This window comes from Theropithecus gelada, chromosome 1 (genome assembly GCF_003255815.1).
Source record: "Theropithecus gelada isolate Dixy chromosome 1, Tgel_1.0, whole genome shotgun sequence".
Classification (NCBI taxonomy): domain Eukaryota; kingdom Metazoa; phylum Chordata; class Mammalia; order Primates; family Cercopithecidae; genus Theropithecus; species Theropithecus gelada.
In genome coordinates, this window is record NC_037668.1 from 15,209,596 (window position 1) to 15,353,774 (window position 144,179).

At 42.5% G+C, this 144,179-nt stretch overlaps 3 protein-coding genes, 1 non-coding gene and 1 pseudogene across 4 annotated transcripts; 1 reads left to right on the forward strand and 4 right to left on the reverse strand.

The window, feature by feature from the left end:
- Positions 1-4,081: 4,081 nt before the first annotated feature.
- SF3B4 (splicing factor 3b subunit 4) lies at positions 4,082-9,391 on the reverse strand. Its single transcript, XM_025399470.1, has 6 exons — positions 8,752-9,391; positions 8,189-8,317; positions 7,408-7,950; positions 6,872-7,078; positions 4,607-4,780; positions 4,082-4,495 (listed from the first exon to the last, which is right to left on the reverse strand). The coding sequence occupies exons 1-6, from the start codon at positions 8,783-8,785 to the stop codon at positions 4,308-4,310; spliced, it is 1,275 nt and encodes a 424-aa protein (XP_025255255.1). The 5' UTR covers positions 8,786-9,391; the 3' UTR covers positions 4,082-4,307.
- Positions 9,392-9,678: 287 nt separating this feature from the next.
- On the reverse strand, positions 9,679-18,303 carry MTMR11 (myotubularin related protein 11). Its single transcript, XM_025395045.1, has 17 exons — positions 17,984-18,303; positions 17,552-17,627; positions 16,959-17,080; positions 16,677-16,737; positions 16,363-16,505; positions 15,824-15,902; positions 15,567-15,702; positions 15,232-15,319; positions 14,986-15,074; positions 14,777-14,901; positions 13,281-13,347; positions 12,969-13,039; positions 12,284-12,450; positions 11,828-12,001; positions 11,402-11,584; positions 10,662-10,955; positions 9,679-10,356 (listed from the first exon to the last, which is right to left on the reverse strand). Exons 1-17 carry the CDS (start codon positions 18,047-18,049, stop codon positions 10,168-10,170), a joined length of 2,130 nt encoding a protein of 709 aa, XP_025250830.1. The 5' UTR covers positions 18,050-18,303; the 3' UTR covers positions 9,679-10,167.
- Positions 18,304-22,049: 3,746 nt separating this feature from the next.
- Positions 22,050-95,776, reverse strand: OTUD7B (OTU deubiquitinase 7B). Its single transcript, XM_025395035.1, has 12 exons — positions 95,487-95,776; positions 59,462-59,612; positions 52,578-52,766; positions 48,794-49,021; positions 47,253-47,354; positions 45,686-45,813; positions 40,796-40,908; positions 31,700-31,827; positions 31,239-31,388; positions 30,570-30,684; positions 28,873-28,957; positions 22,050-26,810 (listed from the first exon to the last, which is right to left on the reverse strand). Exons 2-12 carry the CDS (start codon positions 59,544-59,546, stop codon positions 25,602-25,604), a joined length of 2,532 nt encoding a protein of 843 aa, XP_025250820.1. The 5' UTR covers positions 59,547-59,612; positions 95,487-95,776; the 3' UTR covers positions 22,050-25,601.
- Positions 95,777-131,899: 36,123 nt separating this feature from the next.
- TRNAA-AGC lies at positions 131,900-131,971 on the reverse strand. The gene has a single exon. It is a non-coding gene; the product is annotated as a tRNA-Ala (tRNA).
- Positions 131,972-140,335: 8,364 nt separating this feature from the next.
- Positions 140,336-141,498, forward strand: LOC112607876 (annotated as a pseudogene).
- The last annotated feature ends 2,681 nt before the right edge of the window (positions 141,499-144,179 follow it).

Consider the following 144,179-nt stretch of genomic DNA (forward strand, 5'->3'; position numbering starts at 1 on the left):
GTGCTTGGACTGGCCTCAGGAACTCTCCCTTTACTAGGCTTTCATTGCTGACCCCTCTTCAGGTTAACACATATTCTTTTTTTTTTTGAGATGGAATCTCACTCTGTCACCCAGGCTGGAGTGCAGTGGCGCCATCTCAGCTCACTGTAACCTCCGCCTCCCGGGTTCAAGTGATTCCCCTGCCTCAGCCTCCCAAGCAACTAGGTCTACAAGCACGTGCCACCACACCCAGCTAACTTTTTTTTCTTTTTTTTTTTTTTTTGAGACAGTCTTGCTCCGTCACCCAGGCTAGAGTGCAGTGGTGTGATCTCGGCTCACTGCAAGCTCCACCTCCCAGGTTCACACCATTCTCCTGCCTCAGCCTACCCAGTAGCTGGGACTACAGGCGCCTACCACCACGCCCGGCTAATTTTTTGTATTTTTAGTAGAGACAGGTTTCACTGTGTTACCCAGGATGGTCTTGATCTCCTGACCTTGTGATCCGCCCACCTCGGCCTCCCAAAGGGCTGGGATTACAGGTGTGAGCCACCACGCCCTGCTAACTTTTGTATTTTTAATGGAGACAGGGTTTCCCCATGTTGGCCAGGCTGGTCTCGAACTCCCGACTTCGAGTGATCCACTCACCTCTGCCTCCCAAAGTGCTGGGATTACAGGCATTAGCCACCACACACAGCCAGGCTGACAACATTCTTTATTTAAATGTGTTAACATTTTCAATTAGGTTATAGCCAAGTCCTGCTGGCAGGGAGTCGTTTCTTCCCTTTAAGGTGACTTTGCCTACTCTCCACTGATACCTTATTTGCTAAAATAGAAATCTTGTACTCTTAGAGTGAAAGCTTATACCATTAGCCCTCCGTATCCATGGGTTTGGCATCCATGGATTCAACCAACTGTGGATGGAAAATGTGGTTAAGCCTATGATGGTTGCATTTGTACTGAACATGTATAGACATTCTCCTCTTGACATTTATTTCCTAAACAATACAGTATAATAACTACTCGCATAGTATTTACACTGCAGTAGGTATCACAAGTAATCTAGATATGATTTAAAACACACTGGAGGATGTGCCTAGGTTATATGCAAATGTGCCATTTTATATAAGAGATTTGAGCATTTGTGAATTTTGATTATCTGTGGAGGGTCCTGGAACCAATCCCTTGAGAATATGCAGATGACTGTATATATTTTCAAGTTCTGAGGGACGACTTCATCATTTTCCCCCAGGTGCCAGTGCCCTATCCCACCAACCACTTCTTTGTGGTCTCCTTTGCTGGGGTCATCTAATTTTAGAGTTCCTATGGGCTCAGTCTCAGGGGCGGGAAGGCTTCTACTCTCTTCTTGCTCACCACAGGCAGTCCCCACTTTTTTTTTTTTTTTTTTTTTTGAGACGAGTCTGGCTCTGTCGCCCAGGCTGGAGTGCAGTGGCCAGATCTCAGCTCACTGCAAGCTCCGCCTCCCAGGTTCACGCCATTCTCCTGCCTCAGCCTCCCGAGTAGCTGGGACTACAGGCGCCCGTCACCTCACCCCGCTAGTTTTTTATTTTTTTTTTAGTAGAGACGGGGTTTCACCGTGTTAGCCAGGATGGTCTCGATCTCCTGACCTCGTGATCCACCCGTCTCGGCCTCCCAAAGTGCTGGGATTACAGGCTTGAGCCACCGCGCCCGGCCCTGGCAGTCCCGACTTTAATACTGTCTATACGCGGATGATTCCCATTTATATCTGCAGTCCAGACCTTCCTATCAAGCCCCGACTCAAAATCTCCATTCAATTATCACCACACGAACATCTAATAAGCACATCAAACTGGGGCAGCTAGAATTTCCGAACCAACAGCCTCCAGGCTGAAGCAGCTGCCTCCCCTTACCTCAATGTTGTTTCAAATGGTTCCCTGCCATGATGTGAAAAAGGGCTGAGAAATGGTTTTTGGGAGCTCCCTAACTGGCTCTGACCTCAGCCTGCCTCCAATCCCAAACAGCTCTAGTGCGTTATACACCATGTTATTTATCAATCTGTTTCTCCTCAGAAACATCCCATCCACCTGGAATGAATTTCTCCTTGCCTGGGAAAGTCTATCCTTCCTTTAAGATTAAATGCAGGTATCACTTTTTTTCCCAGGAAGTTTTCCTGGGACTTTTATTTTTTTGACAGGGTAGGTGGGGGACAGTTTCGCTCGTTGCCCAGGCTGGAATGCAATGACTTGATCTCAGCTCACTGCAACCTCCACCTCCCGGATTCAAGCGATTCTCCTGTCTCAGCCTCCTGAGTAGCTGGGATTACAGGCGCCCGCCACTGCACCTGGCTAATTTTTGGTATTTTTAGTAGAGACGGAGTTTCATCATGTTGCCCAGGCTGGTCTCGAACTCCTGACCTCAGGTGGTCTGCCCGCCTCAGCCTCCCAAAGTGCTGGGATTACAGGCCACTGCGCCTGGTCATTTTCCTGGACTTTCATGCCAGAATAGGTAACTTTCTTCCTGCTCTCAAAATATTTTGTTTCATTAACAGTCTCTTGTGTGTCAGTTGTGGCAGAACTGCCTTGCTTATCTTTGAATCCTTAGCTGCCACCAACAGAGAGCCTTTGTAGGTACCATAAAAATGTTAATGAGAATGACGGAAGAGAACAAGAGGGCCAGGCTCACTTCTTGCCTAGAATTTAGTAAAGTTCATGGTTACATAAGCCAGAGGGCACGTCAAGAAAGGGGTGACTTAACAGAATCAATGTGGCAAAGAACATGGGGGAAAAAAAGGCTATTGGATTTGGTCTACTGAAAAGTCTTTAAACTCAGATTAAATGTGAAAATCAAGTTTGGAAGGACTGAGAATGAGAAAAAAATTGAAATACAAACTCCTTATCAGATGACTGTTTATAGACATCTGTAGGAACAGAACAAAATGGAACATTTACTGTCTCCATTTACTCATTTTAACTTTGTTTTGTATTATGTAAGACATCTATATTGTTCCAAATGAAAAACACATTAACACAGTATACTGAGAGAATCCAACTTCCCTCAATATCCCCTCCCTCGCCAGTGTTATCAATTTCCATTAGTATTTGGTTTACCCTTTTTTTTTTTTTTTTTGAGTTGGAGTCTCGCTCTGTCACCCAGGCTGGAATGCAATGGCACGATCTCAGCTCACTGCAGCCTCCAACTCCCAGATTCAAGCGATTCTCCTGCCTCAGCCTCCTGAGTAGCTGGTTTACCCATTTTTAAAAACGTTAAGTAAATACAAAATATATATGCCACCCTTAGAGAAGGTAGCACACTATACACATTATTTTTCTTCACTTGGAGATCTCTCCACAGCAGTATGTAGAGATCATCCCCATTCCTTTTTACAGCTGCACAGTACTCTGTTGCATGAATTTATCAGTTTATTCAATCCGTCCCTTTACTGATGGAGATGTGAGTTGTTTCCAATTTACTGCCATTATAACGGTGCTGCAATAAATTGCTTAGTGCATGTTACTTCATTTTTGCCAGACATCTTCAGGTACATCTGTTCTCACTTTAAAACAATAATCTGGCTGGGCGAGGTGACTCACGTCTGTAATCCCAGCCCTTTGGGAGGCTGAGGCAGGGGGATCGCTTGAACCCAAGAGTTCAAAACCAGTCTGGGCAACATGGCAAAACCTCACCTCTACAAAAAATACAAAAATTAGCTGGGTGTGATGGCATACACCTGTGATCCCAGCTACTTGGGAGGCTTTGGTGGGAGAATCACCTGAGCCTGGGAGGTTGGGGGTGCAGTGAGCTGTGATCATGCCACCGCACTCCAGCCTAGGCAACAGAGCAAGACCATGTCTCCAAAAAAAAAAAAAGAAAAAAACACGATGATCCTACGCTATAGATATTGGGTCCCCCTATCTTCCAAACTAGAAGATAAGCTCTATGTAAGGAAACAATTACTCTAGTGCACAGCAGAGCTCAGCAACTGCAACAGCACATTACAGAACAAGCCTTTAAAATGTGGAGTGAGCACCCTTGCTCCTACTCCTACCTTACCATTCTTTTCATGATACTCTGACATCTCTTCTTAAAGAAAAAAAGTTACTGTTGTCAAGGAAAACACCACAAATAAACAAGCAGTTTAGTTTTATTTTCTCTGTGCATTTGCAAAATACTCAGGACCAACATAAAAAAGAAATACCTCCTGTGGAAAAAGTTACATTAAAAAGGGGAATGGGGTGGGGGTGCTGAAAGGGATTAGTACCTTAGCCCCAAGGAGCTACAGCATCTCTGATTGGTCCAAGGAATAGAAAAGATATTGGGAAGATGTAACAGGAGGAAGGAAAAATGTGAATTTACTGAGGGAGAGGGCCTCGAAGCGGGCCTCGAGGGGGAACTGGTGGCCGGGGAGTGGGTCTGGGTGGAGGGAGAGGCCCCCGCTGGTAGCCATAGGGTGGGGGTCGTGGAGGGCCAGTGTATCCATGCGGGGGCATCAGTGGAGGAGGTCCACGCATACCATGCGGAGGCATAGGACCTGGGTGACCTGCAAGGAGTAAAAGAAAAGTTAGTAAGGGCACGGGACAAGGGATGTGCCTACAGGAAGCTGTAAGAACATGATAGGTGCAGATGAGGGAGGTGGCTAGAGACGACTTACCCATGGGAGATCCGAATGGAGGCCCTCGGGGGGGCATCCCCATTGGAGGAGGTCCAGGATGAGGCATTCCAGGTGGTGGTCGGGGTGGTGGCTGCCCCCCAGAGCCTGGGGGTCCAGCGTGGGGATGTCCTAAGCCATGAGGGCCATGGTGTGCCAGCTGCATCTGAGACATCCCTATGAAAATAAAACAGACACAAGAAAAAAAGAGACAAAGAGAAGGCAAAGAAAATAGAGAAAGGAAGAGAACAAAATTAGAAAGAAAGTGACATCAGAAAGAGAACTGGCCGGGCGCGGTGGCTCAAGCCTGTAATCCCAGCACTTTGGGAGGCCGAGACGGGCGGATCACGAGGTCAGGAGATCAAGACCATCCTGGCTAACACGGTGAAACCCCATCTCTACTAAAAAATACAAAAACTAGCCGGGCGAAGTGGCGGGCGCCTGTGGTCCCAGCTACTTGGGAGGCTGAGGCAGGAGAATGGCGTGAACCCGGGAGGCGGAGCTTGCAGTGAGCTGAGATCCGGCCACTGCACTCCAGCCTGGGCGACAGAGCCAGACTCAGTCTCAAAAAAAAAAAAAAAAAAAAAAAAAGAAAGAGAACTATACAGAAAAAAGGGTACAGAAAATAAGGCTGGCTGGGCACAGTGGCTCATGCCAATAATCCCAGCACTTCGGGAGGCCTAGGTGGATCACTTGAGCCCTGGAGTTCAAGACCAGCCTGGGCAACATAGTGAGAATCCATCTCTATCAAAAAATACTTTTAATTAGCCAGGCATGGTGGTGTGTGCCTGTAGTCCCAGGTACTCAGGAGGCTGAGATGGGAGGATCAAGGCTACAATAAGCCAAAACTACACTACTGCACTCCAGCCTGAGTGAAAGAGTGAGACCCCATCACCAAACAAACAAACAAACAAACAAAAAAAGAAGGGTGGTAAAAAGTGCTCCCTATCCTTGACCCTATTTCAACAGCACAAACCAACCAATTACTCAATCAACTCCTTACGCTCGCTTCTCCCATGATTTAGGTACTGTGATAGTAATGCTGAAGTATATAACAAGTGGAGTAATGACTCTGTTGATAGGATTTGAGAAAGTAGCAGAGAACATACTGTCTAAGCCAAGATCTAATTCTAAAGGATGAATGCTTCAGGAGGGTAAGATCATGGGAAGAAAGCATCCCAAGCAGAAAGATTACAGGTGTGTCAAACAGCACAATATATTCCAGGAAATGCCAGTTAACTCAGTAATCAGGAACAAAATGCAGTTACAGAAATGAGGGGCAGGGGCCAGCTCATAAAGAGCTGTGAATGCTATGGTAATGAGTTTGAGTTTTACTCTGTAGGTAAAAGGGAGCAACAGTCATTTTGAGCAAGTGTGTGCACATCTGTGTTTTAAAAAACCTACTCTGTGAAAGTAGATCGAAGTTAGGGAAAACTGGAGTCCAAGTGGAAGGAGATTACTGCAATAAATTAAGTGTTAAATAATGAGGGAATGAGAGACTGAACTAGGGCACTGGCCATGGGGAGAGATGCCACTGATATTAAATAAGACTTGGTATTAAGAGTGGGGTGATAGGGAGCAGTCAAACATCGCTCTCAGATTCATGAATTAAGCACCTGAAAAAAAAGACTGCTAGAGAAAGAATGGGTTTGAAGGAGAGGGACAGAAAAATGACGCTATCTATTAAGCAGCAGCATTAAAGCATTAAGGATCCGGAATGTCAACAGCTATGGACTAGAGATACAGATCTAGGAGGCATCAGTATATACCCAATTAAAACTATAGATATATGCAGAAAAGAGAAACAAGCACAAAAATCTAGGCACAAGTAGACAAGAGTCTATCATGGTAGCTGAGATTAAGGAGTCAGAGGGGTGGAGGATCTAGAAAAGCAAAAGCAAAAAGAGACGAGAATTTCAAACAGGAGGACACGACTAGTTTCAAGTATATCAGAGGTCAAACTAGATAAGGAGCAGAAGTGTCCCCGAGATTTGGCAATTAGGTCACCACTTTGAGCTGGAGTCAGAGAAGAGAATGGAACTAAAGGTTAAAGAAATAAAAACCAGCAAGTATAGTCTTCTTGTCAGAAAAACTTAAGAAATGGATACAGGGAAGTGGATGTTAGAGAGTATTTTGTATGTTTTTATAATAGAATGTCTGAAGGAAAGGAAACTCTGAAACTGTTACTGTTGAGGAACAAAGGGCAGCAGGGTGAGAGGTAACAGAGATGCTCTACCAAGCTCTTCCCTTCCAACAAAGCACACCTACCTGGATGGGGCATCCCACCTGGTGGGAATGGGTGAGGATGTGAGTGTCCATGACCAGGATGTCCTGCCCCTGGGGTTCCTGCCGATGGGGGGCCATGTCCTGCAGCTCCAGGAGGCATAGGTGGTGGGGGCATGGCTGGGGGTATCCCAGGTGGGAGGGCTCCAGGAGGTGGCACTGGGGGTGGGAAGGAGCCAGGAGGAGGCATGCCTATAGAGGAAATGGAAAAAGGAAAAGTTAATGGTAGTGAGGAGAAAATGTCTTTAAAGAGCCTCTCCTGATCTGGCCTCTCCGGGCAGGGTGAGCTCTTTCCCCCTCCACCCAGTGCTCTAAAATCAAAAGCAATGTTAGAAAAGTCAACCAACTTCACCCTCCTAAAGAAACCCAACAACTTTCTTCTCCACCACTACCATCACCCCTCAGTCCTCTTCCCATCACTCACTGACTCCACCTCCCATCCCCCTTTCAGGCTCTTTTTTTCTTCCTCCTGACTCTCTCCCCCAACCTTAAGACAAACAAATTTTAACCAAAAGCTTTACCTGGTGGAGGAAGCCCAGACCCCAGTGATGATACCACAGGATTGGGGGCAGAGGGTGGAGGAGGTGCATCTGCAAACAGCTGATGAGGGCGGTCAGCCTGGGAGAGCGGGTTCTGAGCTGCCAGAAGTCGTTCGGCTGCTGAGCCATGGCGCTCACCCTTGGAGTCCTTCTTGAAGGCATAAGATACGGTGATAGGGCGGTTACAGAGGTACTGCCCATTCATGGCTTCAATTGCTGCATCCGAAGCATCAAATGAAGCAAAATTAATAAAGGCATAACCTTTGGAGTTGCCTGTGTCAGGGTCCCGCATAATCTTGGGGGTTTGTAAGATGACCCCAAAAGCGCTGAAAGTATCATAAAGCAACTTCTCATCAATCTCAGGGTCCAGGTTCCCAATGAAAATGTTGGCCCCTACATCCAGGTTTTTGTTGTGGGCTGATGCCTTGTTCACCCGTATTGGCTTCCCATAGAGTTTGATCATGTTCATGATCTTAATGGCATAGTCAGCATCTTCCTCACTCAAGAATTCCACAAAGCCATAGCCTGGAGAAGTGGAGAAGAGGAAGTTAACAACATAAGAGATTGAAAATGGGGTAAAACTTATCTACCCTCTAATCACAAAAAACAAGAAAGAAACAACCTCACTTAAGAATGGTTCCAGAAATAAACTGAACAGAGGCTTAAAAGAAAGAAATACTTTAGGTTGCTCATGTTATTCCAACACAGTTGTGAATACTGCCGGGACCCTCCGGAAGCAAATTGCCCCTTGTCATGTACTCACCTTGGTGCTGGCCAGTGACTCTATCCTTTGGCATGTGGGTGTTGACTACTGGTCCAGCCTGGAGAAACAGTTCCCACAGCAGTGGTTCACTAACCTTCTCATCCAGGCCCCCCACGTACACAGTGGCATCTGAAGGGAGGGAGCAGAAAGTTAGAGCAAGGGTGAGAGTATAACATGAAAGAAGGAGGTGATGGAAACATGAAGATGGAACCCAACCGGGGGAACTGGGGACGCGGGGAGGGGACAGGAGCAAAAAAACAAGTTAAACCCTTAAACTTCTCTCTCCAGGACTTCGGGAATCCTCTGAAGTCTAATTTAGTATTATTCTGAGTGGATTTTTTTGTTTTTTTGAGTGAGAACTCAGCAGGGGATTGGACGTAAGTATCACACCCACAGGCCTCAGCCAGCACCTGGCCACCCCGCCCCCAGGAGGCACGGGGCCGGTCTCGCGCCCTCTGGGGAATGGATGAGTCCAGTCTCCCACCCCTGCAGAGGCACTTCTGGCTGTAGTAGGGGCCTCCTAGCCACGCTGAGCCCATTCCAGACTTTCCCCCTCCAGTTACCCTGGTTCCGCTCGGAGATCGGCCCCGCAGCCATGGCGAAAGAGCTCCCGCCGTCTCCCAGCAGCGGTTCCGCCTTCTGACCTCATCACGACTTCCACTTCCGGGGCGAAGGAGGACGTAGCGGTGGGCGGAGCCGCGGAAGAGGAGGGGCCTGGAAGCGGCTGCAGCCATCTTAGGAGCCTCCAAGACTTAACTCGGGTTGGGCGGTGGAGTCCTGCGCACCCGCGCTGAGGTGCCGCTGCTAGTGGTCTTAGCGAGGAGGGCGGAACGGAAACGCTCAGACCGTCTTAATGCACTGCTAGACTTGAAAGAATCACACTGCTCCCAAAAATGTAAATTCGAAAGCTAAAAGAACAAAAACTTCAGTTTTCATGTATTTTGTGGCCAGTGATGATGTTTTGTTGTCCAGAGAAGGATGTGCTGAAGAGTCCCCCCAACCCGAGGACTTGGCTGCTTTCAGGCGCAGAGGGACCCTTCCATCTCGCCTGCAACCTTCTTGCAGATTTGGCCTCAACAGCCCTGATTTGGGCTGGAGGTATTTGGTTTTCCCTCAGGGGAGGAGACTGCGAAATGTCTGAGCTGGAGTGACGTCTGCGCTCATCTCGTCGTAATTGCATGGGGAGGGTGAGGGCTGCTCCAAGGTGGTGTGTGACCACAGGTGAGGGGTGGATGGGATCGGAGCTCAGAGACTTCAGTCTGGATCTCTAGAACAATCTGGCCCCATCTGCCTCTAAATGGGAGACACACACGAGAATCCTTTCCCCAAACTGCACTTGAATTCTGCAGAGTCTCACCAAATCCAGTTCCCCTATTTCCTTAGCAATAATACGGTAGATGCCTTCCTCTCTTGGATCATACCCACCTTTTACCCACCACTTTCCTACCTAGGAGAATCCTTTATTCAAATACAAGAAACAATGCCAGTAATGTGTATAAATACTATGCTTTAATGAGCCCCTTAAATAGAAAATTCCGCTACAAAAATACAGAGGAGACAGGGTGTTTCCTGTATCCGCCTCATTCCCATAGAAAACTATAAGGGAAGAAATAGAAGGTGGAATTAAAGCAGCAGCAAGGCGAGGTGAGAATGCGATCTCTAGGCCATCTTGTTGGGACTGATGAACAGCATCTCTGATCTCACGATTTAACATCTGGTTATCCAGAGGGATGGAATTGGTCTAAAAAAACCGATCGATTTCTGGATTGTTTTTGTTTTTTAATCCTTCAAATGACAAGAAAAAAAATATCCGTAGGAACTAAGCAAGACAGGACAAGAGTTGGAGCAGTTAACACCACCATCTGCAGCAGAAACTCAGACCTTCTTAGTGAACTTAAGGGCTGGAGTGTGAAAGCTGAGGCTGCAAGTCCAGATACACACACACACACACACAAAAAAGGATTAGACAGAACCCTCCTCTACCCCAGATCCCCCTCTGCCCTGCCTTTGAGAATGCCCACAATTTCAGTGGGATTGAGAATGGTATGTGGATCTCTTTTCTTGGAGTGAACTTCAGGAGATATTCTTGGTGTCCATTTCCGTAATAGCTCCTGAAGATGGGATAGCTCATCCTGGAGGCCAGAGATTGTAGGAGCTGAGAGGCCCGACTGGGGAGGAGGCAAAGAGGAACAGAGAGGAATACTGTTGTAGCTCTGGCCCCCTGCTTCTCTGCTACTTCTGGTGTCTTTAATTCTGTTTCCCTTTCCAGCTGTGCCCTAAATTCCACTTAATCTAAGCCACAAGCACTTTCCCGCACCTCCTACACTCCCAAACCCTGTTTGATACCAAGAGGAGTAGAACTTCACTTCCCAGTCCCCCCAGCCTTCAGCTCCTTGCCTTTCCAGCTCCCGTTCATCTGGTTCAGCAGAGTCAAGTCCCTTCTCCCACTCCCAGTCTTATTTTCCCTTCTTACCTGGACCTCAGGCCTTCCCCTCAGGTAGCAGCGTCTCCAGAACCTGATCTGGGGTCCCAGATATCCAGGCAGCAGCAGCCCTGGAGGTAAAGGGCAAGCTCCCCAATGTGAGGGGAGACCCCATTCCTGGTCAGCCAGGCTTTCAGAGGAGATAGCAGGTCGAGGGAGCCAACGAGAAGAGACTGCCAGCAGGGAGGGACTGTCCCGCCAAGGACAGAGCTGATTTAAGGGGGTCAATGCTCCTCTAGAGAAGAGCCACACAGAACTGGGGGGTCCAGGAATCATGAAGCTTGGCTAAAGGGAAAAGGAAATCAGCTGGCAATAGAGAGACCAGATAACCCTAGTTTCCCCAATCTGGATCGGGATAGGGTGTCCTGCCGCCATCCATTCACTGTACTGGTGACTAGAACTACAAGCCTCCCCATGAGAATTCTTCTACCCTCCTCATTAGGCTTCAACTAAGCCTCAGGACTGATTATGGTTGATTTTAGGGCAACTTATGTGTGCATGAGACAGGAAGATGAGTAAACAGACTTGAGGAAGGACAAAAAGGGTGCCCTCTGTGCTACTCTAGGACTTCTGTCTTCCTAGGGACACCCAGGGACTATAAGTGACAGCTGCAGAAGAGTAGTGGAGTAGCTTTCCCTAAGGAACTCAAGACATTGTGTCTTTCACTTCTCACTGTCTAGTAGCATGAGCCTGTGGGAACGTCAAGGGAATTTAGGAAGTTTAGACTTCACCTGCGGTCTAGGGAGCCAGGAATCTGGACAGTGTTCTGGGTCATAGCCAGGATTCTGGAATTGTAGAATCTGTGCATTGCTATAGCGTAAATCCCAGTCCCAGACAGACAGCTGCAGGTTAAAAGAGTTCCCAGCTGGGGGCTGGGAGTATCCTGGGGTGTAGACTTGTGTATAGGAGTTTAACTGGACAGAGGAAGCAAGAAAAAGAATGGTTACACACAATCCTCCCACATCTAGAGACAAATCATGAGATTCTCACCTCTTATTCTAGGAAAGATATAGGGCAAAAGTCCTGTCCTGAAAATGAGACTAAATCTCTCCCTCCCCACCCACAGACCTCACTTCTCATAAAACAAATCAAGACCAAACTTCAGAGAGTACATCTCAATGGAAAAAAAACACGAGTCAAAAATAGAAGTCACTGACCTGTCCGCTCTGCTTTCCGCGCTCCCAGGGGGTATTTCTCAGGAAGGTAAGGGTGTCAGGAACCCTGACGCTGTCATGAAGAGCAAGAAGGAAAAACTCAGAGAATTCAAAATCAGCTGGAAACTGCTGGAGGAGCTGCCAGACACAATCAAGGAAGAGGAGAAACACCGGAGCCTGAAAAGAGAGAAATTAAGAGGTTGGAAGGGATTATTGGGACCCGAAGAGGGGGGATGATGAGATGATAAAGGAATAGGGGGCACTATGGAGGTCGGGGAATGAAAATCTGAATTGAGGGTAGCAGGGGCTTATGAGGCCTCACTCATCAGGATCTTCATCTCAGCCTAACCTCGGGGCCCTTCTGACTGGATTCACCTCCAGTGAATTATACAAAATAATTTTCTCATTCTCTTACTTCTTTAGTAATATCCCCCCGATGCCATCCCAAATTGTTCTCACCTCTTCACTGGCCCCAGTTCCCCCAAGCCGAGTCAGGAAGGGATGTCCAGCTGCCACCCACTCTCGCTGCACTAGGGATTGGAAGCCAAACAGTGTTCGGGCTTCGGGGGCTGAAAGCAGCTGGACGAGTGAAGAGAGGAGGCCATTGAGATCACGATCACCGCGCTCTGGGTGATAAAGAGGAAGAAGGGACAAAGAAGAGGGGTCCAAGAAACTAGGGCAGAAGAGAATGAGAAGAGAAGTATGGCAATGAGAAGTGAGAGGCACAGAGGGGAAAGGTTTGGGGTAGGAAGGATTGAGAGAGCACATAGAAGTGAAGAAAAAACAAAGACCTTGAATGATTCACGTCCTAGACTCCACCCGGATAGAAATACCCAGTTTCACATGTAAGGGGCAGAATCATAATTCTCAAACCAGCTTCCACACTGCCCTTCCCACCCCAACCCCAGTCCCCATCCACTGATGGAAGGAAAGGAACAAAGGGGCTAAGACCATCCTAGTGTCAGGGACCACAAGGTGTGATGGGGAGGCAGAGATAGCACTGAAGGATGAGAGTAGAGCTCGCAGGTAGTTCCCAGGAACAGGAGAGGAAGAAGCCTTATGGGTCTCCCTCCCTGAATGCAATCTGGTCAGGTGGGTAAAGAAAAGAGGCAAAGAATGGAATGGGCTTACCCAAGGAACTCACCTTGAAGTATTACAGAACGAACCCTGGATGTCACTAATACTGAAATGTCACTGGCCTTTCGAAGACAAGCCCTGGAGGAGCAGATGAGGAAGAGGGAGGAAAAATGATAAGCCTAGGGGAATGGAGTGATGGGTCATGGGATGGAAAGGCCGACTCCAAATCCTACCCCTCTTTCTTCTAAAAAGCAGAAAATGGCAGTCTTCTTGGGAAGCTGAGGAGAAGAACTAAAGAAAGGCCATTTAGGAGCCCAAGTTAACAGAAGGTTGAAGAAGGTTGAATTATAAATGATGGCTAGAAGAAGCGAAGGAGTACCTGATATAGTCCAGCCATCGTGTTCCTTCCAGGGCTGAAAGCCATTTATCCTCAGCCACAGATGAATCTGATAGAGGGTAGAAAGATCAGAAGGGCAAAGAGATTAGAACTCAGGATTCAGGATTCAGGTTGATAGCCTGCTGGGTTAAGAATAGGAATGAAAAGTAATTGTAAATGGCCAGGATGGTTTTCTAAAATTAAACTGTGGTGATGGTTGTACAACATTGTAAATACAATAAAACTCACTGAATTGTATACTTCAGTGAAGGGTAAATTTTATGGTATGTACATTATGTCTCAATAAAGCTGTTTAAAAAAGAATAAATTGGGGTCAAGAAGACAGGAAATCAGTGAGTCTGTGGGAGAGGTGGGAGAGATGGGAGGTGAGTAGAAAACAGTCTCACTGGCCAGGCACGGTGACTCATGCCTATAATCCCAGCACTTTAGGAGGACGAGGTGGGTGGATCACCTGAGGAGTTCGAGACCAGCCTAGTCTAACACAGGGAACATGGTGAAACCTCGTCTCTACTAAAAATACAAAAATTGCCGGGCATGGTGGCAGGCGCCTATAATCCCAATTACTAGAGAGGCTGAGGCAGGAGAACCGCTTGAACGTGGGAGTTGGAGGTTGCAATGAGCCAAGATCGTGCCACTGCACTCCAGCCTGGGAGACAGAGGGAGACTCCGTCTCATCTGCCTTGTTTTTTTTTTTTTTTTTTTTTTTTTTGAGACGGAGTCTCGCTCTGTCGCCCAGGCTGGAGTGCAGTGGCGCGATCTCCGCTCACTGCAAGCTCCACTGCCTCCCAGGTTCACACCATTCTCCTGCCTCAGCCTCCCTAGAAGCTGGGACTACAAGCGCCCGCCACCACGCCTGGCTAATTTTTTTGTATTTTTAGTAGAGACGGGGCTTCACCGTGTTCGCCAGGATGGTCTCGATCTCCTGACCTTGTGATCCGCCCACCTCGGCCTCCCAAAGTTCTGGGATTACAGGTGTGAGCCACCGCACCTGGCCTTTTTTTTTTTTTTTTTAAACAAGTTTCACTCTTGTCACCTAGGCTGGAATGCAATGGCACATTCTCAGTTCACCCACCTCCTGGGTTCAAGCGATTCTCTGTGCCTCAGCCTCCCAAGTAGCCAGGATTACAGGCGTCTGCCACCGCACCCAGCCAATTTTTATTTTTTTTATTTTTTTTTATTTTTAGTAGAAACAGGGTTTCACCACGTTGGCCAGGTTGGTCTCAAACTCCTGACCTCAGGTGATCCACCTGCCTCGGCCTCCCATAGTGCTGAGATTACAGGCGTGAGCCACCATGCCCAGCCGAGACTCCGTCTCAAGAAAAAAAAGAAAAGAAAAGAAAAGAAAAGAAAAGAAAAGAAAAGAAAAGAAAACAGGCTTATTGGACTAAAGAGCTATTCATCTACAGCAAGCAAAGGGTAAACCAGGTTAGGCTCAGCAGACCTAGGGGTGAGGGTGAGGGGTCAAAGGTTATTCTCACCAGGCAGGCAGAGGGCCCTCAGCCTCAGGTGGGCAAGTTGGACATCTGCAAGGCTGGGCAGCTCATCCATAGTGTCTACCAGGACAACATCTGAATGCCCAGCCTGGAGCATCGACTCCACTGCTCTGGAGGGGAGGGAGTCAGGAAATAAGAGAAGGAGTCTGCCCTGAGCACCTAACCCTTGATTCTTCTCATCAAGCCTCCCTCACCTGATATCCTCCTTGTTAGGGTCGCTGGCTGTATAGAAGCCTCCACAGCGGAGAAGATCACTGCCCCCAGGGTGATGCCAGGACAAGCGCTTCACATGGGACAGAAGAGGGTCATTGTGGGAGAAACACCTAGCTCCACGCTACCCTTGCCCCCACACGGACCTCACAGAGGTTCCTCCCTCCACATTGTCCCTGGCCTCCCATGACCCTCTAATCCACAGCCATTACTGTAACCCTCACACTGACCGGTCCACGGCCCTGATGAAAGTGGCCAAATGCTCTCCTGACCTCACTGTCCAGAATTCGGTTAGGGACCCAGAAGTAACGGGGGAGGCTGTGAAATGAGAGTGGTATTACAGTTTGACTCAGTGACTTCATTACAACGTAAAGCTGTTATTACAAGGAAGCTGCTTCGGAGGGACCATTCCAAGGGATTTCAGGTTTAGGGATCTAGGAGGTAAGAGAAATAGCTTTGTGGGTGTCTAGGAGGCTGGAGTTTGTGGGAAGTCCTAGCTTTAGAGGATCAAGGAACTAAGGGAAGATTGAGAGAGCAGCAGGGTTGGGGTGCACTGGGGCATCACCTGGTGGCTACATCGAACCTCTCGTTGACTGTGCTGACTCTCCAGCCTCTGGCTGCCTGCTTCTTCCGCTCAGTCTCCCAGTCTTCCGCTGTCTCCATGAGAGGAACTGGTGGTTTTCTGGAGCCAGAAGCCTGGCCTAGAACAGGAGTGAGACATAGAGGAGGAAGGAGAAAATCGGAGACAGCTTCTCGGCTCTTTGTCGTCAGCCATCCTCTGCTTTTTCAGATTCTTCCTTACCCTAAAGTACTCTCACTCACCAGCCTTGCTCAGGGTTATCCCCGAATACTGTTGGGCTGGATTGCTCTGAGCTCTGGCTTGGACAATGGCCATGGTCACCTGTGGAGGAGAGGACATTCCATCCTTTGGCTTAGGCTGAGTAAGTGAAAAGAAGGAAATGGAGCACATGTGTTGCTCCACTCCACTCTCTTTGCCAATAATAAAGTACAAAGAAGAAAGTCCCTAGAGAAGGGGGCTTCCTCAGGTCATGGGGACCGGGGTCGGGAGAACAAGTCTGGAACCACAGAATCCTAGAATGATGATTCTGGGAGGAATCCTGGTTTTTCAGAGGAGGAAACTCGCCCAGAGTCACACTGCTGGTAATTAATAGAGTAAGGCTAGAGCGCAGGCTCTTTACTCTCATCACACAATCATTTATCCCAGCCTTTTAGCCTTTCCTTGAGAGAAGCAGGGGGAATGATGAGAGGATCCCAGGGACTGGAGGAATCTCGGAAATTGTCAGTGAGAGGATCCCAAGGTTCTGAGATGAGGAGGAAGCCTCCGGTTAGGGGCCTCTTACCTGAAAAGCCTGAGGCTCTAGGCCTCCAGCCTCAAAACCAACTCTGAGTAGCCGGAAGTCTCGGCCATGAATCATAATCTCCTCAGGGATAAATTTAAGCAGGGACCCTGGACGGAGGAGCTGGACTCGGGACAAGCCGCTCACTGAAGTGAAGAGGTACAGAGCAGTGTAACCATGGATCAGGGTCCCTCCAGAAGGGACTCTTCCAGCCCATCCCACTCCATCCCTGCTGTTTTCTGAGAATATAGGAAGGATGAGGAGGAGGGAGTTCCAACACCCCCAGTGAACCCCTTCATCAAACCCCCCCAACTTACCAGCCTCTAATCGCCCAATGTTGACCAGGGCAAAATCATATTCACTGCTTAAGGGAGTGTCCTAGAGGAAGCATGTGACTGGGTAGACATCTGAAATGGCCCTCATTTTCCTACTCTGGCAGCCCCAACCCCTAGGGTGCAACTACCCTAGAGAGAGTTCCCACTGATTATCAATGACACATTCAAAAGACAGCCCTTAACCCATAATGTTTGTCTAAATCCTGCTAGACTCCCCTACCCATTTCCCACTAGCTGTCATTTTTGTTGCCCCAACCATCTCACCTCATTCTGCTGCCATCCACAGGGCTGGAAGGTGACCCTAAAGTTGGTACAGATCAGGGTTCCAGACAATTCGGGTTCCAGCCCCTTCCTCACCCCTGGGGCCCATGCTAGGATCTGCTCCCCTAAAGGGGAAGAAGGGAAGCCCCGTTATGACTATTCCCAGTGTTGCCCACACTTGGATACACCCACCCCTCTGAGAAAGGGAGATCTAAATAGGGAAGATTAAAATCCTCCCCAAAGCCCACTACAATGTAAGCTTATGAGGAGGAAAGATATGTGTGTGTGTGTGTGTGTGTGTGTGTGTGTGTATATTTAAATTTCTATAACTAGAACAGAGCCTGGCACATAGCAGGCACTAACTATGTATTGAATAAGTAAATTTGAAAAGGCGTAACAGGGTCAAGGAAACAGAAGGAATGTCAAGGTCCAGCTCTCAGCCAGCTCTAGAGGCCGTTGGGGAGGACAGTGAGCCTCAGGCAGAAGTACTTTGAGCCAGGAGAGGAACACAGGGGTATCTTTGGTGAGGGCATGAAACGAGATTGGTATAGGATGAAATTTGGAAGAGGCTTTGGAGAGTGCTAGGGCATTATTACCTGGGAGGCATCTGGAGGCCAGGCAACTGCTAGGCTGACGACTCCTGGGCTCCGGCATCCTGCTTTCCTGGACAGACTTTGGTCCAGAGAGTTGAGGGGGGTCTAGAGTTAACCCCTAGGCTCCCCAACTCCCCAAAGGTAGCTGCCTTTAGAGGCCTACACTCACACTCTCGGGGGAAACTGAGATCAGTGTCTGTGGGGAGCTCCAGACCTACCAGGGCTGGCAGACAGTAAAGGGAGGGGCTGGTTAATGGATAATGAGACAACGAAATTGAGACTATGAAAAAGACAGACCAGGCTCCATCAGCAGAAGCTGATAGGACAGACACACCCTCCTCCTCCTCTAGAACCTTTGCTTCCCCCTTTTATCTCCACCTCATCCCCATTCTCACCCTCTTGCCGACACCCCCCCCCCAAATTCCTTCTCCTTACCCCCATCTCTGGCTCCTCCTTCTGGGGGGCAATGTTGAAACTCTGGCCCCGGCCCCCCCACCACATTTCTCTGGCTCCATCCGGGGACGGAGCAGTTAAGGGTGGGAAACCTCAAGGATGCTCACCCACCTCAGGGAGAGGCTGAGTCTTGTTGAGAAGAGTGCAGTTAGGGAGAGGGGTAGGGGGCTGGACACAAGGGAAAGGAGCATTTGAGGTGCACAGAGCAGAGTGTGGGGGTCCTTGGAAAGGTGTGTCCAGCCCAGCCTGAGAAGTCTCCTCGGAAACTTCAGTCGACTCTGGAGAGGGCGGGAGAGATGCCCAGCCCCTTAAAGGAGAATACACACAATTCTGGAAAAGTGGAGAGGAAACGGTGGAATCTGAGACGGACGGGTTGGGGAGAAATGGGGACTGAGAGAAAAATATCGACTCTCTTCTTTACCCCAATCCCAGGCCCTGTTCTCTTCCTGTTCATGAGTACTGGGGACTGTTTGAGGGGAGCAGCTCTATTGATTATGAAGCTGGAATCATTTGGGCTACCTCTCTGGAGTGTCTCAGTGATGACTTCCCTTGGAAGCTCAGTTCTTTTGTCTTCTCAAAGGGGTTTGGGGCAGGGAGAGGGGTAGGAATGTGAAAGTGGTTCAAGCCTCCTTGTCCCCTCTTCCAGAAGAAAATGAAAATTAGACCTGGGGGGAATTAGGTGGGGAAGCAGGGAAACTGGTTAAAGTGGTTTTGCATGTCTTTCTCTAGAGAGCATGACACAGACATCATGTGAAGAGTGCAGTGGAGAAGTATAAAAAGAGATGGAAATGTGTCCAAGATGCAGGCACAAGTACAAGTATGCTTGTGTGCAAGTCTTCTGGATGCGGGTGGGACAAAAAGATCTTACCAGTTAATCTTGCCCATCACGTAGATACACAACCAATTGGTGCCCATTCCCGTATGTGACTCCACCCCTCCAACCCAGACACCAGATCTCCAAATGAATGATTCATGTTCAGGGCTTTCACAGGTGAGGGCTGGAAACCTCTCTTCAGCTCAACAGTCCATCCCCCGTCCCTCCCATCTGCAACCCAAGAAGCAAAGATGGGTAAGAAAAGCTGGGAACAAGGAGAGAAGTCAAGGAGCTGCAGCTCCTTTAAAGGAGGGGGACTTGGGGACAGCAAAGCAAAAATCTTTATTTAGACATGAAAAAGACAGAAAATAAAATACAAAATAAGAGTTAATGAGCTGCTGTTTTATTGCTTTTGAATCTACAGAGGCAGCAATCCTTAGGTGGGGGCACCAGTTTTCCAAAGTGACATTCAATTTTTCCCTCCCCCCAGTACACCACCCTTCTGGCCTCAGCTTTCAGTTTCCTGTCTTGGCTGCAACTGTGGAAATAGTGAAGATATTGTGAGACAGGAAATCAGTCTGCAACAAAGAGGTATACACCTGCTAGGAAGGTGGCCCAGAAGCCTGATTCTAGAAGTCCTAAAGGCTACAGAGCATCACCACCCCACCTCCCCCTAATGCATTCCATGGGCCTCAACCTCTTGGGGGAAGAAAATACTTCCCAAAGTCTGTTGTAAAAAGAAAATAGGGGCTGGGCGCAGTGACTCACACCTGTTATCCCAAGCACTTTAGAAAGCCAAGGCAGGCGGATCACTTGAGGTCAGGAGTTCAGGACCACCTGGCCAACATGGTGAAACCCCATCTCTACTGAAAACACAAAAATTAGCCAGGTGTGGTGGCTCACACCTATAATCCCAGCTACTTGGGAGGCTGAGGCAGGAGAATCGCTTGAACCCAGGAAGCAGAGGTTGCAATGAGCCAAGATCTCATGACTACACTCCAGCCTGGGCAACAGAGCAATACTCCATCTCAAAAAAAAAAAGCATAGGAAGAGGTGTGTACCTAACTTTTAAATCCCATTATCCACTTTCCTTCTCACCACCATCCTTTATTCAACAGCCTCATTCTATTATTTAGCACTTTGAGGTGTGGAGACAGTGGAGGAACACGGAGGAAAAAATATCGGGCAAGGGAGTGTGGGGGCGGTGGCTCATGCCTGTAATCCTAGCACTTTGGAAGGCTGAGGTGGGTGGATCACCTGAGGTCAGGAATCCGAGACCAGCCTGGCCAACATGGTGAATTCCGACTCTACTAAAAAAAAAAAAAAGAGAGAGAAAAAAAAAAAGGCCGGGCGCGGTGGCTCATGCCTGTAATCCCAGCACTTTGGGAGGCCAAGACGGGTGGATCACGAGGTCAGGAGATCGAGACCATCCTGGCTAAACCCCGTCTCTACTAAAAAAATACAAAAAACTAGCCAGGCGAGGTGGCGGGCGCCTGTAGTCCCAGCTACTCGGGAGGCTGAGGCAGGAGAATGACGTGAACCCGGGAGGCGGAGCTTGCAGTGAGCTGAGATCTTGCCACTGCACTCCAGCCTGGGCCACAGCGTGAGACTCCGTCTCAAAAAAAAAAGAAAAAAGAAAAAGAAAAAAAACATTAGCCAGGCGTGGTGGTGGGTGCCTGTAATCCCAGCTACTTGGGAGGCTGAGGAGGCAGGAGAATCGCTTGAACCCAGGAGACAAAGGTTGCAGTGAGCCGGGATCGCGCCATTGCACTCCATCCTGGGCGACAAGATCGAAACTCCGTCTCAAAAAAAAAAAAAAAAAAAAAAAAAAGTGGGGGGTCGGGGGAAATTAGGAGAAAAAAATTGGGAGATTTGGATCAACACTTAACCAGGAATGGAGTGGGCAGGAGCTGAGGGTTAAGGCTGCCTCTCCCCATCCCACACACACCCCCAGCAGAAGTACTAGATGAAGACCAGGGTGGAGAGGCAAGGGGCTATGTCAGATTTTTCCATTTTCAGAATCCTGGTCTGGCTGCAGGTTTGTGCCAGGAGTAAAGGCTGCTGGGAGGGGCAGCCGGAGGAGGGAGGTGGAGCTGAGTGACTCACAAGATGAGTCACAGATCCAGTTATAAGCACAGAAAGAGGCCAAGGTCCTTCCCACCCCCATTCCTCTTAACTGCTACCAGCCAGCTTCCGTTGCTCTTTTCTACTGCCCCTTACCCACTTGGCCAATGCAGGAGGTGGCACGGAGAAAGTCTACATGGGGACATCGTAATATTTTGTTACCCAACCAACATATGGGGGCAAAATACCCTGTGATTTGCAGACGGGGTGTTTGCAAAGTAAAAAAGACAGAATGCCTGCATGACTCATCCAAATCTATAGTTGAAAGGCCTGGAGGGAAAGAAGGAAATTAGAAAAATCTGGAGTGCAGGTGATTCCAGGCCGGGAAGGGGCTTCTAATTCTGTCTTCTCACCTGTGGCTGTATGTCTGGGGCACTGACTCATTGGAGAAGGAAGACACAGAGGCCGGGCACGGTGGCTCATGCCTGTAATCCCAGCACTTTGGGAGGCCAAGGCTGGCGGATCACCTGAAGTCAGGAGTTCAAGACCAGCCTAGTCAATATGGTGAAACCCCGTCTCTACTAAAATACAAAAATTAGCTGTGCATGATTGCGGGTGCCTGTAATCCCAGCTACTTGGGAGGCTGAGATGGGAGAATCGCTTGAACCCAGGAGACGGTGGTTGGAGTGAGCCGAGATCGCACCACTGCACTCCAGCCTAGGCGGCTGAGGGAGACTCTGTCTCAAAAAAAAAAAAAAAAAGAAAAGAAAAGAAAAAAGAAAGAAGACTCAGAGTCCAGAGGTGTCTGAGTAATTCAGAGACAATCATCTCTGAAATAGTCTTTACTGAGGGGGAAAAAAAAAAAAGTGACTGGAACCTTGGACACGTGGCTAAAAGGAGTAAGAATGGCAAAAGCTAGGTTCTCAGAACACATTCAAAACCAGCCTCCTTCTTTTGGGCTCAGTATCCCCCTGCAGATATACAACATGAAGTCACTGCTAATTCTTGTTTGTCTGTGGGCCTCAGTTTTGCTTGATAGAAAAAAACAAAAAAAAAACAAAAAACAAAGCTGATCTAATAGATGCAAGGTACTTCCCTTCCATGGCCCTCTACAGCACTGAGTTTAACACCATCCCCACTCCTTAAAAAGACTGAATCTTTAAAAAAATCTTTGGATATAATCTTTTTATTTTGTTGATAAAAACCAGTATGGAGGAAAGACTTCTGGTTAAATCTTGTAACTTTCAATAAATGCAGCATAGGTTAAGGAAGATGCAGAGGCCTAACCTACAGTAATACTTACTCCACTGGAGATGGGGCAGAGAGCATAGCAGGGAGGGAGTAGCACTGTCTAACATCAAAAAGGGAAAAACAAGAACCCTGAAAATCTCCCCTCTCCATTAAAAACTTCAGTAGGTACCCCAGTTGCCCTGGATTAAAGGAACTAAGTGCACTTAAATGTAAGCCTGAGAGATATATCATCCCTCACTTGGGGTTAAAGGGTCTACCTTCCCCCTTCACTCACACACCCCTCCTTAACTAAGCAATTTTTCTGCCCATTTCCAGTGCAGGCCATATGTCCCTTCTTTCCTTCTCTCTAACCCAGTAACAACATGGGCTTGCCTCTTCTATTCCCTCATCCTCCCAAAATACCACAAACCAAGCTGAATCTATATTAATTTCCCAGGCATTATTCCTTCACCTCCCCCCATCCCACCAAGTCCCTCCCCAAAAGAATGAAGCAAAACAAACTTCACTATCTCCTATAAAAAATATCCATTGTCTCAGGGTCTCTCATCCTTAGAATGGAGAGGTTTTTCAATGCCTCAATAAATAGTTACCTTCCCAAATAAAAAAAATAATTTATTTCTTAATAAAAAGCTATAAGGCCTAAAGCCCCATTTTACCATATTCACCCCACACCACCCCTCAAAATTTCCATCTTTTTTTATTTGAAAATAAGGCAAAAGGAATTAGGATTGGCTAACTTATAAATAAAAACAAACATGATACAAGGTTTTTTGTTCATTTGTCCTCAGTTGTTAAAAACAAAAGTATTAACTAGAATCTAACAACAGATCAAATCCAAACACAGCAGTCCAGTGGAGAATCAAACTTTTCCGGCTTTATTCTCTGGGAAAACCCCTGGTCTGTTTTCATTCCTATTGGTCCAGGCCAGCATCCTATGATATGAAGGCCTAAATTAGGAAAGCTAGGTGAGCTGTGCAAATTCAGGGTGTCTGAGCCACCTGTTGTTGTTTGGTGTGTGATGGGGGTGGAGGCGCACACAGTGGTGTTCTCACTAGTGTTGTTCAAATCACAGAAACAGGGACGTAGCTAGGGTGAGGTGAGTAAAGCACTCACCTTGGACACAAAATTTAACGAGTGCCCAAAAACCCAGTAACCAAGATAAATACTATTTTAATGCAGCATTTTTTAAAAATCACAATTAATGTAAAAAAATCTATGATGGACAATGTATTCAAATTTAAATTAAAATGATTCATCCCTATACTTACTCAATTCAGTCCCACTTCCCTCCTCCTAATCTCAGTCCTGTCAGATCCTGTAAGATTTCACTATTTAACTCAACATAAATTTTTTGCACTAATTTTTTAAATACTGCATTTTTAAAAGTATCTTGATTAATTAGTTTTATAGTAACCCTTAAATTTTGCACCTTAGGGGAGTGCTCATCTCATACCAGGTTCCAGACCTGCTTAGACATATACACATCCCTTCCTTTGGAATCTCACTGCTTCCTTAAAACAAATCTATTTTCAAAGAAAAAACCCTAAGAATTAATAGCCATAGGAAATTATTAAATCAGATTTGGAAAATAGGTGATTTCTGAGTTTGTTGAGGAGAAAATAACCTTTCTAAACCGTGAGCATTTCCAATGAGGACAATCTTGACTGGCTACCGAGGAGGAAAACACACACACATATATGTACGCACACATGCGCATGCATGTATGCACAACTGCTTTAGATCAAATGTGGGGATTACGTCCCACGGGATAGGTTATGAGTACATACCTCAAAAGAGAAATCCAAACACAGAAAAACAGCCCCAGTTAATACTCTGGACACATAAGTACACTTATTCTCCTTCTTCACATCCACCCGGGAGTGTATACAATTGCATAGTTGACTTTTTTTTCCCGGAAAATAACATAAAGAAAAAGGAAAATTGGCCCAGGATAGGTCTTCTGGTTTAAAGCTCTTAGAAATGGCTCTGGCCAGAGCATAGGCTGTTTAGACTTGTGCTTTGTGCAAAATGTGAAGGAGCTCCCCCTCCTGTGTCCACATCCCCACTCCCAGCCCCTAGAGAACAGGGATGGGTCAGGGAAATGGAGAAATCTAAAGACAGATCAGCTCATTGGGAGTCATCTGTGCTCTGTGGTTATAGTTCACTAAAATATATTTCTCTAACTACCTTTTTATAAATTGCCCCTATATATTTCAACATCAGTCCTAATATCAAAAATATCTCTTCTTATAAAGTATTTTTAATTATTTTAATAAACTAACCACAGATTAAGGTCAGCTATGGCTTAACAAAAGAAGCCGGGATGTTAAGTTCATTCTCCAAAAGTAGAGCAAAGGGAGAAAGAACCACTTAAGTAGGAGAAAAAAAATCATTTCTTAAATGTTTTTGCTTGCTGGGGTCTTTTCCTTAAAAAAAAAGTCAATAAAATAAGTTGCTTTCTACAGAAACGCAGCAGCCATAAAGGATTGTAGTGCTCTACTTAGGTTTTTGGTTTTGTTTGAAATAGTCTGGCTAAAATGTCTGTCCTCCCACCCCTCCCAAGGTGTGCTCAAACCCCAATGTATAGTTATTGCCGTGGTTAAAAAATAGATCAGTTCTGTCCCAATTCACCTGGAGAAAATGCAACACGCACGACTGCTATTCTCACCACGCTCTTCCCTTTCCCACTGGGAACTTAAACAAATACAATTAAAGACTTAGATGAGGAAAAGATAGGGGGTAATCAGCAATCTCTTCTCAACTCTTCTCAAACTGTAACAGGTGACAGATGACTGCTTGGAAGGAAATAAAGCTTAAGAGAAAAACGATTTCCCTTTAAGTTCCTCCCTTTCCCATCTAAACAAACGGATTTAAACTACCCCCACCTCCTAACAGGCACCCATGAGGACACATTACTGCCTTGTCTTTCCAGATCCTTCAAGGAGAAGAATTTATCTAACCTTAATTTCTATCTTAATTCAAATCAATAGCAAATATGTCCAATTTCCCACTTCCCCTCCACACCTCTCACTCCACCACCATGTGCTTTTTCCCAACCTAAAGAACTTTGGTTTTCTTTTATTGACTGAGAACCTCCTTTGCCCATTCCTCCCCAAGACTTCTGCCCACCTCCCACCCCCACACACCAAACCTTCCCCTGCTACTTTCTCTTAGGTCCTTGGATGGGACCCAGGAGGTTGTAAGACAGAATCGCCATCTTTCCCCCTTATACCTCAGTCTCATCAAGTCAAGCTCTGCAGGGGAATAGTACAGCCCCTGGGGCGCCATCCAGCCCCGACCTGCTCTTGCCAGCCTGGCAGCACGCCTGTGCACACACACTTAAAAGTTTCCAGGCAGGCTCCCACAAACATTACTGCATTTGCCCCATCAACATGGGGACTGTGTTCTTGATGAGCCAATTAGTTGAGCTTAACTTTGTTTAGCCTCCTTGCCCTTCAATGTTCCACCCGTTCAGAACCTGTGCACCAGGAGCTCCCCATCCGGTTCCCGCTCCCTCCTCCTCAGTTCTTCCCTGTAACAACAGGAACAGAAGTTGTTTGTCTCAGGGTGTCCATAGAAGCTGCAGTTCGGTTGTTTGCATTTGGTCTGGGTTGGGGGAAGCCCCCGGAGACCTCCAGCCCATCCATCTGGCTCAGGGGGCTCTCTGTAGCCATTGCTATAGGAATTGGCCACTCGGTAGGGGGGTGGTAACAATGTACCCCTGTGAACTCCATCCTTAGAGTGGCTGCCTGGCTCCAGAGAAGGGATGCTGTCCTGATGGGGGTAGGGTCGCCCAGGAGGGCACTGTCTGGGGAAGGTGGCATATGGTGGTAGGCCCCCGACACATGGACCTCCTGCCAATTGCCTCCGGGGTTCCTGGCAGTGGACTCCACCCCCAGAAGGCCGAGGGATAGTAAAGCCCCCAGGGTAGCCAGTAGAAAATGCCATTGCCTTGGACTCTGCTGGGGGACCAGTCGGCTGCTCTTCCCTAGCATCTGGCTCTGGCTTTTTGGCTGGAGGAGGGCCACCCCCTATTCCTCCATTCATGATCTTCCTCTCTGCCTCCTTCTGCTTCTGTTCTGCCAGGAATCTCTCCTCAGCATCAGAAAGGTAGCGCTGGATCATCTCCTCCTGATACTGGTGACGGTGACCCATCTTCAGGGTTCCAACAAAAATAAACTTCCCCTCCCCTTGCATGGCAGTCCTCAGAATGCTCAGGCTCTGCATCACCTCCTGGCTATACTTGCTCCCTCCGTTACCAATAGACTCAGCTGGGGGCTTCTCAGACACAGGCCCATCCCCAGCTGCCTCCTCCTTGCCACCCTTCCAGCTCTTCAGTGCGTTTTTCTTCTTCTTCTCCAGTGTCTCAGTGCCGCTGCTTCCCCCCGACCCTGTCCCCACCCCTCCAGGCTTCGACCCCTTGCTGTGCATCAGGCCCCCCATGTTCTTCTTGAGCTTGCTGCCCAAGGTTTTGCCAAAGCTGCCCAGTTTGTTAGCTACAGAATCTGCTCTCTTCTTTTCCTTCTCCCGATCTCGCTTTGACTTCTCCTTCCGCCGGCCGCCCTCGTTGCTGGTGGAACTGCTGCCAACTGACTCCTTGTCTGAGTCTCCAGACTCAGGAGTGGACCGGGGCTCATCTCCAGCTGAGGCAGTGGGGGACTCAGGCTGGGCCAGAGGAGCCTGGAAGAGACAAGAACACTGTTGACAGTTATCCCAGCAGCCCGGGATGGGGGAATCCCCCAGGGACTCTAGCCCATCCATCTGGCTAAGGGAGCTCCCTGCAGTCATGGCTATAGAAATTAGCCAGGTAGAAGAAGGGTGGACACCTATGAACTCCGTCCTTTGTGTGACTGCCTAGTGACTGCCTTGCTCCAGAGAAGGGCTGCTGTCATGATGAGGGAAGGGTCACCTAGGATGGCACTGTCCTTCCTGGGTTCCAGTCAGTCAGCTTTCTCCCCCACTGCAATCTGACTCCCTTCTGTAATAAGGAGATAGTAGAATGAAGCCTTTCTGTTCATTTAGAACAACGAGCAACCATATGATATGTGGCTTCTGGGTGAGAGGCCCAGGCACTAGAATGTTCTTCATTATAAATTTCTCTATGCCAAATTCTGCTCAAAACTAATCTCAAGAAAGTCTTGACTAATCAAAACTAACCAAGTCTAGCCACTTTGTATCCCCTCAACTTTTATACATTCCGCATTGGGGTTCATCAATTTGCCCTTACTCCTGTGCTCCTGTTCTAACTCAGAGCCCACTGAATTATGAGCTCTTTAAGCTACTCCGTCTCCTAGTGCCCAAAACAGAGGTCTATCTACAGAAGACTTAGGACAAAATAATGATCATCTCAAGTTCAACAAAGAGTCCTGAAAACCTTTCTTAAAGAATATGTTAAGCCAGGCGTGGTGACTCATGCCTGTAATCCCAGCACTTTCGGAGGCCGAGGTGGGCGGATCACCTAAGGTCGGGAGTTCCAGACCAGCCTGGCCAACATGGAGAAACCCTGTCTCCACTAAAAATACAAAATTAGCCGGACATGGTGGTGCATGTCTGTAATCCCAGCTACTCAGGAGGCTGACACTGGAGAATCGCTTGAACCCAGGAGGCGGAAGTTGCAGTGAGCTGAGATCGCACCACTGTACTCCAGCCTGGGCAACAAGAGCGAAACTTCATCTCAAAGAAAAAAATACAAAAATTAGCCGGGCATGATGGCGGGCACCTGTAATCTCAGCTACTCGGGAGGCTGAGGCAGGAGAATCGCTTGAACCCAGGAGGTGGAGGTTGCAGTGAGCCGAGATCGTGTCACTGCACTCCAGCCTGGGCGACAAGAGCAAGACTCCATCTCAAAAAATATATATATGTTTCAGTATCAGACAACAGAGCCTGGCTGGAGAGGAGATGTGGAAAACAGGAGACTAACGGTTTTAAAAAAGCAGGAAAGGGCCGGGTGCGGTGGCTCATGCCTGTAATCCCAGAACTTTGGGAGGCCAAGGTGGGTGGATCACCTGAGGTCAGGAGTTCAAGACCAGCCTGGCCAACATAGTGAAACCCCATCTCTACTAAAAATACAAATATCAGCTGGGTGTGGTGGCACACATCTGTAATCCCAGCTACTCGTGAGGCTGAGGCAGGAGAATCGCTTGAACCCGCGAAGCGGAGGTTGCTGTGAGCCAAGATTGTGCCACTGCACTTCAGCCTGGGTGACAGAGCAAGACTTCCTCTTAAAAAAAAAAAAAAAAAAAAAAAAACGCAGGAAAGGCCAGGCGCGGTGGCTCACGCCTGTAATCCCAGCACTGCGGGAGGCCAAGGCAGGCAGATCATCTAAGGTCAGGCATTCAAGACCAGCCTGGCCAAGATGGCGAAACCTGCCCTCTACTAAAAATACACAAATTAGCTGGACTTGGTGGCGCATGCCTGTAATCCCAGCTACTCAGGAGGCTGAGGCAGGAGAATCGCTTGAACCCAGGAGGCGGAGGTTGCAATGAGCCAAGATTGTGCCATTGCACTCCAGCCTGGGCGACAGAGCAAGACTCCATCTCAAAAAATATAAATAAATAAAAAATACAATAAAAACAGGAAAAAGTGTCTTTGGAACTTATTTGACATCTTCTAGTTACTTCTAACCTTGAATTGTAAGCCACCACTCAGAATAGATTCAGAAGGAAACCATCCCAGATCTCCTTGTTCTGTCACTGAAAATGAAATGCAGACACACCAGGGTAGATATGGGAGAAGTCTTCACCTGTGCATCAGAGGACAGTGGGATCCACTTCACATTCATGTAGCTATGCAGCAGATGCAATTTGACCTCTAGGGACAGAATTACACTATGAAAAAGAGAAAAAAAAAATTCACTGTGACCTTTCAAAAGCAAAGCAATTTGATATAGTTGGGAGAAAGGGTGGGAGAGGGCTACATGGCTTAGGACTCAAATAGGGTTGGGTTTGAACTATTTCTCCACTAATTAATAAGCTTTATGACCTTAAGCAAGTCACTTCAACCTCCCTGAAACTCAGTTGCAGCTAAGAATGGGTATAGATAATATCTATCTTGCAGGGTTGTTGTAAAGATTAAAATAGTGTTTGGAAAGAGCCCAGCACAGTGTCTGGAAAATGGAAAACACTAGACAGTAGCCATTATTATTGTTGTTGTTGTAAATATTATTTAGAAGGAGCTTTTGATAATTAGGTGAGAGATTATTTTTAAAAAGTCATAAACTCTGGATTTTAAAATCAAACTCTCTTAGCTGGGACCCAGTGGCAGGAGCCCAGAGAGGAAAGCGCTGGGTAAGTACTAAGGGAGGAGCTTTTGCATTCATACACTCTCCATCAGGAAGTTGATGGAGGAGGCAGAAGGAAAGCTTAACAAGCCATAGGGAGGTAGAGTGGGGGCTGAGAGGGTAGGGAACATATTTATCTTGCTATTAGTTTAAATTCCAGAAGGGCAAAAACTCAGAGCAAACTATTTTGATCACTTATTTATTTATTTATTTATTTTGGATGGAGTTTCGCTCTTGTTGCCCATACTGGAGTGTAATGGCACCATCTCAGCTCACCGCAACCTCTGCCTCCTGGGTGCAAGTGATTCTCCTGTGTCAGCCTCCCGAGTAGCTGGGATTATAGACATGCGCCACCACGCCTCGCTAATTTTGTATTTTTAGTAGAGACGAGGTTTCTCCATGTTGACCAGGCTGGTCTCAAACTCCCGACCTCAGGTGATTCGCCCGCCTCAGCCTCCCAACATGCTGGGATTACAGGCATGAGCCACCGCGTCCAGCCTTGATCAACTCTTTAAAACTCCTCTCACTTGGGCTAAGATAAGTGATTTGATTCTCCTGATTTTCTTTCTTTCTTTTTTTTGAGACAGAGTCTCACTCTGTCACCCAGGTTGGAGTGCAGTGGCACGATGTCGGCTCACTGCAACCTCCAGCTCCTGAGTTCAAGTGATTCTTCTACCTCAGCCTCCCAAGTAGCCGGGACTACAGGTGCATGCTACCACACCCAGTTAACTTTTTTATTTTTAGTAGAAACGAGGTTTCACCATATTGACAAGGCTGGTCTTGAACTCCTGACCTCGTGATCCACCCACCTCGGCCTCCCAAAGTGCTGGGATTACAGGCATAAGCCACCACGCCCGGCCTTATTATCCTGATTTTCTGATTACTCTTTTAGGAATGAATCAGTACATGAACACTTTTCCTATTGTAAGAAAAGAACAAGTTGAGATGCTAGGATTCCCATCTCTTTCAGAGGGAGAAAAAGCAGCTACACCATGAAAGAGTCCCGGTGCCCAACCTGTCCTCTACCTCCCCATCTTCACAAAACTCGCCTTAGCTTGTGACCGTCTTGCCTGAGCTGAGGAAAAATCCCGGGGAGATGGATGCTGCATGTGGAAGAAATCCCAGCTACAAAGTAGATGAAAAGACTAGGCCTGGCTTACCTGGCCAGTCGAACATTGTCATTATCATCTTTGCCCCACTCCCATCCTTTTCCAGGGTCCACAGCAAAGTGCAAGGGCAGCAGCTTATACTCTGAATCTGTAAGTGGGATCACAGCTGGGGAGGAAGAAACATATCATTAAGGAATTTCCTTGAGAGAGAAAGGCAACTGAACACAGACTTACTTCACTAAAATCATACTAAGATCTTTAATTGTAGTCACTTCTCAGTTCTTACATGTGAATTAGCCCAGCATTAAAACTAATTGGCTAGTTTTCCCGCTACCACACAGCACATGTTTTAGGCCACAAATCTCCCTGAGTCCCCACCAGTCAGTTAACTAACTCTCACGATGTTCTTTCCAGTTAATGTATATTCAGATAATTCAGTCATAATTTAACACAAATTAGAAAAGCATCATTTAGAAGCTCTTACCACCTTAATCATAAGCCTTTACTCCAGAAGTGGGAATATAGGTCTTGCTTTACTCCCAAACCCCCACTTTTTTTTTTTTTAATTTGAAAACTCTGGCATAACTTATAGCTTAATAAAACAGTATCAACATGTGCTGTCTGGGCTTGCATGTCACTTAATTCTTTCCTCCTACATTAGATCTCATTCAAGTTTTTCAAGTAAAAATAATGCAGACCAAAAGACATGTCATTCAGCACCTTGTTCCTTGGTATTCTCCTTCTGCTCCATGGACACGAGTGCAGAAAAGTGGGCCTGATCATATGCGAGCACCAGAGGGGAGCGGTGACATTGGCTGGCTGGGACCTCCAAAGGCAGATAGATTCCTCCAAAAGGAATAGGGGCAAATGCTGCAGGAAGCCATGAAGATTATTATGAAGGCTATGTTTCTGCCTAGTGGACAATCCCTTCATCCCATTCTGCCAACTGAGCCCCTGCTTTCATTCCAACATGTTTAATAATTCTTTCCTAAGAAGCCCTGTCAACTAATCCCAATTGCTTTACTCAGAATCTCTTGAGAATTTTGCACTATTCTAATTGATAACTTGCTTTTTCCCCAAGGGTCTATATATCCCCTTTCCTGCCTTCCTTCCAATGCTTAGCCTAAGGCTCTGCAAAAGGGGGTGCTCAGGATGGAGTGAGGACTGACTGGCTGACTCACCTTCCCCTCCGGAGTCCCTCAGCATGGTGTCTGCCACGACGACTATGGGCCTCCTAAGCACATGAGCAAGGACAAAGACGTGAAACTCTTCAAGGCTCTCATATACAGGCTCCTCAGAACTCTCCACCCTGGAACGGCGGGAGGGGAAGAGAGTGGAAGGGGTGCGGTAAAAATGAGAGAGTAGAAACAGGAGACCCTGAAGACCAGTTCTGCAGAAAGGGAAAAGAAGAATGCCCTTTCCTGGTTTTCCAATCTTAAGGCTGCCACTGATGTAGCTGATTATTTTATGCTACCATAGCTGTTTCTACTTCCTTTTCACATATGGGGAAATCCAAGAAAAGAGATTTGAAGTCTCTGGGGTTAAAGCAGTGTTAGGAATTTGGAGGTAATCCCTATCTCTTAATATTCCTCCTGTTCAATAGCCTCTCTCCATTCTCTTTATCCAGTAGCTCAATACACAACTGCATAGCTTCATCCTACTTACTTCATATACTACAACCACCCACACATCACACTCATATCTTATAAAAATGACCAAACACAATTCCTTTCCTATGTTCCTTCACTTAAAGAACAGCCTCACCATCTATCCAGTAGCCCAATCAGAAATTTGTGGAATATTTACTGTGCTTTTATCTCTCACCTTCCAGTAATCACGTGGTTTCACCAATCCCATTTCCTGTGTGTTTCTTTTATCTGTCTCCCATGGCCTATCTTCAGTCTACCTCACTGTTCACATCCATGGCCCTTTCCTGGATTACTACAACTGCCTCTTATCTCACTCCTTTCCACTTCATTAACCAGTGGAGTCAGTGTGTTCAAATATGGAGGGACAAATTTGCTCCTGTCCTTCACATACTCAATATTCAATGGCTTCCACCCCCTAAAGCAATTTTATTCAATACTGGATGCTTATTACAAACAAAGGTTTCTGGGCCTTACCTCCGTCCAACTCAACTGGACTTTTCTGGGGTGGAGGTCCAGAAATTAGCATTTTAAATAGCTCTCCCAGATTATTCTTATGTACAACCAAATCTGGATAGGTTATAATTTTTAACCATTATGGAAAATTTCAAAATTTTAAACACATTCAATACTAGAAATGATAGTATACTAAACACTCATGCATCCATCACCCAGCTTTAACAATTATAAACACATGGTCAACCTTTTTTTTTCCTTTAAAGAGAAAGTTTATTACAGCATATTACAGGCTTGTGTCAGTACTAAATGGATCAATAAACAGATTCTAGGCTGCACTTTCAGGAATGCACCCAAAGCTACTCCTCAGATCTAGGGTAGCATGGGAACTGCTTGCTGCTCCTGCACATTTTTTTTTTTATACTTTAAGTTCTAGGGTACATGTGCACAATGTGCAGGTTTGTTTTACATGTCTATATGCGCCATGTTGGTGTGCTGCACCCATTAACTTGTCATTTACATTAGGTATATCTCCTAATGCTATCCCTCCCCCCTCCCCCCACCCCACAACAGGCCCTGGTGTGTGATGTTCCCCACCCTATGTCCAAGTGTTCTCATTGTTCAATTCCCACCTATGAGTGAGAACACGCAGTGTTTGGTTTTCTCTCCTTGCGATAGTTTGCTCAGAATGATGGTTTCCAGCTTCATCCATGTCCCTGCAAAGGACATGAACTCATGCTTTTTTATGGCTGCAGAGTATTCCATGGTGTGTATGTGCCACATTTTCTTAATCCAGTCTATCATTGATGGACATTTGGGTTGGTTCCAGGTCTTTACTATTGTGAATAGTGCCACAATACACATACATGTGCATGTGTCTTTACAGCAGCATGACTTATAATCCTTTGGGTATATACCCAGTAATGGGATGGCTGGGTCAAATGGTATTTTTAGTTCTAGATCCTTGAGGAATCGCCACACTGTCTTCCACAATGGTTGAACTAGTTCACAGTCCCACCAACAGTGTACGTGTTCCTATTTCTCCACATCCTCTCCAGCACCTGTTGTTTCCTGACTTTTTAATGATCGCCATTCTAACTGGTGTGAGATGGTATCTCATTGTGGTTTTGATTTGCATTTCTCTGATGGCCAGTGATGATGAGCATTTTTTCATGCGTCTTTTGGCTGCATAAATGTCTCCTTTTGAGAAGTGTCTGTTCATATCCTTCGCCCACTTTTTGATGGAGTTGTTTTTTTCTTGTAAATTTGTTTGAGTTCTTTGTAGATTCTGGATAGTAGCCCTTTGCCAGATGGGTAGGTTGTAAAAATTTTCTCCCATTCTGTAGGTTGCCTGTTCACTCTGATGGTGGTTCCTTTTGCTGTGCAGAAGCTCTTTAGTTTAATTAGATCCCATTTGTCTATTTGGGCTTTTGTTGCCATTGCTTTTGGTGTTTTAGACATGAAGCCCGTGCCCATGCCTGTGTCCTGAATGGTATTGCCTAGGTTTTGTTCTAGGGTTTTTATGGTTGTAGGTCTAACATTTAAGTCTTTAATCCATCTTGAATTAATGTTTGTATAAGATGTAAGGAAGGGATCCAGTTTCAGCTTTCTACTTACAGCTAGCCAGTGTTTCCAGCACCATTTATTAAATAGGGAATCCTTTCCCCATTTCTTGTTTTTGTCAGGTTTGTCAAAGATCAGATAGTTGTACATGTGTGGTATTATTTCTGAGGGCTCTGTTCTGTTCCATTCGTCTACATCTCTGTTTTGGTGCCAGTACCATGCTGTTTTGGTTACTATAGGCTTGTAGTATAGTTTGAAGTCAGGTAGCATGATGCCTCCAGTTTTGTTCTTTTGGCTTAGGATTGTCTTGGCAATGAGGGCTCTTTTTTGGTTCCATACAGACTTTAAAGTAGTTTTTTCCAATTCTGTGAAGAAAGTCACTGGTAGCTTGATGGGGATGGCATTGAATCTATAAATTACCTTGGGCAGTATGGCCATTTTCACGATATTGATTCTTCCTATCCATGAGTATGGAATGTTCTTCCATTTGTTTGTGTCCTCTTTTATTTCGTTAAGCAGTGGTTTGTAGTTCTTGAAGAGGTCCTTCATATCCCTTGTAAGTTGGATTCCTAGGTATTTTATTCTCTTTGAAGCAATTGTGAATAGGAGTTCACTCATGATTTGGCTCTCTGACTGTCTATTATTGCTGTATAAGAATGCTTGTGATTTTTGCACATTGATTTTGTATCCTGAGACTTTGCTGAAGTTGCTTATCAGCTTAAGGAGATTTTGGGCTGAGACGACGGGGTTTTCTAAATATACAATCATGTCATCTGCAAACAGGGACAATTTGACTTCCTCTTTTCCTGATTGGATACCCTTTATTTCTTTCTCCTGCCTGATTGCCCTGGCCAGAACGTCTAACACTATGTTGAATAGGAATGGTGAGAAAGGGCATCCCTGTCTTGTGCCCTGGAAGTTTTCAAAGGGAATGCTTCCAGTTTTTGCCTATTCAGTATGACATTGGCTGTGGGTTTGTCATGAATAGCTCTTATTATTTTGAGATATGTCTCATCAATATATAGTTTATTGAGAGTTTTTAGCATGAAGAGCTGTTGAATTTTGTCGAAGGTCTTTTCTGCATCTACTGAGATAATCATGTGGTTTTTGTCTTTGGTTCTGTTTATATGATGGACTATGTTTATTCATTTGCATATATTGAACCAGTCTTGCATCCCAGGGATGAAGCCAACTTGATCTTGGTGGATAAGATTTTTGATGTGCTGCTGGATTCGGTTTGCCAGTATTCTATTGAGGATTTATGCATCAATGTTCATCAGGGATATTGGTCTAAAATTCTTTTTTGTTGTGTCTCTGCCAGGCTTTGCTATCCGGATGATGCTGGCCTCATAAAATGAGTTAGGGAGGATTCCTTCTTTTTCTATTGATTGGAATAGTTTCAGAAGGAATGGTACCAACTCCTCCTTGTACCTCTGGTAGAATTCGGCTGTGAATCCGTCTCGTCCTGGACTTTTTTTGATTGGTAGGCTATTAATTATTGCCTCAATTTCGAGCCTGCTATTGGTCTATTCAGGGATTCAACTTCTTCCTGTTTTAGTCTTGGGAGGGTGTATGTGTCCAGGAATGTATCCATTTCTTCTAGATTTTCTAGTTTATTTGCTTAGAGGTGTTTATAGTATTCTCTGATGGTAGTTTGTATTTCTGTGGGATCGGTGGTGATATCCCCTTTATCATTTTTTATTGCATCTATTTGATTCTTCTCTCTTCTTTATTAGTCTTGCTAGTGGTCTATCAATTTTGTTGATCTTTTCAAAAAAACAGCTCCTGGATTCATTGATTTTTTTAAGGGTTTTTAGTATCTCTATCTCCTTCAGTTCTGCTCTGATCTTAGTTATTTCTTGCCTTCTGCTAGCTTTTGAATGTGTTTGCTCTTGCTTCTCTAGTTCTTTAATTGTGATGTGAGGGTGTCAATTTTAGATCTTTCCTGCTTTCCCTTGTGGGCATTTAGTGCTACAAATTTCCCTGTACACACTGCTTTAACTGTGTCCCAGAGATTCCGGTATGTTGTGTCTTTGTTCTCATTGGTTTCAAAGAACATCTTTATTTCTGCCTTCATTTCGTTATGTACGCAGTAGTCATTCAGGAGCAGGTTGTTCAGTTTCCATGCAGTTGAGCAGTTCTGAGTGAGTTTCTTAATCCTGAGTTCTAATTTGATTACACTGTGGTCTGAGAGACAGTTTGTTATAATTTCTGTTCTTTTACATTTGCTGAGAAGTGCTTTACTTCCGACTATGTGGTCAGTTTCGGAATAACTGCAATGTGGTGCTAAGAAGAATCTATATTCCGTTGATTTGGGGTGGAGAGTTCTGTAGATGTCTATTAGGTCTGCTTGGTGCAGAGCTGAGTTTAAGTCCTGGATATCCTTATTAATTTTCTGTCTCGATCTGTCTAATGTTGACAGTGGGGTATTAAAGTCTCCCATTACTATTGTATGGGAGCCTAAGTCTCCTTGTAGGTCTCTAAGGATTTGTTTTATGAATCTGGGTGCTCCTGTATTGGGTGCATATATATTTAAGATAGTTAGCTCTTCCTGTTGAATTGATCCCTTTACCATTTTGTAATGGCCTTCTTTGTCTCTTTTGATCTTTGTCGGTTTAAAGTCTGTTTTATCAGAGACTAGGATTGTAACCCCTGCTTTCTTGTTTTCCATTTGCTTGGTAGATCTTCCTCCATCCCTTTATTTTGAGCCTATGTGTGTCTCTGCACCTGAGATGGGTCTCCTGAATACAGCACACTGATGGGTCTTGACTCTTTATCCAATTTGCCAGTCTGCGTCTTTTACTTGGAGCATTTAGCCCATTTACTTTTTTTTTTTTTTTTGAGACAGAGTCTTGCTCTGTCACCCAGGCTGGAGTGCAGTGGCCAGATCTCAGCTCACTGCAAGCTCCGCCTCCTGGGTTCACGCCATTCTCCTGCCTCAGCCTCCCGAGTAGCTGGGACTACAGGCGCCCACCACCTCGCCCAGCTAGTTTTTTGTATTTTTTAGTAGAGACGGGGTTTCACCGTGTTAGCCAGGATGGTCTCGATCTCCTGACCTCATGATCCACCCGTCTCAGCATCCCAAAGTGCTGGGATTACAGGCTTGAGCCACTGCACCCGGCCGCCCATTTACATTTAAGGTTAATACTGTTATGTGTGAATTTGATCCTGTCATTATGATGTTAGCTGGTTATTTTGCTTGTTAGTTGATGCAGTTTCTTCCTAGCGTCAATAGTCTTTACATTTTGGCATGTTTTTGCAGTGGCTGGTACCGGTTGTTCCTTTCCATGTTTAGTGCTTCCTTCAGGAGCTCTTGTAAGGCAGGCCTGGTGGTGACAAAATTTCTCCTCATTTGCTTGTCTGTAAAGGATTTTATTTCTCATTCACTTATGAAGCTTATTTGGCTGGATATGAAATTCTGGGTTGAAAATTCTTTTCTTTAAGAATGTTGAATATTGGCTGCCACTCTCTTCTGGCTTGTAGCGTTTCTGCTGAGAGATCTGCTGTTAGTCTGATGGGCTTCCCTTTGTGGGTAACCCGACCTTTCTCTCTGACTGCCCTTAACATTTTCTCCTTCTTTTGTATTTTGGTGAATCTGACAATTATGTATCTTGGAGTTGCTCTTCTCAAGGAGTATCTTTGTGGTGTTCTCTGTATTTCCTGAATTTGAACGTTGGCCTGCCTTGCTAAGTTGGGGAAGTTCTCCTGAATAATATCCTGAAGAGTGTTTTCCAGCTTGGTTCCATTCTCCTCGTCATTTTCAGGTACACCTATCAGACATAGATTTGGTCTTTTCACATAGTCCTATATTTCTTGGAGGCTTTATTCGTTTCTTTTTACTCTTTTTTCTCTGAACTTCTCGCTTCATTTCATTCATTTGATCTTCAATCACTGATACCCTTTCTTCCACCTGATCGAATTGGCTACTAAAGCTTGTGCATGCGTCGCATAGTTCTCGTGCCATGGTTTTCAGCTCCATCAGGTCATTTAAAGACTTCTCTACGTTGTTTATTCTAGTTAGTCATTCGTCTAATCTTTTTTCAAGGTTTTTAGCTTCTTTGTGATGGGTTCGAACATCCTCCTTTAGCTCAGAGTTTGTTATTACCAATCGTCTGAAGCCTTCTCTCAACTTGTCAAAGTCATTCTCCGTCCAGCTTTTTTCTGTTGCTGGAGAGGAGCTGCGTTACTTTGGAGGAGAAGAGGCACTCTGATTTTTAGAATTTTCAGATTTTCTGCTCTGGTTTCTCCCCATCTTTGTGGTTTTATCTACCTTTGGTCTTTGATGATGGTGATGTACAGATGGGGTTTTGGTGTGGATGTCCTTTCTGTTCGTTAGTTTTCCTTCTAGTCAGGACCCTCAGCTGCAGGTCTGTTGGAGTTTGCTGGAGGTCCACTCCAGACCCTGTTTGCCTGGGTATCACCAGTGGAGGCTGCAGAGCAGCAAATATTGCAGAACGGTAAATGTTCCTGCCTGATCCTTCCTCTGGAAGCTTCGTCTCACAGCGGCACCCAGCTGTATGAGATGTTAGTTGGCCCCTACTGGGAGGTGTCTCCCAGTTAGGCTACTCGGGGGTCAGGGACCCACTTGAGGAGGGAGTCTGTCCATTCTCAGATCTCGAACTCCGTGCTGGAAGAACCACTACTCTCTTCAAAGCTGTCAGACAGGGACGTTTAAGTCTGCAGAAGTTTCTGCTGCCTTTTGTTCAGCTATGCTCCTGCCCACAGAAGTGGAGTCTACAGAGGCAGGCAGGCCTCCTTGAGCTGCGGTGGGCTCCCCCCAGTTCGAGCTTCCCAGTCACTTTTTTTACCCACTCACGCCTCAGTAATGGCGGATGCCCCTCCCCCAACCTCGCTGCCACCTTGCAGTTCAATCTCAGACTGCTGTGCTAGCAGTAAGCAAGGTTCTATGGGCGTGGGACCCTCCAAGCCAGGCGCGGGATATAATCTCCTGGTGTGCCATTTGCTAAGACCGTTGGAAAAGCGCACTATTAGGGTGGGAGTGTCCCAATTTTCCGGGTACCGTCTGTCACGGCTTCCCTTGGCTAGGAAAGGGAATTCGCCAACCCCTTGCACTTCCCAGGTGAGGTGATGCCCCGCCCTGCTTCAGCTCACACTCCATGGGCTACACCCACTGTCCGACAAGCCCCAGTGAGATGAACCCGGTACCTCAGTTGGAAATGCAGAAATCATCCCTCTTCTGCGTCACTCAAGCTGGGAGCTGTAGATTGGAGCTGTTGCTATTCAGCCATCTTCAACACATGGTCAACCTTGTTTCACTACGCCTCAAATCTATTTACCTCCCTCCCCCACCACGGGGCTCCCACCAGATTATTTTGAAGCAAATCCTGGACGTTATGTAATTTCATCTGTTTTTATTTTATTTCAGTTTCTATCTCTAAAAAAATAAAGGACTACCTTTTTATTTTTTATTTTTTGAGATGGAGTCTCACTCTGTCGCCAGGGCTGGAGTACAGTGGCGTGATCTCAGCTGACTGCAATCTCTGCCTCCTGGGTTCAAGCAATTCTCCTGCCTTAGCCTCTCAAGTAGCTGGGATTACAGCTGCCCAGCACCACGCCCAGCTAATTTTTTGTATTTTTAGTAGAGACGGGGTTTCACCATGTTGGCCAGGCTGGTCTCAAATTCCCAACCACCTCGGCCTCCCAAAGTGCTGGGATTATAGGCATGAGCCACTGCGCCTGGCCAGGACTACCTTTTTAAACAACCACTATACCATTAATATCACACTTTATAATTTTAACAGTAATCAAACACAGAGACATTGTTCACATTTCCTTAATTGTGCACCACCATGCCTGGCTAATTTTCTTTTTTTTTTTTTTTTTTTTTTTGGAAAGATGTGGTCTCACTGGCCAGGCATGGTGGCTCACGCCTGTAATCCCAGCACTTTGGGAGGCCAAGGTAGGTGGATCACTTGAGGCCAGGAGTTTGAGATCACCCTGGCCAAAAGGGTGAAACCCTGTCTCTAATAAAAACATGAAAATTAGCTGGGCGTGCTGGCACACACCTGTAGTCCCAGCTACTTGGGAGGTTGAAACAGAGAATCACTGGAACCCGGGAGGCAGAGGATGCAGTGAGCAGAGATCACACCACTGCACTCCAGCCTGGGCAACAGAGTGAGATTCTGTCTCAAAAAAAAATAAAAAAGAAAAGAAAAAAAAAAGAAATGGGGTCTCACTATGTTACCCAGGCTGGTTTCGAACTCCTGGGCTCACGCGATCCTCCTGCCTCAGCCTTTCAAAGTGCTGAGATTACAGGCGTGAGACACCGCACCCAGCCTGATATGTCTTTTTACTGCATTTAAACCTACAAGTTCCTTGTCCCTTTTTATTTTCCTTGCAGTTTACTTACTGAAGATACTGGGTCATTTGTCCTGAAGTTTCCAAAGTCTAGATGAGCTACTTTATATTCCAGTTCAATACTGAACTACCTGTAGTTCCTAAACATCATGTTGTTACACTTTTGTGCCATTAGCATAGCTCCTCTCTTTCCTTCTAATATCCTCTTAGCACACAGCTCTCTAGACAGTGGGCTGTGGAAGCCCAGTGAGGACTCTATGAAGGTTTCCCGCTCCCCAACTTAGCCATACTTACCCACCACAGTTGGCTCCATTGGTACCTAGATGCATTCGGGGTTCACTTGAGGCAAGCTTGATCAGTTCATTCCACTCCTTCTGCCATTCATCCTCTGTGTATACCAGCCCTGACTGTGTGAAGGACAGGCAGGGAACATCGGGCAATTAGAGGCTGGGTTCTAAGAGGCAATACCTATTCTACCTTACTCACTGTTACTCCACTCCCTAATCCCTTAGCACTTGGTTTACAAATTATACTACAAAGTCAAATCTCTTCCCTCTTTTACAGTCAAGATCCATGAATGAATAGTCTATGACTATTACACTTCTTTATCATCCATTCTTTTTTGACCTATTGCAATCTGTCCCGTTTCTGCACTCCATCCTGCTCACCCACCTGCCACATACCATTTCACCTACCTGATTTTGGTAAAGAACAATGACCTTCTAATTGCCAAATTCAGTGGACCCTGGTTCTCATCTTAGCCTTCCCAAAGGTTATTTTCCTTTTTAAATTTTCTTCACCATTAGCTTCCATAAGATTGCTTACTATTTCTCTAAACTCTGTCTGCCCCCAAAACAGTTGTGGTGTGTCAATGATTTTCGCCTTGGTTCCCTCTGGGTGATCTCTTCTACTGCCATAATCTCACCCACTACCATCTGTATGGTATATACCATCTATCTCCAGTCCAGATTTATTAATTTCTTTTCTTTTTTTTTTCCAGAGTCACCCAGGCTGGAGTGCAATGGCACAATCTTGGCTCACTGCAACCTTCACCTCCTGGGTTCAAATGATTCTCCTGCCTCAGCCTCCCTAGTAGCTGGGATTACAGCACCTACCAACATACCCAGCTAATTTTTGTATTTTTAGTAGAGACAGGCTTTCACCATGTTGGCCAGGCTGGTCTCAAACTCCTGACCTGGTGATCCACCTGCCTCAGCCACCCAAAATGCTGGGATTACAGGCATGAGCCACTGCACCCAGTCTAGACTTCTTAATTTCTATATTCATATATCCAGCTACCTACTGGAGAATGCCACCTGCCCATGGCTACCTCAACTCTGTAGTCAAAATAGAACTCCTGTTTTTTCCCAAACCCACTCTTCTTTCTATTTTCCTACCTTAGTGAATAGTACCAACTATCACCCAAACATCCAAGCTCAAAACCAAGGAATTATTTAATATTCCTCTCTTTCTTTCACCCACCCTACATCTGGATACCTTCGGTTTTTTTTGTTTTTTTTTTTTTGTTGTTTTTTTTTGAGATGGAGTCTCGCTCTGTCGCCCAGGCTGTAGTACAGAGGAACAATCTCGGCTCACTGCAACCTCCATCTCCTGGGTTCAAGCGATTCTCTTGCCTCAGCCTCCCAAATAGAAACGCTGCATACAAAGCCTACCTCCTGGCCCCTACCCACTTCTCTAGTCAGATATATCTCACTGAATTAGCTGTAGTTCCTGAAATGTACCGTGTTGTTTTATACCACTGAGCTTTTGTCTAAGTTGTTCCTTCTGCCTGGAGTAGTTCACTTTCTACTGACCTTGTGAACAATTTCTCAACTTTTAGGACAGAACCCAAGTATCATTCCTCTAAATAGTCTCCTATATCTCCCTTGGTAGTCAACCACTCCTTCCTTTGTATCCTCTCTCCCTAACTGCTATAGAGTTGTTTTTTGTTGTTGTTGTTTTTGTTTGTTTGTTTTGAGACAAAGTCTTGCTCTGTCACCCAGGATGGAGTGCAGTGGCATGATCTTGGCTCACTGCAACCTCTACCTCTCAGGTTCAAGCAATTCTCCTGCCTCAGCCTCCTGAGTAGCTGGGACTACACATGCATGCCACCATGCCTGGCTAGTTTTGTATTTTTAGTAGAGATGGGGTTTCACCATGTTGGCCAGGCTAGTCTCGAACTACTAACAGGTGATCCACCTGCCTTGGCCTCCCAAAGTGCTGGGATTACAGGCATGAGCAAGCGCACCCGGCCGGCATTAACTGCTACAGAGACGTCTATCATGAGAGTCATACATGTTATAACCTGTTGCAATTATATATTTACATGTTCATCTTCTCCTCTACTCTAGGATCAGGTTTTATGCAATACGCCCAAGGTCTATTTTGTGACTGTAATCAATAAACATATGCTAAGTGAAACTACAATTTTTACCAAAGAGACCAGGCAATGGTACAAGCAATTTTAAAACACGTTGGCTTTAGGATGTATATAATGATAAAGGAAATAAGTTTACCTTATTCATTTTATTTGGCTGACATTAGTATTAAAACGAGTCTACACTGCTTAACCGCACACTGACAGAGTAGAAGGAATCACTGGAAACATGAGGGGGACTGGGAACAAATTTAATTGGAAATTTTTTAATGATACAGCTATTTGACACATTTCAATTTGTAAAATGCTATCACAAATTTTACTTCAATTAAAAATAAAGAGAGCAGGCTGGGCACGGTGGCTCACGCCTGTAATCCCAGCACTCTGGGAGGCCAAGGCGGGCAGATCACGAGGTCAGGAGATTGAGACCATCCTGGCTAACACGGTGAAACTCCGTCTCTACTAAAAAGTACAAAAAATTAGCCGGGCGTAGTGGCGGGCACCTGTAGTCCCAGCTACTCGAGAGGCTGTGGCAGGAGAATGGCGGGAACCCGGGAGGCAGAGTTTGCAGTGAGCTGAGATCGTGCCACTGCACTCCAGCCTGGGCGACAGAGCAAGACTCTGTCTCATAAATAAATAAATAAATAAATAAATAAATAAATAAATAAATAAAGCGATGCCCAGGTTCTATATGGAGTGCTGCAGTCACTCCAATAGACGCATCCGGAGGGATCCGGCTCCCTCTTCCTCGCCTGTTTCTGCTTCCTGTTATAATATACACAGCCACTAGATGGTGTACACTTCTAGCTTTAACATTTAAGAAACTATTCCTGAGCCTCACCACCAATTTCAACATAAAACAAGGAAGCCCAGGAAATCAAAACTTACTTAGTGTGGTTTTGGTACTGGGGAGCTAAAGGAAGCTTCCCAAGTTCATTATCCCCCTCCTACCATTCCCACTCCCAAGGTAGGTATAATGCTATGAATGGTCTAAGCTAAGACAATTATGAAGGCCACATTTTCAGTATGAACGTTCACTGCGCTGAGCAAAAGGAGTAAAACGATCACACCATTACTAGCCACTATTTTCTATGCATGTTGGGGACTTTTAGAGGGAAAGGCTGACTTTGAGAGGGAAAGGCTGGCTGGCCAAGGATAGAACTTGGGTATTTCTGGGTTTCCTGGTTAAATACCATTATAATCTAACCCCATCTTTAGAATAATAGCTGTAATTGCTTTAATAACTGAAATTGGGTACACTTATTTTCTGGCTGTTGCTGTCATTTCTACTTAATAGCTGGCATGTTCTGGTTTGACCTTTTCTTGCTTCTGCAGTGGTTAAGGTTCCGGTATTATCTGAACTCAACAGTGAAGAGGACAAAGTTGACTGCCACAAAACTGACTGCTGACTGGCTTTGGATTCTAAATTCTAGGCTAGCTCTAGCTTTTGGTGCTAATAAAGAATGTCACTTATGTGGCCTTGCCCCTATGGGTTTATTTCCCTCAGGAATCTTCTGGGGAAGACTGGCTGCTCAAGGACAGGATTCTGATCATCCTACTTTTAACAACTGGATTATATGTTTTTGAGGAAGAAACATAGCATGTTCTACTTACATATTAAATCTTCAGGACATAAAATTCTAAATAACTAAAACAAAAAAAACTCTTCTATATTGTCAGTTATGACAGAGCTGACTACTCTGTCATAAGCTGACTACTACAGTGGTGCGACTTTTCTCATTTCTCATAAAATGAGAAAAAAAGAAAGATGGACAAAAAAGGAAAGCTTCTGAAGAGATACTGCCATATTAAATGCCAGAAAGATCCAGCCATAACATGGCAAAAAAAAAAAATAGATATACATAAAAAGCAGGAGATATAAACATAGGAGACAGAATCACAGGAAAAGGAAATAGGGAGTCTCATTATTTTTATGTAAAGGCATAATGTCATTATTGAAGGGAAGTAATCAGCAAACTTTTTCTGTAAAGGGCCAGGTAGTCAGTAAGTATGGGCTTTGCAGGCCATATGTTACTACTCCGCTGTTGGAGGAAGAAAGCAGTTACACGTGTAAACATGCAAGAAATGCGCAGGGCTGTGTTCTGATAAAAGTGGGTTTTTTTTGGTTTTTTTTGTTGTTGTTGTTGTTTTTTTTTTTACAAAACAGCCATAGTTTGCCCAACCCATTTTGGAGAGGGCAAGTACAAACAATCTGTTGTTACTCCCTTATATAAGAGCAGCCTCAATATCTGTCAAACTCCTGAGAAGTACTGTTCAAACTCAATTAAACAGGTATGCTTTTTGTGTGTGTGTGATTAGAATGCTGGTTCCTTATGCTTTTTAAAATTTAAAATAAACTAAAACTGAGTATATGAAAAACAAATGGTATTTATGTCCAAAAAGATTTTTAAGTATTCACATTTCTATAGGGGCTGAAAACGTAAGTCTTTAAAAATTGATCTAGCCTTATTACAAGCAAAAAAAAACAAAACAATACAAAAATCCTATGGAATTGTCATAACTCATTTTGCAAAATACTGCCACTAAAAGCTATAAAGCACCTATTGGGGGAAAAGCACAATGTTAGATAACCTCTCTGTAGGTCTCATGCCCACCACCAGTTCTCATGACCACATCAGAAGGCATTTACCCCACCGGCGTTAACTGCATTTTGTCCAATTTTCAGGATCATAAGGGGAGTCACACTGACTTAAACACTTGGAAATATTTTCTACTGGCAGGCACCAGGTGACTCTGGTAGCTAGGTAACTTTAGGAAACAAGGTGCTCCCACCCACACTCTCCCACCTCTTTATTCTGCTGTGTCTGCTGCCACCTCCAGCGCCTTTTCAATGCTTCCTTCTCGACTCCCTTCTCCATCAGTGCATACAAAGCTTTCCGCAGCATCAAGTCCCGATCATGGAAACCCCACATCCCTGTGGCAAAAAAGCATAATGGTAAGATACCTCAGCTTGACTCTGTTGATTGATGTATTTTTAGTAGAGACAGGGTTTCACCATGTTGGCCAGGCTGGTCTCGAACTCCTGGCCTCAAGTGACCCCCCCCTGCCTTTTTACCCTCCCAAAGTGCTGAGATTATAGGTGTGAGCCATGGCACCAGGCTGCAAATAATATATTAAGTTGTAAATTGACTTAATTTTTTGTTTATTTGGTTTTTTTGTGGGTTTTTGTTTTTGTTGTTGTTTTTTTTGAGACAGAGTTTCGCTCTGTCCCCCAGGCTGGAATGCCATGTGTGGTCTTGGCTTACCACAACCTCTGCCTCCCGTGTTCAAGAGATTCTCCTGCCTCAGCCTCCCAAGTAGCTGGGATTACAGGTGCCCACCAACATATCCGGCTAATTTCTGTATTTTTAGTAGATACAGGGTTTCACGATGTTGGCCAGGCTGGTCTTGAACTCCCGACCTCAGGTGATCGGCCCACCTTGGCCTCCCAAAGTGCTGGGATTACAGGTGTGAGCCACCACGCCTGGCTTTTTATTTATTTATTTATTTATTTTTTGAGACAGAGTCTTCCTCCGTTGTTCAGGCTGCAGTACAGTGGTGTGATCTCGGCTCACTCACTGCAACCTCCGTCCCCTGGATTCAATGATTCTCCTGCCTCAGCCTCCCTAGTAGCTGAGATTACAGGCACCTGCCACCATGCCGGGCTAATTTTTATATTTTTAGTAGAGACGAGGTTTCACCGTGTTGACCAGGCTGGTCTCAAACTCCTGGCCTCAAGTGATCTTCCCACCTTGGCCTCCCACAATGTTGGAATTATAGGCGTGAGCCACTGCACCCAGCCCTTACTTTAAATGTTAAGCCTATTTACAGCGGGGCATGGTGGCTCCCACCTGTAATCCCAGCTACTTGGGAGGCTGAGGCAGGAGAATCGCTTGAACCCAGGGGTGGAGGTTGCAGTGAGCCAAGATCATGCCCCTGTACTCCAGCCTGGGCAACAGACTGAGACTCCATCTCAAAAACTAAATAAATAAAATAAAGTAAGTGTGTGTTACAAAGGACTGCTAAAAATGTATCTTTTTCATACACCAAAAGAATAAATATCAAGTAGAATTGTACACATACACACACATCTAGCTATACATTGCTGGCTTACTCCTACTCACTACTCTTGGGGTCAGCTTTCAAAGCTAATATCTGTGCTCTCTTCACTACCTCACTCACAAAGGTAGGGCTCACTCCCATTTCCTGTTGTGCCAACATAAACACACAGACACGCAAATATGCATGCACAATCTTGCTCTGAACCATCATTTCTGCCTAAGATCAAGGTTGTCTGGATCAAGTCCTACACATGAGATTTGACTCAACTGCTTCCTTTCTGCAGGCAAATGGAGGACTGCTTTCAAGACTCACCAAGGGAGGCTGCATGCAGGAGACAGTTCCCATCTCCAGTAGTTGCCAAAGGAAGCAGCCTCTGACAGGTGGGATCCACACTCACCCACCAGTTCAAACGCCCTGTAGAAACAAGATATTGGAGGAAAAGGAGATTATCCATGAAGCTCTTCCCACCTTCCTATTTCTAAAACAGACTCCAAAGCAGCCTCCTCTAGGAGGCCTACCCAGAATAAAACCATCACTCGATTACTCTTTATATCTTCTTCACTTATATCTAGTCAGTCAGAATCTTGTGAGCACAATTGGTTAGATCAGTGAGTAGTGTCAATTTTGTCCCAAAGGGACACTGGCAATGACTGAAGATATGTTTGCATGTTACAACTGGTAGCGGGATGCTACTGGTATCTAATGGGCAGAGGTCAGGGATGCTGCTAACCTGATATAATGCACAAGGCAGCTTGTAAAACAAAGAATTATCTAGACCAAAATGTCAATAGTACCAAGGTTGAGAAACCCTGGGTTAAATGATGAGGTTAAGGACATAAGTTGAAACCGCTGACTGCTTGGACTGGCTCTGATTCCTTCCCTCCACTCAGGAGACGAGTATGTATCACAGCAACAAAGCTCAGCAAAAATCCATCATGAACAAAACAAAAACAACTCAAAGCATGTATTTAAGGTGTCTTATGAGTATCATCTGCATATATGACAGTATGTCAGCATGTGTGGGGTGTGACTTTAAAGGAATAAGCAGTAAGATAAAGTACACAAAACACCCAAGAAAATAAGTTTTAATTCCATACAGTCATCCCACAATTGCCAACCCATTATTTACATGAGGAAAATATTTTATGAGTGATGCGTAAGTTTTCTTGAACTACTGCGGAGCATAGTTTCTTGAACTACTGAAAGAAAAACTGGCTTATAAACTCCCCAGACTTAAAATTATTAAGTTAGATAATTTACTAACTTAAAAAAACATTACAAATAGATGTATATGGTTAGTATAGAAGGTTATGAAATGAAAAATAAAAGCTTCCTTTCCATGCCCTCATCTAACTCCAGTTCTTATCCCATGCAAGCAATCATTTTAATGCCTAATTAGATTTTCCAAAATTCGCAGCTGCCTTACCCTGTAAGAATTAATTTTAACAATAATTTAAGATAAACACAATTACAAAGGTAAATACATTTGGGGGGATAGGTTCACTACTGTGCATCATCTACAGCATTGGTCATTTTTGTTCACAAGGGTGTTCCAGGGCCATTTATAATTAGTTGTATTTTTTTCATGTATTGATTTCTAGGTATTGATTCCTAGGCCTTTTCACATGTATATCTGGTTTCTCTTCCATCAAACAGGAAATTCCCAGAGTAAAGTATCTAATCTGTATCCTTTCTTTAAGGACAGCACAAGTTTATCCCACTGACTCCTGACTTTGACTGCAATCAGATCACACACTTAAACTGGAAGCTACCGATCAAGCCCAGTCCCTCCACAAGGCTGCCTGTAGGTGGAGAGTAGAGGGAAGAGCGTGGGAGAGGAAGCACTCACTGACCTGCCTGTTCCAAGGCAACCAGCATGGACTGCTCAATGAGGTCTCTCTCTATGAAGCTGCGGAAGTCTTCATTATACACAGTGAGATCTGGAAGCTGGAAGGCACAGATGGGCATTTCCAGGGGGTGCTCATTGCTCCCCCCACCCCCACCATTGGAGGAGACATGGGACCGGGCCAGGGAAACAATGCTGGAGCTGGCGTGGGAGATGCCCCTAGACAGGCGTTTTTCTGCAATGAGAAATGGAGTCACCTTAGAACACACACAGCCCACTTGGAGAACTCTACACTGATGTGGTGATAGTTACCTCTCAACAAGGTTTACAGCCAGAGAAAAACTAAGTCTAACTGACTACTGAATTTCAGAATCCTTTTTCTGAAGCCAAATACAATTGGAGAAATAGAGAAAGTATTTTTGCAGGCACTCACATTAGCACCAAATATCCATTCCTCTTTCTACCCTTCTTTGGAATTTGCCTGATCTTCCCCTCCCTCTGACTCTGTCTTCCTCCACTGCCATTATTTCCCAATGTGATAGGGACCTATTCATTTAGCAATTTAGTCATTGTTTGGTGGGAGGAGAGGGAATAAGGGAAGTGAGGTTTCACTAGACTAGAGTTAGTCAAATAATCTCTCTGGTAATTTCAGGGTCTTGGAAAATACCTTTTCTAAAGGGTATTTTCATTCTAGAAAGATTATAAAAGATTTCCATTATAGAAAAGAAAATCCTTTGGGAGGCTGAGGCAGGTCGATCACTTTAGGTCAGGAGTTCGAGACCAGCCTGGCCAACATGGTGAAACCCTGTCTCTACTAAAAATACAAAAATTAGCCGGGCATGGTGGTGTGCCCCTGTAATCCCAGCTACTCAGGAGGCTGAGGTGGGAAAATTGCTTGAACCTAGGAGGCAGAGGCTGCAGTGAGCCGAGATCATGCCACTGCACTCCAGCCTGGGCAACAGAGCAAGACCCCGTCTCAAAAAAAAAAAAAAAAAAAAGACAATCAACAATAAATCTTACACATTTGGGAACTTTCTTCCTACATCAATAACATTAATCTATATTGCTTACTACAACTTTTTTCAATACACATTATTTATCAGAAATTTATAGGGACAGTCAATTCTTAACAGTCTATAGAGGAGGGCAATAATATAGATAGTACCCCACATCATTTCATTTGTTTTGAATACATGACACTTGTAATTCCCAAGCAGATATTCCATTGTGATTATAATTTGCTCAGTGCAGTATTACAGTACATTTGTATGGCTTCAATTATGTAACAATTTAATGACGATCCAAAGGAGGCAAAATTTCAAAAGCATGTTGGGCCGTTCTTAATACAATATTTGCAATATATGATACACAAAATAAACTGAGTTGTCTAAAGTTATCTTATAGTGATGTTATTTTTAAAATACGTTTTAGTTTTGTTTTTTGTTTTTGTTCTTTAATTGAGAGAGTCTCGCTCTGTCACTCAGGTTGGAGTGCAGTGCTGCAATCTCAGCTCACTGCAACCTCTGCCTCCCAGGTTCAAGAGATTCTCCTGCCTCAGCCTCTGAGTAGCTAGGATTACAGGCGCATGCCACCACACCCAGCTAATTATTTTTGTATTTTTAGTAGAGATGGGGTTTCTCCACATTGGCCAGGCTGTTCTCCTCAAACTCCAGACTTCAGGTGATCTGCCAGCCTTGGCCTCCTAAAGTGCTGGGATTACAGGCGTGAGCCACCACGCCCACCTTAAAAATATTTTTTAGGTATTTGTAGGCTGGGCATGGTGGCTCACACCTGTAATCCCAAAACTTTGGGAAGCCAAGGTAGAAGGATCACTTGAACCCAGGAATTCGAGACCAGCCTGGGCAACAGAGTGAGACCCCATTTCTACAAAGAATCAAAAATTTAGCTAGGCGAGGTGGTGCGTGCCCATGGTTCCAGCTACTTGGGAGGCTGAGGTGGTAAGATCCCTTGAGCCCAGGAGGTTTAGACTGTAGTGTGCTGTGTTCCGCCAGCCTCACTCCAGCCTTGGGGGACAGAGCAAGACCCTGCCTCAAAAACAGTACCACGTGCCTATGGTAAAAAATTAATATACTATCAAAAAGTATCAAATGATTTCACAAGGAAGTCTTCTTCTCATTCAAAATTCCTGATCCCTTCCTCAGAGGCAAACTTTTGTATCCTTCTAGAAATTTTTATGCATACAGAAGCATATACAGGTTTTGGTTGGGCGTGGTGTCTCACGCCTGTAATCCCAGCACTTCAGGAGGCCAAGGCGGGCAGATCATGAGGTCAGGAGATCGACACCATCCTGGCTAACACAGTGAAACCCCATCTCTACTAAAAATGCATATACAGCTTTTAAAATAGTCTTTTAAAACACAAATGAGAGTATACTACATACACTGTATTGCATCTTATCTTTTTGAAAAAAACTATATATATATTTTTATATGGAGTCTCACTCCATCACCCAGGCTGGAGTGCAGTGGCTCAATCTAGGTTTACTGCAACCTCTGCCTCCTGGGCTTAAGCAAGTGTCCTCCCTCAGCCTCCCGAGTAGCTAGGATTACAGGTGTGCACCACCATGACCAGCTAATTTTTGTAATTTTAGCAAAGACAGGGTTTCACCATGTAGGCCAGGCTGGTCTCGAACTCCTGACCTCAGGTGATCCACCAGCTTTGGCCTCGCAAAGTGCAGGGATTACAGGTGTGAGCCACCATGCCCAGCCCCTTTCTGAATAGATTTTAGAAATTTTTCCAAAGCAGTACACCAAGTTCTACCTAATTCTTTCTAATGACTGCAGAGTATTCCACAATATGGATGATTACAATTTACTTAACCACTCCTTTACTAATGGACATTAAATGTTTTCAGGGATAGGCACAGTGGCTCACACCTATAATCCCAGCATTTTGGGGGGCCAAGTCAGATGGATTGCCTCAAGGAAAAAAAAAAAGTTTCAAGATGTAATTATTGTAAAATAATGCTGCTGTGAGTAACCTTATATGCTGCATTTATGTATTTCTTATTTTAAATTTTTATTCATTTATTTATTTACTTTTTTGAGACAGTCTAGCTCTGTCACCCAGGCTGGAGTGCAGTGGTGTAATCTCAGTTCACTGCAACCTCCGCCTCCCAAGTTCAAGCAATTCTCCTGCCTCAACCTCCCAACTAGCTGGGATTACAGACATGTACCACCAAGCCTAGCTAATGTTTGTATTTTTAATAGAGATGGGGTTTTACCATGTTGGCCAGACTGGTCTTGAACTCCTGATCTCAGGTGATCCGTCCACCTCGGCCTCCCAAAGTGCTGGGATTACAGGCGTGAGCCACCACACCCGACCTTATGTATTTATTTAAAGGATACATATGTGCACATACACATATATGATAAATTGCTAGATATCAAATTGCTAAGTCAGAGTACGTATGCATTTTAATTTTGATAGATACTGGCAAATATTAACAAATTACCCCCCAAAGATGTAGTGGTTCTTTCAATTCTACCTTTATGTGAACTTTATATCAACAAGGAGATTGTTATTCTCCTTCCTCTATTTCTTTCACAGTATCTGAGGAAGGCTTTTATACAAGATAACACTAAAGATGCAGAGATGCAGTGAGGGACTGCAGCACCTGGGCAGACTGAGGCCCCCTCAATCTGGGTTCAGCTGGGAGAAGGGGAAGAAATGGAATCACCTCCAATGAATCACTAGACTTTATGACTCCATTTAACAATCCCCTCCCTTCCTACTCCATATACGGAAACATTCCCCAGTCACCCCAGTACCTTGAACGATGTCATCCTGCCGTTGGAGGATGGGTCGGGGAGGGCGAGAAGGCTCTCTGTCAGAAAATCCTTTTTCAGGGGTCCTGGAGCCACCAATCCCCTCACTAAAGGATGGGGGTAGGTTCCCAGCATGGACTTGACGTAGCTGTTCAAAATCACTGAGGGCGGCACTTACGTCCCAATTCTTTCCTGTCAGGAGACAAAGCAAAAAGCAAATTGTGCACCCATAGTATAGAGACACAAAGATCACACTAACTATCCTATCAAAACCAGCATGCAAATACGCATGCACATAATCATTCTTTTTTTCCTTACCCTGCTTTAATTTTCTTTATAACACTTCAATCTAACTTACCAAATGTCTTTACTTACTTATTTGTTGTCTATTTCCTAAGTAAGTGCCATGAAAATAGAAACTTTGTCCCTCTGAACTAAAAGAGCCCTTAAAGATCTAGTAACCTAAAATTAAAACTTCCTTTTACAGATAAAGTCTAGAGAAGTAAATTATTTGCCCAAAGTCACAGCTAGTTCACACCAGACCCAGCAGGACGCAAGCCCAGGTCTCCTAATTCTGAGATCCAAAGAGGTTCTTAGTCTACATGTACTCTAGTGTGCCCTAAACCACTAAACCTGCATATAAGATCATGGGCTTGTGCATTTTCTAGTGAAAGAGTTCATAGCTGTCATCAGCTTATCAAAGGCAACAGTATTTCCCCCAAATTTAAGAATCACCATTCTACTAAAGAAATGACCCTGAGGCCGGACGCGGTGGCTCAAGCCTGTAATCCCAGCACTTTGGGAGGCCAAGACGGGCGGATCACGAGGTCAGCAGATCGAGACCATCCTGGCTAACACGGTGAAACCCGGTCTCTACTAAAAAATACAAAAAACTAGCCGGGTGAGGTGGCGGGCGCCTGTAGTCCCAGCTACTCGGGAGGCTGAGGCAGGAGAATGGCGTAAACCCGGGAGGCGGAGCTTGCAGTGAGCTGAGATTCGGCCACTGCACTCCAGCCCGGGCGACAGAGCAAGACTCCGTCTCAAAAAAAAAAAAAAAAAAGACCCTGAAAGATAAGATTTGTCATAATGCATTTTTCTGATGCTTTCTCCAGCTAAATTATTCAACAAATATGCATTGTATAATTGCTCACACTTCTTTCTCTTCTATTCCATCTACCACCACCTTCATTCAATTCCTATCACCTACTGTCCTACCTCCAATCTATTCCAAAGAATCCCATGAGATTAATCTTTCTAAAGCACAGTTGTGATGATTTTAGTTCCATAATCGAGATTTTTAATGGTTTACCACTGCCTACAGAATAAAACTCAGGCTCTTTGGCCTGATACTCAAGGCTTTATATGTCCTGGCCTACTTATCTGGCCTCTTCTCTGTGCTTCAATGTACTTATCCATGAAAATGCAGATGATAGTAACAGAACCAACCTCATAGAGTTGTTATCAAGATTAAATGAGCTGAAAGCACTTAGAATAGTGCTTGGTTTTACTTACAATTTTACATCTAAATCATGACTGATGATTTTACTTCTAAATCATTACATTAGCCAATTGTTCTGACTCCCTTTGCTCACTCTGTTCCAGTCATCACTGACCTTGCTGTTCCTAGAACATGCTAAGTCCACTCCCACTCTAGGGCCTTTCCACTGACTATTCCCTCTACCTAGAAGGTTCTTTCCCCAATATATCCACACAGACAACTCCTCATTAGCTTTAGGTATTTGCTTAAATATCACATTGTTAGTAAGGCCTACCCTGACTTAAAAATCAAAACCCACTTCATCATTCCCTTTACTCTTCTCCATAGCACTTAACAGTTTATAATATACTTTATAATTTACTTAGTTATCACATTTGTTGTTTATTGACCCTCTCTCCTGCTAGAACGTGAAGGCAGGTATTTTTGTTTGTTTTGTTTTGTTGGAGCATCCAGAACAGTACCTGACACACAGTAGTTACTCAATAAATATTTGTTGAATTAATGGAGAACTCTTCTCCTGAATCAATGCATGAATGAGTGACATCTGCCTTGAGCATCAGATCTATACTTCCAACTGTCTGCAAATCTCATTAAAATCAGGTCTTCCTAACAATCCACATGGCCAAATTGAGTATCCATCATTTTCCTTCCTAAAACTTGCTGCGTCTCCTCTTCCTACATTCCTTAAATCAGTAATGGCATCACAATCCCTCCAGGCCCTGAAACTTCAGTCATTTTCAGCTCCTCAAGTTTCCTCAGATCACACTCTTCCTCTTCCCTCACCACCAAGTCAATCTTCATAGTTGTTTGTATCCCTAAAACATCTCTCAAATCCATTTCTTATTATCCATTTTTATTGCCACTGCCCCATTTGAGGTCCTCATAATCTTTACTTGGTCTTTGGTCTTTTAGGAAGGAATTCTCTATCTGATCTCTCTCCTCCTAATCTCTTTCCTCTCTAATTTGTTCTTTATAATACGATAGTTTACTTTTGATTTCTTTCTCTTCTTTTCTATTATCAGTATTGAACAGTCCTATTAGCCAGGTGTGGTGGTGTGTGTTCGTAGGCCTAGCTACTCAGGAGGCTGAGATGGGAGGCTCACTTGAGCCCAGGAGGCAGAGGTTGCAGTGAGCTAAGATCACACAACTACACTTCTGCCCGGATGACAGAGTGAGACCCCATCTCATACAAAACAAAACAAAAACCGAACAAGTCCTATTGAAATACAATCAGTTAACTTGTTGTTGTTATTGAGATGGAGTCTTGCTCTGATACCCAGGCTGGGGTGCAGTGGCACACTCTCGGCTCACTGGAACCTCCTCCTCCTGGATTCAAGCAATTCTCCTGCCTCAGCCTCTCAAGTAACTGTGATAACAGGCGCGTGCCACCACTCCCGGCTAATTTTTGGTGTTTTTTTTTTTTTTTTGAGACGGAGTCTTGCTCTGTCGCCCAGGCTGGAGTGCAGTGGCCGGATCTCAGCTCATTGCAAGCTCTGCCTCCCGGGTTTACACCATTCTCCTGCCTCAGCCTCCCGAGTAGCTGGGACTACAGATGCCCGCCACCTCGCCCAGCTAGTTTTTTGTATTTTTTAGTAGAGACGGGGTTTCACCGTGTTAGCCAGGATGGTCTCAAACTCCTGACCTCAGGTGATCCACCTGCCTCCGCCTCCCAAAGTGCTGGGATTACAGGCATGAGCCACTGCACCCGGCCTCAGTTTTAAAAGAAAAAACAAGCAACAGAAAGAAAATGAGGATGTGGTCCTTTTATGCCCCTTCTAAACTTTTTTCTTTTTTTTTTTTCTTTTTCATTTTTGAGATGGAGTCTCATTCTGTTGCCCAGGCTGGAGTGCAGTGGCATGATCTCAGCTCACTGCAACCTCCACCTCCCGGGTTCAAGCCATTCTCTGCCTCAGCCTCCCAAGTAGCTGGGATTACAGGTGTGCACCACCATGCCCGGCTAATTTTTGTATTTTTTTAGTACAGACAGGGTTTCACTATCGTGGCCAGGCTGGTCTGGAACTCCAGAGTCTCGTCCTGTCACCCAGGCTGGAGTGCAGTGGTGCAATCTCGGCTCACTGCAACCTCCGCCCTACTGCGTTCAAGCAATTCTAACACTTCAGCCTCCTGAGTAGCTGGGATTACAGGCGTGTGCCACCATGCTGAGCTAAGTTTTTTGTATTTTTCCTTCTAAATTATCTTAATTCCACCCACTTCTATCTATTGCTACCACCTTAGTCTACATCATCATCATCTGTCACCTGAACTAAGGCAATATTCCTAACTGTTTTAATCATTTATTCTCTGGCCAGAGTGTTCTCTACAAGTACACTGTTAAAAACTCAAATCCAGTCATGTCACTCCCCTGATTAAAATCCTTCACCAGTTTCCTAGTGAACTTAGAATAAAATTTAAACTCCTCACATCATAGCCTACAAAGGCCCTGCACTCTCTTTTTTTCTTTTCTTTCTTTTTTTTTTCTTAATAACTTTTTGTTGTTGTTGTTGAGACAGAGTCTCACTCTGTCACCCGGGCTGGAGTGTAGTGGCAGAATCTCGGCTCACTGCAGCCTGTGCCTCCCAGGTTCAAGAGATTCTCCTGCCTCAGCCTCCCGAGCAGCTGGGACTACAGGCACCCGCCACCACACCCAGCTAATTTTTGTATTTTTAGTAGAGATGGGGTTTCACCATGTTGGCCAGGCTGGTCTCAAACTCCTGACCTCAGGTGATCTGCCTGCCTCAGCCTCCCAAAGTGTTAAGATTACAGGCATGAGCCACTGTGCCCAGCCTCTCTCTTTCTTCCTTTCTTTTCTTTCTTTTTTTTTTTAAAGAGACGAGGTCTTGCTATGCCCAGGCTGGTCTCAAACTCCTGGACTTAAGCGATCCTCCCACTTCAGCCTCCCAGGTAGCTGGGATTATAGTGAATGCCACCGTACCTGGCTAGAGCCCCTATTTTCTGCTTCCTACCTATCTCACCAGCTTCCTACCACTCTTGCACCATTCTTACTACCTCATTATTAATAGTTTCTCCAATGTGCCAAACTCTCTTGCACCTTTGGGCCCTTGCATAAGCTGTTTATTCTGCATAAACACTCTCTTCTATATCCCTTTGTCTTGCTGCTCCTACTTGTCCTTCAGGGCTCAGCTTAAAAAATCACTCCTCAGAAAAGGCCTTCCTGCACTCTAGATCTAAGTTAGGGTTCTTTCTTCACTCTCACAGAACCCTCGACATTTCTTTCACAGCATGTGTGTGTATGTGTGCGTGCGCACGCACGCGCACACATGTGAGCATGCTAGCAATGATTTATAACATAATTGTTTACAGCCACACTCTGAAACCAGATTGCCTAGGTTCAAATCCTACTTAACTTCACTGAGCCTCAGGTTTTAAAATTATAACTCCAGGATACTAAAACTTTATTGTACAGTGGTTGTGAGAATAAAATAACATATCTCAAGTACTTTGCCCATATTGAACACTCATAAGTGTTCAACACGTTATAAGAGGAATGCAGAAACGTTGAGGATTTTATGAAAGAGGAAACATTTGAGCTGAATCTTGAAGGACAAGGAGAATAATAGAGGAAAGAAATGCTGCAAACTCAGGAAGTAACCTAACATGATCACCGAGAGGTGACAAGTCAGGCCTGGCTGCATAGAAGTATAGGGAAAAGTAGTAGGAGATGAAACTAAATATGCATATTAGGCTGGGCACGGTGGCTCATGCCTGTAATCCTAGCACTTTGGGAGGCTGAGGTGGGCGGATCACGAGGTCAGAAGTTTGAAACCAGCCTGGCCAGCATGGTGAAACCCCATCTCTACTAAAAATAAACAAATTAGCTGGGCACCTGTAGTCCCACCAGCTACTCGGGAGGCTGAGGCAGGAGAAACGCTTGAATCTGGGAGGTGGAGGTTGTGGTGAGCCGACATCGCGCCACTGCACTCCAGCCTAGGTGACAGAGCGAGACTCCGTCTCAAAAAGAAAAAAAAAAGAAAATGCAAATTAAAGGCAAAGCTATACTGAATTACTAAACTGGAATTTAAACCCTGATCTTCTGTTTCCAAACTCATGCTCTCCTCACAGGTAGCCAAGCAAATGTCTAATTGTCACACCTTGTTAAGGGCTGGCAATTTAAAATATTACCTATGTATGCTAAGAACTTGCCCCTTCCCCATAGGCCTGCCTGTTTGTGTCATTACATATTTTCATATTGCCATCTATTATTTGTGACTGTAAACAAAGAATCCTAGGGACATGATTCTAACCCTTCAGGACCTTAAAATCTAGAATATTCAGCTGGGCACGGTGGCTCATGCCTGAAATCCCAGCACTTTGGGAGGCCGAGGCAGGTGGATCACCTGAGGTCAGGAGTTCGAGACCAGCCCGACCAAAATGGAGAAAACCCATCTCTACTAAAAATACAAAATTAGCTGGGTGTGGTGGTACATGTCTGTAACCCCAGCTACTCCAGAGGCTGAGACAGGAGAATTGCATGAACCCGGGAAGGAGGAGGTTGCAGTGACCCAAGATTGCACCACCACACTCTAGCCCGGGCAACAACAGCGAAACTCCGTCTCAATAATAATAATAATAAAAAAATCTAGAACATTCAAACTTATGTATATAAAGATATAAGTAAACAAAAGCAGCAAAATGAAAACATTAAATTGATCTACTCAACATAGAATTACCTGTAATGTATGTTATGTAAGGAAAGAACAAAACCATGGATGATCCCATCATGAAAACCCTAAAGACACTTATATATAAAGAGGAAGTCTTAAACATCTAAAATTATGTTTTTAGGCTGGGCACAGTGACTCATGCCTGTAATCCCAGCACTTTGGGAGGCCAAGGCAGGCAGATTACCTGCGGTAAGGAGTTCAAGACCAGTCCGGCCAACAGGTGAAACCTCAACTCTACTAAAAAATACAAAAATTAGCTGCGTGTGATGGCAGGCACCTGTAATCCCAGTTACTCAGGAGTCTGAGGCAGGAGAATTGATTGAACCTGGGAGGCACAGATTGCAGTGAGCCAAGATTGTGCCAGTGCTCTCCAGCCTGGGCAATAGAGCGAGACTCTGTCTCAAAAATAAATAAATAAATGAAAATAAAATAAAATTATGTTTGTAATGAACTAATATAAAATTTCACTTGCACTGCCTGAGCATAAACTGACAGTGGAAAAAACTACCCCAGGAAGTTCAAGGTGAAAAAGGGATTTTAAAATTTCAAATTATGATGGGTTACACACAAAGTATATCATTAGAATTAACTGTAGGGCCTACCATACACAAAGTATCTTCCTGATCACCTTAAATGTTCCAAATCATCCTAATGATAAATACTACATTTTACTTTCTCTTTTCTCATTCTCCCCTACAACTCCTCACCTTCTAGGAGATCTCGCGCTAGCCCTGGCTCTGCTCCTGTGGAACGGACAAAATCCGACAGAACAGCATCCATGTCCAGGGTCATGTGATCATCAAGTACTTTCAGCCAGCTGGATGTAGGTAGAACATAGATCAAAATTCAGGCATCCACCTGAGGAATAAATAAATACATAAGGCTCAAATTACACTGGAACAGGATAATCACAGCCCCATGTCAGCACCTTCCTAACCAAATGGGGAAACTATCCTAGCTCATTCATTTCAGTTGAATTTTAAAATACAGCACTTTAAACTTATGAAGAGTAACATTTTATTTCCTAACTCTTCATTAACATTAATATCTCAACATCTACATTAACCAGTAACCTGTAATACCACTCTGAAAAATGCTTTTCCTGTACTTTTCCTGAGTACTGCTTTTCTACCATGAGTTTGCTTATCCAAACTAAAGAAGGAAGCAACAGGCTACTATCCTGAAGAACTCCCCACCTGCAATAGTCTCTAACATGGTAGCTTTGTTTATTTCCTTCCTGGCACTTGAATACTCTCAAATTATTTTAATTAGTTGCTGTCTAGCCATCTCCTCTAATATAAAAGTTTCTTGAAAGCAGGAAACTTGTATGTCTCCTTCACTAATATATCCCCTGCATGTATCACTTGGCACAGTGCTAGGCACACTGGCCCTCAATAAATATTTGTTGAGTGAATGAACAATTACTATACACTGGATAATTTCAGAGTTGACTAGTGTTTTGATGCTAGCAGAGGAGTAAACTGATAGCTAAAACTACTCAAAATACAATATTAGGCCAGGTGCAGTGACTCACGCCTTTAATCTCAGCACTTTGGGAGGCTGAGGCAGGTGTATCACCTGAGGTCAGGAGGTTGAGATCAGCCTGGCCAACATGGGGAAACCCCGTCTCTACTAAAATTACAAAAATTAGCCAGGTATGGTGGCAGGCACCTGTAATCCCAGCTACTCGGGAGGCTGAGGCAACAGAATCACTTGAACCCGCGTGGGGCGGACGTTGCATTGAGCCGAGATCACACCACTTCAGCCTGCTCAAAAGAGTGACTCTCCATCTCAAAAAATTAAATTAAATTAAATATAAGTTACTCCACAAAGCAGAGTGGGGACCTGAAAGGTTCATAACAAGAGTCAATCTCTGTCCATTAACCTCATGAACCCAGGAAACACATCTACTCCAAACACGTCTTTCTCCACGCAGGACAAATGACTGCCAAATAAGTTCAACTGAAAAAGATCTCTTCTTTCAGACTGTGGCAGAAATTATGTCCCTGACCTGACAGCTGGCACCAATCCAACATTCCTCTGAGGTTAAAAGTCAGAGGGAAGTAGTAAGAGTGAAGAACAATCTCTGACCAAATTCTGCCAAGTTTACAGTTTTCTATAGAAGACTCATTCATTAAGTCGCCAGGTACACTTTCCCTACCATACCCACCAATCCCCTGCCTTTTGGGAAAGGTCAAAGTATAATTGTTGAAGGCAATAAGTGACAAGGCAAATAAACAAACAAGATTTGTGGGTTATAAAACCAGTAGGTCACGAACTTGCTAACACTGGATTTTTTTTTTTTTTTTTGAGAGAGAGAGATGGCAAAATAGAAATTATTCTCTCTTGTCCTGTTCTAGTAGTACAAGAGATCCGTGAGTGCAGGGACACGATTTCTTCATTTTTGTAACTCCAAGATCTAGTGTAGCATGTATAATATAGTAGGTAGTCAAATGTCTGAAGAATAAATGATTCAATGACTAAGCCAACTTCCACATCAGCTACCAACAAACCAACCAATTTGAAGCTTAGCAGATCAGAAATTCTAGGGCACTTCTTATCACCCTTCTATTTCTAAGTTTTAAAAACTCTCCTTTCTAAAGGGACATCAACCATGCTGTCACTACTCTTACCACCCTCACACTATATGAGTTTACCTACATACACCTATATGTATTAACTAGGTGACTTTGGTCAGATTACTTACAGGGTTTCAGTTGTCTCTTCTATAATCTAGACTTGGATTAGATGACTCCTAAGATACTTTCAAGGTTTAAAAAATAAACTTCTTCAGTTCACTACAGCCTCATGATCTATGATCTTTGACTATCTATTATTCTAGATATTGTCAATTTTAAATTTACCTGAGTTTCGATATCATAATTATCAGAAAGAATTACTAATACATAAAGAACTTTTGGTCTAAGATACCTCAAATTCAAAATGTCAAGTTATAAAGTAAATCAGTCCCTACCTTCAGGAATTAGGAATTAAATTCAGAATCAATAGATGAATAAATCCTCCTTCCATCCCCCAATATAGGCAAGAATTTCTTCTCCAAACCCATTTTAGCCACAGCCTTAGGTCACAGGAAGTGGTACCAGCTCAAATAATTTATACACGGCCGGGCGCGGTGGCTCAAGCCTGTAATCCCAGCACTTTGGGAGGCTGAGATGGGCGGATCACGAGGTCAGGAGATCGAGACCATCCTGGCTAACACGGTGAAACCCCGTCTCTACTAAAAAATGCAAAAAACTAGCCGGGCGAGGTGGCGGGCGCCTGTAGTCCCAGCTACTCGGGAGGCTGAGGCAGGAGAATGGCGTAAACCCAGGAGGCGGAGCTTGCAGTGAGCTGAGATCCGGCCACTGCACTCCAGCCGGGGTGACAGAGCCAGACTCCGTCCCCCCAAAAAAAAATAATAATAAATAATAAATAATTTATACACATGAATAATCCAAAACCAAGTGTATAGCTGCAAAATAAATTTCAATCTTCTCTCTTTAAAAAAAGCAATGCAACTATAAAGCCATTTTAATAACTTTCTGAAAGAATGTGAGAAATATACAATAAGTACACAAAATAGTAATCACAAACAGGTGCTCAGCAAAAAGGAAGACTTGACTAAGCCATAGGCATGTAGGCAATTTCACAGCCAGTCTTCTGAGTGAGAGAAGTGAATCAAAACCAGTGTTACGGCATCATAGACCTCACATGTCAACATAGCACACAGGCTATTCTTTAAAAAAACATATTTTAACAAAGTAATTTAGAGGCTCAACATTATCTAGAATGCCTTGCTCTTTAGCAAAAATTTGAAGCACTAAGCCAAACTTCTTAACAGCACATTCTTACATTTGATGTCTCCAGGTGCATGCTGTGGACCCTGACCTAAACCCACCCAACAGGTGAGATCAACAGCTTTTGTTACATCACCACTAATACCTTGCTTAAGCTTTTCAAATTCCAAATGGAGATATCAAACCAATGATTAAAACACAGTGTTTGGGCCAGGCACGGTGGCTCATGCCTGTAATTCCAGCACTTTGGGAAGCCAAGGAGGGTGGATCACCTGAGATCAGGAGTTTGAGACTAGCCTGGCCAACATGGTGAAACCCTATCTTTACTAAAAATACAAAAATTTGCTGGGCGTGGTGGCTAGTCCCAGCTATTAGGGAGGCTGAGGCAGAAGGATCATTTGAACCAGGAAGGCGGAGATGCAGTGAGCTGAGATAGCACCACTGCACTCCAGCCTGGGCAACAGAGCAAGACTTTGTCTCAAAAAAAAAAAAAAAAAAAACTTCGGGCTGGGCACAGTGGCTCATTCCTGTAATCCCAGCACTTTGAGAAGCTGAGGCAGGAGGATCACTTGAGCCCAGGAGTTTGAGACCAGCCTGGACAACATAGTGGGACCCTGTCTCTAAAAACCTTTTTTAAACTAGCTAAGCATGGTCGTGTGTGCCTGTAGTCCCAACTACTCGAGTGGCTGAGGTGGGAGGATTGCTTGAGCCTGAGAGGTCAAGGCTATATAGTGTGTGACAATTGTGCCCCTACTCTTCAGCCTGGGTGACAGAGTGAGACCCTGTTTCAAAACAAACAAACAAACAAACAAACCAAACCAAACACAGTTTTTGGCTCAGTCTCAGGGAGAAGGACGAGGAGGAGGAGAAGGAGGAAGGGGAAGGGGAGGGGGAGGGGAAGGGGAGGAGGAGGAGAAGGGGGAAGGGGAAGGGGGAGGGGGAGAAGAAGAAAACCAGTGGCTTTCAACCTTTCAAATAAAACAGAGGAGGTTTTCAACTATTTGTTAACTGAATGGTGTAAAGACAGCTCTCACCTGGCATCAACATCTTCCAACTGAAAGGGCCTTTAGCAATTACTTAATCCAAATACCTGCCCCCATGCAAGAATCCTTCTATTACATCTCTGACATAAATCACATAGTCTCCACTTGAATACAAGGTCTGACAGGGACCTCATTACTCTGCTATAATGTCTACTTTATTAGTGGATAGTTTTAACTGTTAGAAAATGCTTTTCTAAACTAAAACAAAAGCTATCACCAGCCTCACACCCCAACTATAACTTTCACACACCGGTCTTGATTCTGTTCTCCAGGACAATAAAACCTACTTCCCAAGGATGATGGAATTTTCACGCAAAATTATTAGACAAAGCATTCTTTACATAAACATTTGTTGTAGATCAACATCATGATGTTGTTATGAGCCAAACAGTGGCCTTTATTTATAAAATTCTATCTTATATCGTTACTTGCTTGTATCTATATTCATTCATAAATATTTGTGCTGACCTCATTACATAAACTTAACAGGCTGAATAAATTATCTTGTTCAAAATTCGCTTCTACTGTCTTTGCCTCTCACCCCTACTTCCACTTCCACACCATCTTGAAGTAATGACAGCAGTCAAGATTAAAAACTAACAAGTTAATATTAGTTAAGCACTTCTAAAAACACTCTTACTCGGCCGGGCACGGTGGCTCACAACTGTAATCCCAGCACTTTGGGAGGCCAAGGCGGGTGGATCGCGAGGTCAGGAGATCGAGATCATCCTGGCTAACACAGTGAAACCCTGTCTCTACTAAAAATACAAAAATTAGTCAGGTGTGGTGGCGGGCACCTGTGGTCCCAGTTACTTGGGAGGCTGAGGCAGGAGAATGGCGGGAACCCAGGAGGTGGAGCGTTTAGTGAGCCAAGATCCTGCCCCTGCACTCCAGCCTGGGTGACAGAGCAAGACTCCATCTCAAAAAAAAAAAGTAAATTAAAAAAAAAAAACAAAAAAACACTCTTACTAATTAATGACAAAACTCTTGCAGCAGGTCTCATTCCCAATTTATAAATGGAGAAACAAAAAAGACTTCAAAAGTCAGGTAGGTGGCCCAAAGTCTGAACCCATGCTCTTTCACCGTACCACACTAGGGCACGCATTACTGATTCCTGGAACTGCCCTGATTCTTACCCATTTAATTTGTTCACCATAGGAAAAGGTTGTACCTATCTCTCGTATTTATCAAAGACTTAAACACCTGCCTTACATAACTTTATTTATTTATTTAGAGACAAGGTCTAGCTCTGTCACCCAGGCTGGAGGGCAGGGGTTTGATCTCGGCTCACTGCAACCTCCAGCCCCCAGGCTCAAGCAATCCTCCCACCTCAGCCTCCTGAGTAGCTGGGACCAAAGGCACTTTAATAACTTTAAATCCTACCATCTTCCTGAGCAATTTCAGTATCCATCTGCATTACGCACCTAACATTTCTGCCTTAGAATTTCATAATCTCTTCTAATACTAAGACCATCTCCGCAACAACAACTCAAACCTGGACTCTGCCATTTCCTGAAACCATTCCACCTCTTAATCTTAAACTCAAACATTTTACCCTGGCCACAACCTCATCTCCTTACAGTTTTTCCTCTCTACATTTTTTTTTTTTTTTTTTTTTTTGAGACGGAGTCTCGCTCTGTCACCCAGGCTGGAGTGCAGTGGCACGATCTCGGCTCACTGCAAGCTCCGCCTCCCGGGTTCACGCCATTCGCCTGCCTCAACCTCCCGAGTAGCTGGGAAGCTGGGACTACAGGCGCCCGCCACCACATCCGGCTAATTTTTTTGTATTTTTAGTAGAGACGGGGTTTCACCGTGTTAGCCAAGATGGTCTCGATCTCCTGACCTCATGATCCACCCACCTTGGCCTCCCAAAGTGCTGGGATTACAGGCATGAGCCACCGCGCCCAGCCTTCTCTCTACTTTTAAACCTGCCTGCTCACTAAGACATCCAGTCTCTTAACCACCTTATTCATTAATTCAACAAAAGTATTTGGCGTGCCTCTGTGTGAAGCACTATGCTCAGGACTAAAAATGCAACAGTGAACTAGACACAATCCCTATCCTCAAAAGCTTCCAGCATGGAGGAAAAAACCCACAAAAACCTACCATCTTCCTGAGCAATTTCAACATCCACCTGCACAATTCATCTAACATTTCTGCCTTTCATAATCTTCTCAAATATTTTCAAAAACAATTATAATTATAATAAAGAAATGTTAGAGAAGGGAGCGTTATCTCCTATAGGCAGTCAGGAAAAGCTTCCCCAAGGAAATTATGTTTCATCTACGAATTAAGATTAATTAAGATGAAGCAGCAATTGGAGAGACAAATTGGGAAAGGAAGAATGCTCCAAGCAGAGGAAACATTAAAGTTCTGTGGCAGGAAGGAGCATAAAGATGAGAATGGTGCTACCGGAGGATGAAGAGAGGGCCTAGTGGACCCTGTTAAAGATTTGAGATCTTATCTTAAACATAATGAGAAGCCACCAAAGGGTTGCATGCAGAGATAGAACATAATCAGATTTGAATTGTTAAAAGATCACCCTGGTTACAATGAGAAGAGTTTGGAAGAAGCACAGTGGATTTATGGAGAGAATTGATTAGAAAATTCTTGCAAAATAGAGCTAAACCAGGATAAAAGCAGTGAAGGTTGAGAAAAATGGATAGATTCCACTTTATCTCTTCTTGCCTAACAAAGTAAAACCAATAATTGATCACCTAATTTACTTTCCTGTGAAAATTTAATTCCCTTATCCATTTCATCTGTCCAACTTGGATGGATCCCACATTCTAACTTCCCTGCTAACCTTGCAGAGCAATATGACTACTAACATGTTATTCAGTCACTTTCCTTTTATTGAAACACTGCTATCTTTTGCTTAACCTTAGTACCTCAATCAATCTTCTGAGCTACTATCCCATATCTTCACCATGCTCCTTGAGCCTCCCACCCAATCCACATCACCTCCCCTTACTCCTGGTAAATGACCTTGCCTCCTACTTCACAGAAAAAAAAAAAAAAAATTACAAAGCAAAGCAAGAGGGGTTCCTTTATATTTCCTCCACTGCTCCTATTTGTTGGTGGTTACTCTCCTCTTCCCTGCAAAAATCCTTGTCCTCAACCTACAAAAATAGGCTTCTGCAGAAAGAGAATGGCACTGGCTTATATATAAGATCATCACAATCATCCTTACTTCTGCTCTCTTTGTAGCATTTGATACTTACTGACCACTCTTCCTGCTTCTCTGGCCCTGTGTCTTGGTCATCTTTGTGGACTCCCATTTCTGTCCCTGAACCAAACTTAGTGCACCCACCATTCTAGCCTTAGGCCTTCCATCTTCTCATTGAAACTTCATTCACAGCCCTAAGCACCCACATGTTCATGACTCCAAATGTATCTGCACCCCCAAATTCTTTTCACCTCACCTGGGAATCATACAGGCACTTAAAACTCAGAACATAAAAACAAGAGCTTATTCTCTCATCTCTGCTCCCATCCTTTGAAACTATTCCTCTTCCAGTACTCCATATTGTAGCAAATAGTCCCCAATCATCCAAGTCACAAGTCAGGGAGCCGCCCTGGACTTCTCTCTTGCTGTATCCACACAAATAATCTTTCACTAAGTTTTACTAATTTTACCTTAAATATCTCTCAAATCCCTGCAAAACCTTCCATAGGCTTCAGTTCTTTTATTCTCTCAGGTTTTCATAACCTGGACCCAGGAAATAGCTCCCTTACTCCTCCCTCTACCTCTCTGCATCAATTGATTGGCCTCCACAGGCAACCACTATAGCAATTTAAAATGCCAGTATCATAGTATTATATCCTACTGTTCTAAATTCTTCAGTGGATTTTCAATCGCTAAAGCCTAGATCCAAATTCCTATACAGGGGCCAGGCGCGGTGGCTCACACCTGTAATCCCAGCACTTTGGGAGGCCGAGGTGGGCAGATCACTTGAGGTCAAAAGTTCAAGACCAGCCTAGCCAACATGGTGAAACCCCATCTCTACTGAAAATAGAAAAATTAGCCAGGCGTGGTGGCATGCGCCTTTTATCCCAGCTACTCAGGAGGCTGAAGCAGGAGAATCACTTGAACCTGGGAGGTGGAGGTTGCAGTGAGCCAGGATTGCGCCACTGCACTCCAGCTTGGGTGACAGAGCGAGACCCCATCTCAAAATAAACAAGCAAACAAAAAAACAAATTCCTATACAGGGTCGGGCATGGTGGCTCATGATGGCTTGCGCCTATAATCTTAGCACTTTGGGACGCCAAGGAGGGAGGATCACTTGAGTCCTGGAGTTTAAGACCAGCCTGGGCAATGCAGCGAGAACCCATCTCTACAAAAAAAAATTAATTAATTTAATTAGCCGGGTGTGGAGGCGCACGCCTGTAGTCCCAGCTACTCAGGAGGCTGAGGTGGGAGGATCACTTGAGCACAGAAGGTTGATGCTGCAGTTAGCCATGATGGCACCACTGCACTCAGCCTGATGGATACAGGAGACCCTTTATGGAAAAAAAAAAAAAAAATCTATACAGCACAAACAAGGCCCTTCATGATCTGGCTCTACCTAACTCTTCAGTCTTTTCTACCTCCCATCATTCCCTCGCTTGTACTAGGAGTTCCCCAAGTGTACTATGTGCTTCAAATCTCAGTCCCTTTGCATATATTGTTCCCTCTAACTAGAGTAACTCCGAGGTATAGCAGGTAAATTCCTACCTCTTCTTTAAAACTAACTTAAATACTACCTCACTTGCAAAAGTTCTCTGAATTCCTAAATTGCCTACTTCTTTTTTGGTGCCCCCACTGCACCCTGTACTCTACTTCTATCATAATGTTTATCACCCTGCATGGTAGTTGTGTTTATTCACATGTTTGTCTCCCCACTAAACCAGGAACAATTTGAGGGCAGGAATCTTGGCTTGTTCATCCAATATTCCCCAGCATCCAAGCACCTAGCAGGCACTCAATTTTTGTTCAGATGAACTGAAGTATATTTGTATGGTACCCCATAACACACACACACACACACAAACACACACACACACACGATACTGTTGATAGTCTATCAGTGTTGTACACAGACAAGTCTAAAACAGTAACTCATCTCAAAGACATCTGTTTAAGATTGTTATACAACTTTATTTGCAACAGATTTCTCTTCCTAAACATTGTTTAGTTCAGAATAATATTAAAATCAGTCTGCATACTCCAAGTGTCCAACTTACTTAGTGGCAGAGAAAAATGACCCAAAATTAAAGATCATAGATAATAAAGCTCTATTAAAATGCCAGAGAAACTACTGACCCTACATTCTCTCATTTACAACATCCCCCAAAGCTTCCACATTTTCACTCTCTACCCATCTCCTGATTCCACTGAAGCATTAGAACTGCATTTGAGTCCTCTCCAACTCTTCCCAAAACTCACTGGAAAACCACAACATTCAAGACTGTCAAAAACTTTAAAAAGTCAGAGACTCCTCCATGTCTATGATGTCAGTCCCAAGGAATCCAGACAGGGAGAAAGAGGAGGGACAGAGGCACTTAGAACTTTCACATAATTCTTGATTAGGTGGGAGGGAGAGATGAATAATTGTCTTGGCAGATTGTCTTTAGTTAATATGGGTCCTTTAAGTCAAAGAAACAAAATATAACCTTCTTAGAAAATATGACCAATTTTACTCTATTTTTCTTTTATTTGTGGATCTAGTCCTGAATCCAGACCAATCCTACTCTAAAGGGATCTATGTAACACTAAATGTTACAATCCAGAGGTAACAAGATGAGTCTCAAAGTAAAAAGAGAAAGAAAGTAATATGCTTTAAAGCTTTAGATATTATTTCATTTAAACTTCCAAACAACTTTAAGAAGTTTGTATTGTTACTCCACATCACAGAGGAAGATACTAAAGCTCACAGAGGTTGGGTAATACATCCAAGGCAACACAGGTAAAAGTGGCAGACCCAGGATTTTTATCAATCCAGCCCAGCTGACTCCAGAGAACATATGCTCACACACAATGCCACATTTCGTCCAGGGAGGAGGACTAAGAAAACACGAGCAGTCCACCATGTGGAAGTCCACCCTCACTGCTTCAACCCCTCTCAACTCCACATCAGAAGAAAGAACTGGCTGTGGATTCAGACAGATCTTGGTTCCAATCCCAGAGCTACTATTTAAGGGCTGTGTAATCACAGGTAAGTAATATAACCATTTTGGGCCTCAGATTCTTCATGTATAAAATCGGGGAAATGTATGCATTTCAGCCCTCCTGTTAGGATTAAATAACATACGTAAAGCCTTAGGGCAGCTTACTGATACACAATAAATCCTCAACAATTGTCAGTTGCCTTCTTTCTGCCCAATTCCTTCCCATACACTCTCTCACTCCACTGGTGCCCAACACAGCCCCCTCCCTGTATCTTTCCTTTAAAAGCTTCCTCTACCCCTCCCAAACAAACCCTTCAGTCCCACAACCATTTCCAAAACACAGTCTTGACACACACACAGTGCTCAGCCTATCATTTCCAATCCAGTGTCTTTCAACTCAAGCCTTCAAGAAAATATTCTAAAGGGGGTCCCTTAGTTGTACCTTCCACCAGATGGTCCCTCAAAAATAACAGCAAAAGAAAAGTATCTGTCCCTTCCTAGATGTACAGACACAGCTACATAGCTCATTCATTCCAAATCGCCAGGAACAGCAATTTCATACATATTTACTGGAATCCCAATGTCTTCATCTACCAATCCTACCTCCCCCACCTGTACCTCTTACTACTTCTACTCATTCCAGGTTCAAAGATTTTGTAGTAGTCTCTTAATCTTATGTATATTGTCCATTTTTTTATTATTGGAAGGAAATGTTTATATATCCTTCTACTCACCCTGCATACTTCTACCTCTAATGCAGGATATACTTGGGGAATGTCTACTTTCTCCCCCTAAGTCAAACATGGAGTTAAAAAACAAAAACAAAAACAAAAACCTCAACTCGTCATATAACCACTCCCAAAACAATTTATTTGTTTATCATATGCTATTGTGGATACACAACATTAAGGTCTCAGGAACTAGCCCTGGTGGGCTACCACTAGTATGTATGTGTGTCACAAAAAAATTTAACTATTTTTTCAAGAATTTCTAGTTTTGTATCAAGCCTACAAACAGCAGGCCTGATACAAAACTCCAACAGACAAATCCCATTAACAACCAAAGGGTAATATAAAGATCAGGGACTAGTGAAGAGAGAACTTGGAAATTGGCATTTGTCTCTTTAGTGCTACTGATAAAGGTTCCTTAAATTACAGTTACTTGGGAAATTTAATAATTTGCAAGACTTGCAGAAGGGAAGTAATCTTTGGGAAAATGGGGGCAGGGAGAGTCATACAGAAAGTCTGTTATTATAATATTGGCACAACAATAGTAGCTTAAATAGAAACAAGAATCATGTCAGTGTTTATTTTTTTAGATCCAGACCAGCATGTCTATTTGCAACACACAATGAGTTTTTTCTTCCTTTCAACTAAGGCCAAGGATAGTCCAAGGTTTGGGCTCTCAACAAATTCAACTTTTAAAAGAATAATCTGCAAAAACAAAAGTTCTACTTGACCTATTAAAGATTCTAATTACTGAATTTTTGACACAAGAGAAAAAAAACACTATAAATCAAGAGACTAGGCTAATAGCAAAACATACTATCTCTCTAGAATCAGTTCTCAAACATTCATTCAGTAGCTGACAATCTTCTCTCCCTTTCTTGATTTCTTTAGTCATTTCACTATAAATTACAGAATTTCCATTCAAGGGGAGAAATAGAAGAAAGAAAAAAATTCAAATTACTATACTGTCCACTCTTGGTTATCCATAGGAAATTAATCTACTTCATAAATTTCTTCTGGTAAATTAATTTCCTTCAGTATACAAGTACTAATAAATTTCTTATAAGGCCTCAAAACAGGCCAGGCAAGGTGGCTCACACTTGTAATCTCAGCACTTTGGGAGGCCGAGGTGGGTGGATCACTTGAGGTCAGGAGTTTGAGACCAGCGTAGCCAACACAGTGAAACCCTGTCTCCACTACAAATACAAAAATTACTCAGGTTTGGTGGGGGGCGCCTGTAATCCCAGCTACTCAGGAGGCTGAGGCAGGAGAATCACTTGAACCTGGGAGGCAGAGTTTGCATTGAGCCAAGATTGTGCCACTGAACTCCAGCCTGGGTGACAGAGTGAAACTCTGTCTCAAAAAAAAAAACAAAGAAAAAGCCTCAGAACAATTAGAAATTTGGGCCGGGTGCAGTGGCACACGCCTGTAGTCCCAGTGAGACCCCATCTCTACAAAAAACAAAACAAACAAAAAACCCAGAAAAATTAGCTGGGCATGGTGGCACACACTGTAGACCCAGTTACTCAAGAGGCTGAGCCAAGAGGATCACTCAAGGCCAGGCATTCAAAACTGCAGCGAGCTATGATAGTGCCACAGCACTCCAGCCTGGGTGACAGGGTGACACTCTGTTAAAAAAAAAAAAAAGAAGGCGGGGTAGGGGGAGGGAGAGAAATTTGTCTTTTATAAAATTATATAACTCAGTTAAAAGATGGATATTTCTTACTACTATTGTCATTTTTTAAAATTCTCCATCTTTAAGTTCCATAGTTCCATCTTTCCTGGCCATACTTAAATCTCATTTGATCTACAGGCCCAGGATTCAAAACATCCACCTGGCATCTGCTGTTATCATTTACTGTCTTGTGATACTAATTGACCTTCCTGATACTCACATCTTAACTCTCCAATCTGACTATCAGTCATTCATTCAAAATTTACCAGGCTGGTCTACCATCTACCAGGCATTGCCATGGGGCCTGGAGATATCCCAGTCCTACCTTCAAGGCACTCTGATCTGATGAGAGAAATATAAATATGTTATTAGTGCCCATTGGGGTAGGAAGAGATATAGAAGCAACCAGTTTACCCAGGTGGGTTAGAGAAGCTTCTAAACTTTTAGCCAAGCCTTTAAGGACGTGTAAAAGCTCACCAGGATGGAGGACAAGAATACATTCAAGACAGAAATAAGATTCTTGAAGCCTGCACCTTTTTTTAATACTTGAAAACATTCTAAACAGGTCTAACACATTGCTTAGCACATAGTAGATGCCTAGCAAATATTTGTGGTTCTAAACTATTCATGCTAGTCCATATATGTGGATAATTGAGAGTTATCTATACCTAAAATAGGCTTGTGCGTTACATACTAGTTTCAAATTTGTCCCATCAAGATGTATAAATAGGTCTGTATGAATAAATATAACTTATATTTGTACAGTTGTCTGTTCACTAATAGCTTCTCTGTTATAATTTTTGTTTTTAAAGCACTTTCATAAATATAACCTCATAATAAACATTTTTTTAATTAAATACTTTTTGAGGTTTTTAATCCCATCTATTCTGATGGAAAACACATACACATAGAAAAGTTTACAAAGCTTAGGCCGGGCACAGTGGTACATGCCTGTAATCCCAGAACTTTGGGAGGCCAAGGCAGGGGATCACCTGAGGTCAGGAGTTTGTGACCAGCCTAACATGATGAAACCCTGTCTCTACGAAATACAAAAGATTAGCCAGGCATTGTGGCGCATGTCTGTAATCCGAGCCACTTGGGAGGCTGAGACAGGAGAATTGCTTGTACCTGGGAGGCAGAGGTTGCAGTGAGCTGAGATCGTGCCATTGCACTCCAGCCTGGGCCCCAAGAGCGAAACTCCGTTTCAAAAAACAAAACAAAACAAAAAAAAAGCAAAGAAAAGTTTACAAAGCTTAAACAATATCCAGATAGCACAGAGGTTGGGCCTATGTATTCGGACTCAGAATGCAGGGCTCATATCAGTTTTCTTTTTTTTTTTTTGAGACGGAGTCTCGCTCTGTGGCCCAGGCTGGAGTGCAGTGGCCAGATCTCAGCTCACTGCAAGCTCCGCCTCCCGGGTTTACGCCATTCTCCTGCCTCAGCCTCCCGAGCAGCTGGGACTACACGCGCCCGCCACCTCGCCCGGCTAGTTTTTTGTATTTTTTAGTAGAGACGGGGTTTCACCGTGTTAGCCAGGATGGTCTCGATCTTCTGACCTCGTGATCTGCCCGTCTCGGCCTCCCAAAGTGCTGGGATTACAGGCTTGAGCCACTGCGCCCGGCTTCATATCAGTTTTCTAGGGATTTATAGCAAAACCAGATCAGTTTAGACGTGCAAACTCCACAGCCTAAATAACTCTTACTATTTTGTTTTTTAAAATACTATCCATATTCTCTACATTGTCTCCTAGCCACTACTATCCTCCCCACCTCCCACCAACTCCACAAACACACACACATTTTCCAGGTTGGTGTTAAAAAGCAGAAACTCTAACCCAGTGTATCCTGGGCACTATTTGGGTCTCTCATTTCTACTGATTGTACCTTTTGTAATAATAATTTTTCTTTTAGAAGAAACCAAGTCTCATTTATTTATGCACATAAAATTAGTTACAAGCATATAACACAATCTGATAGTTCTAGTTTACCTGAGAACATAGAAAATATACTTCATTTATATAATTAATATTTCACATTTGGGTCTTATGTAGAACAAACCTGGTGGTGAGGTACAGAAAGTCAGTCTGTTTTCCTGATTGACACTTTAGAATCATAAGCTTTTAGAACTAGAACATCAGAGATTATTTTTATTCCACACCCTCAAGTTACAGATGACAACACAGAGAACCAGGAGAGTGAGATTAAGTGACTTGTCCAGATTCAAAGAGCTAACTATAGTAAAACTGAGTACAGAATATAAATCTGCTTACTCCCATTCCAGTAATCTTTCCTTGACTTCACATGTACCACTAGCCCTCAATTTTCCATGGGATCGACTTTGTGGATTTATTTACAAAAACTGCCTTTCCCCAGCCACCAGCTAAATCTCTTACTCCTGCAGATGCATCCCAAAGAAAAATATGTATACCTAGGAAATTTAATCACTTAAGCAAGCCATATTTAGGAAAGGAAATCATCTATAAAGAAAATCATGGGGTGGGGCACGGTGGCTCATGCCTGTAATCTTAGCACTTTGGGAGGCCAAGGCAGGCGGATCATGAGGTCAAGAGATCAAGACCATCCTGGCCAACATGGTGAAACCCCATCTCTACTAAAAATACAAAATTAGCTGGGCGTGGTGGTGCGCACCTATAGTCCCAGCTACTCGGGAGGCTGAGGCAAGAGAAACACTTGAACCTAGGAGGCGGAGGTTGCAGTGAGCCGAGATCGCGCCACTGCACTCTAGCCTGGCGACAGAGCAAGACTCCATCTCAAAAAAAGAAAATCATGAAGGCATGCCAAAACCAAATAATCATTTATGTTTTGCTCGTCACTACTAAAGATATAACTGAATTTGTAAGTATTCTTCTAATGTTACAACTATCTTGTAGCAAGAGGGTAGGACAAAATTATGTGTGACATCAGGATAGTTTTTCTCTTCTACTGATAGTTTGAGGCTATTTATCACACACCATCCAGAAATCACAGCTATATCTAAATTGTTTTTTGAGGTTTTTTTATTTTTATTATTATTATTTTTTTTTTTGACAGAGTCTCACTGTCACCCAGGCTGGAGTGCAGTAGTGCAATCCCGGCTCACTGCAACCTCTGCCTCCCAGGTTCAAGCGATTCTCATGCCTCCTAAGTAGCTGGGATTATAGGCATGCACCACCACACCTGGCTAATTCTTGTATCATAGAGACGGGGTTTTGCCATGTTGGCCAGGCTGGTCTCAAACTCCTGGCCTCAAGTGATCCACCCGCCTGGGTCTCCCAAAGTGCTGGCATCGCTGGCGTGAGCCACCGGGCTGGCCTATAGCTAAATTTTGAACAGGACAAAACATAAAACCAAGAGAGAAATAAACTACCAACTTTTAACATACTGTATTACTTCTCCTTAGCCAAAAGTGTTGGCCGGGCATGATGGCTCATGCCTGTAATCCCAACACTTTTTGGAGGCTGAGACGGGTGGATTACCTGAGGTCAGGGGTTCAAGACCAGTCTAGCCAACATGGGGAAACCCCATCTCTACTAAAAATACAAAACTTGGCCAGGTATGGTGGCACGTGCCTGTAATGCCAGCTACAAGGGAGGCTGAGGCAGGAGAATCGCTTGAACTAGGGAGGTGGAGGTTGCAATGAGCTGAGATCACACCACTGTACTCCAGCCTGGGTGACAGAGTAAGACTCTGTCTCAAAAAAAAAAAAAAAAAAAAGTATACAGCCTGAAAGCATCAAAGCAATAACTTTCCTCACATTCACATTTATTCAAGTTTATTTGTAGGAAGACAATATTTCCTCTTCCCCTGAGGAAGGCCCACCATCAGTACAGTAGTGCCCAGGTCACTGCAATTCTCTCCTGATGAAAACCTTAACATCCTGACTCAGTCATTCAAAAAGCACTTAATAAGGACCCACTCTTAATGCCAGGCAGGCTGCTAAGTGAAGGGGATGCATCAGCCAGTAAGTCATCATCTCTGCTTTCCGAAAGTTCATCTAATGGACTGGTTCCAGAGAAAACCCCAAGATAGATATAAGCCAACTGCCTTTATTTAACGAAAGATTTACTAAGTGCCAGACCAAGAGACAGAAAAAGATGAAGAGGAAATTTTAAAAGGTGAGAGGCTTTTTCAATTTACTAAACAAATTTACTAAACAATTTGCTCCTTTGGATTATTAAAGTCATGTGTTTCTCTCCAAGAATGTAATAATCAGAAATTGACTGTAAAGGTTTTTTTATGATAATATCTAACCAAATATTTTGGTCAAAGACACTGTTACCTTTATCTTACTAATCTGGGAAAACTAGCAGATACTGATCTACATCGATACATTTAAAAATATCTAATATCTGTATTATAGGAATGTGGTTGATCTTACCAAAACTGGGATGAGTTGCTTCCTGTGCAGACAGATGCTTCCAACAGAATGTACTCTAAGCCTCTACAGTCAAACGTGTAAATCCCGTTAAACTTCTTTGCCCCATACTGAGTGGGTACAAGTAGTATAGGCAACGCTTCACAATGACCACAATTACATAGGCCAAGTTTTCAGTGAAGGTTTCTGTTTTTCCTTCTCTTTTCCACAAAAACTACAAAAGGTATCAATTAGTACACAAGCCATTGGGTAAACATCTCACTGTGTTCTGAGTCTTCTTGAAATTAATCCAAGAAACCAACCCTTCTAAGAGTGAGTCCTATCCCATTATTATTTTTAACACTATTATTGGTAGTGGTAGTGGTGATAACAAGTGCTAACTTTGCAGTTCATAAAATACTTTCAAATATATTATCTCATTCACTGAAAAAAATGAAGAAGGGATAAAAGGAAATACCACAGGCAATTATCTCAAACATCAAAAACCAAACCCAGCCGGGCACGGTGGCTCATGCCTGTAATCCCAGCACTTTAGGAGGCTGAGGTGGGTGGATCACGAGGTCAAGAGATCAAGACCATCCTGGACAACATGTGGAAACCCCATCTCTACTAAAAATACAAAAAGTAGGTGGGCGTGGTGGCATGCGCCTGTGGTCCCAGCTAATCGGGAGGCTGAGGCAGGAGAATCGCTTGAACCTGGGAAGCGGAGGTTGCAGTGAGCTGAGATCACGCCACTGCACTCCAGCCCGGCGACAGAGCGAGACTTCATCTCAAAAAAAATTTTTTTTTTTTTTTTTTTTAAGAGCAAGAGTCTTGCTCTATTAACCAGGCTGGAGCACAGTGGCACGATCATAGCTCACTGTAACCTCAAACTACTGGGCTCAGGCAATCCTCTTGTCTTAGCCTCCTAAGTAGCTAGGACTACAGGTGAATGCCACCATGCCTGGCTAATCAAACCCAATTTAACTGGAACTGCAGAGCAAGCATTTTCAATTCAAGAAGTTATTTCTATCAAAAAAGCATTGGACTGACTCTAGCAATGCAAAAATCACAGAAAAAATTTCCCCATAAATTATCCCCTTAAATGCTAGGTCTAACTGATTCAATGTATAAATGTTAAGATTACAGTCTCAGCAAGAATTTGACACTATAAATCTTTGTTTACCTCAATCTCTTTCCCAAATGCTTTACCCACACTTAAACACTTAATAAATATTCTTCTACAGAAGGAATACTAATAATGAAGAAGCTGCTCTAGAAAAACTGACAATATTTAGCATTCAAGGACCTTTTGAAGATTTAACGTTTATTGTGCACCTAATTAAAGTACCATGCATTACTTGTGGGTTAGATACATCCACATAAATTATCTCGCTAACCTCATGAACCATGCCCAGATACTCCTGGATCCCCAGTACTAACGTGATTAGCTTTCCAATACCAGACAGTTCTAATACTGGCAACCTTGGCCAGGCACGGTGGCTCATACCTGTAATCCCAGCACTTTGGGAGGCTGAAGCAGGTGGATCAATTGAGGTCAGGAGTTAGAGACCAGCCTGGCCAAAGTGGTGAAACCCTGTCTCTACTAAAAATACAAAAATTAGCCGGGCATGGTGGTATGTGCCTGTAATCCCAACTACTTGGGAGGCTGAGGCAGGAGAATCACTTGAACCTGGGAGGCAGGGGTTGCAGTGAGCCAAGATCGTGCCACTGCACTCCAGCCTGGGTGACAAAGCAAACCTCCACCTCAAAAAAAAAAAAAAAAAAAAGAAAAAGAAAAAAAGAAAGAAAGAAAGAAAAAACAGTGGCAACCTTGATCCCACCTAATTAATCCTTAGAACTCAACTGGAACTCAACTCCTACTGGAGCTCAGCTACTCGCTCTAAGTCTTAAGCATTTTTTTTAAGCTTTCTAGTAGGTAATGCTCAAAATAAATCCTTGCACCTGTTCTGAAGATGCTAACTCCAGAGTAAAGACCATTCATCCCAGGTATGGCACATGATAATAGTGGCCATAATCTAAAACAAGTTCTCTCTTAGATAACACAAGTTAAAGAATAAACATAGAACGCTAACAAAACTGAATTTCAGCTGTGCAAAAGACATTGGATCTTGGTGTTGTTCCCAACCTCAAAACTCTTTTCTAGTCCTCTGAATACAGAAAGCTTTTTCTATTTGAATGAATTGAGCAGGCAAGTTTGACTCAAGAGTCCCTACCTGCATACTCATCAGAGAGAACTGAGGGAAAACAAAAAAAATTCCAACTCGCATGACCACATTACAGTGTTAACAACACATTACTCACCATTGTGCTACAAGAAAGAACCTGCAAGTAGGCACGAACTTTCAGGAAGCCAAAAAAAACAAGCAAACAACATTCTTCTAGTTCTCAAAGCACAAACACATTCAAATGCCAAAGCAGGTCACACTGTCCAGTTTATACCCAGGTACAAGTGAGTGGAGAGGGAGAAGGGAGAGGCGAGAGGAAGAGAGGAGAAGCATTATTGTGCAGGTATGCTTTTCAGCACCAAGACACATTTCTTTCTCAGATTCATCAAGAACATTTTTAACAAAAACACACACAAAAAAAACCGGGGTTCCACCTATTTTTATGCCTTTATATATTCACAGAGAACATCCAACATATGTAAACAGTGGCATGACTTAACAATGGTTGCAGACATTCCTTTTGGAATCCGTTAGAGCTGTATCTAAATCCTACCTGTTACTTTCTTGACTTGTGACCTTGGGTAAATTATTTAACGTCTCTATTGCTTAGCAGATACTTCATCTGACATTCACTATAGTATCCTCAGGACCTTAAACAGTGCCTAAATCACACTAATACATACTTTGAATGAATTAATCTGTAAGGTGGCATAAGAGTATTTATTTTATGGAATTGTTATGAGTATAAATGAGGTGTATATAAAGTGTTTAGTATAACTGAGGCTAGGATCTCACTACTACATAGTAAAGTTTTCTTCCCTTTATTCTCCAGCCAGGTCAAACGTTATGACAGACGAGCTGTGGCAAAGAATAAGATGGGATAAGCATGGAAGAAGCCAAGCATTAGATGTTTACTACTATCACCATGGGCCATACCTAGGATGAGTGGTGCTTACTCTGGAGTTAGCAGCTTAAGAACAGGCACAAGGATTTTTTGTGAGCATTACCTAGTAGAAAACATTTTAAAATGCTTAAGACTGTGAGAGCAAGGAGCTGAGTTCCAGGAAGCAGCTGAGTTCCTAGTCAAAAAATCCGAGAATTTAGTCTTGGCAGACGAAATTAGGTAACAGTGTCAGTTCCTTATGGTAGGTGCATAACAAGTGTTAGCTGATTCAGAAAATTGTATTTTCAATCCTCAAGTATCTGTTATCACATAAACAAAAGTCTGGCAAAAGAAGAAAACAAGAAAAGGGGTAGGAATGAGTCACATCTTAAATATGCCTGACTATGTATTTTAAAAGCAAATACAAAAGATCTAAGGCTATTCAACCCCGTAAAAAAAATCTCCTATTAGCAAAAATACTCAATTGATTTATAGTATTTACTCTCCCTTTCAGGTAATAGGATCTATGTCAGTAAATTGTTTTTAACTGCTGACAGGGTAAATAAGCCTGAAAGATTTTAGTCTAAAGCTCTCTTCCTTTTACTAAAAAAAAGACTAATGGGCCTTTGAGGCTACTTCACCCACAGCTTTCAACTCAAGCAAGCCTACCTTCTTGCAGGGACAGTGGGCGGGGGGACACTAATTGTATCTTCAAATTGGGAGTCAGAGAGAATATGCAGTTAAATCCAAAATCTGAAGAAATATTTCCCCTTGAATATGAAGAATCGAATCTCAGAAGATAGCTCTAAGAAACCCAGGCCACTGTTGCATTAAGAGCCTGATAGACATAAGTACACACATTTTGTGTCTAAATATAAGGAAAACCCACAAGGAACTGAAACAGTTTGTGGTTAAACCTCACCATAATGTGGTCTTCAACTTCCCATTTCGTTTTCCAGGCATCGTTCTGTGTTTTTAACCACTTGATCCATCTCCTCTCAAGCAATGTGATCTACTAGAAAGAGCACTAAACAACCATCAAAAGAACAAACTATACACACCAAGTCCTACTACTTACTAGGCATGCAAACATAAACCAGTAACTTAAACCCTGAATTCAGTATCCACTGAGAATGCTGAGCCAGACTCAGTACCTTTCAATGCTGTCTACCAAGGTACCCCACTTTGGAGAGGCATCAGAAACCCACCAAACCCAGTTCTCCCTATTGCTATTACCCAGACTGAAAATGTGTGATCATTCTTTTTTTTTTTTTTTTTTTTTTGAGACGGAGTCTTGCTCTGTTGCCCAGGCTGGAGTGCAGTGGCGCAATCTCGGCTCACTGCAAGCTCCGCCTCCCGGGTTCACGCCATTCTCCTGCCTCAGCCTCCCGAGTAGCCGGGCGCAGCGGCGGGCGCCTGTAGTCCCAGCTACTCGGGAGGNTCTCGGCTCACTGCAAGCTCCGCCTCCCGGGTTCACGCCATTCTCCTGCCTCAGCCTCCCGAGTAGCTGGGACTACAGGCGCCCGCCGCTGCGCCCGGCTAATTTTTTCTATTTTTAGTAGAGACGGGGTTTCACCATGGTCTCGATCTCCTGACCTTGTGATCCACCCGCCTAGGCCTCCCAAAGTGCTGGGATTACAGGCGTGAGCCACCGCGCCCGGCCGTGATCATTCTTATATAACCTTTTTCACAATAATCAATTACCAAATTCTATTTATCTCTCTTCAAATTACTCAAATCTCTCCCTCTTTCTGTATTACCATTACCCTTGTAGACAGTCTTTTTCCTGGACTATTATAACAGTCCTCTAACTGGTATCCTCTATTTTATACCACAAGGCTAAATCAGTTGTCCTAAAATACTAATTCATACAATACAATTCCCTACTCAGATATTTTTCTTTTTTTTTTTTTTTTTTTTTTTGAGACGGAGTCTCGCTCTGTCACCCAGGCTGGAGTGCAGTGGCCGGATCTCAGCTCACTGCAAGCTCCACCTCCTGGGTTCACGCCATTCTCCTGCCTCAGCCTCCCGAGTAGCTGGGACTACAGGCGCCCGCCACCTCGCCCGGCTAAGTTTTTGTATTTTTTTTTAGTAGAGACGGGGTTTCACTGTGTTAGCCAGGATGGTCTCGATCTCCTGACCTCGTGAACCGCCCGTCTCGGCCTCCCAAAGTGCTGGGATTACAGGCTTGAGCCACCGCGCCCGGCCGATATTTTTCACTATAAGTATAAAAACCAAATTCCTTTGGCTGAGGTTTAAGTCTCGCTCCAATTTATCTAACTCTAACTTTACTGATCTTATTGCCCTCCTAGGTAAAACACTGTGCCACAAACTGCTTTTCCTGCCCCCAAAACAAGGTGAGCTCGGCTCACTGGTCCTCCACCTTGAACGTTTCCCCACTATATTTCTCTCTCCTCTAAGGTCTAGATTACCATAAAGGTAAATTTTTTCCCTATCTATTCCCTTTAAACTTCTATAAAGCTATGTAACTGTACTCCTCACTTGGTACTTAGTACCTAGGACTTTGTATTACTATTCATCTATTTATGCAAATGTTCAGTGTTCACAAATAATTAGTGAGTTCTTAATGACTTTGACTGTTTCTATAATATACCAGAGGCCTCACTTTTCAGAGAACAGACATCCTATACACTGTTGATAGTAACTACTACCTTAGACAAGTCATTTAAATTTTCTGGGTCTCGTTTTCCTCACCTAGAAAATGACAATATGTAAATCTCTTTTCAGTTCTAAAATGCTATATGATATTATATATACTTCTACATAGCCTATATTTGTTTCTCACATTTTTTTCTTTATATGCATTTATCTACATGTAACAATGTCCTATGTAACCCAGAATATAAATTCCCAAGGGGCCAGTTCTCCTCCTGCTTATTTATTTACTGGGTGACACTTCCTTGGCATCTCCTTAGTGCATCGTGCCCAGATTCCAGTGCACAGCAAGTGTTCGGTGGAAAGGAATTTGTAGTTTCAATCAGGCAGCAAACATCAAGGGAAATTCGCACAGATGATTTAAATCTCAGTTTTCATAATGAACTAGTATATTATACAAAATTACAAAGACGTGAGAAAGAAGGAACTTAAAGTTGTTAAAATGACCAGACACCTGGTGCCAAATAGCCAGGAATTCATTTCAGGCAAGCAAAGAAGCTAGGACACAGAAACTCTTAAGTCTAACTCTCAAATTATATTTTCAGAGTTCTAAGAAGGGGTATGGAAAGTCTCTATCCATGGTCAGTAAACAACAGGGACCAAGTATTGTTCATGTCAGAGAATCCTGTCCCTTAGAACTGACAGACATTTTCAGGAAATGGATGGTTTCATACCTAGCCAGGTGAGCTACCAGTTCAAGGGAGGCAAAACCAGATGCTCACAATGGAACACATAAGAGAAGGTAAGTTTCTAAAATATATTTTTGTTGGAGCTAGGCATGGTGGCACACACCTACAGTCCCAGCTACTCAGGAGGCTGAGGTGGGAGGATGGCTTGAGCCCAGGAGGTCAAAACCAGCCTGGGCAACACAGTGAGACCCTGTCTCTAATAAATAAATAAACTACATTTTTGTTAGTTAGTGTCATTGTATTTTCCCATTGTCATGCCTTAATTCTTCACATGCGACTACCTTTATATAAATATCAATATTTATTAACACTAAAGCCTCAGAGGAATTCGCTCCTTTTCTTTTGATGTTAGCTATTAATGATTCAAAAGTCACTAGTAGACCAACTCATTTAAAATGACCCTGACTTTTCAAAGAACTATTTTAGAACACAGCACTGGTACTTTCAAAGCTGCATTCTATCTATAATATTCTCTAAGTAGGTATCTGTAGAGTGTAGCCTGGATGCAACTTTGATATAGTTAAGATAAAAGGCTTATAAAGAATTCTAAGCCAGATTTTGAAGAATGAGAGGAAACAGAAGCCCTTTAAATGTTTATACCTATCCCCTTCTTTCTGCTCCTGTTCCTCAATCCTATTTTATAACATCTGCTGACTCCTACCTACTCTGCTTCTTTGCTCTTTCCCCTGTCTTATGCATTCTCCTCCCGCGCCCACCCCCAACCCTAAGAACAGCTCTGGGAGCCACAAGGTCAACAATCTGGTGCTAGGAACTAGGGCTCTTGCCCTCTTTCCTTTTACCCCAAATGACATCAAAGAGACATGGGCAATCATCTTTTTCTGTGGTTTTCGCCCCCAACCAGATCTCCTTACCAAGACTAGAGAGGAGACATGGGGGTAGCAGGTAAGGGGGGGAATAAGTCATTTACTCATAGGAACTATAACCTCATTAAAGACAACTCAATAACATGGAGATATTTACAGCAAAAATGTTCATCTCAGGCTTATTTCCTAGAGCCTGTTGTGGCCTACAACTCTCATACGTTCCCCCTCCACCTTCTCAAATATACTAAATGTGTGCTCAGAAATAAAAAGCATTTATTAAAAATTTGAGCTAAAGATAACTGCAAAAGAAAATCCCCTGCAAATTAAAGTTCAGAAATGCATTTTAGACGTATAAATGGGCCGAGCACAGTGGCTCACACCTGTAATCCCAACACTTTGGGAGGCAGCAGGAAGACCGCTTGAACCCAGGAATTCGAGATCAGCCTGGGCAACACAGCAAAACCCCTCTCTACAAAAAATGTAAACAATTAGCTAGGTATGGTGTCACACACCTGTGGATCCCAGCTTCTTGGGAGGCTGAGGTGAGAGAATCACCTGAGCCAAGGAGCTCAAGGCTGCAGTGAGCTGCAATCGTGCCACTCTATTCCAAACTGGGTGACATAGCAAGACCTTAGCTAAAAAAAAAAAAAAAAAAAAAAAAGGATTTGGGATTATCTACTTCAAAAAGGTCCATTATATTGCCTTTCTGAATGCCAAAAGGAAATCACAACGTGTTGGTTTAACCAATCAAAATTGTCAAGAGTTGATTGCTTTTAACCTACAAAATGGCAATTTCATATAGTTTAACTTAATATTAATTTCCTACTTGGGGGTGGGAGGAGCTTCCATAAGGCCAAAACAATGTTATATTGGGACTATATGTTACAGAATTAAAAGCTTCAAAATATGCTGATACACAACCTGGCCTCATCATTAAAAAAAGGAGTGCGGTGAAAAGTACATGTACATAGATATGTGTGAATGGGTGTATCCAATAATTGGATACACATGTTGGTCCTTAGCAGTCTTTATTAAGTGAACAGACAGGCTGCCTTTTCTTAAGGCCCATCTCCATCTCCTGTGAAGGTGTCAAGACCTTGATGACAAAAGCAGAATCTGATAGCTAGTGAAATGAGTCTGGCCACATGAATACACTGCCTCAAAAGCCAACAGGATTAATTCCCAGGAGTTTCCCAATTGGGATGCTATCACCTATTAATTTCCATTTCATTTTCCAAGAAATGTTTTTTCTCACCCCTGCAGGAAGTTAGTCTTGACTACTTTTACCATTTATGAGCATTTTTATGTAATTTTCAGTGCCAAGTGTTTGTTTATAAGCTTTATTTTTCATGGGGTCCACCCCAATAGTCAAATTAATAGTTCATCAACATAAAAGATGGCCTTTTGTTGTTGTTCATAATCTATTTAGTCACGAACAGTGTCTAAATGCCTACTATGTGTAAGTTTCTACAGCACGCCTCATAAGGGATACAAAGAAAAAGAGACTACTTATCTGCTCTCAGAGAGCTTACAGTATAGTAGAAGAGGCATGCCAAGGGCACAAATAAACCAAAATACAAAAATACACAGCTACTACATGACAAGTACCAACAAAATGATAGGAAGATTCAGTTGTAGGAAAGATTATATCCTGCTGGAGAAAAAAGAAAATCAGGAACGTTTTTGTGGAAGAGATAGTTTACACTGGAACTTTATGAATGGGTAAGTTTTTTTTAATTAAAAAAAAAAGACAAAAAAACAGGGCAAGTGGGAACTGGGCACAGTGGCTCACACCTGTAATCCTAACACTTTGGGAGACCGAGGCGGCCAGATCACTTGAGGTCAGGAGTTTGAGACCAGCCTGGCCAACATTAGGAAACCCTGTCTCTACGAAAAAATACAAAAATTAGCCAGGTGTGGTAGCGCGCATCTGTAGTCTCAGCTTCTTGGGAGGCTGAGGCAGGACAATCACTTGAACCTGGGAGGTGGATGTTGCAGTGGGCAAAGATGGCGCTACCACACTCCAGCCTGGGTGACGGAGCAAGACCCTGTCTTAAAAAAAAGAAAACAAAAAACAAACAAACAAAAAAACAGGACAAGTGGGGAGGGCAATGGAGAAAACAGGTTTAAAACTTAGGTGACTGAATGAACTAGATCTACCTGTAGACATATCTGAAAAGCAATCTTGAGAAAAAAAAGTTGCAAAAGGATACATACATGATTCTATTTATGTAAGATTTCAAAACAAAACTATATGTTGCCTATGAATACATATGTGGGGTCGGGCGTGGTGGCTCATGCCTGCAATCCCAGCACTTTGGGAGGCCAAGGTGGGCAGATGACTTGAGGTCAAGAGTTCAAGACCAGCCTGGTCAATAGGGTGACACTCCGTCTCTACTAAAAATACAAAAATTACCTGGGCATTGTGGCATGCACCTGTAATCCCAGCTGCTTGGGAGGCTGAGGCAAGAGAATCACTTGAACCCGGGAGGCAGAGGTTGCAGTGAGCAGAGATTGCGCCACTGCACTCCAGCCTGGGTGACAGAGCAAGATTCCACCTCAAAAATAAATAAATAAATAAAGATGTGGGGGGGGAAGTATAAAACATGAAGGAATGAACACATCAATTCAGGCCAGTAGTCATTTACTGAGAAAGAGGAAGGAAGAAAGGATGCAGGGTGGAACTTCAGCTATATCTATAACATTTAATATTTTAAAGAGAGTAAAACATCTAAAACAACTATGACAAAATGTTAATGTCCATCAAATTTGGGTTGCAGACTCAAAATTGTTTGAGTTTTTCCCTTGAACTTTTCTAAATGTTTGAAATATCTCATTATGCAAAATTGTAAAATTAATAAAGGGCCAGGTGATTGGAAGAATAGAGGAGTCAACAAAAAACAGTAAGGAGCAGAATGGCTTCCCGAAACTATAAGGAGATATCTGACTTGTTCAGTTTTAGAGTGAAGAGGAGCCTTCACATCCCTCAAACAGCATGCACAAGCGGAGCTTAGAACAGGGTAGAGTGGGGACTGACAACAATGGATAAGAAGGTTTATTGCCATCTCAAATCAGATAGCGGAGGGGAGTGAAAAACCACCTTCCCACATAATTTAAATGCCAGTGTAACCAAGTTATCTCCCCTAAAACAGTCAAGGAAACTTCCAGTTACACAGGAATTCAGATAAGTACTCACTGTGAGTAGCTATTCTGTGCCTCCTCTCTATCCACCCCTTCCCTCTCCCAAATACAAACAAAAACAAAATGTACCCTTGCCCACTTGAGAAAGAATTAAGACTTGGCAGCTCTGCTAAAGTGGACAGCTTCCAAACCAAGGCCCTTCCCTGGGGAAGATGCTGACAGAGCCCAGAGAAAATAATTTAAAAATTACAACTCAGACAAGTTTTGAGGAAGGCCTATCAATGGAAGGTATCCATCCTTCCACACGTCCTTAAGTGCCAACTTCTCCCAGGAGTACCTAAGGACTTAGATGATGCCCTCTACCCTGTTCTGTTCTCCTCCAGCAAAAGTGACTAAAACACAAAATCCAAACTCTTGCTTAGCACTTTAAAACCACACTTGAAAACCAAACAATTTCCCTCCATAAAAATCCAATGAAAATAAAAATACAGGGAAGATGCAGAATCTGGGTATTTAATATTTTAAAGAAAGAAATATAAAACAAATAAGACAAAATGTTAATGTCCATCAAATTTGGGTTGTAGGCTCAAAATTGTGTCTGTTTGGGTTTCTTCTCTGAACTTTTCTCAACTTTGTTTAGATAAATATTCTTTTTTTTAAGATAAATATACTTTTAATCAGTGCCCATTTATCATAGCTTATTTAACAAGTTTCAGTGGCACAAATTAAAACTAAGTTTAAAAGAAAACAACTTAAAGGGAGCTTAGTGGCAGAGATAAAGACACTCAACAGAACAAATACCTTGACATTCTCCTACATCTGAATCACTACAGCAAAAAAATCCTAACACCTATTCAGCCCAGTCCAGGGCACTGAACTGCCCCTCTTCCCAATGGTACTCTCAGGGCACATCTTTCTCAGTCAGACCTAAGAAAATACCTCTATTCAGTCTGGACTGGTTAAAAAAAGACAGTAGAATGGAATGACATTGAGTCCTTCTATCTTCTAGTACAATGCAATGTGGCAGAATGACACAAACACTGAAATGGGACTTGGGAGAGAACAGAGAGGTGAACTCACCTTTATTAATCACCTAGTACATATTGAAGACTGAATTCTAGACCAAGCTATCACAGACCCACTTCTGTGATCCTGCGTAAACCTCAGGTATTCTATTTGAAAGTGAATGAGGAAAACTAAGAAAGCATAGCAGTCCCTCCAGTTGTCTGATTCCAGGATTCTGTAAATATGATCACTCTCAATAAATGTGTTCAGCATAATGAAGTTACTGAAAGGACTTTTGCTTTCTCCATCTCCAATCCACCCTACACACCACTGACATGATCTTTCTAGGATGTGAAACTTATTAAATGGTTCATCATATACTGCAGTGTAAGATAAAGCTCTGTATGATCCAGCACTGCCTACCTCTTCAGCCTGCCCTCCATCCCATCCTCCAGTCATAATGATTAAGTAAAAGTTACCTGAAAAAGTCTGGCTTTCATTCCTTTAAGCTTTTGTTCATGGTATTTTCTGAGACTGGAATGTAATTCTTGTCATCTGTAGAGTATATCCTTAATTAATCTTTCAAGGCTCAACTCAAATGCTAACTCCTCGGTGAGGCTCTTTCCAACCTCTGTGTGCCCAAGAGAGAACTGACCCTTGGGCTCCCACTCTCCCTGCTACATACTTCTATCACAGCATCTATCACACTTCATTCCATCTATATATTTACATATCTGTCTCCTCCCACTAGACCCATACGCTCCTCGTGGGTTCCTTGTCTGCCTTACCTCCATCTCAGTGCCTAGGACAGTGTTTACAAGATAGGAGACGTGTTTAGGTTTAGACGTGTTTAAGTTTATCAGTACCATTTTCTTTGCCCTTCTGCTCTTTCCCTAAACTCTAGTCCTCAGAGAGCTTATTAATTATCTTGGCTACAGCTAACACATCTAGGCCATGAATTGCAAAACTGCATTCCCAAACCTACCCCCATCTCTACCCCAGCTCACACCCAGGATGGCCTTCATTTGGACATTTCATTGCCACTTTAAATCCAACACATCCCAAATTATACTCATCATATTTCCCTAAAATGAGGAAAGCTTCCTAACTTTTTTATTTCAGTCAATGTCTCAGACACCCAGCCATAATGTGTCACAGTCGTAGTTGACTCATTACCCTTCTTCATCTCCCACATCCAGTCCTCATTAATTTCCATTTTTCCTTCACAGTCTCTTTTTCACTCTTTCCTCTCCTTAGCCTAACCTCCACAACTCTAACTCGGGCCTCATCATTTCACACACCCCCAGTGTCAATCTCCATTCCCTCCAAGCCAGCCTGTGTATTAGTATCATCATACCGCTATTCTATTCAAAAATCTTCTATCATTTAAAATATAAAGTTGACTGGGCATGGTGGCTCATGCCTGTCATCCCAGCACTTTGGGAGGCTGAGGTGGGTGGATCACTTGAGGTCAGGAGTTTGAGACCAGCCTGGCCAACATGGTGAAATCCTGCCTCTACTAAAAATACAAAAATTAGCTGGGCACAGTGGTGCACGCCTGTAATTCCAGCTACTCGGGAAGCTGAGGCACGAGAATCGCTTGAACCCAGGAGGCGGAGACTGCAGTGAGCCAAGACTGAGTCACTGCACTCCAGTCTGAGCTGGACAACAGAGCAAGACCCTGTCTCAAAAAAATAATAATTATATTATTATATATATATATATGCCTGGCTTTTTAACACCCTCTATAAACATAGCTCCAAACCAACCTACCCACCTTCATTTCACTACTGCTCACTGCCACTCAAGTTAGTCTCCTCACTGCCCCAAGAACATCTCAGATATAGTCCTGTTTCCAGGCTTTTGCTTGATCCCTTTCAGCTCCAATATGAAATGTTTTGTTATCCTCTTCATCTTCATCCCTTGTACCTAATACACTTTTATTTATCTTTTGTTTATTTATTTTCGAGACAGAGTCTTGCTCTGTCACCCAGGCTGGAGCGCAGTGGTGCCATCTCAGCTCACTGCAACCTCCACTTCCTGGATTCAAGTGATTCTCCTGCCTCAGCCTCCTGAGTAGCTAGGATTACAGGCATGAGCCACCATGTCTGGCCTATTTATTAAGATCTGAAATGAGTTATAATTCATTTGTGACATAACTACCTGAGTATTCTTCTCCCCAAATACCTATGGTATTAGGTCTGTACTATGCAACTAACAATATAGTTTTACATTTTAAAATTTTGTCTGGCATATTAAGAGGCTCAGCAAGTATTCATTCCTTCTTATTCTCCTTACTCCCAGCTGGACTGTAAACTCTTCAAGGACACAAAGTTGTCATTTTTCCTAATCCTCCGTAGCACCTAGCGAAGAATTAAACTCGTAGCGGGTCACTACAAATAACAGTTTAGTAGTTTTCTTATCTAAAGCTGTCTCTTAGAGGAAATAAAGGGATAAAGTATAATCCTAAAAAAAAAAAAAGTCGAAAATAATCCCTATCTAGTTGTATAAAATAAGATTCCTGACTTTTCCACCTGATTTCTAGCTCAGAAATACTACAATCTCCTGATTCAAGAAGTAAATAATAATCCTGTGCTAGTGACATCACAGTTTGCTAATGATTATAAAGAGGTGGAGGAGGGTGGCAGGGATAGAGGAAAGCAAGTCAACTGGAGGAAAAAAAAAGGATGAAAGAATGGCATGTGATTTTGTTTACTTCTTAAATGTGGACACTTCAGCCCATTCTTTTTTTTTTTTTTTTTTTTAACTGGACATATTTTTCAAACAACTTTCCTACAGGAGGAAAAGTCTGACAGATTTTCAACTGATATCTGGAAGAGCCTCTACAAAGCACAAGTCCTTTGAGAAAGCCGGTTTAATCTTCAACAACACAACATAATGCAGTGGCATTCGTCCAGATACTGTGAGTGAAGGCTCGTTCTGGCTGGAACACAAGCATCACCTGCCAGTCATTCTCAGACATAAGACAGACAGCCTAGGAGGCCACATTGAATCCATACAGATTTTGAAAAGAAATTGGTCTATCAACATATTCAGTGTAGTCTAGTCTTAATTATCCACAAATGGATTATTCATTTTATGGAGTTCTAAGGCCAAACCTTTAATACAAGATTGACTGTTCATCATCATCAGTGTACTCTCCTGGCCATCAGGTAATACAAGCTTAGAAATGCAAATTTATTTCAATATCAGTATGATCCCCAAAAAATGAAAATAAATCTGGTTTAAAAAATAATGTATTGGCCGGGCGCGGTGGCTCACGCCTGTAATCCCAGCACTTTGGGAGGCCGAAGCAGGTGGATCACGAGGTCAGGAGATCGAGACCATCCTGGCTAACATGGTGAAACCCCGTCTCTACTAAATACGCAAAAAAATTAGCCTGGCGTGGCGGCAGGCGCCTGTAGTCCCAGCTACTTGGGAGGCTGAGGCAGGAGAATGGCGTGAACCCGGGAGGTGGAGCTTGCAGTGAGCTGAGATCGCGCCACTGCACTCCAGCCTGGGCAACTGAGCGAGACTCTGACTCAAAAAAAAAAATGTATTTTCAAGGGCACAGAGTTGTCATTTTTCCTAGTCCTCCATAGCACCCAGCAAAGAATTAAACTCATAGTGGGTCACTACAAATAACAGTTTAGTAATTCTTCTTATCTAAAACTATTTCTTAGAGGAAATAAAGGGATAAGATATAATCCTAAAAAAACACAGTTGAAAATAACCAAGAAATGTCTTTATTAAGTTCTGCATTACCTACAACAGTGCTCCCTACATTAGCAGAGATAACTGAGAGTTAAATGCACTTGAAACATAATGCTGTCCTTACTATAAGCTCTTGAGGAGAATCCGGCCATAGTCTTGAGACTTCCCCCACAGGATGGTGCACTATGAGACAGGCACAAGCAGGCTCAGCATAGTAAGGTGTGTAAACACAACAACTTCTACAAGGAATCTTAGGCCTCCTGGCTATATCCCTTCAGGCCAGGATGGTAAAGAAAATAAGAGTCACAATGTATGGATGCCTGCCTGACTCCTTGTCCCTGAGTCCCTGAACCAAAGAGCTCAATATTTCTCATTAAATTCGTCCTTTGTTCAAGGACCTACAATGATTCTATTGACCCTTCTATCAACACCCAACAGAGTCTGGTTTCTGAGTCCCCTCCACCCTCTTGCCTGCTCTACCCATGACTTGCCCAACCCACATTCTCTACAGTCACTCTCATATATTCCCCCCACTCACAACTTAGTCATTCATACCATCATTGCACACTGTACATTCTATACTTTCTGTTTGGAAGATCCTTTGTTTTCTTTTATTCCCAACCCAATAACTATTTCATTTACTTGAATGCTCACATTTTACAGATAAGGAAGAGAAGTTAACTTGTCCAAGGTCACATGGTAAAAACTAGACCCAAGGTCTGAACGAAGACCCATGTAACTCAATAGCCCATACCTCTTTATGACTCATCCATAGCCTCCCAAGTCCATTTCAAAATTTATTGACTCAGAAATCTCCCCTAATTTATTTCACTGATTCTTTCTTTGTTACTTCAAGTCTTCTCAGCCCTTACATACTTATCAGCACGTTAAATTTGCTTTTGTCTGTATGTTGTTTCCTAAATGTTAAAGCTTATAATAGTCTGCCTTCCCATTTATATTCCACCTTTCCCATCCACCCTCAACCCCAAGAGCAAGGACACATGTCTTTACATCTTTTATACCTCCCTAAAGCCTGTCACTGGAGCATGGAGACTGCTTTATCCACAGCAGTGTTCAATCATTACTCAGCAAGGATGGCTTATTTAAAAACAAACAAACAACTCCCTTCTATTATATTAAGAAGTCAACTGAATTCAGGCATTCATGAGAAAAACTGCCCTGTATCTGTCTTCCAGTTACACAAATTTTTAATTACCTGAATTTATCAGAGGCTACAAAAAAGATTCCACAGTCTGCTATTCCACAGCTCCTAAGTTTCCATAGGAAAGACACTGCTGAGGTCACATTTCAAAGCGCTGTTTAAGGATTTTCCCTTCGGTGGGATGAGTGTTTAGGGTAAGGAGAGGGCTACTCATACACACATACACACACACACACACACATGCACTATAATGGCCAGTGTCTTTAGCATGCTTAAGATATTCAAGAGCTCCAAAACTTTGACAAGTGGCACTTAGTGCCCTCATAACAATCAGAATACTTATTTTGGTTACATACATTGAATCTCAAAATTGCAAATAAAGCCTTCTGAGAACTAGAAATAGTGGTGGACTACCAGGCAGCTCTCCACTCATTCCTAGGCTCCTTCAACCCCTTTGATCCCCATGCCCTGGAATAAAGTATGCAGTTCAACTTAGGGGAGTTGCCAGATGCAGATATAAATAGAATTTACCCAGATACCATCACTAATATTGGCACCAATCAACTCACACAGATCAAAACAATTATTGATCATCAACAGATTCTGGGAAAGGTGTATGTGGTTTTTAAAAATTAGATTTTCATCTCCAAATTAAATCTTTTTTTAAATAGCGGTCTCAAAAGAAAGATTAAACAAAGCTTTAGGAAATTTTCCAAGTTGCTGGCAACATAAGGCCACTAAAGGCCACCTAACGATTAGCATTCATTACCAGTTACCCTGCCTTATACAAGTCAGTAGATAGCAAGCTCTTGCTTTGGCAAAGTTTTACATTTTTTTTCTGAGGGAGTCTTCGGTATTAAAGGCAAGGAATAAGTCAAATAAGGCAACGACAATAAAAAATTAGTTTGGAAACTATCTTCCTTCCATCTTTCCTTCTATCTTGAAAGTGTAATGTCCAAAGCAGATACCTGTTCAATTCTAAATTATGCATGTTAACGTATAATTATTGGCAGAAAGGTGCTGATAATCAAAAATGAGGGTAAAATCGAAAAAATCTATTTTGGTTTTGGAATATATGTTTTCAGCATATTTACCTTCTTAATTATGCCTATTGTGAGCTAATACTTGCATTCATTTGCAATCTCTAAGTACATAGTAACTGGCCACTTTGTCAAGGAGGTGCTCTGAGGCAAGCTGGGTCAATAGCGGAAATTAGAACGGTCCGGTATTCAGCCTGCAGAGGAGCAACATCAAGTTCATTTATTTTACAGTTTTGTTCAGCCTTCAAAATACCAGTAGACTAGCACAGCAGGTTGGTTACTAAACGTTAAAAGAACTACTTGAAAAACAATGAAGACAAAGAGTATAATTAATTCATTGTTTGCGCATAATGTATTTGTAAGTTATACACGGCAAATACTTAACTACCTCCGATTCTCCCTAGCCACCCAGCTTCTGTCCCTGAAGTCTTCTCCCCATCAGGAATGCAATCTCATTTAGGAGGAAGAAAATTTTCCAAATGTTTTCAGAAGTTACATAGCACAGAAACTGTTTTTTAAATATTTAGGGGTTAGCAACTCTTTGGAGCCAGTCTTACCGCCACCTCTTTCTCTACTCTGTCCTTTTCCACCTTTGAAATAGATTCTGAAAGACAAAGGGATCCAGCCTCCTCAAAAATCTCCTAAATATACAGTACTAGAGGCCAAAGACTGAAAAATTAGCAGCCTGTGAATTTCTAAGTAAAGAGTTACGTAGTACGTATAAAAAGATAAGGAAAATAAAAGGCAACGTCCTGCTAATTCTTGGCTTTGCATTCATGAAAAGCTGCCTGAAAAGTTTGTGGGGAACTTCTTCCATAAAATTCCACCAGTCAGTTTCTACTTTCAAATTTTTACAGCTGTATTGTGCCCAGAGAAGCCACCTAGGTTAGACAGAAAGACTACCACGAGGAGGGAGAGAGAGACTCTGAGCGCTGGACCTTGTGAGCCGACAAGCTAAAAATACGCCGGCCCAGTAAACAAATCCCATTCCATCCCGACCGGAGCCACACCGTTAACCTAGTAATTATGAGAAGAGTGAGATCACGCAGCCCCCGGCTTACTTACTCATCATCAGCTTCTAAAGTTTCCATCGGCTCATAGCAACTTTTCTTTTTTCTAAAGTTCTTACTTAAGATTGCCCTAGAATCCGTCAACCTCCGTCTCTCTCTCACACATACACACACACCTTTTTCTCGCCTTTCCTCCATTACTGTATGCACCTTAGGGAGGCTATCAATAGGGAGAATTAGCTTGTTTGCTTTTCATTTTAGTTTCATATTGAGATTTTAAATGAACTTTATCCTACTGTGGGGGTAATAGACTGCATCTTAATCACCTTAAAACTCCACCATCCCTCCCGAAAGTCTAGCTGACAAGGGGGGACCGTCCAAACTGCCCAGCACAGCTCAGGAAGGGAGGCCGGGAGCTGGAGAGCGCGGGGTGGGAACGCAGGACGCAGGTGAAAGGAAGGAGGAAAGGTTGGGACGAAGCAAGGAGCAGTCAGGGCGAGAAAGGAGTGCCGAGGGGAGATGGCTTCGGGTGAAACAGAATCAGAAAGGAGAAAGGGGACAGTGGCGATCTGAGGAGCAGAGTTTGCGAGTCTGAGAAGCCGGGAGGGGCGGGAGCAGACGGGGAACGGTGTCCGGGCTGGGGGCTCCGTTACCCTCGCGGCTCCCGGGGCAAGGCCCTAGGCCGGGGCGGAGCGCGGGGCCCGACCGCCTCTCCTCATTCCTCGGCAGTGACCCCGGGGTCCGGCCGGCCCCTCCCCCGACGGCGATGGAGGCGGAGGCGGTGGTGGAGACGGCGACCGCAGCTGTTGCTCCGCACAGGATCTGGAGCTGGAGCCAGAAGGCACTGATCGGGACTGGCCTCCCCCAGTGGCTTTTTGCCCGCTCCACACCCCGGTCGCCACTCCGACTCCGGCGGCTGGTTCAGGATCGGTGGCTTTCGGCTGTCCGGCCGGAAACAGGCGCCAGTTTCCGGCCGGAGCGGGTTGGTGGTGACACCCAGGCCGCCCCCAGGCCTCCTCCCGCTCCGCCCCGTCGCAGCCCCGCCTTTAGCGCCGCTCCCCAGGCTGCGGCCAGTTTGGCGCTTGCCCCGCGCGTGACCCCGTGTTTTCCTGACCCGCGTCCCTAAAGCTCCTGGTCTGGAGCATTCTTGAACCGGAGCTAGAGGAGTACAGAGTGGACTCTTAGGACTCGGGGGTAGAATCAGTTGGCTACAGCTGTTAGGAAGGAGCTGAAAGCAGTGGAGTAGTTGTAGAAAGGTGAGAGGGATATAAATACTTCAGAATGAAAGGACTGAAATTCTGGTAAGTCTACACAATTATTCTGGATTGACCGGAGGAGAATTAGCTTCTTCCAGACCAGTCTCCACCCAAGTATGGATTTCTCTTGTTCCTTCACTCTTGAAGTGAACATACCCTTCTCTGTAAACACTTAGTATTTATTTACTTGCATAACAGTGATACCTTGTTGATACATCTGCTTTAGACTGCTAACAGTAAAAAAAAGTTAAATAGTGCGTTTGTTATGTCTTTTAAAACGTGGCATAATTCAAACATGTATTGTATCCCTGTGATGTGTATCACTGTGCTCAGTGATACAGGGGGATACAAAATTTAACAAGATATAATCCCAGACATCAAAGGTTTTACAATTTAGTAAAATACATAAAACTATATTATATGTAGCAGAACTTGTATATGTCCTACATGAGTGACAATGAGCTATGGCTATGAGAACATAATATACCATCCCTGCCACATAGTAGACCTTCCATATTTGTTGAATGAATGAATAAGTATTAGGCCTGTGTGGACTGTTTCAAGAAAGAAAGGCCATTTAATAAATACCTCTTTATGACAAACACAAAACGATGCCAGCCCCGGCTATACTCTAACCAAAGACATCTGAAATTTTAATTCAGATTCCTAACATTGTAGAACCTGGTCTGCATATTCAAAATAATGCTTATTGTCTAATTGTGCCCGTTATGTCTATGTAAAAACAAATAGTCCAGTCAACGTTTTTTTCCCCTCACTTCTTCCTCAGTTTCTAAAGGGGAGGCATAGGGCATAGACATTTTAGAATTGTCTAGCTCAGAATAGGAAACTGACACCTGAAACAGGGAAATTTCCTAGACAGCTATATCTCTTAGGGATACACCTGCGTTTAGAATTGAAAATTTAGGGCTGGGCCCAAGGCCATCCATACATACTAAGGCCAAACCAGTCAGAGTGCCTTGCATGGGGGCATATCCAAGACTTACAATACACAGTGACAAGTAAAGCCATTTGGCCTGGGCTTCAAGCATATAGGGACCACAAATTTTAGCTACCGTTTAGTGGCAAATTTAAGGAGGAGAGCAGGATGAGATCTGGTCACCTAAATTGACTCTAACTGAACTCTAACTGAACTGAACTGGAGGGGTATGGGGTGGATGCTTGGGACCCTGGGGTAGAATCAGTTGGCTACAGCAGTTGAAAAGGAGCTGAAAGGGGTGTTGTTCTGGAAAGGTGAGAGGGATGAAAATACTTTAGAACGAAATGACTGAAATTCTAGTAACTCTACACAAGCATTCTGGAATGATTGTGACAACAATCACTGACCACACCTACCCTTTGCTAGTTAAATCTGACGTGGGAGCACAGATCTGTAGAAGAGGAGCCTCAGAATCTGAACGTTGCCTTGTTTCACCACAGTTGTCCAGAACCAGGTCATACCTATATAAATATGTCTTTCTAGTCTTAATGCCACTGCCACAGATTTAATAGAACGAGACATGGAGCTAAAAGGCACTCTACCCTCAATATAAGATAGACTTTTTCTTTTGGCAGTGACCATAAAAAGTCTCCAGATTTGAAATCTGGGCCAAGTTGCTGGTCAAAGTCATTTAAGTGACCACACTTTATAGGCTTGCCTGGAAATTTAGGGGCCAGGAAGTGATGGGGTCGCAGTTGCTTTGTGCCTGTTTCTTGCTCTGACCATCCATCATTCATTGTTGTTTGTGCAGTTGCTCAATGGGCTGCTTGTCTTTGGTCAGCCCAAGCTGTGTGGATAGCAGTGTGGTCAGCTGGGCTGGGAGCCAGGCCACCTGGGTTCTGGTCCTAGCCCAACCAGCCCCTAATCCATTAAGTGACTCCCTTCCCATTCCTATGTGTTGGTTTCTCTGCCTAGAAACTAGAGGCTTCTTCTCTAGTGATATACAGCCATTTAGGCTGGTACTAGGTTGGATACTCAGAGACAGTTGTTTAACATAGACGTTGGCAGCAGCCAGAACACAGTTGACTATTTTTTGCTGCTAGGTAGAATAGTAAGCGGAAAAAAGGTAAAAGCACCAGAGAAAATCCTACCAGTGTACACAGGGCCACACACCCTCAACTGTTATTCTGTCCAAAGTTATTTTCCACCCTAGAGATCAGGTTTTTTTTTTGTTTGTTTTCTTTTTTAGTCATCTTAGCAATTCTAAGGGCTGCTTCAAGGAGCTCCCTGAGCTTTTATATCACTTTAAGCAAGAGCAGAAAAACCAGAGCTTTGCATTTCGCCAGAGAAACTAAAAAGAGAGACTATTTCAATACTGGGGCTAATGGCTAGAGTTGGGGAAAATGTTCAGAGAAAGCTTGTAGCTGGGCAGGGAAAAAAATTATTTACATTTATATGCTTTTGTGGTGGAAAAGAAAACTAGACTAAAATAACTTCCTTTCCACCGCCACCAATATAATTTAGACCATTGGTTCTGGGGAGTTTTTAAAAACTACATATTATACATGCCTAGGAACCTCAGACTGACTCAGAATTCTTTCTTGGAACTGAAGACCATGAATCTATAATTTTTTTAAAAAAATATCTAGGGCTCAACCAGGCATGGTGGATCCTGCCTGAAATCCCAGCACTTTGGGAGGCCAAGGCAGGAGAATGGCTTGAGCCCAGGAGTTTGAGACCAGCCTGGGCAATATAGGGAGATCCCATTTCTATAAAAATAAAAAAATTAGTCAGGTATGGTGGTGCATGCCTGTGGTCCCAGCTACTAGGGAGGCTAAAGTGGGAGGATCACTTGAGTCTGGGAGACTGAGGCTCAGGGAACCATGATTGCACCACTGCACCACTCCAGCCTGGGTGACAGAGCGAGATATGTCTCAAAAAAAAAAAAAAAAAAAAAAGCCCGGTGAGGGAGAAGTTTCATAAGGTTAAACACATTCCTACCCTATAACCTAGTAATTCCACTCCCTAGGAATTTACCCAATAGAAATGAAATATATGTATACACAAAAAACTTATATGTGAATGTTCATTACAGGTTTATTCATAATAGCTCCAAACTAGAAACACTTCAAATGTTCACCAACAGAAAATTTGTTGCGTATATTGTTCTTACAATGGAGTACAATTTTAAAACATATATGATCGTTAAACACAACAATATGAATGAATCTTGGACTCATTTGTGGTGCAAAAAAAAAGCGACTTACGTGAAATTCAAGAACAGGCAAACATAATACTGAAGATAAAAATCAGAACTGTGGTTACCTATTAGGGGGAGGTGAAGATCAAATAGGAAGGGACATGAGGGAACTTTCTGAGGTGATGAGAATGTTCTGTGTCTTGATCAGGATGGCTGTTACACACAGACATCAAATTGTATACCTAAGATTACTATATGTGAATTTTACCTCAATTAAAAAAAAAAATCTAGGGTTTCTTGATAACATTTAACCAGGTTAAACATTTACATTTACTTGTGGATTATTTGATTGATATTTGCTTCACCCATTAGATTCTGAAGCTCCATTAGCTAAGTTTACCATTTTATATATAGTACCTAGCATAGTATCTGACCCACGACAGTCATTTATTAAATATCTATTAAGTGAATGAATGAATGAATGAATGAATTGGCAGCCAATTGACAATTGAAAGCATTGTTTTGGCAGATTGTTATTTCATATTTAGCACCTTGTAATAGTATAGCTGAGCCTCCCTAATCCCAGGCCCTCTATCTGCTTGCACACCATTGCTAAGATTATGGTTCCTTAATTCTTTTTTTTCTTTCTCTCTCTTTTTTTTTTTTTTGAGATGGAGTCTGGCTCTGTCACCCCGGCTGGAGTGCAGTGGTGCAATCTCGGCTCACTGCAACCTCTGCCTCCCGGGTTCAAGCAATTCTCGTGCCTCAGCCTCCGGAGTACCTGGGATTACAGGCATGTGCCACCACGCACAGGTAATTTTTGTATTTTTAGTAGAGATGTTGACCAGGCTGGTCTTGAACTCCTGACCTCAAGTGATCCACCTGCCTCGGCATCCCAAAGTGCTCAGATTACAAGCGTGAGCCACCATGCCCGGCCACTTCCTAAATTATATCATGGATATTTTCTCTCTTTTCAAAAACTCTAGCAACCATGTTGGTTGCTTAACCAATGTCCACCCTCCTTCTTCCTCCATGCCTACAGAACCTTGATTAGGTTCAGGTAACCAGCCTGCTGTACACAGCTTCAAGGGAGATTAGCCTCAGTGTAGGGGGTGGGGGCTGAGTGGGAGGAACACGGGTGAAACACTAATGGATCATGGGGCTCCATTCCCCTTGCCAGTGCTTGATCTAGGCATGTGATAGAGTTCTGACCAATGCGAGATGTGAGAAAATCTGCTGGAGGCTTTTGGGAAAGACTTCTTTGCTCTTACAAAGAGATGAAAAGAAGGAATACATTATTTTCCTCTGCTGCTGAAAGTTGGATTTGGAAATGTTGTGCTGGTCAGAGGCCAGACTGACATGCTAAGGATGACAGAGCAAAAATATTAGAAGAATCTGGGTCTTCGGTACCCTGCTGAATTAACCAATCCCAGACTGGTCCAACTTGAAATTCTTGTTATATGAGATAAATGCATCTTTCTTAATTTTTGAGCCATTTCAAGTTTAGTTTTTCTATTACTTATAACCAAAATAATCTCAACTAATAAAATGTCATCAACAATACCTCAATGTCTGTGGATAAACTGAAAATTCCTTAATCTCCTTTGTAAGAGGGAGCCCAGCATGGTCTTAACTCCATTTCTACACTTCCATTTCTACATTTGTGTTCTACTTCCTTGACCACCAGTGATGTGCTAGTAAATATTAACAGCCAGTTCTCCAGGGTGAAAAAGCCCTGATTTGTAGCATTTACTAATTTTCTTTTTCTTTTTTTTTTTTTTTTTTTTTTTTTTGAGACAGAGTCTCGTCTTGTCGCCCTGGCTGGAGTGCAGTGGTACAATCTTGGCTCACTGCAACCTCTGCTTTCTGGGTTCAAGCTTCTCCTGCCTCAGCCTCCTGAGCAGCTGGGATTACAGGCACCCACTACCATACCCAGCTAATTTTGTATTTTTAGTAGAGACGGGGTTTCACCATGTTGGCCAGGCTGGTCTTGAACTCGTGACCTCAGGTGATCTGCCCGCCTTGGCCTCCCAAAGTGCTGGGATTACAGGAGTGAGCCACCGCGCCCAGCCAGCAGTTACTAATTTTCATGGTGCAAATATTTCTACCACTGATAATTTCATGCTACCAATATGATGTTGCTGAACAAGGAGCTAGGAAATGTGCAATCAGCTCTAGCAAGTCAGTAAGAGACAGCTTGAGCTAACTCCAGCAAACCGCCATGTTACCACCCAACTGTCTCCCCTGTCTCTAAGTTTTCTCTCTGGATAGAGTTCAAGACCCAATCTGTATCACCTCCTTTTAAATACTTCATGTTAAATCCTAAACTATAAATGTCTTTATCAATCAACCGGAATTTAGCAATTGCCTTGAATTGTTAATTTTCACAAGTATTTGCTCATAAGTGAACCACTTAATCAATTAATTAAAAACACTTCGCAATAATAAAAATGTCAAAAGAGAGGAGTTTAGTGACACCATCTTACCTTCCTGCACTCCCTAAAGTGTTCCTAGAATTAGGCATTAGGAGAACTCCTAAGAAGAAAATCTCTGCCTCCAGGCCCTAAAATCACTGGAGGTACTTTATTGTAAATAAGACTTATCAGCTCCCAATTATTGCAAGTAACAGTTCCCAGGAGAGCTGGGTTAAGAGATTTAAAAAGGGCCCTTGGCAAGATTGGGTGTGTTTCTAGTCTGGTCCTGACAAATCCCCTGAGGATGTAAGAATGGGCTTCTAAGGCCATTACAGGCCTAGCAACAAATAGGTAAAGAAAAGAAGCCAGTTCCTTAGGCTGTGAGGAGAGCAAGTGCTACCTTACCTAATTGGAATGCAGGTCAGGTGGGTCAGCTTCATCTCCACCTCACAGGTGACACACCCCAGGCTTGGAGGAAGCATGTACTTAAGACTACTAACACTTTAGCTCAGGCAATGAGGAGAGGCCTGGGAATGGAATGACGAAGTCACTCTGCCCCAGACTAGGTCAGCACTGGGAGGGAGGCCAAACTCAGGCTACTGGAAACTGACAGAGCATTCAGGGGATAGAAGATTGACACTACATCAGGCTTTGGTTATTGCTTTGGGGCATTTGCTTGATACTCTCATTAACTCCTCTTTTTTCTTTGTGACTAATGGCCCAGGTTGACCTCAACAGGTACCACATACTAAGAAAGTTTCCTAAATTATAAAGACATGTTTTTTTTCCCCGCATCAGGGAGCTTTGGGGTTGAGTGACTATATCTAATTGGCATCTACTAGAATCTCTCACTGATGTGCCCTCCGTTTCCATATGACAGTACTGATCAGCACTGTGGCTATTCCCATGTTGCTTATGGTCTATGGACAAGCCTGCAGATCATAGCAACAACACATAGAGATGTCAATGGAAGTCATTCTTTTCAGTTGGAAAAAAATTTAGAATTGAAAAGTGTCACCATTATGTAGGTAACCTTCCTAGTTTAAAAAAAGATAAAATTCTGAGGTCCAAAGAAATTAGTGAAACAAGACCAAAAACTACAAAGGGATCCATGGATACGAGTAAAGTACTCTAGAAGCACCCAAGGGGAAAACATAAGAACTAAGCCACATTTAAAAATAAAACACTGCCTATAGTAGGAAAGAGGAAGGGAAACTGAGGGACCAAATAATGAAAATGGGCAGAAAGAGGTCCCGAGTGCTAATCAAGGATGCTGGACCTGCAACACCTTTTAAGCAGACTAGCTGCCCCCAGGCAGTGCCCTTCCATTCCTTCCCCGGGCTGCAGATCACACACAAATGGCAGCTCCCCTCTTACTTGCCAGTATATGATGCTGCATCTAGCGTCATACTGATTGCCTCCTTATCTAGACTCTCTACATGAGCAAAACACACTCAGTAAAATGGGAATTAATGACAATTACATGAATTCTATTGATATATGTAAACACCCACTATGTGTAAAGCATGCAAAGATGAAATCATTGTCCTTAAGAAGTTTCATGAACAAGACTAGCAGTTAGAAGTCCAAATCCTTCTTTGCTTGACACGTATCTTGCATCTTATTCTGGAAAAAAGGCAAAAGGTGTAAAGGACAAGGCAGCCTGTAACTGCAAACATTCATCCCTGAAAGGAGCTGAAAGGGCTGAGTCTTACTGCCCCCACAGCATATTCTGTTCTTGGTTTCCTGCTTCCTACAGGACTTTCCTTTTGCTCTTTAGTTTCCTCCTCCCCTCTTTCTCTATATGAACGATATCTTCAGGCCTTTATGCAGCAAACAGCTTCTAACACTCAGCAAGAGAGTATTGTGGCTACTCCTAAAATTAAAGCACTGTCTAGTGAGTTGAGGTTTCTCTGGCCTATTCCTATGGAATACCCCAATGCTAGACATACACACATCTACAATAATTAGGTTACACTGTGGACACAGTTGTTACTAGTGGCCCTGCTCAGAATCTAGGTTAGCATTTTTGTTTTAAGGTTTGAATCCATTGTCAATACCTCTACCTTGAATCATTGTATCTATTTCTTTCTCAATTCTCATTGCTACAATCCCCTAACTCATTAACTCTGACCTAAACTATTGTAAAATAACTCCACAACTCTCTCTTGCCTTTCCTGTCTCTCTTCTCCTAACTACTCTTCACACCCTGCCTGAAACTAAGATCTGGTCACATCATTTCCCAGCTCAAAAGCCCCCAATTGTCTTTGGTTGGTTGGTTTGTTTGTTTGGAGACAGGGTCTCGCTCTGTTGCCCAGGCTGGAGGTCAATGGCACAATCTCGGCTCACTGCAACCTCCACCTCCCAGGTTCAAGCGATCCTCCTGCCTCAGCCTCTTGAGTAACTGGAATTACAGGCATGGGCACCATACCTGGCTAATTTTTGTATTTTTAGTAGAAATGGGGTTTCACCATTTTGGCCAGGTTGGCCTCGAACTCCTGACCTTGGTAATCCACCCACCTCAGGCTCCCAAAGTGTTGGGATTACAGGCATGAGCCACTGGCGTCCTGGCCCAATTGTCCTTAAAGGGAAATTTATCTACTCCCAATAATAAAAATAATAGTAAATATTATTATCTTTGTTATCATTATTCATGTGGATGGAACAATCTATCCCTAGGGGACTAAATGATTTCAGAGAGCTCATAGACTGCGCTGGGATCATTGTGTAACTGAGAAAGAAAAACTTGTTATCTAGAACCCGATCAGGTGCAGTGGCTCATGCCTGTAATCCCAATACTTTGGGAAGTCAAGGCAGGAGGTTCACTTGAGCCTAGGAGTTCAAGACCAGCCTGGGCCATGTAGTGAGACACTGTCTCTACAAAATTTTTAAAATTAGCCAAGTATGTGCCTGTAGTCCTGGCTACTCAGGAGGCTGAGGCGAGAGGATCACTTGAGCCAGGAAGTTTGAGGCTGCAGTGAACTGAGATCGCATCACTACATTCCAACCTGGGTGACGGAGTGAAATCCTGTCTCAAAAACAAAACAACAAAATCAACCCCAACTGTAGCTGCCTACTTTTAAGGTAAGTGATGTAATTCATACAGCAAGGAAAGAATTCTTCACACTGCCTCCTAATAGAATTAGAAGAAGGGAATGGCAGGCCAGGCGCAGTGGATCACACCTGTAATCCCAGCACTTTGGGAGGCTGAGGCGGGTGGATCATTTGAGGTCAGGACTTCAAGACCAGCCTGAACAACATGGCAAAACCCTGTCTCTACTAAAAATACAAAGAATTAGCCAGACATGGTGGCGTGTACCTGTAGTCCCAGCTACTCAGGAGGCTGAGGCAGGAGAATCGCTTGAACAAGGGAGGTGGAGGCTGCAGTGAGCCAAGATCGTGCCACTGCACTTCAGCCTGGGTGACAGAGCAAGACTCTGTCTCAAAAAAATAGTAATAATAATTAAATATCTAGGCAAATGCCGTATGGACCTCTATTTGTACCCTTGCCCCAGGCCCCACAAAGTTAGGGGTAGGCCTATTTTAAATTAAAATTGCTTGAGACTAGAGACTATTAACAGAGAACTACTTAAAGGAAAATATGTTTCTCTACTATTTCTGAAAACTTTGCTTACAAACTTAGATTTTTATTTAAAGTTACTGATTTATCTTGAAATTTTTCTCTGAAAGCCAAATAGGCGCCTATCATTAATTATCTGTGTCTAAAATCACATTTCCCCCCAAAATGTTTGGTGCACCTAAATAACGATTGACACTTGTTGATTGCTTAGTTTCCAAACAGGGTGTGGATCTTTGCCCCTAACTTTATCTGGCCCTGTTCTGGTCTCTGCTGGGGCAGCGCCTTCCACCTTTTCTCCTCTGGTTGGTTCAGTCTCCATCCCTCTACTTCTGTTGGCTAGACTTCTAATAAAACAAAAGCAATTCATTTTTTGAGTACATAGTTTTAAATTTTTTCTGTTATTTTGAGGGTTTTTTTTTTTAAATAGCAAATACATAGGCCCTTTTATATTTCTTTCTCTCAAAACATGCACATATGACACACACCCCCCTAACACTTGTTTTTAAAATGAGTCAGATTTTTCCCCCTTCGTCATATACTTCTAGTGGGAAACATGTTCCATTTTGCTATATCAGACAGTATTTTGTTAAGGCTTTTGATGTCTGTTTTTTTCCAGTGGCGGTGAGGAAGAAGGCAGGCCAGGTCTGGGCAGGGTCCTAGAGGCTGGGAGAACTGGAGTCAGGTTTTCACACACAGCAGCTGGGAGGGAACAAAGCCAGAGGGTGAATGTAAAGCTATATTTGGGGAGGTGTGGCAAAGGTTAATATTAATCTGGAAAAACGAGATCTTGTCATCTTACCAAGTTCAAGGGTCAAATTCAGAGCCAATAATAGGAGATGAAGTCAGAGATCAGGAACTCAGTAAACCCAAGTCTAGTAGTTAAAGCAGGTATGAGGTGAAAGGAACCAGTGCTACAGAGTGAAACAGATGGAGCCCCAGACCTCCCTGTTACTGGATGGGTGAACCTGAGCTAAGTCCAGGTTGGATTTAATGAGAGAAGACACAACAGCACCAGCCCAGTGGAATCCAAGTTCTAGTGCTCAGTGAATCCTTCTTGCATGATGAAATGAGTTTACTAATTAGTCAACAAGATTTATGAAGCATATATAAGATTCATTAAAATGTACATATCGCCAGCAAATTTAGCAGCTTTCCTAAAGAGAGGCAGAAGGGAGAAAAAAGATGTGAATGTTAACATTTAAAATTCACTAACATTACAGATCCAGTGGTTACTACAGACTTTCTCTTGCCACCGAAACAACATCTAATCCAGTCATTTAGAACACAGCTTCTTATTCCAAAATGAAGAATAATCTAAACTCTCTCTTTCTCTCTCTCCTTAATCATTATTTCTGCTTCCCAGCCTGAGCCTGGAACTTTTAATGTAAGTAATGGGTCAGGTCAAGACTAGTTTCACAGTCTTTAGCTGTGACAAATACTGTAAAATCTCACACGGGGCCAGGCGCGGTGGCTCACACCTGTAATCCCAGCACTTTGGGAAGCCGAGGCAGGTGGATCACCTGAGGTTGGGAGTTCAAGACCAGCCTGGCCAACATGGTGAAACTCCATCTCTACTAAAAATACAAAGATTAGCCAGGCATGGTGGCACATGCCTGTAATCCCAGCTACTCAGGAGCCTGAGGCAGGAGAATCACTTGAACCCAGGAAGCGGAGGTTGTGCTGAGCCAAGATCACGCCCTTGCCCTCCAGCCTGGGCGACAGAGCGAAACTCTATCTCAAAAAAAAAAAAAAATCTCATGCTCAAGGTCTGAGGCAGCTGATTTGGCTGAGAGAGCAACTCCAGCCCTTGGTAACTGGGTTTGTTGAAAAGAGCCGCAACCACACGTGATCGCATGTGCAGAGCACACACTTCATGGCTTCAGGGTGTGTTTCCCAGCCTAGCGGTAGTGCCTCAACTAGAAGCTTATTGGAAATGCAGACAGGAGACTAATGGGCATCAAGAGACACCACAGGCCATCTAATGACATCTTATCACTATGTCTCTAAAACAGTCTTCTGCAAGCCGCTACAACAGATGGAAGTCTACCTGGGCCGATCAGTTAAGAGTCACTCTCCATTTACCCTCACTTTTATTTAACTCTTATCCCATCAGATTTATCTTATATCCAATGATACGTATTTTTAAGAACCCAAGAGAAAAAAGAAACATCTCAAAGTGCCTTATTTACTAAAGAGCCCAAGGAGTCTCTTTTTTTTTTTTTTTTTTTTTTGAAACGGAGTCTCGCTCTGTGCCCCAGGCTGGAGTACAGTGGTGCAATCTCGGCTCACTGCAAGCTCCGCCTCCCGGCTTCACACCATTCTCCTGCCTCAGCCTCCCGAGAAGCTGGGACTACAGGCACCCACCACCACACCCAGCTAATTTTTTGTGTTTTTAGTAGAGACGGGGTTTCACCGTGTTAGCCAGGATGGTCTCGATCTCCTGACCTCGTGATCCACCCGTCTCAGCCTCCCAAAGTGCTGGGATTACAGGCGTGAGCCACCGCGCCCGGCCCCAAGGAGTCTCTTTACTCAACAGCAGCCACAGCAACCACAGCAACAAACAGCGTTAGCATCCAATAAGGTCATAGTGTTTGCCACCATTGTGGCAAGAGATTTATCACAATTAAATGATTGTTGGCAGTGGGGAACTGGGTACTAGAAAAAACAGAGAAATCCCTCTCACCTGGTATATGTTGTGAAAGCAGAATTAAGAAGTACTGACTTCGGATGCACAAAGGTGAATCTTAGTCACTAGACTATCCAGAACAGCTTTTATCAAAAACATGAAAGGTAAGTGTTTCCAAGAACGTGGAGAAAAGGGAACCCAGGCCACTGTTTGTGGGAATGTAAATTTGTACAACCATTTTGAAAAACAGTGTAGAGTTTCCTCAAAAATTAAATATAGAATTACCATAAAATCCAGCAATTCAACTTCTGAGTACGTATCCAAAGAAATCAAAATCAGTGCATCAAAGAGATATACACACTCCCATGTTTATTGCAGCATTATTCACAATAGCCAAGATATAGAAGCAACCTAAATGTCCATCAGCATATAAACAGACACAGAAAATGTGGTATATATACTCAGTGGAATACCAGAGAGCATTGAAGAAGAAGGAAATCTTAATTACAACATGAATGAACCTGAAGGACATAGGCTAAGTGAAGTGAGTCAGGTACAGAAAGACAGATACTGTATAGTCTCACTTATATGTGGAATCTAAAAAAGTTGAATTCATAGACACAGAGAGTAGAATGGTGGTTACCAGAGGCTGTGGTGCAGGGATAGAGAAAGCAGCGATGTTGGTCAAAGGATACAAAGTTTCAGTTACACAAAAAGAGTAAGTTTTAGAGATCTGTTGTGCAGCATGGTGACCATAGTTAATAATAAGGTTTTATATATTTCAAAGTTACTAAAAGAGTAGATTTCAAATGTTCTCACCACACAAAAAAAGTAGGTTAGGTGATGGATATGTTAGTTAGCTTGATTTAATCTTTCTACATGTATACATATATAAAAACATCACATTTTACCCTCATAAATATATAATTATTATTTGTCAATTTAAAAATTTTTAAAGGTATTCCAGCTTCCTCTTACACGTGTTAATGAGTGATGACACATTGAATGAGCACTTTAATTGGCAGCAGAACTATTTCCTTCCTCATTTTGACACATCAGATAGTGGCCAGTGCTAAGGACATGAGAGACAATTATTTCTCAATAGAGTGCCACTATTTAGTGTATCAACAAAAACAATTCCCGAGCACTTATCTGCACAAGGTGGAATAAATATTCCATTCCACAAGTTAAATCTAGTTCCTGCTTAGCTTTTCTAAGCGCCTGTGATCTGTTTTAGGTCACCAACTCTTAAGTCCTTTCAAATAAAGCTGTTTTCATTTTTTGTTAAGAATGAGACCAGGGCAAATAATAATGTCAAGGTAACAGTTTTTCTGGCAGGAGCTTGTTCCTGATTATTGCCTCTGCACTCGGGAATGAAGGATCTCACAGGCTTATGAGGCGACATTAGCTTAAATAGGAAGAGCGCAATAAAGAGGATAAGGGATTTGAGTACAAGGTGATAAAGCCAAGGAACAGATGGCTTGATGAAGAATGTTAAATAGGGTTAAAGATATTGATCTGCATGCTATTTTTAGTGTCCTCAAAAACTGGAGGAATTAATATTTTAGGAGTTAAGCCTAAGATATACGACATGAATTGTAAAGATATAAATACAGATATTGGAGAACAAATGCCTCAATAAATAGAACTAATAGCAGCTGCCATTTTAGAGTGTGGTGTATGTATAGCACATGGAATGATAAAGAATTGATGGTTTCTAACTCATTTCTCTCAACAACACTTTCTTTAAAACTCTTCAGTGAAGTTTTAGAAAACACTGCAATTAGCTGGGCATGGTGCCTCACGCCTGTAATCCCAGCACTTTGGGAGGCCAAGGCAGGTGAATCACTTAAGGTCAGGAGTTCGAGACCAGCCTGGCCAACATGGTGAAACCCCATCTCAACTAAAACTACAAAAATTAGCAGGGTGTGGTGGCACACATCTGTAGTCCCAGCTACTCAGGAGGCTGAGAAAGGAGAATAACTTGAACCCAGGAGGCGGAGGTTGCAGTGAGCTGAGATCACACCACTGCACTCCAGCCTGGGTAACAGAGTGAGACTCTGTCTCAAGGACAAAAAACAAACAAAAAAACCCACCACAACCTTATCTGAACTGAGTTAGAGAAAATAAAGTATAAGATAGGCCCCAGGGACTGGGCGCGGTGGCTCATGCCTGTAATCCCAGCACTTTTGGAGACTGAGGCAGGTGGATCACCTGAGGTCGGAGTTCAAGACCAGCCTGACCAACATGAAGAAACCCTGTCTCTACTAAAAATACAACTGGGCATGGCGGCACATGCCTGTAATCCCAGCTACTTGGGAGGCTGAGGCAGGAGAATCACTTGAACCCAGGAGGCGGAGGTTGCAGTGAGCCAAGATCACGCCATTGGTCTCCAGCCTCGGCAACAAGAGCAAAACTCCATTTAAAAAAAAAAAAGATAGACCTCAGGAAAGACTGAAACACAGGGCTAAAATGTTTCCAGAATTCTCTGTGGCCTCTATTACAATTTCTTTCTGCATGTGAGCATTATTCTCTCCCACTACAGACTGACTGCTTCCACACAAGAGGGGAATATCAACTCCAGAGCCTCACATCTCACAGTGCTCACCACCAGAGAGGACCTAAGACTACCTTTCTCTGTGCGAATTCAAAAATCTGAAGGAAAGGCTCTGATCAGACCAGATTGGGTCAGGTGACCATACTCAGACAAACACATTATGTCTAATATAGGGGATAGTGAAATAGTTTGGGTCGGTTTTCTAGCCCTAGACCAATTATTGTGGCAGGGAAGTAAGCCCCCACATGAACTACACAACTGAAAAAGTAGATATGGTCAGGTGCTTGTGTTCATACTTGAGACAAAAGAGCAGAGGAGACACTGCTGTGAGTCTGTTTATCGGATTGCAAGAAGGATCTGCAGAGCTCTGGAGCATGAATGGCCTTGAGTGAGGGCAACTTGGAGAACAGGACAAGTGACTACCAATATGGATTTTAGAAAATACAAGCATTCCTTGGAGATTTCTAGAATTTTATGGAGAAATAGACCTTCCAGTGTTTTCCAAAGGGAGCAGGAAGGACTGAGAAAGTGCATGTCCCTTCAGTTTAAGAACACTTCCTGGAAGGCGCACACAACATTTTGCTTACATCCATTGGCCAGAATTTGGTCACATGACCACACTCAGCTGCAAAGGAGGCTGATATAAGTATTATTTATTCTGGGTGGCCATTTGCCAAGTTAAAATTAAAAATTCTTTTACTAAGAAAGAAGGCCAGATGGAAATTAGAAGAAAACCAGCAACATATGTCACAGACTATGCAATGAATATTTATTACTTTGTCTCATCATAACAGTACTTTTCTTCTTTGGAGAGAATGGTTCTCTCCTACTGCAACCATGTGATTTTGAAGAGACTTGCCTATAACAGTATCCCGCTTCCCTGATGGTAAAGATAAGTTCCCAACCCCGCTTGTTTCAAGCATAATACCCCCATCTGCCTTGTCCTCGGTGATTTATGCAAAGGTAACACATAGTCCAAATTTGACCTATCAGAGCCCTTTCCTGGGATTTTCTAACTGAATTTTTCTTGGGTTACAAGGTCATAAATATGTAAGCCCAGGGCTACTTAAGGCTATAGTTGAGATATGGTGACAGCAACTTAAAAGACTAAAGCCAATACAGAAAGAGAAAAGTGAAAAGTGAAGAGAGAGAAATGAGAAATTTCTGGATAATATCCAAGCTCTTGGTGCCAGTCATCCATAAAAACAAATCCACCCTTACCCTTTCTGCAGATTGGCCATATATACCAATATATCTCCGATTATTGCTTAAGCCCATTCCATCCAGGATTCTGTAATTTGCAATCAAAAGTATATTTATATTTAAAATTTATATAAATTGTAGAAATACTTAGAAATTAAATTTCTAAACAGTTAAAGTTATACTACATTCATAATCAGTGGAAGCCATTAATCATGTGATGTGTTCCTGTTAAATAGTCTCTAACTTTCAGCCTTCAGATAACATAAATCAAAGGTATTACATTGTATTGTAATGTGTTGTGTTCTGTTGTGTTATATTGGGCTGTATTGTATTAGGTGATCCTGAACAATCACCTACCGAACCTAGCACTTGTTAACTAGGCTCTAGGGTTATAAGATTATAGCACTATCCCTATCTTCAAGGTCCTCATCTTCTATAGGGGACACAGAGAGGTAATACATAATTATAATACTATGCAGAAATATAAAAGGTAAAGCCGAGCACAGTGGCTCGCGTCTGTTATCCCAGCACTTTGGGAGGCTGAGGTGGGTGGATCACCTGAGGTTAGGAGTTCGAGACCAGCCTGGCCAACATAGTGAAACCCCGTCTCTACTAAAACTACAAAAAATTAGCTGGGTGTGGTAGTGCACGCCTGTAGTCCCAGCTACTCGAAAGGCTGAGGCAGGAGAATCGGTTGAACCTGGGAGGCAGAGGCTACAGTGAGCTGAGATCAGGCCGCTGCACTCCAACCTGGGCAATAGAGTGAGACTCCGTCTCAAAAAAATAAAATAAATAAATAAGGTAAGCAACGGCACAAAAGCAGAAGTGATCAACTTGACATTTCTAACTTCATCTGTCAAAGAAGATTTCTCGTAATAATTAATCTGCTAGTATCCTTTAGTGCTAAAAGGATAACTGCTACAAAAAAAGTATATTTTCTTAAAATTCCAAATTGGAAATATTCCTTTTCTTTATTATTTCCCTATGAAATAATTAAATTCTATTCTATTTTATCCTGAGAGATTTTAAGTAGAATAGTAAAAAAAAATCCTACTAATTTGGTGAGTTCAAATTATTGAGATGATTAATGAGTCAAGACCATATGAATTTCTCAGACATTTTTAAGACTAGGAAAAGATACAATAAAAAAGCTTCCTGAAGTATCCAAAATAATATATCACTATCTTAATCACAAAACCATAATTTTAGGCTGAATTCCCTTAAATAGGAAAATTAACTCTTTAGATAGTAGGTGGTATTCAATAACACTTATGTTTTCACTAGATCATCTGTACATATTTTTCTCAAAATAGTTATTTATTTAAATCAAACAGGTTTGACAAGGCTCTAGGATGCAGTTGTCAATAGTATCCTTAATACAACAGATACCATGAAACCAAACACATAGAACCAAGCAAGGATTAACAAGTTCTGTAGAGCCCAGCTCAAGCTAAAGAGATCATTGGATTCAATCCAATCAAGATCATTTGGCCTAATAAAAGGTTTGGGATTCTCAAGAGAACCTGGGCAAAGCCAAATTAAGAGAAAAGGCAATGTGAAAGAAAAATTAAACACTTCACTGTGGGGTTTTTTTTCCATTTTTTTATTATGGTAAAATACACATAATACAAATGTACTACAGTATCTTAGTCATTTTTTTTTTTTTTTTTTGAGACGGAGTCTCGCTCTGTCGCCCAGGCTGGAGTGCAGTGGCCAGATCTCAGCTCACTTCAAGCTCCGCCTCCCGGGTTCACGCCATTCTCCTGCCTCAGCCTCCCGAGTAGCTGGGACTACAGGCGCCCGCCACCTCGCCCGGCTAGTTTTTTTTTTGTATTTTTTAGTAGAGACGGGGTTTCACCAGGTTAGCCAGGATGGTCTCGATCTCCTGACCTCGTGATCCGCCCGTCTCGGCCTCCCAAAGTGCTGGGATTACAGGCTTGAGCCACCGCGCCCGGCCTAGTCATTTTTAAGTACCATATATAGTTCAATGGTATTAAGCATATCAATATTGTTGTGCAATCATCACCACCATCCAACTCCAGAATTCTTTTCACTTTGCAAAACTGAAACACTATATTAATTACACAGTAAGTCTCCATTCTCCCTGCTCCCCCCAGTCCTTGGCAACCACCATTCTACTTTCTGTCTCTATGTTTTTGATTGCTCTAGGTACTTTGTGTTTTTTGAGATGGGGTTTCGCTCTTGTCGCCCAGGCTGGAGTGCACTGGCACGGTCTCAGCTCCCTGCAACCTCCGCCTCCCAGGTTCAAGCAATTCTCCTGCCTCAGCCTCCCAAGTGGCTGGGATTACAGGCGTGAGCCACCACGCCCGGTTGCTCTAGGTACTTTGAAATCATACATACAGTAGTTGTCTTTTTTTGTGACTGGCTTATTTTACCTAGCATAATGTCCTCAAGGTTCATCCATATTGTAGCATATGTCAGAATTTCCTTCCTTTTTAAGGCTGAAAAATATTCCATTGTGTATATATAATATATTTTATTTATCAATTCATATGCTGATGGACATTTGGTGAACTATACTGTTTTTATGAATTATAATTATATATTAATAATCTCTAGTATCAGCTATATTCAATAAATACACTAGAAAAATAGTTGAATTGATCGTGAGTTAGGAAATTCAGTTTTGTTTCCAAATCTCAAAAATATACCAGAGGGACTATATTTATCCATACAGTTAATTAGATGAATAATTTTTGTCAAAATTGTTATACGTTTAATAGGAAAGTTTCAGTGATAAAACAACAACCCCTACTGTGGTATGTTGACAGTAGGACCCATCCATCCACAAACTGTTGCTTGATTAAACCCATTGTCCAAGGTTCTGACATCAGCAGGCTATGGAACACCAACAGTTCTATCTATATTTGAATTGTGATTCAAGCGAGGCCATTCTTGATACTTAGAAAACTTATTTTTGGCACATAAGTAACTATAGTAAGTAACCGCATTTATGACCCTATTGCTTAAGGATGTTTTAGATTTGTACTAGCAATAGCTCAAGAATGAACTTACTGGAGGGTCCAGGAGAAGTTTCAACAATTTAGCTCAAAGAAAGCTCTAGGAAAGCATTTATTTCCCACTGTCTCTAGTAGAGGTTGTTCATTCTCTCAGGGTCCACAGTCTCCAGGACAAGCTAATTTGGTGGTTGCATTCTCTTGGCTTCCCATTTTTCATATAAGAAACAGAGGATCCACAATATTTCAGTAACTCACCCTAGGTCATATAGCAGGGAAGTTGCAATGGGTTCTCCAAAGATGCTGTCGTCTCTGAAATCTTAAAAGTCCAGTAATCCACAACCTACATGAATCTCTTATCCCTCTATCTGTTTACCCCTCATACTCCCCACACTCCTCTTTCAGCACCACAGCCAGCTCAAGTTCTTGATGTCTTCATTTTCTCTGAGTCTATCTAGCGGAGCCCAGGTCCCGTAGTCAAACTGTTCGTGCACTGGTTCTCTCTAGTCCTTACATAAATAATTCATGAACTCCTAAATGTTGGATCAGTGAAACTGATTTCTCTGCTACTACATTCTAAGTACAGCTGCGGGAAATTACACCTGTGGACTGATAATAATACAAAATTTTAAATATCAAATTTAAGTTAGAAAACGCTTCTCTCATTCCTTCAGTCTCTATTCTAAACTTTCACCACCATCTTCCTTTATGACTGTCACCTTGCTCCTTCTCAAAAGATGACCTAATCTCCCAGTTCACTTAGAAAATTGAGGCCTTGGTATGGATGGGAAGGAATTTCCTTACCCTCCAGGCCCTACATTTATAAGCCTGTGCACAGCTGAATCTATCCTTACCTCACACAAGTTTCTGAACAAAAGCTGTTCCCTCTAGCATAGAGTAAATGCCCCTTCTATTCAAGGTTAACTTTCCCTGTTATTGTACATAGTTCCATCCCCTTCTGCTTCCTCAGGGAATTTGTGCCATTAATGTTTCATTTATCTTCTATATTTTCCATTTCTCTTTCTCTGCTGGATTCCTCCTGCAGCCCACAGCACCCTCATTTTAAAACAAATAAAACAAAAGCCAGCTTCATAAAACAGTCATTGCAACCTGTATCTCCTTTAAACTACTAAGCTTCCTCACAAACAAGCTTCTTGAAATGTACACCAAATCTCTCCTCTCTACTTCCTCAACTCCCATTTGCTCTTCAAACCATTTGAACTGGGCTTCCATTTCCACCAGTTCATTGAAACTGTTCTGGCAAATGTCTGTAGCAGCTGTACTTGTCACCCTTTCATGATTACTACTGTTTACCTATGCATTGTTTTTTCATTGAATATAGCTTTGAATTTTTGTCTGTGCAGTTACTGCAGTTTTTTGTTTTTGTGTTTGTTTTTTGAGACAGAGTTTTGCTCTTGTTGCCCAGGCCTGCCACCACACTGGCTAATTTTGTATTTTTAGAAGAGACAGGGTTTCACCATGTTGGCCGGGCTGGGTCCTCCAACTCCTGACTTCAGGTGATTCACCTGCTTTGGCCTCTCAAAGTGCTGAGATTACAGGCGTGAGCCATGGCACCTGGCCTATATTTTTTATTTTTATTTTATCTCCTTATCTGATTTTTCATTGTATTCTTGATTGTGCCCAACAAGAAGAAATCTAACGAATATTTGTTAAATAAATTAAAGAAAAATTTAAGTAACATGAAAGAGCACGATGCCACCATATTTTAGATGAGGCACAAGGCTTGGCCTAAACAAAACCTTTCTCTGGTGACAACCACCTGCATTATACTCCTCATTAACCTCATCTTGCTGTTTCTGGCTCAGTACTCTTCTGCTGTCCCACAGAGCCTGTTACTTTCCCTTCTACTGCCATAAAATTTACCTGTCCTATTTTTTATTTCCTCAGGGTCTAAGATTTCAGCCAGCAAGACAGACAAACTAATTTTCATTAATAGAGAACAGTAATTGGAGAAGCCAAAAGGAGCACATGCCTAGGCAATAAATGTGCATTTTTAATAAAATACTGTGCTTTTTCTAATTATAAAATACATTTTTTATTATATAACAAAATTTAAGCACCAAAATATAGAAAATAAAAAGCACACACACACAAAAATCAGACAAGTCATAACATTTTGGTTTTAACATAGCATAGGAGTTAAGAGCCCAGACTCTGCTGTCTAAGCTTGAATCCCACATCTACCACCTTCCAGCTCTTTGACCTTGGGCAAATTACTTAACCTGTCTATGTCTCAGCTTTATCATCTATAAAGCAGAGATAGTGACAGTACCTATTACTGCTATGAGAATTAAATGAGCTAACATATGCGAAGTGCTGAAAACACTCTCTGGCACATAATAAGGTCTATGTTAAGTATTTGCTATTATTGTTTTGGCAAATATCCTTCCAGATAGATAAGACAGACCAATAGAGAAGAGATACAACTATAAACACGCGTACTTTAAAAAGCATTGGAATAATTCTTTACCTGTATTTTCTTATTTGCTTTTGTCACTTAAAAGCACAACATAAGGCCAGGCGCTATGGCTCACGCCTGTAACCCCAGCACTTTGGGAGGCTGAGGTGGGTGGATCACTTGAGGTCAGGAGTTTGAGACCAGCCTGGCCAACATGGTGAAACCCCGTCTCTACTAAAAATACAAAAAAATTAGCCAGGTGTGGTGGCGCACACCTGTAATCTCAGCTACTCAAGAGGCTGAGGCAGGAGAATCGCTTGAATCCGGGAGGTGGAGGTTGCAGTGAGCCGAAATCGCGCCATTGCACTCCAGCCTGGGCGATAAGAGTGAAATTCTGTCTCAGAAAAAAAAGAAAGAAAGAAAAAAAAAAGCACACCATGAGGCCAGGCATGGTGGCTCATGCCTGTAGTCCCAGCACTTTTGGAGGCTAAAGTGGGAGGTCTGCTTCAGCCCAGGAGTTCTGAGACTAACTTGGGCAACATAGCAAGAACCTGTCTACAAAAGTCGAAAAAAAAAAATTAGCCAGGTATGGTGGTACTTGTAGTCCCAGCTACTTGGTAAATTGAGGTGGGAGGATTGATTGAGACCAGGAGTTTAAGGCTGCAGTGAGCCATGATCTTGCCACTGTACTCTAGCCTGGGTGACAGAGCAAACTCCTGTCAAAAGAAGAAAAGAGGAAGAAGAAGAAGAGAGAAGAGGAAGAGGAAGAGGAAGAAGAAAGAGAAAGAGAAGGAGAAGGAGAAGAAGAAGAAGAAGAAGAAGGAAGAAGAAGAAGGAAGAAGAGGAAGAGGAAGAGGAAGAGGAAGAAGAAGAAGAAGAAGAAGAAAAGAAGAAGAAGAAGAAGAAGAAGAAGAAGAAGAAGAAGAAGAAGAAGAAGGAGGAGAAGAAGAAAGTATACTATGAGTATCTTCCTACATTTTAAAATTCTTCAACAGTAGATGTTTCAAACTGGTAAACCTGTGGATAGAATTTAACCTGTGTCTTTTATTGGCCAAAACAGTATTCTTTTATAATGTAAATTAATGCCTCCAGGAGGAGTATAAACTCTCCAGTTTACCACCATCCTCAGCAATTCCTAGTGTCTTCACACATATACTTTACTTGCTAAACAACTGAAGGCATTTGAGTTTGTTTTTTTTCTTTTTTTTCTGAGATGGAGTCTGGCTCTGTCGCCCAGGCTGGAGTGCAGTGGCCGGATCTCAGCTCACTGCAAGCTCCGCCTCCCGGGTTTATGCCATTCTCCTGCCTCAGCCTCCCGAGTAGCTGGGACTACAGGCGCCCACCACCTCGCCCGGCTACTTTTTTGTATTTTTTAATAGAGACGGGGTTTCACCGGGTTAGCCAGGATGGTCTCGATCTCCTGACCTCCTGATCCACCAGTCTCGGCCTCCCAAAGTGCTGGGATTACAGGCTTGGGCTACCGCGCCCAGCTGGCATTTGAGTTTTTTAACCCCCAACATAATTTTTAGTAACTGCATATTATTTTATTACATGACTAGGACATTCTGTAATTACTCAGTTTCCATTGTTAGACATTTAACTTTTTTTGACTATTATAAATAATGCTGGGAAGAACATCTATAAATCTTTGTTATACATATTTTCTACATCTCTTTTCCTAAAAATAAAAATGCTGGGTCAAAGTTTGAATGTGTTTAAGACCTTTAATATGTATTGCTCAATTACCTTATAAAAAAGTTGTACTGCTGTACATTTCCACCAGCCCATTTTTCTGAAGTTACTTATACCTGTATTATCACTTTTAAAACTTTTACCCCCAAAAATCTAATAATAAACTAATATACATCTTTTAAATATGGCCTTTTGAGGACAAAATAGTCTTCCCTCCAGCCTCCCAAACTCATTCTTTTCCCTGCTGCCCAGACAACTAAGTGAAATAGTTGGAGGAAGGCAAGAATCCTAGCTATAGCCATCAATATTATCCTTAACATCAACACTTCAGTATTATCCAGTGTCTTTATGTCGCAAAGAACTTGCCAGTAGTAAAAAAGAGGAGTTAAAATATGGGATATTTTTAGTCTCTGCTAATCTCTACCATGTAGTGTTAATAATAGTAGCAGTAGTTATCATCTACTGCTCACTTTACTATGTTTAAGCACTGTAGCAAGCATTTTGCCTTCATTCATCCTCACAATAATGCATACTAATATTATGACGTATTATCAATATTAGTATGTATTATACATAGTAACAATTTTTTTTTTTTTTGAGACGGAATCTTGCTCTGTCACCAGACTGGAGTGTAGTGGCGCGATCTCAGCTCACTGCAACCTCCACCTCCCAGGTTTAAGCGATTCTCCTGCCTTAGCCTCCCAAGAAGCTGGGACTACAGGCGTGCGCCACCATGCCCAGCTAATTTTTGTATTTTTAGTAGAGATGGGGTTTCACCATGTTGGCCAGGATGGTCTCAATCTCTTGACCTTGTGATCCACCCGCCTCAGCCTCCCAAAGTGCTGGGATTACAGGCGTAAGCCACCGTGCCTGGCCTAATAATATTATTATAAGAATTATAATGGACAACACTGAGGATCACACAGGTTAAGGAGATTTGTTTAAAGTTACATGATAAGTGGCAAAGCTAGGATTCAAGCCCAAGCTAGTTTAACTCCAAAACCATGACATTAGAATGTCTCTAAGCATGTTATTACTAATAAATCTGTTTTATTTAGTACTTTTAATTTCTCAAAAGACTTTCATATACATAGTTTGGCCCTAATAAGTCTGTGAGATATAATTAAAGGTATTGGGATCAATTCTAGATTAGGGAACTAAGGCAAAGTCTGCTCCAATATAATAATAAACACAAAATCTCACATGTCCATTGCTGCCTATTAGGGTCATAACCAGCACCATACCTGCAGTTAGAACTCAAAAATTACTCACATAAGCACTTTAAGTTAGATGTAGTTGAGAGCCCTATAGATATCACACACACATAGTTTCTGCTAGCTGCAGCAAGAATGCCAATGACAGAATTATGACAGGAGTTCTGGCCAACTCCAACCCATCCTCGTTCAGCAAGCTTGTTCTTTCTCTGTTTCTGCTCCCAGCTGACAGAGCTACTTTAAAAAAAGAAATCATTTCTGCAAACATTTGAAGCAGCTCAACTCTCTGGCATTTAGCAGAATAGGACTCTGTCAGAATAATCTAGAAATCTGTTTTCTGATGCTAGAATTAAAATGTCTGCGTTTTTAGTATTTTTTTTTTTTTTGGTGTTGTTATGCCATTAGATTTGTCCAAAAATATAAATATATGCATAGGTTTTGACTTGTTCAAAATAGCATATTTTGAACATTGCAGTTTTATTATTTTATGTTTACTTATGGGCCTTTAAAAATGTCATTATGAGCCAGGCACAGTGGCTCACACCTATAATCCCAGCACTTTGAGAGGCCGAGGCAGGCAGATCACTTGAGGTCAGGCGTTCGAGACCAGCCTGGCTAACATGGTGAAACCCCGTTTTTACTAAAAATACAAAAAATTAGCCAGGCATGGTGGTGTGCACCCATAATCCCAGCTACTCAGGAGCTGAGGCAGGAGAATCGCTTGAACCCAGGAGGCAGAGGTTGCAGTGAGCCAAGATCGTGCCATTGCGCTCCAGCTTCGGTGACAGAGCGAGACTCTATCTCAAAAACAAAAACAAAAACATAACAAAACAAAAAACCCACCACAGTCTTACCCAAACTGAGTTAGAGAAGATAAAGTATAAGATAGGCCTCAGGGGCTGGGTGCAGTGGCTCACACCTATAATCCCAGCACTTTGGGAGGCCGAGGCGGGCAGATCACCTGAGGTCAGGAGTTCAAGACCAGCCTGGCTAACATGATGAAACCCCGTTTCTACTAAAAATAAAAAAAATTAGCCAGGCATGATGGGGCGCACCAGTAATCCCAGCTACTCAGGAGGCTGAGACAGGAGAATAGCTTGAACCCAGGAGGCAGAGGTTGCAGTGAGCCGAGATCGTACCATTGCACTACAGCTTGGGCAACAAGAGCGAAACTCCATCTCAAAAAAAAAAAGTCAGTATGATTTAGAGTACTAATACAGTGCGCTGCATAACTGATTTTAACAGCTTTTTTCATAAGACCAACACTTGACAGTTTCCCAATACTTAAATATTTTCTAATGATTGATATATTGGTAATACAGTAATCCAATCCAGAGCTAGGCTTGGGAGAAATTGAGCCCAAGAAACAAGTGGGCATAACAGCAGCGGAGAAAAAGGCAGCCTGAGTCCGGGAGGCCAAAGCCTCAGAGACAGAGAGGGGAACACAGGGTTCAGGTATGAGTGGCATGGATGCCCTCACTGACAAAATACAATGCTATTTAGAGCATCTAATGTCCTCTAACACAGAACCATCGGCTATTTGGGTTCCAGTCTCTAGAAAGAGAAAAACAATATGCCAACCACAACCCTAATGCAAGGGTTACCATACGTGTATGTTTCTATTGTCTTCCTTAGGCTTACATCATTTTTACAGTTGCAATAATAGTAGGTACTCAGTTAATATTAGCACTGTGTGCCAAGGACAGTGCTAGGCAGGGGGTTAATCCTTATTTTCACACCAAACCTGCAGAGTAGCTAACAATATCCTCATGGGACAGATGAGGACACTGATGCCCAGAGAGTCAAGCCACACAACTGGTGAGGGGGTAAAGCTAAGATTGGGACCCTGGTTGCTTTGGATTCAAAGTCAGCATCTTTTAAAGACATCACAACTGTCTCTCCCATAAAATATCTTTGCCTGCTACTTACGCATACATTGCTCTTTGGTGAGACTTTACCATGTTACTAGGTGGTCTTCACCATTGTAACTTTTCTTTTTTGAGACATTCTCTCTCTGCCGTCCAGGCTGGAGTGCAATGGTGCAAACTCGGCTCACCCAACCTCCCCTTCCCAGGCTTAAGCAATCTCCCCGCCTCAGCCTTCCAAGTAACTGGGACCACAGGCATGTGCCACCTCACACCTGGTTAATTTATGTATTTTTTTTTTGTAGAGATGGGGTATTGCCGTGTTGCCCAGGCTGGTCTTGAACTCCTGGGCTGAAGCAATCCTCCTGCCTGGGCATCCCAAAGTGCTGGGATTACTGGCAAGAGCCACCGTGCCCAGCTCATTGTAATTTTTTTTTTTTTTGAAACAGAGCCTTGCTCTGTTGCCCAGGCTGGAGTACAGTGGCACGAGCTGGGCTGACTGCAACCTCCACCTCCCTGCTTAAGTGATCCTCCTGCCTCAGCCTCTCAAGTAGCTGGGGTTACAGGCATGTGCCACCACACTCAACTAATTTTTGTATTTTTGGTAGAGATGGGGTTTTATCATGTTGGCCAGTCTGGTCTCAAACCCCTGGCATCAAGTGATCACCCACCTCAGCTTCCCAAAGTGCTGGGATTATAGGTTGAGCCACCACACTTGGCCCATTGTAACTTTTTTGAAGTTCAACATTCCGAGGAGTGAAGTTATCATTATTATGTGATCAATCATTTTCCCATTGCTGAAATTTTTATGATCATAAATAAAGCTACAGTGAATATGGAAAATTTGTTTTAATAGAATGATCCACAAAGGAGTGGATCTAGAAATAAACATTATGAAATTACGAAAATTAAGATATACTTTAAAATCATTTCCATATTGATTAAAATCATTAGTTTTTCTTACTTAATGAAAAAAATCTTTGTTCCACAACAGCTTAATAACAACACACACACACACACACACAAAAAAAACTGAATAATGTAAGCTCATGTATGTCATTAACTCATTCGTAGAAGTGAATTATTCATCTGGTAAGATCTAAATGGAAGCAATGTATAAGTACTCAGCTGTCTAGCCCTTTTAAAATAATGGTAAACTGCTCTTTTACTGCTCCTATTCATCCTATAGACAAAAACTACAATTGTTAATTTTTAAATACGGCATGCCCTTTATTTAGGGCAATTTTCAAGCATATATGAGAAAATAAGAGCTAGCAAAAATTAGATCAGATACAGTCCGGTCAACTCAGCACTCTATCTAATGGAAGTGATGCCGAAGATCAATTCCTAAGAAAGCATGCTGGCTGTCCTTGATAGGAGAGATCACAAAATGTTCAAGAAACAGCACAAAATACCCTCTTTTTTTTTTTTTTTAAAGTAAAAGCTTTTTATCTTATTGTCCATTCTTTAATCTGAAGAAAAGGACTATTTATAGTGAATCAAATACAAGCATTTGCCTTGTATAAACCTCACTAAAATGGCAGTAAAGTCATATAGCTCCAAGAACAAAGAGAATGGGAGAAAAGATACACAACAATTTGAAAGTTGGGTAATAAGTATCTATTTTAGCAGATGACACCTCGTCATATAAATTTCAAGCCTCTTCATATATTTTCCTTTTTTTTTTTTTTTTTTTTGAGACGGAGTCTCGCTGTGTGTCCCAGACTGGAGTGCAGTGGCGCAATCTCGGCTCACTGCAAGCTCCGCCTCCCGGGTTCACGCCATTCTCCTGCCTCAGCCTCCCAAGTAGCTGGGACTACAGGCGCCCGCCACCATGCCCGGCTAATTTTTTGTATTTTTTGTAGAGACGGGATTTCCCTGTGTTAGCCAGGATGGTCTCAATCTCCTGACCTTGTGATCTGCCCGCCTCGGCCTCCCAAAGTGCTGGGATTACAGGCGTGAGCCACCACGCCCAGCCCGTATTTTCCTTTTTTATTAAAAATTGCTAATTATGAAAAATTCAAGACTCTGGTATAATCTGAACAGTATTGTTCTCTCACTACAAATTAAGTTTGTATCACTTTTCTTTTTTTATTTTCTAGATCGAGTCTTAGTCTGTCTCCCAGGATGGAGTGCAGTGCTGCAATCTCAGCTCACTGCAACCTCCACCTCCTGGGTTCAAGTGATTCTGGTGCCTCAGCCTCCCGCGTAGCTGGGATTACAGGTGCATGCCACCATGCCCAGCTAATTTTTGTATTTTTAGTAGAGATGGAGTTTCAATCATTCTGCTGTCTTTTAAATAAAATATTTATTTTATATCTCTTTTTAAATCTAACAAATGAATATATTTATAAACTGGTGGCTTTGTTTTTTTCAGATGGAGTACCATTCTGTTGCCCAGGCTGGAGTGCAGTGATGCAATCATAGCTCACTGCAGCCTCCACCTCCCCAGGCTCAGGTGATCCTCCCACCTCAGCCTCCCAAGTAGCTGGGACTATGGGCACGCCTTCACACCCTAATTTTTGTATTTGTTTTGTAGTGACAGGGTCTTGCTATGTTGCCCAGGCTGGTCTCAAACTCCTAGGCTCAAGCAGTCCACCCACCTCAGACTCCCAAAGTGCTGGGATTGCAGGCGTGAACCACGCCTGGGCCCAGCTAAACTGGTGCTGTAATCCATATATCCTAATTATTGGGATTACTGATACATTTAAATGAGTTATTTTCCACTACTTTATTTTTTGCTTTTTAGATTTCTTTTCCATACCCTTTTCTTTTCACTTCCTGCTTTCTATTGAATTGACTACATTTTCTTTATTCTTTCTTTCTTCTACTTAGTATCCAAGTTTTACATTTTATTTTCATTCTTTAAATTGTTTATTTATTCATTTTTACTTTTTTGAGGCAGGGTCTCACTGTGTTGCCCAGGCTGGAGTGCTGTGGCACGATCTCAGCTCACTGCAATCTCCGCCTCCCGGGTTCAAGTTGATTCTCCCACCTCAGCCTCCTGAGTAGCTGGGACCACAGGCGCACACCACCACACCTGGCTAATTTTTGTATTTTCAGTAGAGACGGGATTTCGCCATGTTGCCCAGGCTGGTCTTGAACTCCTGAGCTCAAATGATTCACCCAACTTAGCCTCCCAAAGTGCTGGGATTACAGGCATGAGCCACCTCACCCAGCCTAAATTGTTATTCTTAATTTTTATTATGCATTCTTCAATTATGAAGTCTAAAATTAAGGCACTTCATGATTTTCGAGTTTTATGTTTTGCTTAGAAAAGCTAATCTCAGTTTCAAGAATAAAAATTATTTTTATTTTCTTGTAGTACTTTTATAACTTTTAGCTGTACATTTTAATACTTAACTCATCTATAATTCTTTCTGTGTAGGGTTTCAGGAAGGGAATCTACCTTTATTTAGTGTCCAAATAAATAACTAATGGTCTCAACACCTCTTATACTGTCCTTTTCTTCTCCACTGATTTGAAATGTAATCTTTAATATTAAGTAAATTTCCATATATATGGATCTATTTTGATACATTCTACTTCATTCCAATCTATTTAGCTTTCCTTTGCCATTACTAAACTATCTTAATTACTCTTGTCTTTCTAACATCTAATAGAGCAAGTTCTTCCAGCCCTATATGCTATCCATTGCTCTTTAAAAAAAGAAAAGAAAAATCTTTTACAATCGTCTATTCTTGTCTATATTCTGTCTTCATATGTCAAGTTCCTGTCCTCCCAACAATTCCTATCAAGGTTTTTATTGAGATTACATTGAATTTAATGATTAATTGAGAGATTACCATAATTATAAGATTGAATATTATCCTAAATTATATTATCTCTTTATTTATTCAAAAAAAATTTTGTTTTTCTTTTGAGACGGAGTCTCGCTCTGTCACCCAGGCTGCAGTGCAGTGGCGTGATCTCGGCTTACTGTAAGCTCTGCCTCCCAGGTTTAAGTCATTCTCCCGCCTCAGCCTCCCAAGTAGCTGGGACTACAGGCGCCCGTCACCATGCCTGGCTAATTTTTTGTACTTTTAGTAGAGACAGGGATGGTCTCAATCTCCTGTCCCCATGATCCGCCCGCCTTGGCCTCCCAAAGTGCTGGGATTACAGGCGTGAACCACAGAGCCCGGCCTATTCAAAATGTTTTAAACTGTCTTTCAGAAAATATTTATACTTTCTTCTTCATATAAGTGTTACACATTTCTTGTCCAGTTTAGGCTTTTGTTATTCTTATAAATGTAATTTTTTTCTTCTACATTTTTTCATTAGTTATTGCGGCATAAGGGTAGATATTGATTTTGTTTTCCTTATATGGAGCTACTCTCATTAATTCTAATTATTGCACTCTCATTAACTCTAATGTGTGTTTCATTGGTTGTCTTAGATCACCTCTATTGCCTATATGTATAATGATTTTTTGTTGGTTTTTTTTTTTTTTTTTTGAGACGGAGTCTCGCTCTGTCACCCAGGCTGGAGTACAGTGGTGTGATCTCAGCTCACTGCAAGCTCTGCCTCCTGGGTTCATGCCATTCTCCTGCCTCAGCCTCCTGTGTAGCTGGGACTACAGGTGCCCGCCACCACGCCCGGCAAATTTTTTTTTTTTTTTTTTTTTTGTATTTTTAGTAGAGACGGGGTTTCACCATGTTAGCCAGGATGGTCTTGATCTCCTGACCTCGTGATCCGCCCGCCTCGGCCTCCCAAAGTGCTGGGATTACAGGCATGAGCCACCGCACCCGGCCTGTATAATGATTTTTGTCTCTTCCTTTCCAGTATTTAACTCATTTCTGTCTTTCTTTTCCATTGGCCAAGACCTCTAGAACACTGTTGAATAGCAGCAGTTATAGCAGGCATTTTTTGTGTTATTCATGAAAAGGCTTCTAATGTTTCATAATAAACTGTGATGTTTAAGTTTTTAAACAGATCTCCTGCATCAAATTAAGGAAATTTCCTTTTCCTAGTTTACAATAGCTCTTATCAGGAATGGGAGTTAAATTTTATCAAAAGGGTTTTCAGTATCTTAGAAAGATGATCTTTTTTATTATTTTTCTTTCAGTATACTGAACATATTCTTAATGTCAACCACAGTTGGATCAAACCTACTTGGTTAATTCAGTTCCTTCAATTCAACAAATATTCATGTACTTAATATATGCCAGGCAGCTTTCTGACCACTTAGCTTCTATTAAAGGAACTCACAATGATTCCTACCCTCATGGAGCTTATATTCTAGTAGATATCCATGATCTATATTTCTTTTAACCTGTTGTTCAATTAAAATTGCAATTTTGATTTAATATTTTTATATTTACATTTATAAATGAGATTGATACAAGTATTTATTTTGTGCCATACTTGTTTGCTTCTCTTATTAAGGTTTACCTTACAGAAATATATTGCAAATGTCTCATTATTTTCTATGCTATGGAAATGTGAAAGTAGCAAATGAATTTATCTCTTCTTTAGAGATTATCTATAACTTGCCTATAAAATCACCTAGATTTGAGACCTTTTCTTTTCCTTTTTTTTTTTTTTTTTTGAGATGGAGTCTCACTCTGTAACCCAGGCTGGAGTGCAATGGTGCAGTCACTGCTCACTGCAACCTCTGCCTCCCGGGTTTAAGCCATTCTCCTGCCTCAGCCTCCGAAATAGCTGGGATTACAGGCGCCCGCCACCACGCCCAGATAATTTTTGTATTTTTAGTAGAGACCAGGTTTTACCATGTTGACCAGGCTGGTCTCAAATTTGTGACCTCAAGAGATCTGCCCTCCTTGGCCTCCCAAAGTGCTGGGATTATAGGCGTTAGCCACAGTTCCCGGCCTCTTTTCCTTTTTTTAATTAAAAAAGTTTGTTTAATTGTGGTTAAAAAAACACATACAAGTTACCATCTTAAAAATTTTTAAGTGTACAGTTCAGTCATGTTAACTATATTGTGCTCTATTTCTTCTTCAATATATTTTCTTTTATTATCTTAGATTCCCCACCTCTTTTTGAGTCAATTTTGGTCTGTATATACTTAGACACATTTCAGCTAAATTTTAAATGCATTGCTATAAAGTAATATGCAATACATTAATATGCTTTTAACATCTTCACTATTTCTGTGATTATATCTCCTTTTCATTCCAATGGTTTGTTGTTATTGTTCTTGTTTGTTTGTTTTGAGACAGAGTCTCACTCTGTTGCTCAGGCTGGACTGCAGTGGTGCCATCGCAGCTCACTGCATCCTCCACCACCCAGGTTCAAGTGATTCTCATGCCTCAGCTTCCAGAGTAGCTGGGATTACAGGCACACGCCACCACACCCGGCTAATTTTTTGTATTTTTAGTAGAGATGGGGTTTCACAGTGTTGGCTAGGCTGGTCTCAAACTCCTGGCCTCAAGTGATCCATCCACTTCCGCCTCCCAAAGTGCTGGGAAAACAGGAGTGAGCCACTGCACCTGGCCCCGATGCTATTTTTATATTTTCTCTCCTTCTCCATCTTTCTTTTTTTAATCAGACTTACCAAAGATTGATCTATTTTATTGATTATCAAAGAATCAGATTTTTAGTACACTAGATGAGTGTGCTTTTTATTGTTTGTTTTTTATTTCATTAATTTCTGCTTTTATGTCTTTTAATTCCATCCCCCAACTTTTAAAAGAGTTGTTTGTGATGTTCTTTGCCTAGCTTATTGAGTTTAATGTTTGGTTCATTGATTTTCAATCTTTTATGTTGAGTGCATTTCTAAAGCTATACATTTTCTTTTGAATGTCACTTTCTGTACACTATAGGTTTTGCTTTGTAATGTTTTCAGTATTGTCTTTAATTTCCATTGTGATTTACCCTTTAACTCAAGAGTTCTTTCCCTTCCTTCTTTCCTTCCTTCCTTCCTTCCTTCCTTCCTTTCTTCCTTCCTTCCTTCCTTCCTTCCTTTCCTTCCTTCCTTTCTTTTCTTTCTTTCAGACAGAGTCTCACTCTGTCACCCAGGCTGGAATGCAGTGGCGTGGACTCAACTCACTGCAACCTCCATCTCCCAGATTCAAGCAATTCTTGTGCCTCAGTCTCCTGAGTAGCTGAGATTACAGGCGCCCACCACCACACCCAGCTAGTTTTTGTATTTTTAGTAGACATGGGGTTTCACTATGTTGGCCAGGCTGGTCTCAAACTCTTGACCTAAGGTGATCTGCACCCCCATCAGCCTCCCAAAGTGCTGGGATTACAGGTTTGAGCCACCGCACCCGACCCCAAGAGTTCTTTTTACCTTACAAGCGGATAGTTACCTTTTTAGTTACCTGTTGGCATTATACATATTTTTTTCCTCCTACTCCTCCCTTTACACTCATTTCCATCCAGAGAACTAGTCCTCCACTTCAGGGCTGAGACTCCCAAGACTGGCCCCATCCACTGGGCTAATGAGCAGCATGCCCTCATTTCACCCTGCTCCTTCTTGTAAGAGTCATTTTACACATTTGTCTTTCCCACTTAGCTGAGGCCCTAAGGTAAGGAATTTAGAGATCTTTCCCACTCATTAAGGCCCTAAGGTAAGGAATTCAGAATGTATCTCTGAATAATTCACATTCAGAAATGTAAGAAACTCAGTTTTAAAACAGAAAAAATGTATATCACTATGTCTATATAGTAGTTATAGCCAATGTCCACAAACAAAATTGTCCAATGGTGCAAAGGAATTAGTAAGAATATCTAGGATTTCCAGGTTCAGATTTCAAATCTCATATTAAAATAGATAACATTATTTGTTCTTAAACTAAATTCTTCACATAAAATACATTTGGAAATGTATTCAGAGATACATTTCAAACAATGATTCTCAAAGCAAAGTCCAGAGACCTTTGCACCAGAATCGCCAGTGGTACTATTATAAGTGTACATACTGAGCCCCATCTCAGATCTATTAAGTCAGAATCTCTGAAGGGGGGCTCAGGGATCTCCATTTTTAACAAGCACCCCCAAGATGAGTTTATTCTAGCACACTGAAGTTTGACAACTATTTCTCTAAATGATACCCTGATAAGCTTCAGTTAAGTACAGAGCAGGTCAACTAGGCAGAAAGGCATTAGGACCCGTGTCATATAAAGAATTTTAAAGGAACCTAGGATATTTAGTACTAAAAACAAATAAACAAAAAGAATTGGTTGGCAGAACATGAGAGATGCCACTGATGTAAAAAATACTTTAGATTTATTCCATACAGCTTTTGGAGGGTAAGTTCAAAGGGTAGAAATTAGAAGGAGATAGATTTTGGCTTTAATGTAAGGAAAAGATTTCCAACAATTCGAGCTCTTCAAAAATGGAATAGACTTATTGTGAATTCGTGAGTTCACCCCTATTTGGACATAGTCAAGTAGATGATGAATGACTTTATGCCAGAGATGTTGAAGAGGGACTTTTACATCAAACTTTAGTTGATCGCTACATTCCCTCCCAACTCAGGATTCTTAAGATTCTCTAATTTTAGGAACATGAGTTCAATATGAGTTATAATTATTATAACATTTTTCAGATGATACTAGAAGCCCATTTCCTCATAGTCAAGGATGCAGACACATTTAGTCATTTAACACAGTGTATATAAAAACTGGCCTGAGGCTGGACACCATAGCTCACACATGTAATCCCAGCACTTTGAAAGGTTGAGGCTAAAGGATTACAAGATCACTTCAGCCCAGGAGTTCAAGACCAGCCTGGGAAACAGAGAGAGACCCCTCCCCTACAAATTTTAAAAAATTATTCAAGTATGATGGCACGTGCCTGTAGTCCCAGCTACTCAGGAGGCTGAGGTAGGAGGACCTCTTGAACCCAGGAGGTCAAAGCTGCAGTAAGCCATGATAGGGTCACTACACTCCAGCCTGGGCAAGACTCTATCTCAAAAACATAATAAAATAAACTAAAATAAAAACTGGTCTGAGTAAATAAAATCTCACACAATGTTTTTGTTTTCAAATTTAAGAGTTTTTAAAGGTTTATTTTATTTTTTTATTTTTTGAGACAGAGTCTCACTCTGTTGCCTAGGCTGGAGTGTGGTGGCATGATCTTGGGTCACTGCAATCTTCGCCTCCCAGGCTCCAGTGGTTCTCCTGTCTCAACCTCCCAAGTAGCTGGGATTATAGGTGCATTCCACAATGCCTAATTTTTGTATTTTTAGTAGAGATGGGGTTTCACCATGTTGGCCAGGCTGGTCTCGAACTCCTGACTTCAAGTGACCCACCCGCCTCGACCTCTCAAAGTGCTGGGATTACAGGCATGACCCACCTGTTACATTACAGGCATGGGCCCATCACCTGGGGTGGTGGTGCACGCCTGTAGTCCCAGCTACTTGGGAGGCTGAGGAAGGAGAATCGCTTGAACCCAGGAGGCAGAGGTTGCAGTGAGCCAAGATCACACCACTGCACTCCAGCCTGGGCAACAGAGCAAGATTCCGTCTCAAAATAATAATAATAATAAATAAAAATAAAGTTCAAGGATATGTAGCAAAGAAAATTAGTTACAACAACCCAATAGTACAGTCTGTCTATAAAATAAACACATCTACTCCTTCCAACTTCATAAGGGTAAAAAATAAGAGTTTAAAATATGAAGCAGAGATAAGATTTCATAGTTACCTGTGAAAATAGCTCTCCAATTGTGTGTCTTTAAATTGGCAGGGGAAAAAAAGAAACTCAGTTTTAAAACAGAAAAATTATATATCATTATGTCTATATACTTGTTATAGCCAATGTCCCTAAACAGAAAATTGTTCAGTGGTGCAAGGGAATTAGTAACAATACCAAGAATTATTAGATTCAGATTTCAAATCCCATATGAAAATAAACAATATTATTTGTTCTTTTCTTGCACTGTCACCCAGGCTGGAGTGCGGTGGCATGATCTCACCTCACTGCAACCCCCGCCTTCCTGGTTCAAGCGATTGTCGTGCCTCAGCCTCCTGAGTAGCTGAGATTACAGGTGTGTGCCACTGTGACCAGCTAATTATTTTATATTTTTAGTAGAAACAGGGTTTCACCATGTTGGCCACGCTAGTCTCAAACTCCTGACCTCTAGTGATCTGCCCACCTCAGCTTCCCAAAATGCCGAGATTACAGGTGTGAGCCACCGTGTCCAGAAAGAAAACCGTTGTGGAGGTGCTGGGGATTGAACCCAGGGCCCCATGCATGCTAAGCATGCACTCTACCACTGAGCTACATCCCCTTTAATTCTTAACATCAGAAATATTATTCAACAGACACATATCAGAGTTGAGGGAAATTATTGGAAAATTGAGACAAAAAAAGCATAGAGAAAGTTAATTTATTTTCTAGACAGAACTCTGCTAGTATTAGAATTAAGTACTTTTATTAGATAGTAATTTACTTGCTTTCTTGTACCTTATGTCATTTTCTCTAGTCTGTTATAGTCCTAACACGTATTAAATAGCAAAAACAAATTATATATTTTGCATGATCAGTATGTTACAACATTAAGATCAGACTAATAATACAAGTCATCTACTCCACTGCCAATTTTTATACTCCCTGCAATCTTACAGCACATCCTCATATGAACAAAAAGGCTTTATATTTATCTTACAAAGGATATAAACATCAATTTATAAAAAAGAGACACAAGCCTTATATAGTTAAAAGTAATATAATTAACATGATTACGAAAACATTTCTAACAAAGCAGAAGAAATAGTTATATTGCTTGTAGTTCTATTAAGAGTTTATTGAAGCATTAAAAATAATTTCAAAACAATAAAATACAAAGGCAAATATCCAAATAGTTTTGTATGGATCTTGCATTCACTTTTCCTTGATCCAACCTAGTTTTAATTCCTATGGCCTACAGGATGGCTTAGATAAGGAAGAAGCTAAAAATTGGCTGTTACAAAGTTGCAGTTGTGTGGCATATGGGTAATCTACATAACTGAAGTTGAAGGGACAAATGCAATCTTCCCCACAAAACCTGCTTTTCCCGCTGTCCATTGTCACAATCCCAAGTCCAGCTACTTCCTCAACATCTCCATCGCCCTAGCTAAAACCTCCCATCTCTCATCTGGGTTGTTGTAAAGGCTCCTAACTAACCTCACCTCTTTTGCCTTTGCCCTCTATGATTAATTCTCAACTCAGTAGCCAGACTGATCCTTTCCTCAAAGCTCTCCAGTGGCATCCTTTTTTTTTTTTTGGTAGAGACGGGGTTTCACCATGTTGGCCAGGATGGTCTCCATCTCCCGACCTCGTGATCCACCCGCCTCAGCCTCCCAAAGTGCTGGGATTACAGGCGTGAGCCACCATGTCCGGCCTCCAGTGGCATTCTTATTCAAAATAAAAGTCAATATCCTAGGCTGGGCATGGTGGCTCACGCCTGTAATCCCAGCACTTTGGGAGGCTGAGACGGGTGGATCACTTGAGGTCAGGAGTTCAAGACCAACCTGGCTAACATGGCAAAACTCCATCTCTACTAAAAATACAAAAATTAACTGGGCATAGTGGCGGGCGCCTGTAGTCCCAGCTACTTGGGAGGCTGAGGCAGGAGAATTGCTTGAACCCGGGAGGCAGAGGTTGCAGTGAGCCAAGATCACGCCACTGCACTCTAGCCTGGGCGACAGAGCAAGACTATGTCTTGCAAAAAAAAAAGTCAATATCCTTACAACTGGGTCCTACACCAACTATTCCCCATTTTCCATCTTCCGCTCTCAATGACTCAGTTCCAGCTACCCTGGCCAGTGCTTTGCTGTTTTATGAACAGCCCACTCTCACCTCAGGGATTTAGCAATTGCTCTTTCCTTTATCCAAAAAATTTTCATCTAGATTCCATGTATCTTATTCCTTTAACATCCTTCAGGTTTTTGCCCAGTGTTCATTTTTCAGCAAATGATCCCCTAACCACCTCATTTATAACTGCAAAACCTATGCATCTCAAGACCCCCCCAACCTCCTTCTTTAAACTTGTTTTTGCTCTATAGAACTTACCACCACATGATTAGTATATATTTTGCTTATTTTGTTTACTGTCTGATTGTCCTCCCTAGATTATAAAACAGATTAGGGATTTTTGTCTGTTTTTTTCAATCCTATATTTCCATGGCTAGCACATAGTAGGTATTCAACAAATGCTTGTTGAATATATGAACATCCTCTATAAATTCTCTAGTAACCAGTGTCGAGAACTACATGCCTATGTAGGTGACCCAAACACTTCCTCTAAGAACTGTATAGAAAAATAACTTCAGGCCAGGCATGGTGGCTCATGCCTGTAATCCTAGCACCTTGGGAGGCCGAGGCAGGTGGATCGCAAGGTCAAGAGATCAAGACCATCCTGGCCAACGTGGTGAAACCCCATCTCTACTAAAAATACAAAAATTAGCTGGGCATGGTGGCGCATTCCTGTAGTCCCAGCTACTCGGGAGGCTGAAGCAGGAAAATCACTTGAACCCAGGAGGCGGAGGTTGTGGTAAGCCGAGATCGCACCACTGCAGTCCAGCCTGGCGACAGAGCGAGACTACGTATCAAAAAAAAAAAAAAAAGGAAAAAATAAAAATAACTTCATTTAATTTAAACATCTTAATTAAAAATAGCAGCATTCAACTAAACATTCACATAACAACTACACAATCATTCTCTTTACTTCTTTCCTACCTTAAGCCTTGATGCCATCACTACTTCCAGAAAAAAAAAATAGTTTCTAAATATCCCACAGAAGAAAACAAGGTAATGTTAATATAAATACTCTGCCCCTACATTTATGCATTCTTCCCTCAAAAATTTTATAAATTCCACACCCTTCCACCAGAAGTTAAAGAAAGGAGATGTATCCTCCCACTTTTGGAAATGCTTTAACCAAAATTAAAGAAAGAATGAACAAGCTATCCGTAGGAACCCATTCATCGACAGAAAGGAGAAACATTTCCTAAGAAATGTCAAAGACAAATGACTCTGGATCTAACACCATTTGGGGGGTTTCATACCAGTGCTAACACAAAGACATAATATTATTACATTTATATTAATAAGGCTGGGTGTAGTGGCTCATACCTGTAATCGCAGAACTTTGGGAGGCTGAGGCAGGAGGATATCCTGCTTGAGGACGGGAGTTCAGGACGAGCCTGGGCAACATAGTGAGACCCCATCTCTACACAAAACAAATAAATAAACAGCGCAGTGAAAAGATTGCTTGAGCTCAGGAGTTCAAGGCTGCAGTGAGCTATGATTGTACCACTGCACACCAGCCTGGGGAACAGCATAAGACCTTGACTCTTAAAAAAAAAATTGTATTAACATACTACTTCCAGAAATTAAACAAGACATACACAGTATGTGGATGTAAACAAAGAGAATGATTTCCATGTGCAAAACATAAAACTCACAGATTAATAACTGAAGTTTCCTAGTTTATTTTCTTGTTTTATTTTAAAAAAATTATTTTTTGAGACAGTCTCACTCTGTCTCCCAGGCTGGAGTGCAGTGGCATGATCTCAACTCACTGCAACCTCTGCCTCACTGGTTCAAGCAATTCTCCTGCCTCCACTTCCTGAGTGACTAGGATTACAGGCACCCGCCACCACACCCGCCTAATTTTTGTATTTTTTTTTTTTTTCAGTAGAGACAGGGTTTCACCATGTTAGCCAGACTGGTCTCGAACTCCTAACCTCAAGTGATCTGTCTTCCTCAGCCTCCCAAAGTACTGGGATTACAGATGTGAGCCACCATGCCCAGTCTATTCAGAGGTCTAGTAAACTTAAATCAGTTCTGAAGCTTTTCTAGATAGCAGTAGTAAAACACACTATAAATCAGGTTACCTGGTTCTCAATTCAATGTTCTTTTCATTCTCTCATGCTACTCTCTAAATTTGAATGTTCTCTTGACCAGGAATAAAATTATTCCATATATCTGAGTTGAAACTACTGTATCGCCAGGAAATAAAATAAAGTCTAACTTCCCAATATTATTCCTAAATTAAATTGTGGTTAGTCAGGATGTTGCTACATACTTTTAATAATAACTGAAAATTGAAGCAGAAAAAACTGCAATTCACTATTACTTGTATATTTTGTGCCACGAACAGAGGAAACTGTCATTTACAGTATAATTTTCTGGGCATAGGCATGGATTCTGGTGTTCACATCTCCAAGTTCAAATCTCAGTTTTGTCACTTATTAGGGGACATTATCTTAATGTCTCTAAGCTTTTATTTTCTTTTTCTCTCTTTCTTTTCTTTTCTTTTTTTTTTTTTTTTTTTTGAGACAGGGTGATTACAGGCTTAACCTCTTAGGCTCAAGCAATCCTCCTGCCTCAGCCTCCCAAGTAGCTAGGACCACAGGTGCACACCACCACGCAGCTAATTTCTGTATTTTTTTTGTAGAGATGGGGTTTTACCATGTGCTCAGGCTGGTCTCAAACTACTGGGCTCAAGTGATCCACCCGCCTTTGCTTCCCAAGTGCTGGAATGACAGGAATGGGCCACCGTGCCCAGCCCTATTTTCTCATTTTTAAAAAAGAGAAGTTATTGTTTCAAAATATGTTGTACATGAGGCCAGGTGTAGTGGCTCATTCCTGTCATCCCAGCACTTCGTGAGGCTGAGGCAGGAAGGTAGCATGAGTCCAGGAGTTCGAGACCAGCCTGGGCAGCACAGTGACACACCCATCTGTACAAAAAATTTTTAAAAATTCTCTAGGCATGGTGTTACGTGCCAGTAGTCCCAGCTACTCAGGAGGCTGGAGGGTCACTTGAACCAGGGAGGTCAAGGCTGCAGTGAGCCATGATTATGCCACTGTACACCAGCCTGGGCAATCCAGGGAGACCTGTCTCAAAAAAAAGCACATTTCACATGATAAATATTACAATTTTTGTCAATTAAAAATAAATATTTATCTCTCATATCCCAGGAAATCAAGTAAAAATAAATAAAATAAAAGAAATAAATGAATAAAATTTAAACAATTAAAAGAAGATAGCACTACTACTTATGTCTTTGAGTTGTGAGAAAAATGCACAGAAAGTACTTAGCACATGGCCTAACACATATATATATTCATAGTGACAGATACACTACTGTCAATTGCAGTCAGACATGAATGGAAATTATAATCAGATTCCCACCTTGCAAACTTTAGATGTGACTTCATATTAATTCAACAAATCTTCCAAGTCAGAATGCTTGTTGATTTGAATCTTAGAGCAATTATTTTTATCTACTCCTTAAGAAATGAAAAAAAAATGTAATAGTAAACTCATGCAATGACTTAATAAATTTAAAGCCATAAACAGACTAAATCCAACACTAAACAAGCATTTTGCAATCTATTTTGGCCAAAACAATGCATTTTCCCTCATTCATGTAACAATGACTCAGTGTGCCAGCTCCCAATGTTACAAAGCCTGTTCTTGGTGATTCAAGGGTGCCCTCTGTCTGAGTGCTGAAAAAATACAAACCCAAATTTAAAACTTTGTAAAAACATGCTTTCTCAAGTAAATTCTTAATCAACAGTTCTATGAAATTGATCCTGTCTTTAATCACTGCTGGCAGATAGTCCTTAAAACAAACAAACAAACAAACAAACAAAAAAACCAGGTGCAGTGGCTCATGCCTGTAATTCCAGCACTTTGGGAGGCTAAGGAGGGTGGATCAACTGAAGTTAGGAATTCAAGACCAGCCTAGGTAACATGGTGAAACCCTGTCTCTACTAAAAATACAAAAATTAGCTGGGCATGGTGGCAGGAGCCTGTAATCCCAGCTACTCAGGTGGCTGAGGCAAGAGAATTGCTTGAATCCAGGAAGCAGAGGTTGCAGTGAACCGAGATTGCGCCATTGCACTCCAGCCTGGGCAATAAGAGCTAGACTTTGTCTCAAAAAAAAAAAAGAAAAAAAAACCCACCACCACCAACAAATGTCATGTCATTTGTTACAAGAGCACAAGAAAGTCATGTCTACATCTCTGTAATTTATCTGGAAATTTGGAAATTCCATGATATTTTTCTCAAAATTTATTCCATATCATTCAATGAAATTATTGACATGAATCACCTAGATAAGTTTATTGCTCTCTTTTTTTGTTCTGTCCATGTAAAACTCTGTACTTTATTTAACATGTCATTGTAGCGGTTTGCTCCGTAGTAAGTATCACCAACATTAAATATTTATTGGGTATCTTCTGTGTGCGGTACACAATACTAGGTGAAAAGGATGGAAAAAACCATTCTCTATCCTTAAAGAAGTAACAATCTAGTTTCTAAAACAAGACATATAAAAAGGATGTGTACAAAAATATATGGTGAAATGCTCACTAAAAAGTATGTTTCTTTCCATCTGCTTCCACCTTAAGGAAGTTATTCAACTTCTCTGAACCTCAGTTTATCTGGAATATAAAAATAATATCTACCTTAAAGGAAAGTCGCAAAGGTTAATTCAGATATCTGTAAAAGTCTCAGCACATAGTAAAAGCTTAATGAAAGATGGTTGTTATTATTTCTACTATTATTAAGAGAATAATCTTAAATAATAGTGTCCTACATTAAAGACATTTTATTTGCTTCAAATGGAAAGACATGTAAATAAAAAAGTTTATGCTTTACTTTTACAATATTAAACATTCTTTCTAGTTAAGAAAAACAGTGATCTTGATTAAATGCTTGACATATCAGGAATGAGCCATTTCTAAAAGAATTATTTCAATAGAAAAATATTCTGCTCTCTTCATGTTAAAAACTCTCAGTAAACTACGCATTAAAGGAACATACCTCAAAATAATAAGAGCCATCTATGACAGACCCACAGCCAACATCATACTGAATGGGCAAAAGCTGGAAGCATCCCCCTTGAAAACTGGCACAAGACAAGGATGCCCTCTCTCACTACTCCTATTCAACATAGTATTGGAAGTCCTGGCCAGAGCAATAAAGCAAGAGAAAGAAATAAAGCACATCTGAATAGGAAGAGAGGAAGTCAAACTATCTCTGTTTGCAGATGACATGATTCTATATGTAGAAAACCCCAGAGTCTTGGCTCATAAGCTCCTTCAGCTGATAAACAACTTCAGCAAAGCTGCAGGATACAAAATCAATGTACAAAAAACTAGCACCCCTATGCACCAACAATAGTCAAGCTGAGAGCCAAATCAGAAAGGCACTCTCATTCACGATTACCACCAAAAAAATAAAATACCTAGGAATACAGCTAACCAGGGAGGTGAAAGATCTCTACAATGAGAATTACAAAATACTGCTCAAAGAAATCAGAGAAGCCACAAACAAATGGAAAAGCATCCCATGCTCATGGATAGGAAGAACCAATATTAAAATGGTCATATTGTCCAAAGCAATTTACAGATTAAATGCTATTCCTATCAAACTACCAATAACATTCTTCACATAATTAGAAAAAACTATTCTAAAATTCATATGGAACTAAAAAAGAGCCCAAATAGCCAAGGCAAAAAGAACAAAGCTGGAGGCATCAGGTTACCTGACTTCAAACTATACTACCGGGCTACAAGCATGGTACTCGTACAAAAACAGGCACATAGACCAATGGAACAGAATAGAGAGTCCAGAAATAAGGCCACACACCTACGACCATCTGACAAAACAAAGCTGACAAAAGCTGACAAAAACAAGCAATAGAGAAAAGACTCTCTAGTCAATACATGGTGCTGGGATAATTGGCTAACCATATGCAGAAGATTGAAACTGGACTCCTTCCTTACATGATATACAAAAATCAACTAAAGATGGATTAAATACTTCAATGTAAAACTCAAAACTACAAAAACCCTGGAAGACAACCTAGGCAATATTATCCTGGACTTAGGAACAGGAAAATATTTCATGACAAAGACGCTAAAAGCAATCGCAAAAAATTGACAAATGGGATCTAATTAAACTTAAGAGCTTTTGCACAGCAAAATAAACTATCAACAGAGTAAACAATCTACAGAATGGGAGAAAATATTTGCAAACTATGCATCTGACAAAGGTCTAATACCCAGCATCTATAAGGAACTTAAACAAATTTACAAGAGAAAACAAACTACCCCATTAAAAAGTGGGCAAAGGAAATGAACAGACACTTTTCTTTTCTTTTTCTTTTCCCTTCTTTTTTTTTTCTTTTTTTTTTTTTTTTCTTTTGAGACTGAGTTTCCCTCTTGTCACCCAGGCTGGAGTGCAGTGGCACACTCTCGGCTCACTGCAACCTCTGCCTCCTGGGTTCAATCGATTCTCCTGCTGGAGCCTCCCGAGTAGCTGGGATTACAGGCATGTGCCACCACTCCCGGCTAATTTTTTATTTTTAGTAGAGACGAGGTTTCTCCATGTTGGTCAGGCTGGTCTCGAACTCTCGACCTCAGGTGATTCGCCTGCCTCGGCCTCCCAAAGTGCTAGGATTACAGGCATGAGCCACCACGCCCGGCTGAACAGACACTTTTCAAAAGAAGACATATATGCAGCCAACAGACATATGAAAAAAAGCTCAATATCACCAATCATTAGAGAAATGAAAATCAAAACCACAATGAGATACCATCTTACACCAGTCAGAATGGCCATTATTAAAAAGTCAGCTCTTTCCCATCTTACAAGATGGAGGGTGAACAAGTTCAGAAGCCAGATACTAAAGAGAAGAAACCCAAAGCCAAGAAGTCTGATGCTGGTGGCAAGGTGAAAAAGGGTAACCTCAAGGCTAAGAAGCCCAAGAATGGGAAGCCCCATTGCAGTCAAAATCCTGTCATTGTCAGAGGGATTGGCAGATATTCTCCATCTGCTATGTATTCCAGAAAGGCCACGTACAAGAGGAAGTACTCAGCTGTGAAATCCAAGGTTGAAAAGCAAAAGGAGAAATTTCTTGCAACTCTTACAAAACCAGTTGGTGGTGGCAAGAACAGTGGTACTCAGGTGGTTAAACTTTGCAAAATGCCCACGTATTATCTTACTGAAGATGTGCCTTCAAAGCTGTTGAGTCAAGGAAAAAAAAACTCTTCAGTCAGCACGTGAGAAAACTGTGAGCCAGCATCACTCCCAAGACCATTCTGATCATCCTCACTGGACGCTACAGGGGCAAAAGGGTGATTTTCCTGAAACAGCTGGCTAGTGGCTGGTTACTTGTGACTGGACCTCTGGTCCTCAATCAAGTTCCTCTACGAAGAACACACCAGAAATTTGTCATTGCCACCTGAACCAAAATTGGTATCAGCAATGTAAAAATCCGAAAACGTCTTACTGATACTTACTTCAAGAAGAAGCTGCAGGCCGGGCATGGTGACTCATGCCTGTAATCCCAGCATGTTGGGAGGCCAAAGCGGGCAAATCACTTGAGGTCAGGAGTTCAAGAACAGCCTAGCCAACATGGTGAAATCCCGTCTCTACTAAAAATACAAAAATTAGCCGGGTGTGGTGGCATGGGCCTGTAATCCCAGCTACTTGGTAGGCTGAGGCAGGAGAATCGCTTGAACTCAGGAGGCGGAAGTTGCTGTGAGCCAACAGAGTGCCACTGCCTGGGTGACAAGAGGGAAACTCAGTCTCAAAAAAAAAAAAAAAAAAAAAAGACATTGCCCAGACACCAGGAAGGTGAGATCTTGCACACAGAAAAAGAGAAATACAAGATTACAGAGCAGCACAAGATTGATCAAATAGCTGTGGACTCCCGGATTTTAATCAAAATCAAAGCTATTCCTCAGCTCCAGAGCTACCTGTGATTTGTGTTTGCCCCGACAAATGGAGTTTATCCTCACAAATTGGTGTTCTAAATCTTTTTTTTTTTGGATACGGAGTCTTGCTCTGTCGCCCAGGCTGGAGTGCAGTGGCGCGATCTCAGCTCATTGCAAGCTCGGTTCCCAGGTTCACGCCATTCTCCTGCCTCAGCCTCCCCAGTAGCTGGGACTACAGATGCCCGCCGCCACAACCAGCTAATTTTTTGTATTTTTTAGTAGAGACGGGGTTTCACCATGTTAGTCAGGATGGTCTCCATCTCCCGACCTCGTGATCCGCCCGCCTTGGCCTCCCAAAGTGCTAGGATTACAGGCATGAGCCACCGCGCCCGGCCTCGTGTTCTAAATTTCTTAAGAAGAACTTAATTTAAAAACTCATAACAAAAAAAAAAGTCAAAAAATAACAGATGCTGATGAGGTTGCAGAGAAAAGGGAATATTTCTGCACTGTTGGTGGAGTGTAAATTAGTTCAACCATTGTGGAAAGCAGTATGGCAATTCCTCACAGGGCTAAAAGCAGAACTACCATTCGACCCAGCAATCCCATTACTGGGTATATACCCAGAGGAATATAAATTATTCTACCATAAAGACACATGCACACGAATGCTCATTGCAGCACTGTGCACAATAGCAAAGACATGGAATCAACCTAAATGCCCACCAATGACAGACTGGATAAAGAAAATGTATATATACACCATGGAATACTATGCAGCCATAAAAAAGAATGGGATCATGTCTTTTGCAGGTACATGGATGGAGCTGGAGGCTATTATCCTTAGCAAACTAATGCAGGAACAGAAAGCCAAATACTGCATGTTCTCACTTATAAGTAGAAGCTAAATGATGAGAACTAATTAACACGAAGAAGGAAACAACAGACACTGGGGCCTACCTGAGGGTGGAGGGTGGGAGAAGGGAGAGGAGCAGGAAAAATAACTATTGGGTACTAGGCTTAGTACCCAGGTGGCTAAATAATGTGTACAACAAACCCCTGTGACATGAGTTTACCTGTGTAACAAACCTGCACATGCACCCCGAACCTAAAATAAAAGTTTAAATAAATAAATAAATAAGAAAAAACTATTATACTCATGACTCCTTTACCACTAATGAAATTTAAGGAGTTACAGGAATACGAATTTTCTAGTACTTACTTCATATGGCTTGCCTGTTCTCTTAAAACATCATCTAAGATGTTAAAAATAATTCAGTTACATTGATGGTCATCTACATATCTAACACCAAGAGCAGCCCAAAAACAGAATAATGATAATAAAAGGGATCTTAGCAATTAATCTAGCTTGATCTTTTTTAAGGAATAAAACTTATTCTGTATGTCCTTAACATTATAAGTTATTTTAAAATTCATCTCTCATGAATTGTAATAATTCTGGGGGGAGGCAAGCATGTGATAAATATTTTTATATTCCATTTGTTGATGGGGAAACTTATAAAGAGTAAAACAGCACAGTATAAAATACTTGCTATGAAAAATTAATTACAGCTAGGCTAAAGACTACTTGTATTATCTCAATTCTCACATCAATCTGAGGTAGGCGTTATTTTCTCCATTTACAAATGAGGAAACTGAGGCACAGAGAAGTTACATAACTTGCCAAGTTATGTAGCTAGTACACACAGAATCAAATCCAGGCTCATTGATTCTAGAGCCTGCACTCTTAACCTCTATATTATACTTTTCCTAATACCTAAAAAGGACAATTTTCTTAAATATCCATGAGTCTATAACTGACACAAATAAATGACGAATAAATAAATAAATAGGGGAAGATAGGACAGGTCTTCTTTACAGAAAATTCCAATTAATACATATTGAAGGAATGAAGAAAATAATCACCGTTAGTTAAACACCAATTGTTGCAGGCAAAGGCAAGAACCATCAATGGATTACAGCTAAAATTAGGAGGCAAAATATGATGAGAAACAGAATATTTTCATAGCTTCAACACATCTCTCCACATGACATATGTTAATTACAAGGAGAAAAATAGTAATTTTACAGTGGAGAAAGCCCACAGACACCATGTAAACCAAGTGATCAAAGTTAATATCACCGATGATAAGATATATCGACATCATGTATGCCATGATATTGAGAAGGCTACATCACTTTTTTGATATTTCTGCCAAAAATGCACAACCTCAATCTATTAATGAGAAAACATTAGATAAACCCATACTGAGGGATATTCTATGAAACAACTGACCAGTATGCTTAGAAAGTGTGATTTAGTTAATAGTATTTTACCAATGATAATTTCCTGGTTTTGGTCTTTGTACTATGGTTATATAAGAAGTTAATATTGAAGGAAGTTCGGTAAAGAGTATATGGGAACTCTATTTTTGCAACTTTTCTGTAAGTTTTAAATTTCAAAATAAGAAGTTGAAAAAGTAACAATTTTCTTAAAATCTATAATTCAAACCTTATTAATTTATCTTTCTCTTTATTCTCAGAGAGGCCAAATTGGTAAGTTCTCCATGAGTTGACTAGTGTCACTGGCAGAGGAGCTAAGAATAGTTCTCCATGGGTCAACTGTCTTCTCCATATGCTACCTGCTTCTATAATGAAATTGGATGATGACAATACACAATAATCTTGTATTTATGAGTAGTAAGAACAACTATTTCAAAATGAAAGGATTCAGTCTTTTCTCTTAGACGTCATGTTGATTAGTTTTTAATCATGAAGTAAAA

Excerpts from the sequence above, each read along its gene's own strand:
- SF3B4 (XM_025399470.1), bottom strand. The coding sequence starts at position 8,785 with ATGGCTGCGGGGCCGATCTCCGAGCGGAACCAGG. Across the intron at positions 7,951-8,188 it reads AGTCACTGGCCAGCACCAAG|GCTATGGCTTTGTGGAATTC; the intron begins GTGAGTACATGA and ends CCACTTCTCCAG. Across the intron at positions 7,079-7,407 it reads GTCTGGGCTTCCTCCACCAG|GCATGCCTCCTCCTGGCTCC; the intron begins GTAAAGCTTTTG and ends TTTCCTCTATAG.
- OTUD7B (XM_025395035.1), bottom strand. The coding sequence starts at position 59,546 with ATGACCCTGGACATGGATGCTGTTCTGTCGGATTTTGTCCGTTCCACA. Across the intron at positions 47,355-48,793 it reads GGTTGCCTTGGAACAGGCAG|GGCGTTTGAACTGGTGGGTG; the intron begins GTCAGTGAGTGC and ends TTGTTTCTACAG. Across the intron at positions 31,828-40,795 it reads AATGGAGCCAACTGTGGTGG|GGTGGAGAGTTCTGAGGAGC; the intron begins GTAAGTATGGCT and ends CCGCCGTTCCAG.
- MTMR11 (XM_025395045.1), bottom strand. The coding sequence starts at position 18,049 with ATGTGGTGGGGGGGCCGGGGCCAGAGTTTCAACATTGCCCCCCAGAAG. Across the intron at positions 14,902-14,985 it reads CCTAACAAGGAGGATATCAG|AGCAGTGGAGTCGATGCTCC; the intron begins GTGAGGGAGGCT and ends CCTCCCCTCCAG. Across the intron at positions 10,956-11,401 it reads CCTGGCTCCCTAGACCGCAG|CCAAGCTTCATGATTCCTGG; the intron begins GTGAAGTCTAAA and ends TTTTCCCTTTAG.